Here is a 125,867-nt window from a genome sequence, read left to right on the forward strand (position 1 = left end):
TAGGTAGAGATGGGTTTTCCACCGCTTGCAACCAGGAGTCCCTCTCGATGCTACCAAAACCACAGAACTATGGCATGGATGCCGTGGAGGAAATAACAAAACCAAAAACCGAGAGATAAATAGGAAAGTGCCTGGTACGCATGGGTGTTCAATAACCGTTTTTTTTTTTAATGTTTATTTATTTTTGAGACAGAGAGAGACAGAGCGTGAACGGGGGAGGAGCAGAGAGAGGGGGAGACACAGAATCCGAAGCAGGCTCCAGGCTCTGAGCCATCAGCCCAGAGCCCGACGCGGGGCTTGAACCCACAGACCATGAGATCATGACCTGAGCCGAAGTCAGTCGCTCCACCCACTGAGCCACCCAGGCGCCCCATCATTCATCCGTTTCTTAAAGTTGATGTCCCTCATATTAATAGAGCCACCGTCTGATGTGGTCCTACTCTTTGCTGGGCCCTTTCGTGTACACTACCCCATGGGATCATCATCCCCAGCCTCTGAGGTGAATGTCACCGTCACGATCCCTGGGGCAGGGACACTGAGACTCTGAGAGACTGAGTCACCCAACCGAAGCCACACAGCTGGCTCAGTGGGGTTGGAGCCACGCTCCTTCAGCCCCCTCCCCCCCGCAGAAGCCCTCGGCCAGCCACACCCGAGCTGGTCCCCAGAGGGACCAAGGCACACACTTCTTAGAAGCAGCCCTGGAATGAAAGTTCCTGACACTTTTCTTGTTGGGGAGGCGGAGGGGACTCGGGAAACCTTTCAAGCGGCCACGTGACGTTGGAAGATTTTTCTAGAATCTGGAAGAGATGAAACTTTGATGCGCTGTGTGGGGAGGGAGGGGGAGGGCGTCCACTCTGGATCTTGGGGTTGAGGGATCTGTGCTCAAATCCCGGTCCCGGAGACCCAGCCTTTTTCGGAAGGACTGGCTTGTCCTGGTCGTTGAAGGACGCTCTTCTCTGGGCAGAAGGGCCAGCTCAGCTCAAGAGGAAAGAGCATTAGCAACTCCGCCATTTACAGTCCCAGGGAAGGAACTGATTCAAAACAGGCTCGTCGGTGGACACAAAGACCACAAGGTGACAGGCTGTTGCGGGAGCAGGTTCTTTGCAAGGGACCGAAATAATGCCCTGTAGAATAATATCAAGGAGAAAATGGAACTTTTCACAGGGGAAAGTTAGTGGCCACCATTCACTCACACACACGCACACACACACTCACACACAAACACATACCCCCACATGCACACACACTTATGGAGACACAACAAACGTGACCAAAACTCAACTTGTTAAATCTAGGCGGTGAGTACTCTCCTCCCAACCCTTCTGTATATTTGATAGTTTTTCGTAAGAAAAAATGGAGTAAAAGCCCAGCCCTGCCACTTACTATGGAGTAACCTTGAGGAAGCCCATTGAAGGCTGTGACGCTCCACTTCCTTTTCCGTCAAATGGGGACAATGAAAAGCACATCTTCACAAAGCTCTCAGAAGCATGCAATGAGACAGTCCGCGCAGAAATCCTGGATTTGACGCGTAGCCCCGAAAATCACTCAGGAAATGCTAGATACTAGCTTGTCCGAAGACGGTGAAGAAATACCCTGTACTCTAGTCCGAAGTACCCAATCCAGATAAACTCAGAAAGCACGGAATAATCCTCCAGGGCAAGAGGTTTGCCGCTGTGCCTCCCAGCCAGCTCGTGGACCCAAGTTCAGTGCTCCCAGCCAGCTCGTGGACCCAGATTCTGTGCTCCAGAGGAACAGGCTGGGCGGGGCCACCGGAAGGCGAGGCCACCGCGGAACCCATCCCGTTAAAAAATATATATGTATTACCGAAGCACAGTGGACGTACAATATTGCGTTCATTTCAGGTACACAGCATAGTGACTGCACAAGGCCACACATTACTCAGCAGTCCCCACCACAAGGGAGGTCGCCAGCTGTCACTTACAACGTTACTACAACACCATCGGCTGTATCCCCCGTGCGGCACGTTTCCCGTGACTTCTTTACCTTAAAACCGGAAGTATCTGCCACCCCTTTTTTAAATCGTGTGCTAGGGTCTCAGTCTCTCCTTGTGAAGACAAGTGTTAAGTCACACACACCTCGAAGTAGTCACACTACAGGTCGAGTGTCCGATCAGCAAGGGTGGAAAAGGTGGGTCGTAGGCGGGGATGGTGACACGTGGGACACGGGTCCTCACATCCGCTCGGGGTGGAAAGCAGCCAACAACGACAACAACAAAAGCAGTTAAAGTCATGTGGGTAAAAAAGGTCTTGATATTGTTGAAAATGTGCGTGAGGGTGTATTTTTGCAGGCCGAGGAAAGTATTAGGAAAATTAATTGAAGAAGTCACAGCACTGCCACACCATGGAACGTCACGCAGCTGATTTTAAAAATGGGGGGCGTCTTAATCGCGGACGTAGGACAGTCTCCACGATGTATCATTGGTGCCGCCAGCCACGGGCAGAACACTGCAAATATGACACCTTCTGTGTGCGAAACAGGATCAAATACGGTTTTGCATTTATCTGTAAGTGCATAGAGATCCTTGCCATAAAAACCAAGAAAGTAGGTCAGCGGTTGGGGTTAAGGAACTGGCCCCGGGGGGACCAGGGACGGGAGCAAAACTGTACTTGCCTTTTATATAGTTTGGTTTTGAATCACGTGAGTATTTTACCTCTTCCAAACTTTTCCTTCTTGTTGAACGTATCGCAAAATAATTCTGTAAAGACACATGCCAAAGTCATAGTAGTGGTCCTTTCCAATGAATGAGATTCCAAGTAATTTTTATTTCCTTCTTGATGGCTTTTTAGATACCAGGGGTTTTTTTTAAGTTTTTTTTTAAGTTGATTTACTTTGAGAGAGAGAGAGAGAGAAAGCATGAGTGGGGGAGGGGCAGAGAGAGAGGGAGAGAGACAGAGAATCCCAAGGAGGCTCAGCTCTGTCCGGCACGGAGCCTGACGTGGGCTCGAACCCACGAAGCTGTGAGATCATGACTTGAGCCGAAACCTAGAGCCAGACGCTTAATCAACTGAGCCACCCAGGCGCCCCATCAGGTTTTTGTTTTTGTACAATGAGCATGCATTATTTTCATATCTCGAAGTTTTTCAGAAGTTTCCATTCTGAAATGAAATGATAAACAGCCACATTTGGGATTTTTTCTTCTCTATTTCCCAGTCTTAGCGTGTCCTTCCCCATCCAATCATCAGCGGTTGCCTCTGGTCTCCTCCCATACACACACTCACACACACACACACACACACACACTCACACACACACACACACACACACACTCCTCCAGGTTTATCCACAGCTCCCCATCTCAGGTCTGTTTCTTTAGCTGCAGGATTTGAGCAGGACCTTCCTCCCGGAGCCAGCAGCCAGGGGCCACCCGCCCAGGGACACAGCAGAACCCGTTCGCAGAGCCCAGGGCACAGGGAGGGGCGCCAGTCCCGAGGGTCAGAGAGAGGGCTGCAGAGTAAATAGGAAACGATCGCCTCCAGACAGAAAGCCAAAGTGAGTCCCAAACCCTGACGGTCGTGTTCCGAAAACCGATCACAATGGCCACGTACTTCCAAAACAGGAAAAGCCCTTTTCTAGGTCAAAGTGAAGTGCGGCTCCCCTTCACCCTCAACCGTGATAGACGGCGGGGGGAGAGACACGGACGGCTACTGATCTCGTCTAATTCTCACCACACCACCAACACCAGGAACCAGTCCAGCGTTTTTACGTATGATAAGAAGTCCTCCACCTGCGAGGGAAGGAAGGGCTCCGCGGCCTGAGGCTGGACCACCAGACCCTCTAGCAAAGGGGTTTACCTGCCAGGCCTCGAAGGGCCCGGGACGGTCCTCAGCCTCGTGTTAGTCCCGGCCACTCCCCAGCCCCAGCCTAGTTAGAATCCCACAGTACCCTCCCAGTCCCCTGCCACTTCCTTGTCACAACCACCCCATCGGCAGGCACAGAGCTGGGTGTTCCCGTTCTCTCTTTGCCTCCCCGACGCGCGTGCCCGGCGCACCGCGGTATCTGCGGGGCGCGGCCCCGTGCCCGGCACCCACCAGGCCCTGGACCAACAGCTGCCGACGAAGAGACCGGATCAACAGAATCGCGAGGATTCCAGAGCCCCAAGTACGCGGACAGGGAGTGGAATGGCACACAAATGGGGCCCACGCCGTGGGGTCCGACCACCGTGGACCCCCCGAAGCAAACCCAGCCCGGCCAACTTGGCCATGAGTCGAGTCCTCCTCCTCGAGCTGCTCCCGGGAGGGGGGTCGGCGGCGCACGTCCTGGTGCGGGGGCGGGGTGGGGCGAGCCTTCCCCGCAGACGGGAGGTGTGGGACTGACTTTGAAATCACTTTGGCCTTTGGGTTTTGAAAGAGGTTGATTCTGATGCACGGACCTGAATGTTAACGGCATGGAAGTTGCATTTGTATTCAGAAGGGGAGGAAAGCAGCCACTCCGAGGAGATGATGCTGTTTAATTAGGTCTAGTAGTTAACTCCGAATAAAGGCAACCGTGCTGCCGGGAACCTGGAAGGGAAGCGAAACCTCCCGGGAGCGCACAGACCTCAGCGGAGCCGCAAGAGAAGGAGCCGGTGGGTCGGAAAAGACGAGTTCACTTCCCGAAAGCCTTGCAGCCAGGCCTGGGGGGCAGTTGGCTCTCCTGGCTCCCGGTCGCAACGCAGCGAGCCAGAGGGTGCTGGTGAGGTCACCGCGCGCGTGTGCGTGGGGGAGGAGCCCGCTTTTAACGCCAGCAATGCAAGGATTCCGTTCTCAGCAACCAGAAAACGGGAGACGCCTGCCATGCCCACCCACAGCCGAGTGGATGAATCGGCCCGTGGCGCAGTCACACCACGGAATACTCTGCGGCAGTGAAAAAAGAACAAAGCTCCACTCACGCACCAGACCGGGGAGAAATGTGGAAACACAAGGAAGAGGGGCCGCTGGGTGGCTCGGTGGGTTGAGCGTCCGACTTCGGCTCAGGTCGTGATCTCACGGTTCGCGAGTTCGAGCCCCGCTCGCAGCCTGGAGCCTGCTTGGGATTTTGTGTCTCCCTCCCTCTGCCCCACCCCGGCTCATGCTTGCACCCCGTCTCTGTCAAAAATAAATTGACTTTAAAAAACATTTTTTTAAATAACAAAGAGTGCGTAAAAAAAGAAAAAAAAGATGGCAAAGGCCACATGTCCTACGACTCCCTCGATACAAAGTTCAAGAGCAAGAAAAACCGATGTGCAGGGACGGAAGGCAGGACAGCCCTCACCATGGCAGGGGGCAGGGTGGGCGCCGACAGGCTCCGCGTCTCGGTCACCGGCGGGGTCAGGCGGGCACGCGCATATGTGCAAAATACAAAATGTGCACGTGCCGGGTGCAGAAATGCGTGGAGGGGCATGTTTCGCAAGACCCGTGCGCTCTCTGGGCGTTACGCCTCCGTCCGAATAGGTGTGCATTTCAAGAAAACCCGGTTCTCAGTAGCGCGGCAGCAAAGCGTGCTTCTCTGCCGGGTGTCGCCCTTCTGACACGTGCGAGCGCCCTCCGCACGCAGCAGACAACCACGGCTCAGTAATGGGAGTGATTATCCTCACAATTATAGGTTGGATTCTTTGCGGTTGTCTTTCCAGTTCAGAAAATAAATTATACATCTTCCCTGCGCTCCTTTGCCCACACGGTTTAATAAAGCGGGGGGACTTGGCACTTCTTGCTTTTATTTAAGGGCTCGGAGGGGCGCGGAGTCACGGAGAGGCGGCAGATGACTGAGTTGCTCCCCGGGAAATTGCGCGGCGAGCGTGAAGCCGCCCCATCCCCAGGCAAGTGCAGGAGGAGAGATAAAGCGTGCTTCAAAGTCAGAAGACGTGAAAATTGATTGAGGAATGCTAGCTGTTTTCAATTTTATATTGCCGTTTGTTTCGAGAATAGCCAGGCTCACCCAAACAGGAGTGAACAGGCAGATGGGAAAATATAATTAACGTGGACACTGGCGCTCTCCGTCCTGGGCACGCGGCTGCGCGTGCTCTGACCTGCCTGGCCAAGGCGAACGGATTCAAACCGGGCTGAGACGAGGGCACGACGAAACATCTGACGATAAATAAAACACGGAAACCTGCCGCTTTTTTTCCAATCTCTCCTCCCCATTCTGTGTCTCTCTGAACTTCGGGAGCCAAAGTCGGAGAGGAAACACCTTGCAAAGCAAAGAGCCCCCCGTGACGTGATTTGGTTTGCACATCTGCAAAATGGGACGACAGGGCGATGGAGAAACCCCGGGGCTTAGGAGACAGATCCACATCCCAGCATCGGCTTACCACCCACCAGTTGGCACAAGCCGGTCTGTGTCTCGAGCCTCAGTTTCTTCATCTGTAAATCGGGGATAATGACTTCCCGGGGCCCTTGGGAACATTCAGTGAAGCCATTCAGGCAAAGCATGTGCCACGGCCCTGGGGGGTCATAGCAAGAGCTGGCTCTGTTTATCTTTACCCCCCGCACCCCTGCCCAGTTGCCTCATTTCCAAGGGCAAATAGGCCAGGGACCTGGTCGCTAACACCCAAGAACCGGGGCCCTGCTTCCAGCTACACAATTTGTGGGAGCCGGTGCAAAATAAAAAGGTGGGGCCCCTTGTTCCAAAGACACGGAAACGTGCCACTGAAAGACCGGGAGGCACTTCGCGCTGTCCTCCTGTGCGGCCTCCCCTGGACTTGGACGGTGTTTTCTACTCGCGGGGCGAAGTGGTCCTAAGGAAACAAAACCCTTCCAATCATCGGCGTGAATGTTATCAGTCATCTTTCTATGGTGCCACGTCGCTTTCAAATACAAATATACGAGCTTTTAACTCGTGTGCAGATTCACCAAAACCACACAGTGTGTGATGCGTGGCTGGAATCGGCACACGTATTCTGTCCTCACCCGAACAGGAGAAACACCGCACGGAACTAACTGCGCTGTTTTTGTTTCACTTCCTGACACACGCACGTTCTGCCCACACTCTCTGTCTGGGGCTTCCTGAGGAGTCCGGACAGACAGAAAGGAAAAAGAGCCGTGGCTGCCTTACCTCTCCGTCTCCTTCCACGGCTCTATTTTCAGCTGTTTTCAGCATAAGTGGTTGGCAGGTGGAAGGAAGGACAGGACAGGAGTCTTCGGCTGTCGGTGTTTCCTAGGACAACTTTGCCTTCTTTCTGTGTTAGAGACAAGTTCTGGTTCAGAGCGAGCGCGGCCTCCTGGGTGTCCACGCTTCTACTTATTCAGTCGTAGACATAACACACGTACCCTGTACTTCCTTCTGTCTTCCCATTGCTGGGTCCCCCAGAGTCCTGTGCTCCTGGGTCCTCGTGAGCGCCTGTGAATGGGGCAGCAGGGAGGCAGTCCCTAGAGCCTTGATCAAACCACTCCTGACCTCCCACTCACAAAAGTTGTGCCCTGGGAGGCTCCCAGCCTCATTGCTCAGAAGAATTGCTCCTGGGGACTCGTGGAGGAAGCTGGCAGGGGCAGGCAAGGGACCCACGATGGGGCTGGCACGCGACCAAGCTAACGCAGAGCCCAGGGTTCATCCTTTATTTGGGGACCACAGGGGAGAATCACAGAGAAAGCCAGAGCCGGCAAAAATCAGGATTCGCATCTTGGCTTTAACATTTAATTCTGTGGCTTGGAAAAATCCCTTTCCTTCTCTGAGCCCCAGCTTCCTCGACAATGCAACAGACTAAGACTTACCCTGGGGAGCCTTTGGGAGAATGAAATTAGTGAGAACAAAACCCTCAGCCGGTGTCGACCAAACGCTGATCCCTCGGAAAAAATGCAGTCGTGGTGACTACCGAGAGTCCCGGGGCCGTGGGAGCCACGCTGTTTCCAGAAAAGCCAGCAGTGGCCAGGGACACGGCTTCCTACTGTGGGAACGTGGCCCAATGACACACTCCGTGTTTGGCGACTGACAGCACTTTCCTGCTGATCGGGAAATCAATGCAAGGCCTGGAGGCTGGCTCCTTGCTCCTCACGATTCTTGTGCTTTTCTCTGATGAGGAATATTTTGCTTTCCCTCCTCTCTCCTGGGGACAAACGCATTTCCCTCTCCACGTTGCAGGCAGCAAACCAGGAGGGAAGAGAAAAAGCATGCCTGGTCCTGAGGGGGCTGTTGTAAACTCTTGATTTAATTATCTCCAGTTGGTAACTGGCAAGCTGTCCACGATCTTCCTGCATAGGCAGCCTGGTGGTTTCCCTTTGTTGAGCATTAATGATGTTTTGGGAAACCTTTGAACTGGACTCCTAAAGAAGAAAAATGGCTCCTTGTGATGGAGAGATCGGAGAGAGAGGGGCTGTGTGGGAAATAGAGGCTGGAGGCACCATTGTGGGAGCCCATGATGACGCTGGCTGAGCATTCACTGCCTGCCAGACCCTCTCGCAGCATCTTGTGGGTACCAAGCACCTTCCTACTTCAGGGCCTTTGCACATACTGTTCCCACTGATAGAACACTCTGTTCCCACATGTCCTCAGAGCCGCTCACCCTCATTTCCTCAAGGAAGCCTCTCCAGAGTCTGCTTTCTAAAGGTGGATTCCTGTACACACATTTGCTCGTTTTGCAAAGCACCCACCTCTACCTGCGATTATCGTACATGTATCCTATTTATTTGCCTCATTTGCTACAGCGTAAGTGCATGAGATCCGGGCAGTGCGTCAGCCTTGCCCCATTCCCCTAATGCCTAGCACGATGCCTGGGGGAGAAGGGTGGCAGGTCCCCAATGAATGAATGGATAAATGAATGAACAGGAACAGTATTTGGGAAAGAGAGGAAGGGAACAAAGAAAGAATCTGTCCCCTTCCCTAACCTCAATTTCTTCCTGGGATCACTGATTTTGAGCAAGTGATTAGACCAAGTGCCAGCTCCTCTACTCCCACAGCAAGCTTCCTCATTCACTCCTCCCCAGAGTATGGATAATTGGGTGGATGGATGGATAGATACATGGATACATGGCTGGCTGGGTAGATAGATGGATGGATGGCTGGCTGGCTGGCTGGATGGATGGATGGATAGATAGGTGGGTGGGTGGATGGATGGGTGGATGGATACAGGGATGGATGGATGGGCAGGTGGGTGGATGGGTGGATGGATGGATGGATGGATGGATAGATAGGTGGGTGGGTGGATGGATGGGTGGATGGATGGATAGTTGAATGGATGGATGGATGGATGGATGGATGGATGGATACAGGGATGGATGGATGGGCAGGTGGGTGGATGGGTGGATGGAAAGATGGATGGATGGATGGATACATGGCTGGCTGGTTGGCTGGATAGATGGATGGATGCAAGGATGGATGGATGGATGGATGGATGGATGGGCAGCTGGATGGATGGATATAAGGATGGACAAATGTTTGGAGGGATGGGTAGGTGGGTGGATATGTGGATGAACAGACGAGTGGAGACTAACTATAAGTCTGCTGATTTGGTCCCCTGTGAAGGAACTGAGCACTTTCTAGTGCAGGGACAGTCACACAGCAGTTGTCTCCCATGTTCTCTGCTGCCTGTGCTGCTGGGCCCTGAGCAGCAGCACACTAGCCCCCCCCCCAACCCCCCCCCCCCCCAGCTGCACTGCAGCCCCTCTCTTGCCAGGACACACTTAGCCCCTCATTGCTTTCGTGCTGTGATTTAATGTCAGTATTTCTTCTGGAGCCTTTTTTGCTAAGTAAATGGTTGCTTCCCCAGGAGGCTTTTTTTTTTTTTTTTTTTGCCAGCTGAGCCCCAGACAGCTTGTTGGAGGCTGTGGGCTGTCCATGCGGGAGTGAGGAGGATAGGAGAGGAGGGGAGGGAAGGAGAAGGAAGGGGAAGAGAGAGGAGGGGAGGAGAATAGAGGGGAGGGGAGAAGGGAGGGGAGGAGAACAGAGGGGAGAGGAAAGGAGAGGAGGGGAGGGGAGGGGAGGGCAGGGCAGGGCAGGGGAGAGGAAGGAGGCACCCCCGGGCAAGCTGAGGCCATCACACCCGTCACTTGTCCTCACTTCTGTCGGGCCAGAAGCCCGGAGACAGCCTTCCCCTCCTACCGGCAACCACAGAGCAGGGGGGGGGGGGTCTGGAGGGGCCCCAGTGTGGAGGCCTGCTCGTGAGCACCCAGGACGGAAGCGTGCTCATCAGCCGAGTTCCGCCAAGGTGCTAATCGTTTACAGGCTCTGGCCCCTCACCTCCTCGAAAATGTTGAGATTTGTCTCTTTGCCACAACAGATCAAGTAAAACCTTGACTTCACTTTTGCATTTCACGAGGCTGATCTCAAGGGCTTTGCCACTGTCTTCGAGCTCACATCAGTTGCGGGGGGGGGGGGGGGGGGAGGGGGGGGAGGCCCGGTGTGGGGGTGTCGCATTTCCCTCCAACGGATCCAGATCCGCAGGCGAGCCCTGCGCGTGCCCCACGGTGCGAGCCAGTGTGCGGCTCCGAGAAAGCCCCTGCGGCCCAGGACACTGTCCCGAGTATGAGCGTTACCCGTGCGGTCCAAATCCCCACCCCCGCCGTGTCACCCAGCTCCGCCCGCAGCCCAGGGAAGAGGAGAGAGACCGATCCCCGCAAGTGGCACGTGGGGGACGCGGGCGCTCAGACGCGCCAGCAAAACGCAGCAATTTACCCGTCACCGGCCCTCCAGTCGCGGTCCCTCGCCGGCTCATTTAACTCTCCTGCTCACCAGACACTCGCCAAGCATCCATTTGTGCCCTGGCCACCTGCCCCGCGGGCTTTTCGGCCACGGGTGGGCGAGAAGAAACAATTCCTAGCTTGGAGCTGACGGTCCGTGCGGGGAAACTCCCAGCCGCGAACCCTCGGCCTGGGGTGACCGGAGAAAGCTAAACCGGAGCCCCGAGTGCCACAGATGAGGTTGGGACCACCGGCTCCCTCGTAAAGACGGAAGACACCGTGTCTCTGCCCGACGGCAGTCAAAGCGCGCTCGGGGTGGAAGAAAGACCCAGGCGCGAAAAGAAAGCCCGTGTTAGAGCCGGCGGGGGGGGGGGGGGGGGGGAGGTTGTGACCTGGGGACGGTCATAATCACTGGGCAAGTTGAACCCCCGTGAGGGTCCGTCCGAGCTGCCTCCAGCCCTTTCCCGCTGAGCCGACATCCCACCTCCGGTTTCTCTGAACGCTCCGGTCTGTGGGGTTTTGTGCTGAGCCCTGCCCGTTGGAGGGCTCTCGATAGCGTGAATTCCCTTCTTTCCCTGGAGGTGTTCTTGCTGGTGTAGACAGCTCCCTCAAGCATGCTCACGTGCCCTCTGCTTTGGTTCAGGGTGGGAACACAGGCCACATGGCACCTGACATAAGGCAGTCCCCCAGTTCTCTGGAACTCATAACAAAACTCTGCAGAGAAGCCAGGAAAACTCAAAAGCACCCCTCTACCCCACCCCTCAACAGCTGGAAACCAGAAAGCGAAACAAGGTATATCTTTCACAAGAGCGATCGAAACCGGAAAGTACCTAGGAATTCATTTCTCCGGGAACACGCAAGAGCTTATGCAGGAAACTTTCGAATTTGAATAAAGAATGATCTGGATGAACAGAGACCTGTCACGCTCTGAGACAGGACATCCTTGTATGGTAGGGAATTTGATTCTCCCCAGATAATCCATAAATTCAATGCAACTTTCCTCACACTTAAGAAGGGCACCCCTGGGGCGCCTGGGGGGGCTCAGTCAGTTGAGCGTCCGACTCCGGCTCAGGTCATAATCTCGCGGTTCGTGAGTTCGAGCCCCGCATCGGGCCCTGTGCTGACAGTTTGGAGCCTGGAACCTGCTTCCGATGCTGTGTCTCCCTCTCTCTCTGCCCCTCCCCCGCTCACAGTCTGTCTCTGCCTTTCTCAAAAATTTAAGAAGTGCAGCCCTTTTGTGTGGAAGGAGAGAGATCAGTGAGGATTGTCTCCTCGCGAAAGTGGAGCGAGAGGCGGCCTGCCTCCCACCAGGACTGGAGGGCCTCCTTACAGTCCTGCCTCAGCCTGGTCCAGCCGTAGATCAGAAAGAAGGTCAAATGCAAACCACAGTAACAAAACCATGTGTGAGATCAGACCACTGGCTGAAGGAAGGAACCCAGGAGAGATGGACCCCGGCACCTGTGGGAACTTAGGTGGGTATGTGACACGGAGTGGGTCAGGTCGTGGGGGTCATAACTGCTGCCACCTGCCTTCCCCCAGGTGCCCATGCTGGGCCTGTCAGGGTGAACTGGGCCTCATTCCGGAAGGTATTTGCAAACGTGTGTCCACCCTGGACTGCCCCTGGAGGGGAAGGCAGAGAAGCAGAAGAATAATACCCGCCCGCAGGCTGGGGAGCCTGGGACCTGTGATCTAGGTGAGCAGGCGGTTCGAGTCCCAGAGGACAGAGGATAAGGGTCAGGTTCAGGGAGGGGAATCCCAATGTCAGCACGCGGGCCGTGGACCAGGCGAGTGCCCCTCTCGTCCCAGTGCCGCCCTCCCTTTGGGCTGTGGTTTCTTCTAATGAGCCCAATCCCTTCTCTGCGTGCCACCCCAGGCCCAGAGGTGAGGTGCAGTCTGGCCAGCAGAGTCGGAAAGGGTCAAGTGACATTCCCAGAGCACCTGCTATATCCCCAGTCTCTCCCACTTAATCCTCAAACGGCCTCCTGAAGGAGGCCTCTCATCAACCCCGCTTTATAAACGAGGAAACCGAGTCTCAGATGAAGCAATTAGAAGCCACGAGTCAGGATTCACACACAGGACTGTCTGGCCCAGAGGCTTTTGGGTCTGTCGCGCTCGAATGAACTGTCGCGCCGGCAGAAGGCGGACTCTGAACCCGCGGCCCCGGGGAGAGCCACCGCCTGGGCAAAAGCCCTCAGCACACTCTTGCCGGGAGCGGGTGACTCATTTTTGAATCACAAAAACAAATAGAGCATAAGATGTTTGTCTGGGCCGAGCAGAGCCCTTTTGGGGGCGGGGAGACGCGCTGTGCAGGGTGATGGCTCTTGGGGACATAAAGCAAGGGTCCTGGCCCCGCTGCTTTGTCATCGCTACGTCCCGACACGCGGTGAGTAATAACCACCTCACGCAGCGCGGCTTGCCTTCCAAACAGCTGGTGGGGAAAAGCGAATACAGGGCAGTATTTTCTTGTCCCTGGGGCAGAATTGGCCTACAGACACTCCTAGAACGTGGTACCTGGCTGTTCCTCTGTGAGGCTCGGCCGCCGGGGAGGGTCTCACCTGGGCGCGGGTGTGGCCCCCTCCTGCCCACCCCCTGCCCCTCGCCCACTCCCCGTCCGTTCTCCCTCAGCTGCCAGCTGACTGGCTCAAAACGCTGGCTAACTCATGCTGCTCCTGGCTTACATCCTCCCTTTGTTCATGGTTTGGGAACGAGTTCCCTGCCTGATCTGCAAGAACTTGCACGTAAATTTGCCAGAGAAAAGTCAAGATACCCAGTTCGACTGGAATCTCAGATAAACAACAAATCAAAAAAAAAAATTTTTTTTTAGTATAAGTCTATCCAATACAGCATTTGGGATATACTTATGCCACAAAATGTATTTGGCGCTCACCTAAAATTCGAGTTGAACCGCGCATCCTGTATTTTTATTTGCTAACTCGGGCAACTCGATGGCACACCTCTGTAACGTCACCTTCCTTGCCCATCTCCCCACGGTGTTCTGCCACCCCACCCCATGTCTGTTCTGGAACTTACCATGCCCCACCCACCACAGGGCCTGTGCCTCATCCTTGTTAAATTCCACTCATCCTCCAGACCTCAGCTGAAATGTCACTTCCCCGGCGCCTCCCACCAGCCTCCTTGAGCAAATCAAGTCCCTGCCTTATGCACACACAACACCATGCCCCCCCCCCTCCACCCCCTAGGACATCTGCGGCTTTACCCCCGGGTGCGATGGCGAGGCTCACATCCAGGCCTCCGGCCAGACGCCCCCTCTGTGAAGGCAGGACCTGTGTGCCTTGTTTGCTGCTGTGGCCCCGGCACCCAGCGCAGCGACGGGCACAGTGGACGCTCAGTAAACAAGTGTCCGGGAAACAAACCAGCCAGTCTCAGAAGCAGGACAGCAGCGCTGTGGGAGCCCGCCCGGGGCCGGGGCCCGATTCTGCAGCGTCTGGCATGGGCTGCACAGCTTCTCACTGCGTCGTGTTTTCCCTGGCAGTGGCTTCGAAGCGGAGCCTACTGAGCAGAACTGGTTTGGGGACGTCAAGTGCGAGGATTCTGAATAGCACAGCCCTGCGTCGGTTTTTAAAGTTTCATTTTCCTGGCAGAAAATAAGAAAAGGCCTTTCCCAGAGCCAACCGCTTGGAGGAATTAATGGGGCTGAAACACTGGCCAGCACCAGCTTGGACTTCTTCTTCCAGGGGCACCAGAGATGCTTGGGAAGACAGTGATGGGACCAAGCTCGGACCCAGCACTGTGGGAATGCACGCCTTTCCCCTTTCATGCAGTAGTCCCACGGCACCAGGCTCCGAAGATGGGAAAACTAAGCTGAGGGGGGCCACCTGCCCAAGGACATGCAGCTAGTGAGTAAGAGAACCAGCTGGAACCCAGTGCTGAAAAAGTTCTCCTCTCTTCCCCTTCTCCCGCCAAGAACCAGCTAGGAGATAAAAGGACACTCGAAGGGCCCTGGGAGGCAAGCAGAGGCCTTCCACGTCTGGTAACGACCGAACGATTCCCTTCCCGAGCACGATGATAAAACCTGAGCGTGATGCCAAAAGCAAACACCTGAAGGTTCTGGACAGTGAACAGAAGCGGATCTTCGGGGGAAGAGGGGGCTGGGCAGAGCAAGGTCTTGTCTTCGCAGCTTCTGGCCTGAGGCTCAGTGCGGTTGGCAGAGTGCAGGACACAAGACGAGAGGGACGCCAGGGGGACTCGGTCTTTCTGGCCTAGGGAAGCAGAAGACAGAGGCTGGTGAACCGTGGCTGTTGGAGACAGCAGGGGGTCCTGGACGGGAAAGATTCAGAGAGGAGATCCCCAAATCCTGTCCATCCACATTCTGGTGGACCCCTGACCACACCCGGAACAGACTCACGGCAGCCCAGGTGAGACAAAGATGTGAACTGATACAGCAGCTGCCTTCCTAGAAACAAGAGGCTGAAGTTCAAATTCAGTCACATCACTGCCCGCTCGAACAGAAGAAACAGCACTCATCAGAGAAAAATAACAAAATCCCAGAATCTTCACGATTCAGCGTTCGTTACATCCGGGTGTATTCGTTTGCTATTGCTGATGTAACAAACTTCCACAAACTTAGTTGCTTAAAAACCACAGTCACTATCCCATAATTCCACAAGTCAGAAGGCAAAAAGGTGGGTCAGTAGAGCTGGCTCCTTCTGGAGGCCCCGTTTTGTGGATTCTAGAGGTTCACGAGCCCTCCTGGCATCACTCGGACTTCTGCCTCCATTGCCACATCTCCCTATTGTAAAAACCCTTGTCATTACACTGTGGGACACTAGGATAATCCAGGATAACCTCCCCATCTCAAAACCCTGGGTCACATCTGCAAAGGCTACTCGTGACACAAGGTAACACACACACAGGCTCTGGGAAGGAGGATGAAGGGGCATTATTCTATCCATCACGCCAGAATATAACCCCCAAATTACCCAACATATATAAAAAAAGTAAGAAATGGAAGAAATTCTCGAGAGGAAATGAAGTCAACCAAGATGCATCCCAAGATGAACCAGCAATTGGAACTAGAACACAAGGCTCTGACAGCAGCTGTAAAAATGGCTCTCGTCAAGTTGTAAGTGCTCACGATTAATGAAAAGATAGAAAGTCTCTGCTAAGAATCAGGAACAATATAAAAAAAAGGGACAAACGGGAATTCCAGAACTGAAAACTATGATATCTGAACTGAAAAATTCAAGGGCTAGACTTTTAACAGTCAAGTGGAGAAGTCTGAGGAAAGAGTCAATGAACTTAAGATAGAGTAATAGAAATTATTTAATGTGGAGACAACAGGGATTTAAGGATAAATGAATAGAGCCTCAGAAACCCACTTAAATGATGTTAAAGAGTCCTGCATACGTGTAAATGGAATCCTAGAAGGAGAGGAGAAAGAGAATGGGGCATAAATAATATTGGGGGCAACAAGGGTCAAAATGTTTCCAAATTTGGTGAAAAACAGAAATGTACTAGGGCACCTGGGTGACTCAGTCAGTTAAGTGTCCAACCTCATTCAGCTCAGGTCAGGATCTTGTGGTTTGTGAGTTCGAGCCCCATGCAGGGCTCTGTGCTGACAACTCAGAGCCTGGAGCCTGCTTTGGATTCTCTCCCTCTGTCTCTCTCTCTCTCTCTCTCAATCTCTCTCTAAAAAATGAATAAACATTTTTTAAAAACTAAAAAAAAAAAAAAAAGAAAACCAGAAATGTACTGATACAAGATGCTCCATGAACACCAAGCAAAATCAAAGGATCCCAGAGCAAAGCACATGGAGTGGAACTCTTGAAAGCCGGCATAGACACTGCTACCTAAAAGCCACATGAACGCTTAGAACATTGCACGCACGGGGACGATGGCCCAGTTAATGGCTGACTTCATATTAGAAATCATGGAGGCCAGAAGGTATGGAACAACATCTTTCCGGCGATGAAAGTTTAAAGGAAAACCCTGTCAACCAAGAGTTATATACCCAGTGAAAATTCCTTTGAGGAGGAGGGCAAAGTAAAGACGTTCTCAGATAAAAGAAAACAAAGGGCATTTGCTAACGTCTGGTCTTCACTACATGAAATGCTGAAGGGAGTTCTTCATCCTGAAGGGAATGATGCCAATGGAAACTCAGATCCTCAGAAGGCAACAATGTTACATATGTCGGTATCTGCGGGAATTATCTTCTTTTTTCCTCTTAAAAACCATAGAACCACTTAAAGGAAGAAATATAACATCGTCTTGTGGGGTTTAAGATGTGTACACATGAAAAATAACATAAAATGTGCATGTATGGAATATAAACTGTAACATAAAGGACATACAAATATAAACTTACCCAATTGTAAGATATCTACACTTTACACAAAGTTGTACAATATTAACTGTGGCTAGAGTATGAAAAGTTAAAGATGTATATTCTAATCTGTACAAAAACCATTGAAAAATAATGCAGGGGTGCCTGAGTGGCTCGGTCGGTTAAGCATCCAACTTTGGCTCAGGTCATGATCTCATGGTTCCATGAGTTCGAGCCCCGCATTGGGCTCTGTGCTGACAGCTCAGAGCCTGGAGCCTAAGATTCTGTCTCCCTCTCTCTCTGCCCCTCCCCCGTTCACACTCTGTTTCTCTCTCAAAAATAAATAAACATATAAAATTTTTTCAAAAAATCATGCAAAGAAGTATAGCTTTAAAAATCAACAGAAAAAAATAAAATAAAAATCAACAGAAAAATTAAAACGGAATTCTAAACAAAACTTCAGATAATCCAGGGATGCCTGACTAGCTCAGTCAGGGGAGCTTGTGACTCTTGATCTCAGGGTCATGAGTTTAAGCCCTGCATGGGATGTAGAGATTACTTAAATAAATAAAACTTTAAAAAAAAAAAGGCTTCAAATAATCCAACCACTGAAGAATAAGAAGGAAGAGGCAAAGAGACAATAACAAGAAAACCAAACCAGAGGAGGCAAACAGAATAGAAAAATGACAAAATGTGTGAACCCAAATCTAACTCTATCCGTACTTACACTAAATATTAATGTGATAAGCACTCAAATTAAAGGACAGAGACCCTCAGAATGGATTGGGGGAAAAAAGATAAAACTATATGCTGTCCTCAAGAGACAGAATAAGCCATTGATGACTGATAGTTAATGGATACCAGAAATATGTAACATGCAAACAGTGAGCCTAAGAGTGTGACCATGTTAATATCAGATAAAATAGGCTCTGAGGGGCACCTGGGTGGCTCAATTGGTTAAGCATCCCACTCTTGATTTTGGCTCCGGTCATGATCTCGTGGTTGGTAAGATCAAGCCCTGCATCAGGTTCTGTGCTGACAATGTGGAGCCTGCTTGGGATTCTCTCTCTCTCTCTCTCTCTCTCTCTCTCTCTCTCTCAATCTCTCTCTGCCACTCCCTCACTCACGCTCTCTCTTTCTCTCAAAATAAATAAATAAACTTTAAAAGAAAGGAGAGAGAAAAAAATAGGCTCTCAGATGAAAAGTATTATCAGAGCTAAATGTTTCGTGATAACTGATTTCATTTCTTGTGCACCTATTATGTGCCAGGACCCATGACACCGAGTTCCTCTTTACCATAACAAACCTGCGAGGGAGGCAGGTACTATTATTTTTATCCCTCTTTTTTTAGTTGAGAAAACTTGTTCTCAAAAAGATTAAGGGACTTGCCTAAGGTGACACAACTAAGCCCACATTGTTGGACCAGGACCTTAATGCTCAGCTGCCCTGCCCAGTCTGCCTTGTGGAGCTAGTGAGGGACTGCCTGAGCATACAATTTGGCCAAAAGAGAATTACTGCCCCCCTCCTTAAAATAACCCGCTCCCTCCCAGTCTCCCCATCTCGGAAACGGCCCCCGCGTCCACCTAGCTGTGTGGCTGAGACCTTAACCCTCTCATGTGGTACCTGTGAGCCATCAGCAAGTCCTACTGGCTGCGTCCCCAAATTATGGTCGAAACCTGATCACTTCCCACCACCTCCACTGCAGCCACCACAGTCCAGGCCGCCCTCGCCTCTCTCCTGCCTCAGACAAACCGGAATCCCTGACCTCCAGCCGGGCGTCCTCCACCTAGCAGCCAGCTGACCTTTAAGAAGCATGAACCGATCCCTGCCTCCCCCACCAACCTCCACTAAAAACACTTTAATGGCTGTTCATCACACTGGACGAGATCCTGTCCTCCGACCCTGTCTGACAAGCTCCTCCGACCCCTGTCTGCACCCCCACTTCCCCATCTTCTACTAATTCACTGTCTCCAACCACAAGCTTGCTCCTGCCTCAGGACCTTTGCACAGACTTTGTCTTCTGCTTAGATTGCCTTCCGCACCCCCCACACCCTCGATCTTCCCACAAGCAGTTCCTCTCCTCACTGAGGCCTTAACTCAAATGTCACCTCCTCAGAGGGGCTCTCCCTGGCCGCCCTGACTGAGGTATCCTTTCCATCCCACGATCACATAAACCCTTTTTAAAAACTTTTGTCATAGTCCCTCAGTACCTAAAATGGCTTCTGTCCTTGTGCGCTCAGGAAAGGCGGCGGGCCTGGGGGCTGGGGGCGGCGGTCACCGGCCTCTACAGAGGGCGGATGAAGGCACAGGACGGCCCAGCTTCTGCATGCACGCGGCCATGCTCCCTCTGGCCCCATCCAGAGAGCGGGGGGAGGGGGGGGGTTCCAGAAGATCGGTCCAGCCACAGCGAGCCTGCCTCTGCGTGTGAGCTTGGAACCCCTGCCTTCCGGCCAGACGAAAAGGATCACGGGTGAAAAATGAAAACCCAGAAGGAAAGATGTGTAAGTTCCCCCGCTGGCCTGTCAGTCACATCATTGATACAGATGTGGTTTAGGAAGGCGGCCTCTTTCTCGTTCCCGAGAGCTGACTGCGCCCGCGTCCTCGTGCTGAGAGCGGCCACTCTCCCCGCCGGCCCGAGTCTGCGTCGGCAGGTGCCATCAGCGGGCATGGGGCCACGGCTCTGCTGACACATGACACCCGGCCTCAGGATGAGGGATGGCATGCTGGGGTCTCCGCGGTCACGAGGCTGTTTCCGGGGCAGCAGGTGGGAGCTCACAGGGGGCCAGGATCAGAGGCGACCACTCAGCATCTGCGGGTAACCTGCGTGTCTCTGAGACTCAGATGCTTCCTGTCTGGCAGGCGGTTCTCGCAAGCCCCGCCTCAGCAAACCCTTGGTGCGGCCACTGGATGAGATGGCACAGCCGCACCCCACCCCCCCGGCACAGCGTAAGCCCTTCACCGATGGTAGCTACCACCCACGCTGCTCCATAAAAGCGTGGTTCACGTGCGGCCACCTGTCCCCCCCCCCGAGAGGCCCCCGAAGTCCAGAACACAACAAGGCTACTTTAAACGCACAGATTCAGATCTTCTAGAATATTCCCCCCGAAACAGACACCTTCCCCGTGGAGGAAGCGATGTTGGGGAGAGGACAGGTGCTGGGCATCACTCCGCCCAGTGACGCTGGGTGGCCCTTTCACCTGTGTCCCAGTCCCTTCGGTGACCGTGACGATGCCCCCTCAGGGCAGGGTGGGAGGGTCAGTGTGCAAACCACCGGGCCGGGGGTGGTGCTTACTTACAGAATTTCCCCAGAACTTTCCTGCAAGAAAAGTTGCAGAGTACCGGCGAGCTGGCCTTTTGGCAAACTTGCCCAAGAGAGTCCCCAGGAGAAGCCCCACGGAAGGGGGCTTGGAATCTGCTCTCTAACTGAATCTGCAGCAGAAAACCCCTCAGGCCGGAGACAGTCCTGGCCTCGCGTGGGTGTGTGAGCACCGGGCGGGTGCAGGTCGGTCACGCAGACGCCTCCATGGAAGGATCCAAGGTGAAGCGTCCGTCCGTGGCGGCTACACAAACGTCACCGACTCATCCCGCCGACACGCGGAGCCGCCCTGCTCTCCTCCGGCGAGGCTGGCCTTGGCGGCTTGCTCCCAGCATGGGGAAAGGCCAAAGTCTCTGGGGCATCTCCTTGTTCTTTCTCTTGGATCACTCAGGCTCGGATCAGATGCCGCCACGTCTCCAAGGGTCCTGGGGTGAGGTCCTCACGACGCAGAACTGAGGCCCCATGCTTCCCTCTGTTGTGTGAGCCCCTTTGACCTTCCAGCCCGGACAAGCCTTCAGATGGTGCAGCCCTGGCCCACGTCCCGACTGCAGCCTCACGGGGGGCCCCCCGCCCAAACTGTGACACGGTAAATGTCTGTGGTTTCGAGCCACTGAGCTTGGGGGAACTTTGTCGTTGGACAGCATTAGATAACTAACACAGGCCTTCAGCCAGTTGAACGAGTGTGTGTTGGTTTTGTTCTTACCTGTTTTTTTTTCATGTTTATTTATTTTTGAGAGAGATCGAGCGGGTGAGGGGCAGAGAGAGAAGGAGACAGAGGATCCAAAGCAGGCTCCACGGTGACAGCGGAGAGCCTGATGTGGGGCTCGAACTCACGAACCACGAGCCGGTGACCTGAGCCAAAGTCGGACGCTCAACCGACTGAGCCAGCCGGGAGCCCTGAGTTCTTACATGTTCATGAGACATTTAACCTGAAGAGTCGTGTGGTGCATGTTACTGGCTGCCTACAAGTTACCCCTGCCCCTTTCCTCTTTCCCAGCAGAATCTTAATTTTGTTCAGGTAGCGACCATTCCCAGGCACCTCTGTTCTTGGGGAAAGCTGACCCAGCCATTGGCCTGGCTAAGCCAGTCACGCATCTCCCTCGCCAGGAACTGGTCTCCTGGCAGCATCCTGTGTATGAAGGGAGCCTGAGAACGAAGCCAACGCGTGGAGGAGGGCGAAGCCAAGAGCCTTGCAGCATAATGGAAGCAGAGCCTTGATCGCAACATGCCTGAAGCCCTCCCTCTGGGAGGGGTAATTCCCATTACGTCAGATACCAAGTCTCTTTTTTGAGTGAAGTCGTGTTTAGGGTTTGTACTTCCGTGCATGCCGCTAAATGATCTCTTCCCTTCATTTAACAAAGGTTCATTAAGCAACCCCCTGTGCCAAGATGCCACGATATTCATCACTGAAGAAGACAGACTCGGGGCCTGACCTCAAAGACCTACAGTCCAGGGGGCCCTCGATGACCCTCAACCTTTTCCCATATAACGGAGGGTGAGAGACCAAAGCCATTCCACTGACCCTGACCACAGCCAAGACCAAAGTTCATGGCTGTGGAGGTGACCTAAGACCACCCTGAGTCCTCCAATAACTGTGTTGGCGTTGGGGACACAGGGGTAGGTCAGCCCCCGAGAGCCCCGAAGGAGAGGCTCGCAAGAGGCCTCCGGTCCTCGCGTCTCTGAGCACAAGCTTCGAGCCAGACGGTCCTGGGCCCACCTTCCACCACCGGCATGAGACCCTGAGGAGACCCCGCCCGCCGAGCCTCAGTCTTGCCATCTGGAAGCTGGGGCGGATATTGGGCTCTACCCAGAGCGACGTCACGAGGTTTACGTAACCACAACCTAGCTGCAAGGGAAGCTACGGGAAAGTCAGGATCTGGTCTGCGGAGCTTGAAGGGAGACGTGGAACCCGCCAAGATTTACACCGTCGGGGGGACTCTCCCCCGTAACAGAAGGGCTCAGGCTCTGGGCCGACAACACACGCCCACAGCCGCCCGCGAGGACTCGTGCGTTTGGGGCAAGACGCCCGCACCTCCGGCAGACAGACACATGCGGCTGCAACGGAAGAGCCAGGGGGGAGCGAGTGTTGGCAGGAAGCTGGCGTGACTAGAATCTGCACGGAGGGGCCGTGCGGGCACTTTGGAGGAACACGCGGCACGGTCTGCCGCAGCTCGGTGCCATCCCGCCGGCCGGCCGGTCCCGGGAACGCGCCCGAGAGAACGGCACGCGGATGCACCGAGAGCCGCGCACGGGGTCCTCGCGGGGGCACCACGGGGAGCAGCTGGGCACAGCCCACATGCCCGTCGACGGCCGGAGGGGCCAGCACACTGCCGTCTGCTCCTACCGTGAACCGCCGTGGCGGGCACAGGGCTTCTGGGCCTGGGCCGGATCCTTCTCTGCCCAGGGCGTCCTGGGCACCACCGGGGGCTAGCAGCATCCCGGCCTCTCCCCGCTGGATCCCAGTTGTGCCCTTCGGAAATGCCTCTGGGTATTGCCCCACGACCCCTGGGGAGGGATCCCCCCGTGGCTGAGAACCATGGAGAGAAGGCAGGAGGGAGGGAGGGAGGCGGGGCAGGGGGAGCAAGGCCCCTTGCGGACGCAGGGATCAGTCCCCAAAACGCGCGGGAGAAAAGAAGTGAGACACAGAAAAGGGCCCAGAGAGCGTGTGGCTCCGTGTGCATGCGGTTCAAGAACAGGCAGAAACTGACCGATGGGGACTCGGTGGGAACTGTGGTTACCTGGGGAGGGGTCCCGGCCTGGGAATGGGCGTGAGGGTCCTCTGGGGTCCGGGAGAAGCTTCCATGGTGGACACACACGTAAAACTTCATCAAGCTGTACAAATAGAATTAATTAAGTTTACTCGGGGTTTGTTAGACCTCAATTAAAAAGTACTTACAGAAGGGATGCGGCCGCCCCAGCCATCTGTCTCCCGGGGTCGCCTCTTCATCCCTGAGCCCGCCCTCTGTCAGATACCCGGCCATCCCCACCTGACAACGCTCCCGTCTCCTCCTCCTGTCCCCCCACCCGCCTCTCCTCTCGGGGCAGCAGCCCCCCACCCACACCCGCACCCACACACCGCAGCCCAGGGCTCCCACCTGAGGGCAGAGAACGCAGGGATGTGCCTGGACGTCTCCACACCCATCCCCAGGGCGCCAAATAGCCCGTGGCCCGTCTACGCAACAGAATAGCACGCAAGGGGCAGGAGCCGGGAGGCCGCTGTGCGGTGACGAGGCGGGGTCGTCCGAGGCGCGGGCTTCAGGGAGGGCGGGAGAGGGCGGAGCAGCGGGTGCAGTTTGTGCCGCCCGGGCTATGCAAAGAAAAGAGGCTGGGGATCCAGCCCATGCCTCTGCGTGTAGACAGTCTCCACGGGGACGCGCGAGGAGGAGCAGCGGGAGAGGGGCTGGGGACACGGTGGGGAGGACCAGACGCTTCAGGGGCACTTGCCATCCCTGTGCACGCCTTTGCTTTACCGTGTGTCTGTGTCGTAGGCTCAAGGAAAATATCTATAAAAATTAAACGTGAGAGAATAATTAGACGAGCACAGCTGTGGAAAGGTGCCAAGACATTGTCTCCAAGCTCCCGTTTTGCTTAACGTGCGATCCCATTGAGAGACAACACAGAACGATAAACACCCAGCCACCCTCCTGCAGGTCCCGGAAGGACACACGCCGAACTGTAGGGAAGTTTTTTTACCGGCAACCCCCCCCCCCCCCACCACCACCATGCTTCTGAATTTTTTAAAAAATTTTTTTATAAGGAGAATCTTTGCAAAACGCTTATGAAAACGTTTTGGGGGTAAGAAAACATATCAAACAAGAGGCATCATCGTCCGGCGTGATGTGCGCGAAGGGGGAGCCTGGGGCGGCATGAAGCTAGAAGCGGGCAGCTGAAGGTGCTGGCAGTCAGGGAAGGCTTCCTGGAGAAGGAGGCATCTGAGCTCTCAGAGGATGTCTCCCCTTGCGTCACGGAGGGGGGCCCTAGAGGGGACCTCTCTGCTTAGTGTGTCACCTGCTTCTCTGCCCACCCGGCCGCACCCGCCTCTCCTTCCCCCGTCAACACCACTGACAACCGCCGGGCCGGGATGAACAGAAGGAGCCATTTGCCTGCATCGGACTCTGGCCTTACTTTTCCCTCTTTTCCCTGCTCTGGGCATCTGCTTCCTTCGTAACAATAAATTCAGACGAATCCGTAATCACTACTTTGTGCCAAGGGCTGCTGGCACGTGTTATTCACCTGAACTTACTACTAAGATCAACATTCCAGTTCTACAGACAAGAAAATGGAGGCACAGAGAGCTTAAGTGACTTGTCCAAGGCCACACAGCCGGAAAGCGGCACGGCCGGGATTTTGAACCCGCACAGACCCTTACCCTCCGGCCGGGCTGTCCTTCCGTGTGCCCATTCTCCGCGCACCCACACCTGCCCCCGTCACCCCCGCGTCCTTCCCTGGTTGCATTTCTCCGCCTGTCCCCACCCTCCCTCCCTGGCCGCAGGGCTGCCTCTGAGGAAGGTCAGCTTCTTCTCGCAAAGTACAGTTCAGCTGCTCAGCTTCCGGAAGGCGATCCACCCCTGAAACCCTTTCAGATGTATTTACCTAATTCAAATCTCTCGGGAGCCCGACATGCTGGGACAGTTCGGACGTGTAACCAACACGCACAGCCGGCCCAGCCCATCCAGGCAGGGCGGCCCCATCCCCGGAGCATCGCCCTGCGGAGCGCGGGGCGGGGGACCCAGGTGACCAGAGCAGCCATCCACCCCCCCGCCCCCAGCCCCCTAGAGTCGGGCCCAGCCAGCTGCGTTTCCGGCCAATGAACCTGCGGCTCCGAGCCGCCTTTTAATTAATTCCGTGTCTCAGGCAGCCGGAGCACGTGGGCAAACTTGTCTGATTCCACTGCGAGGCCCAAGCACATCCCAGTTTGCTTTCTAAGAATAGAAGCGGGAGATGGGGGAGGGCGGAGGCCGGGATCTAAAAATGAATTTGCAGCCCAGAGCAAAACAACCCAGTGAGGAGAGGGGAGAGAAAGGCAGTGCACGCACCGGGCGCCCGGCGGGGGCTGTCTGCTGCCCTCCCGGGTGTGAATCACAGACCTGGCAGTCTGCCCAACTGTCTGGCAAGGATGGGGGTGGGGAGGCGCTGCTCATGTCAGGAGAAGGCGGCTGGGGACGCCCATGGGAGTCTGCATTTTTTTTTTTTCTGGGCTGGTTCGCTCTTCCCAGTAGGGAGACCGTAGGGTGACTCACGGACCTGCAGACTGGGCTGGGGGGGGGGCGGTGCAGGAGCGCCCCAGATGTGGCACAAAGTTTCAGGAAATCGGGACCGAATGCTGGGGGGTGGGGGGCGAAGGGTGAGGTTCTGCCCACCTCCCCGGGGAAGCGGAGGGAGAAGAGGAAGCCCGAGCCTGACCGCTCAGGGGGATACTGAGGAGGTGATTGGGGTGGCCGTCGTACTCAGCCGCTAATAATGACAGAATCGGGAACACTGACAGCAACAAAATCACAGAGGTTTCACTCGGTCCGTCGCTGCTGTGGGTCCGTTACCTAAAACCTCTCACCTGAGCCTCACGAAGCCATGCGTGGTGTAAGCTATTCCTGCCCCCGTTCTGCTGATGAGGAAACTGAGGCCTGGGAGTTTCCTCCACACCCCAGGCCACGCGCTCGGGGCGGGGGGTGGGGGGTGCCCACCCGGGTCAGGACGCAGGTGGCCCTCCCGCACGGCCCAGGCCAATCTCCGCAGCAGCGCCTCCCTGAGGACAGTCCCATCTCTGCTTGTCTCTGGTGAAGGCAGTGCCGTCTAGGCGTGGCCGGTGTCGCCCGGGGCGGGGGGTCCGGGCAGGTGTGAGGTTATGAGGGGTCTTTGGATCCAGCAGCAAAGAACGAGATGCACGGAGAGGGATCTTCCTTGTGTCCTCTTTCAGCCTTTCCAGTGAGATCCGCCACGGAGAAAGTCTGCGCTGGGCACCAGCTCGTCCTTAACGCCCCCCGGCACTCGGGGCCCCCCTTTGAGTCAAGGGAGCCGACCAGCACCCGCCTCGAAGCCCTGGTTTGTTCTCTTTGTGTTTATTTTCCCTTCTTTGTGGAAAGTGACCCAGATCTTCCTTTTAACGGAGCGAGGTAGAGTTCACTTTTGAGATAAACTCGGTTTTAAAAGTGAGTCGAACACTTTAGAGACAAATACTGAAATATTTATGGATGAAATGACATGGTGTCTGGGACTCGCATCAAAATAATCTGGAATTGGGGGCAGCGAGTAGAGATACAGAGGAAACAAGACTGGCCAGGAGTTGAAATTTTCTGAAGCTGCCTGATGGCTATTCTATCATACTGCATTATACTATAAATAATTTTAATTTAATTCTAGGCATGTTTTAGATATAATTTTGTATATTCTATCATATGTTACAGACAATGATACATTAAATCATATATATTACACAGTTTCATATATTTAAATAATTATATGTATTATAGTATAATATCTTTTACATTATATATGGGATAGATACATTGAATTATATTATTCAAGCTACTTTGGTTAAAACTCTCCATAATAAAAAGCGGGATTTTTAATGCTATATAAAAAAATTCTCTTTTGTATTTGAGAGAGAGAGAGAGAGAGCGAACAAGCTGGGGAGGGGCAGAGAGACGGAGACAGAATCTGAACCAGGCTCCAGGCTCCACGCTGTTAGCACAGAGCCCGACACGGGGCTCGAACCCACGAGCCGTGAGACCATGACCTGAGCCGAAGTCAGACGCCCAACCGACTGAGCCACCCAGACGCCCCTAGAAAATTTTTTTATTTATTTTGAAAGAGAGAGAGAGAGAACTCTTGAGCAGGGGAGGGGCGGGGGGAGGAGAGAGAGAGAGAGAGAGAATCCCAAGCAGGCCCTACACTGTCAGCACGGAGCCCGACATGGGGCTCGAACTCACAAACCACGAGATCATGACCTGAGCCGAGATCAAGAGTTGGGCGCGTAACCGACTGACCCCCAGGCGCCCGACCGTATAAAAATGTTTAAGTTGCTTTAAACAAAGCAGCTGAGTGACGGTCTGAGTGGTACCAGACAGGTCAAAAGCCATGACGGTGAAGTTCAAGTATGTGCAGAGCTGGTACACCGTGTGTTTCCCACGTTTTCAGGCTTGTCCTCCTTTCTTGGGAAGCAGAACAAGAACCCCTGTGGTGAGAACCCCTGTTCCCTTCTAGGACCTCCTCCCTCTGACTGTATGGTGGGCCCCTGCTGAGGGCGGTCGTCTGACGCCATCCTCATAGGCCTGCGGGGCCGGGGGGCGGGGGGAAGTATCGCCTTTTTATCCTTTCCCTTCAATGACATACAAGTGCAAAACTCGCTAAGATGAGTCCCATCTGGAAGTGGAAATGCGTCAGGAGTAAACAGGGCTGGGTCGAGGGAAGGGGTGTAGCAGGGCTCAGTGCCGGGGTCACTCCCAGGCCATGCTGCAGCACCGCCCCCCCCCCCAGAACCTCACACTGAGAGCTTGGTGAGAAGCAGGGGTGGACAGGCCTGCTGGTCTACCCGGAGCCCAGCCCTAGGAAGGGTGCACCCGGGGAAGAACCTGAGAGGCTCTGGGCTTTGCTCGTTGGCCAGAAAGGACTTCACAGAATAGAGACCCTCAGGGGCCTTTGCCCCCTCGGGCCTCGCCCAGGCAGGGCTCCAACTGTAGCTGCAAACCACAAGCAACAGCGAAATGCCCCAGGCTCATGGGCATTCGTTCATGCATTCATACCCTCATTCATTAAGTTATTTCATGATGTTTATTTATTTTATTTTTTTTACTTTTATTTTTAATCTATTATTGAGAGACAGAGAGAGACAGAGCGTGAGCAGGGGAGGGGCAGAGAGAGAAGGAGACACAGAATCAGAAGCAGGCTCCAGGCTCCGAGCCGTCAGCACAGAGCCCGACGTGGCGCTCGAACCCACGAACCGCGAGATCATGACCCGAGCCGAAGTCGGACGCTTAACCGACAGAGCCACCCCGGCGCCTCTGATTTTATTTTATTTTTTTAGAGAGAGAGAGAGGGACAGAGAGCACTAGGGACAGGGGGAGGGGCTGAGGGAGAGAGAGAATCCAAACAGATTGCACGCTCAGCATGGAGCCCAACGCCCAGCTCGGTCCCACAACCCGGGGACCATGACCTGAGCCGAAATCGAGAGTTGGGTGCTCAACCGACCGAGCCAGCCAGACACCCCCATTCATTAAGTTATTTAACGAACAATTTTTAAGTATACCTCCTGTGGACTGGGGATTGTTCCAGAAGCTAAAAATGCAAGAAGGATGATGACATCTCCCAAGGATGATAACACTGCCACATTAGGAGAACACCTTCATTACCTCCATTTTCAGATGGGGAATCGGAGGCATTCACTGAACCGGCAGGGGCGAGAAGAGAAGAAAACCCAGACGCATAAACAACCTAGCTGACCTTGACTGAGCACTGACCACATACTGTGCCCTAACCTTTCCCCATAAAACGGGGCAGGTAGTAGACGCCCTCTGCACCCTGAGCTAGGAGTGGCTCGAGATTTGCTGAGGTCACCCAGCTGGCATGCGGCCAGGCGGTAAACCCAACCCGACAGACTCCTGGCCCCTGGGCCGTGCCCTGTGCGTCACACATCAGGGACTCGAGAACAAGGCTGCCAGCCTCATGCTACGATGACCGCTTGGTAGCTGAGAAAACTGACACACAGAAAGAAACGGACACGGGGCGCACCTGGGGGGCTCGGGGGGTCGGGTGCCCGATTTCGACTCAGGTCGTGATCTCGCAGTTACTCAGTTCAAGGCTACGCTCCCGCCGTCTGGAAATCCTCAACCTCTGGGCCGGGGGCCGGGTGTGAGCATCGTGCGTGCTCCGGTTCAGGAGGAGGAGCCAAGCCGTCCACGCGATCCGGCGACATTGTTGCAACCCGGATGCTGAGCCGCGAGGCCCCATCCCCGCTGTGTGGGTTTGGCGCGCGGAGAGCAGCCCGCCGCCGGAAGCACCTGCCTCTCGGTCGCCGGGGCCCCACCCCCACCCCGGGGGGCCCCACCCCCACCCCCACCCCCACCCCCACCCCCTCTACCACATTCTTGGCGGTTCCTAGACCAGGTTCCTCTTTCTGAAAAGCCTGAAGCGGGCCCTCCTCTCGAATGCACGTGCACATCTCCCCAGCCTTGCTGTTTGATTTTCCCAAACTGGACACACCTCCTCCCAGCTCCAGAACGTTCCTTCTAACCTTCCAGCCACCTCCTCACTCACTCCTTGGGTAGAGAGAAGCGGAGAGGCCTAATTGGGGTGTTTATGATAGGCGGGAATATTACTGAGGCACTTAAGAGGTTATTAACACCTTTTATGAACCTCATTGTTTAAAAGCCTGCCACGCTCAATCAGTTTAGCACCATTAAATCAGTATTAACAACAATCCTGCGACTTACGCTCCAAAATGTCACCATTTGATAACACTCATGCAATGCCGTGCCTTGCAAAATCTGGGCAAAACAGGTGAGCTCCCAGCTTCCCCCGCAGACACGTGTGCTCAGCTTGGCAGGCCCCGAATTTAAAGGGGGTGCTCCTCCTACCTGGGGGCTCAGACTCTGCTCCCCATCCTGCTGCCTCCCACACATTCACCCATCACTAGAGCACGTCTGGGATCCTGCTGGAGACCTTCCTGAAAAATCCCCCCCACCGAGCGCCCCACTTGGAAGAACAAACATGCTGGGAGGTAGGGGAGGGGCCTGAGAACAATAGGGCACCCCGCCCGAATCGAATCGTGCAAATCAAGACACGTTTCTATCTTCTTCATGCTTGCCCAACAACAGAGACGCTTGTCCAGTAAAAAGTGTTGCCTTTCTCCCCACGCCCAAATCCCTGCTCTGCTCCTGGAAAGCTGTGCGAGCTTGGGCAAGTGACTTCACTTCTCTGTGCCTTCATTTTCTCACTTGTAAACAGGGCATCAGCCTGGCACCTCCCTTGATAGTCTTGTAAAATTAAGGGAGAGAATCGGCGTACTCAGCACAGTGCTTAGCACCTAATAGATGCTCGATAAAGTATATTACCTCTCAAATTCCAGGTAAGATTATTAGCAGGTTGGGGTGTATACTTGCAGAGTTCGGTGCACCTAGAAAATACATCTGCAGGCATGTCTCCCCAACTTTGGTTTTCACTGTCCTTTACAAAACTGCAACCATCCCATTTTATTTTTTTTTAATTTTTTTTTCCACGTTTATTTTTATTTTTGGGACAGAGAGAGACAGAGCATGAACGGGGGAGGGGCAGAGAGAGAGAGGGAAACACAGAATCGGAAACAGGCTCCAGGCTCCAAGCCATCAGCCCAGAGCCTGACGCGGGGCTCGAACTCCTGGACCGGGAGATCGTGACCTGGCTGAAGTCGGACGCTTAACCGACTGCGCCACCCAGGCGCCCCTGCAACCATCCCATTTTATACCGTCACACATCTCCTCCCCGCCTTTGGTGCTTTTTCATGAGGCGGGAAGTCATGGAGAGCCTTCTACCTCCGTGTTTACTGATGGAGCAAACTTTTTCTGGAAAGGGTCAAATAATAAATATTTTTAGGCTTTGTGGGCCATCGGGTCCCTGTTGAACCTACTCTGCCATTGCAGCTTGAAAGCAGCCATAGACAATATGTAAACAAATGGCTGTGTTCCAATAAAACTTTATTGACAAAAACAAGCCTTGGGCCACGGAGGGCCAGAGCTCTACTGCAGCCCCACCCTGTGAAGAGCTCCCTGGCATCCCCGAGCTGCTAACTGTTACTCATTCAGGTACCTCCTGCAGGGCATTTGGTGGTTTCCCAAATTTGACTTTGCACAGGATGCTTGTAGGTCTCACACCCAGATCCCTGGGCCCCCGGGGCCAGCGGATGCATTCCTCCCATTGGGATTGCCCCATGGTGGGGGAGGTGCCCCTTGAATGTTTCCAAGTCCTACTTTGAATGCACGAAGCATACCCTTGTGCAAAGAGAGGGTGGAAAGGCACATCCAGGGATCGGTTGCTCCCACTCGGTTATTTTCTGGGCAAAGGCAGAAACGATTCTAGACACATAACCTCCTCAGGTTCACCGAGCAAGGTGGAGGGGAGTGAAGAGAGTTTCACGAGCGGGAGCTCGGCCCCGGACTGATGGACACAGCCCCCACCTGTGTCCGCTGTGACCCGATTCTAACCATCCTCCACCGTCCGTGTCGTCTACACTGCCAGATTAGGGGACAGAGGTTTAGCAAGTGGATGGCAGAACACACTGAGTCATGGCCCGCACCTGTAGTCATATCTCCATAGAATTTATTTTAATTTTTAAGTGGTTGCCAAAGCGTAAACACCAGGACCCTTCCCATACAAATCGGGGTGACGGCATCTCTTGAATATTCGGAAGGCAGAGCGAACGCGGCCCACGTCCTTCAGTCAGGGCATAGCCTTGGGTATAGGGCCGTGTGGATTGGAAACCCAGCGCCATGAACTTGGACAGGCTGCTTACGTCTTGGGGCCTCGGGGGCGTCCGCCACAAAGTGGTGATACTTAGAGAGTGGGCTTCCTCCTTCTCAGGCTCCTCGAACTCACTTAGGTCTGGCCCGGCTCGGGCCGCGCACGGGCCGGATGCTCTCCCTGCACTCAGCTCCTTTCCCAAGGACGCTCGTCACTTTGCTTCTCTGGCCTCCGCTCAGGGGTCTCATCCTCAGGGAGATCCTCCCAGACCTGCAAACCCAAAGCCCCTTTGGGCTCCTACCCCTTTCAGATCCTCTTTCGGCCTCCCCAGTAGGACCCGAATCGGGATCGGCGAAGGTCTGATGTCAGGTGGCGTCTGCCCGTTTACTATCTCCTCCCCCCCCACCCTCCCCCACTCACGACTGCCTCGTTCAGTCTGTGACGGGGCGGAGCCAGGATTCGAACCCAGCTCCTCCGACCAGAGTGGCTCTCTCCTCTGCCCCCGTATTTCACCTTCCTCCACCCTAAACGGGGTGACAGTGCCCAGGCCCCGGGCCTGTCCGAGCATCCGCTGAGTCTGTAAGGTCCCGCAATGCCCTGCGCAGGGCCGGCAAAGAGTCAGTTACCACCGTCCTCTTCCCAGCTCAAGACTCCGCCCAGTAGCCCCAGGAGGCACCGGCCCGTGTGATTCCCATTTTATAGATGGGCAGGCTGAGGCACAGAGAGGTTAAGAAACATGCCCCAGATACGACAGTTGGCGAGGCAGGAGCCTGGATTCGCCCTCACACCCTCGCCTCCTAACCCCCACGGGGCACTGCCTCTCGGGTCCACCCTTTGAGGCAACAGGTGCTCCCGTGGGCGCCTATCCCAAGGCAAGAATCAGATGGTTACACACCGGGCAACGTGCAGGGGTGTTCTCCACAGCATCACATACGAGCGATGAAACCTGGGAGCAACCTAAGTGTCCATCCCCGGGGGGATTGCTCGAATAAGGAATGACGCAGCCAGCATGGATGCTCTGCCACCAGGAAAGACGGGGAGAGATCTATATTCATTAGCACGGGAAGCGTGACAGCTACGTGGAGAAAAGCAGCCACGAAGCAGCATTCTCAGTGTGGTCTATTTTTGCTTCAATATATTGAAATATGCGTGTGTGTGTATTTTATATATACATATATATGTGTGTGTGTGTGTGTGTATATATATCCCCATGTGTGCAAATATGCATAGAAATGAGGCTAGAAGAAAAGGCATCAAAATGTTAAAAGTAGTGTTTCTGGGCAGTAAGATTCTGGATCCTTTCCACTCTCCGTCTCCTTATAATTTTCTGTTTTCTCTATTTTTTTCCCATGAGCATGTATTGCTTTTATAATTGGGGGCGAGTGGAGAAGTAAAAAAACGATTTGGCTATTTTCATTTTGAAGAATGTACAACTTGCTTTCTAAAGCGCCTCACGAGAAGTCACGGGCACCGCGCTGGAGTCTCAGATCTCAATCCAACCCTTCCTGATCGCGGCTGCACTTGTTCTGGGGGCCGGAGACCTCATGACTTAGCCAGCCAATCCTCTAGGGACGTCAAAGGGATGGGCTGTCACTCCCGCGATTCCTTGTGGATATGGCGACGCTGACGGCCATCACTCCCCTGCTCACGTGCTGGTGTAAGACCCCGTGGTGCTGGCCCACTTGCTCTGGACGCTTCTTCTCCCCGCTGTCTTTGAAGAAATAAATGGCCGAAAGTCTCGGAGCCCCGAGGGAATCGGTCCCATCAGCAGCCCGAGGGACCTTGGAAGCCCATGCTTTCCCAGCCCCACACCTTGATTTCGGATGAGACCGCAGCCCCAGCCCATGCTTTGATCTCAGCCAGCTGTGATGTAGGAGCAGAGAGGCCAGCTGAGTCACGCCTGGACCCCCGCCCCACAGAAACTGTGAGATACTGAATGTGTGTTGTTTTCAGCTGCGAAGCTTCTGGTGACTTGTTGGACGACAGTAGATAACTACAAGAGATTCATTCATTCATTCATTCATTCATCCAACGCAGCTCTGCTGAATAGGATTGCTAGATATCGCAAATGAAAAATCCAGGATCCCCAGTCATATTCGGATTTCAGTTAAACCATGAAGGACGTTGTAGTAGTAAGCGTGTCCTCTGCAATATTTGGGACATACTTATGCTAATACATTCTCCACTGTGTACCTGAAATTCAGATTTAGCCAGGCACCCTTTATTTTATCCGGCAACCCTCCTGCTGGACGGCATGGAAAAGATACAGAGCAGACAGCTGAGCATATCCTTACCTTCTGCTGGAAAAGCCTGGACAGCAAACCCTGGGGACACCCTGGAAACAATCCTATAAGGCCAGCTTAGTAAAGACGGGAACCAAACCCCGAGTGCCTCTTTTGTAACCCCAGATCTCCAGCACCACGTACCTGTCCCTGAATTGAAGCGTCCCCGCGTTTTGGCTCTCCTGGGCCAGCATATACCTAGGACGTGCCTCCGGGATTCCCCGCAAAGGACAGTGGGGGCTCTTCAGACTTGACGCTCTCCTGTCCTCATGGAAGCAAGCCACCCCTTCCCAACAGCTTGGTTGGGGCTGGAGACTCTATGGTTCCTGGCACCAAGTTACAAAGGTGAGTGAGAGACAGTTTTATCCCTCAAAGGGCTTATGGCCTAGTTGGGGACAAGCAGGAAGATGAGGGAGGGAGGGAGGGAGGGAGGAAGGAAGGAAGGAAGGAAGGAAGGAAGGAAGGAAGGAAGGGGGAATGAAGGGGGAAGGAAGGAAGGGGGGAGGAAGGAAGGAGAGGTGGGAGGAAGGGGGAAGGAAGGAAGGGAGGGAGGGAAGGATTCCGAACCTGCCCAAATGTTCACAGAAGCATGGTTCCTAGTGGCCAAATACTGGAAACAGCCCGAATATTCCTCAACAGGAGGCTGGGTAACCAAACTGTGGCGTGTTCCCACCAGGGACTACTCCCCAGCGGTGAGGGGACAAATTGCGGACGTTCACAAGAACAGAGAGGAACGTTACAGTCGTAGCATCGAGGGAAGAGGCTAGACGCACAAACAGGGCGTGTGGCAAAGTTCCAGAACCATCAGCTGGATCTGCGGGTTAGAAGAAACAGGGTGGGGGCTGCCGCCGAATGGGAGGGAGTGACCCGAAGGGGCGGGGGAGGGGGGGTCCGAGGTGCTGGTCATGTCCCGTTTTTCCATCAGGGTGCCGCTGTGGTCACTTCGGGAAAAGTCACTCACCGGGTCACGTCTGATTTGCGCGCTTTTCTGCGCATGTGTGTTATCCCTCGATAAATAATCGCGCGGTTTGAAAAACACACAAAACACCGAAGAGGTAGGTTTATGAACAGGTGCGTGGCTGAGCGCGCCGGGGCATATTCCTGCGGAAGAATGCTGCCCAGAAATGAGAAGCAATGAGCTGTTGCTACACACGACGACGCGCACAAATCTCAAAATAATTATGTCGAGCGAAAAAAAGCCGGAGCAAAAAAAAGCCCGTACTGTATGATTCCATTTATACAGAACTCTAGAAAATGCAAAGTAATCTATAGTGACAGAGGCAGATGAGTGGCTGCCTCGGGGGCGGGGGCGGGAGGCAGGTGACGGGGGGGGGGGGGGGGGGGGGACCTGGGGAACCTTCTAGCAGGCGAGGGAGGTGTTCAGAATCACGACGGTGAGGATGGTCGCAAAGGTGTGTCCGAAGGTCAGGCGTGATCATACCGTGAACCTCGACGCACGTGGGTCCTTGGTTAAACGGTCACCCACGGGCGACCCCGGGCAGAGAACGGGAGAAAGTAGGGAGGCTTCTATCACTGAGGCCCCCACAATGTCTCCTAGGGAACAGCGCCTGACGCTGGCTGGGGACACCCACCTGCCTCTGCTCCTCTAGTGCCCGGAACACGCTGACAAGGTCTGTATTAATACTGCGCGCATTTTAGGTGGGGAAACTGAGGCTGGGGGCGGGGGTAAGACCACGGGCCCCAGGGCAGGGATTTCCGACACGGAGTGATTGTTGCCCCCTCGTGAGGGTCGGCAGAGTTACAAGATAAAAATACAGGACACCCCGTTAAATGTCAACAAATAGCTTTTGAAAAATGTTCATTTATTTATTTTGAGGCCGGGGCAGGGGGGGGGGGGGGGGGGGGGGAGGCAGAGAGACTCTGTCAGCACAGAGTCTGACGTGGGGTTCGATCTCGCAAACCTCGAGATCACGACACGAGCCCGAATCGAGAGTCGGACACTGAACAGACTGAGCCGCCCGGGGGCCCCCGAACAAGTCACTTTTTAATGTAAGTATGTCCTAAATATGGAACGGACGGACGCACCCCAAAAATAAGTCACCATGTACCTGAATCCGACTGTTAACGGGGGTCCCGTACTGCACCAGGCGCCCCCACCCGGAGCAGACACGCAGGAGGGCGTGTGTGGAGGCCGCGGGGCTCGTCACAGCTGGGAGACGTCGCCCCTGGCATCACGACAGCGCCCGCAGGACAGAGAGTTACCCGGCCCCGAGTGACGACAGGGAGAACGCTCAGAAATCTTGACCTGGGGCCACACCTCAGGCCTTGAGGTTCTAGACCTCTAGGCCTTGAGGCCGGACGTGGGCTGGAGACCTAGGCCAGCTCACGCCTCACTTGGGAAGGCTCACAAACAGGAGCACAGAGCCAACCGCCCCCGAAAAGAACGGGCTCATCGTCATGTGCCTGGGACACGTGTGTCTGATGGTCGCGTTTGTGGGGAGAGGGTGTAAAATGATACACGGGGGTCTAAAAATAAATAAATAACTGGAGAAGCCCGAATTAGCCGTCTGATGGTTTTAGCAGGGAGAGTGGGTACAGTTGCTCCAAGCATCCTGGTTTCCTTGGATACGTTGGCCGAGCATTAGCTGGCTCAGGCCAAAAAATAAAAGATTTTCGAGAAAGAAGCCACAGGACGTTGCCGCCGCGGCTGGTAGCTCTCGCTGGGGCTCCGGGGACAGACAAGGGCTTGGCTGCCTCCGGTGGCAACACAGTGCGGCGGGTCTGAGTTCAAATTCTGACGCTCAGAGTAACCCCCTCTCCCCACCCCCCCCCCCCGGCCGTTTCAAGTGCCTTTTGAAACGTCCCCGAGCCTCCGAGAGGTGGCCTTCTCTGTTCGGCGAAAGGGAGGACGCCCCCCCACCCCCACCCCCACCCCCACCCCGCAGAGCGGTACAGGGTGCCGGGCCCCCAGCAGGCACGGAGCCAGCCCAGCACCTGGCGACTGCTTCCAGCACGGCTAGAGGGGACGGCACAGGTGGCCAGCGTGCTGTGCGTGCAAACAGGCGCCCTCACACCCGTGCCCGGCCGGCACTCTGGATCAGTCAGAAGCCGCGGCTAGACCCTGGGCATGCGGAGTTTTAAAGCTCCCCGGGGGGCTCCGGGGTGCGGTCAGGACTGAGATCCATTGTCTAGACCGGGCTGGGCGTCAGCAAACTTGGTCTGAAAGGGCCAGAGAGGAAATCTTTTTGGTTGGTTGGGCCATAAGGTGTCTCGCAGCTATTCACCTCTGCTGCGGCGGGCAAGCCACCATAGACGACGTGTGAACGATGAGCATGTGTGCGTTCCGATAAAACTTTATTTACGGACCCAGACCTTGCGTTTCATCTAGCTGCCGCGCGTCCTACGGTATTATTCCTTTCGTCTTTTTCCAAAACGTAAATGACCACTCTCAGCAACCAGGCCTTTCGTACGTAGGTGTTGGGCTGGATTTGGCCACGGGCTGTGGATTGGCACCCCTGGTCTGGAAGAACCACGTTCCGTTTTAATTTAACTTTATTTCATTGAGCATCTACTATCCACCAGGCACGGTGCCACATTCTGGGGTCGCAGCAGGAGACCTTATAAATAAGGACCTCATCCGGGTGGGTCCCCTGCTCTCTGGAAACCAGCCCCGCTGGGGGAGCCGAAAGGATCCCGTTTCAAAACCAGTGAAGTGCGATGGGTCCCGGGAAGCCTGCACGCTGCCCCCCACCTTGGGGCTGGACTTGCCCCCCTCCTCCTGCAGCCGGCCCTTCACCCAGCCGACGTGTTTTCCGGAGCCCATCACAGAGTCCCCTCGTATTCTTTTTATTTTTAAGTTCATTTATTTTTGAGGTGGGGGAGGGGCAGAGAGAGAAAGAGAGACAGAGAGGGAATCCCAAGCAGGCTCCGCACGGCTCGGCGCAGAGCCCGACGTGGGGCTCGATCCCACAAACCGTGAGCTCACAACCTGAGCCGAAATCAAGAGTCAGACGCTCCACCGACTAGGCCCCCGGGGCGCCTGAGCTCCCTCATGCTTACATGTCTTTTTTTTTTTTTTAATTTTTTAATGTTTATTATTTTTGAGACAGAGAGAGACAGAGAGCAAGCAGGGGAGGGGCGGAGAGAGAGGGAGATGCCCCCAGAATTCAAGGGGGAACCCTTGCGGATCCCGCACAGCTGGTGAGGCCGAGGAAGGTGGAGAGAAGTGGGGTGACCCACCCTTTGATCCCGGGGCGACTGGCGCCAGACCGCGGGCACGCGCTCGCCCCGACCCGGGCTCGCGCTCTGGGGGCGCGGGCCACGTGACCTTGGCACGCGGCTCCTCCCACCCGCGCAGAGTTCACGGGCTGGCACCACACGTGTCCGGGGCCGCCCTCCTCCTCACGTGCCGTCCGGGCACATCTTGCAAGTTGCGTTCTGCGATCCGCTTCAGTTCGTGCCAGGAAGCGCTCGTTCACGGCAGCGAAGCTGAAAAGAGACTTCTCTCCGCCGGAGGGTCAGGCCACCTCCCGGCGGGCCCGATTTCACAGCGGCCTGACGCCCGTGTCATCCCAGGCCTGAGGCGGCGCCGGCCCCGAGTGGGACCTCAGTTCCCTCATCTGCGAAATGGAGCCACAACGGCTGCCCAGAGCCCTTCAGTGAGCGGACGATCGCGTCGCTGACACCGCGGCCCCTCCCCCGTGCGCGATGGGACAGACAGGGTGCACGCAGCTCTCGAGACAGGCTCGCAAGTGGCCCTTACCGTGGCTGGGGTGATTCCTAGCACCCGTGTTACTATTACTGCTGCCGTCGCTGTTGTTGCCGTGATCCTTATCCCACCCCCCGCCGCAGTCCTGTCTTCTGATTCCAAATCCAGGTCCTTCCGTTAAAGGGGGAGAGCATCTGGGGTTTTTTTTTGCTTTTTTTCTTTTTTTTAAGTTCAGATTCAGGGGCACCCGAGTGGCTCAGTCAGTTGAGCGTCTGACTTTGGCTCAGGTCGTGATCTCAAGGTTTGTGAGTTCAGGCCCGGCTGTCGGGCTGGCTGCTGTCAGTGCGGAGCTCGCTTCAGATCCCCCGTCCCCCCCTCTGTCCCTCCCCCACTCGTGCTCCTGCATTCTCTCTGTCTCTCTCTCAAAAATAAAATAAACATTTAAAAAATAAATAAATTCAGATTCAACATCAATTTTTTTTTTCAACGTTTATTTATTTTTGAGACAGAGAGAGACAGAACATGAACGGGCGAGGGGCAGAGAGAGAGGGAGACACAGAATCGGAAACAGGCTCCAGGCTCTGAGCCGTCAGCCCAGAGCCCGACGTGGGGCTCGAACTCCCGGACCGCGAGATCGTGACCTGGCTGAAGTCGGACGCTCAACCGACTGCACCACCCAGGCACCCCTCAACATCAGTTTTTTAAGTTTATTTATGTATTTTGAGGGAGAGAGAGAGAGAGAGAGAGAGCACAAGCAGTCAAGGGGCAGAGAGAGAGAGGGAGAGAGAGAATCCCAAGCAGGCTTCGTGCTCAGGGTGGAGCCTGACGTGGGGCTCGATCCCACGAGCCTGGGATGATGACCTGAGCCTCTATCAAGGGTCAGACGCTCAACTGAGCCATCCAGGTGCCCCAAGAACATCCGTTTTCAAAATGCCACAGCCTTGGGGCGCCTGGGTGGCCCAGTCGGTTAAGCGTCCGACTTCAGCCAGGTCACGATCTCGCGGTCCGGGAGTTCACGATCTCGCGAGATCTCGAGTGATCTCGCGTGAGTTCGAGCCCCGCGCCGGGCTCTGGGCTGATGGCTCGGAGCCTGGAGCCTGCTTCCGATTCTGTGTCTCCCTCTCTCTCTGCCCCTCCCCCGTTCATGCTCTCTCTCTCTCTCTCTCTGTCCCAAAAATAAATAAAAGTTGAAAAAAAAAAATTAAAAAAAAAAAATGCCACAGCCTGGATTCGAATGCCGCCTGTACCAACTGGGCCTACGACCCACCCTCCCGGGGCGTCAGATGCCACGTCTGTAAAATGGGGACAAAAATGAGGTCCTGGGATCCTGGGATCCTGTGAAATAATTCAGGGCAAGACCTCAGAAAAGCGCTCAGCTCGGGAACCAGGCTGAGTTCACTGCGATTGCTGTAGGCCCAGGGCCGACCACAGACCCTGCTCTCTTCCCGTGATGCCGTCGGCCCCTTCCCTTCCTCCCTCCCTCCCAAGTCTTTGACCAAGTGATTTCGGGACCCACAGGTCAGAGTGACAGGCCACCCTTGGTCATGAACACGGAGGTGTTGACCCCCTTCGACAACAGCCAGTTAAGACTTTTCCCAAAAGTGCCCAGACCCAGACCCTCCGGGAAATGAAGGAGGCCCGGTCCCTCTGCCCTGGGGGACCAGAGAAAAGGCTGCAGATAGCGAACCAGGAAAGCAGTTTGGCGGCCGACTGAATCTTCGCAGACCCTGGAGCCTCCCTGCACCACCGGGAGAGGCTGGTTCCAGCCAGAGAGGCCTCCGTGGCCCTCCTGACCTCCAACACCTGTTTGCCGTCTCCCCACACAGGCTGCCCCAGTCCCTTTGAACCCTGAGACAGCTTCAGAGAAGGCCAAAGTAAATAGCGCTCCAAACTGGGGACACGGCGACCTATGCCAGCAGAAAGCCAGTGTCTCTCCTTGGGGAGGAGGCCTCTGTCGCTGACACCTTCTCGAAGCAGCTCCCCTGTGCCTTCTCTGTGCTGGGCAGGAAGCCGGGCTTCTACGGCAGGCCGGCCAGACAGGTCCCCGTCCCCCCCCCCACGGTGGGGGGGGAGGGGATTCTACCAAGGGAAGGTGACATTTGTGCTGAGCCCTGAATGATAAGTGGTTGGCTGTCCGAAGACCATTCCAGGCAGAGGGGGCAGCAAGAGCAAAGGCCCTGGGGTGGGCTGGTCATGTCCCAGGCCGTGCCGCTTTGGGTACAGAGGAGGAGAAGCAGGAAGAAATCAGGCGGGCCGGGTGGCAGGTGGGGTACCGGCAGCCCATGCAGGGGTGTGGGCTTTAGTCAAAAGCAGTGGCGGCGGGGGGGGGGGGGGGGGTGTTAAAAATTGTACCCGCCTTTCCCGGGTGACTCTTCACCCGGTTCACCTGGGGGCGTTTGGCTGACAGGAGGCCTCGTCCGTCTCAGAGATTCAACCCGAGGCAACCCCGGTTTCTTTTCAGTGGGCGAGAGGTGATCTTCTTGTCCTGGGTGAACAGGTTTGGAGTTTCCAGCTGCCCTGTCAGGCTTTGGGCAAGAAGGCAGGTGTGAGATTTGCAGCTCAGCCCGGAGCGCGTACGTGTGCGTTCGTCTGTTTCCCTGACAACTTCTGCGCTCAGAGGGATGAGCAGAGAAGCAGGGGGACTCGGGCGTCCCTTGCGATCCCCGGGCTCTGTGCCTCAGGAGGTCAGGGACCGCATCTGTGCGGCTCACAAGCAAATCAGCTGCGGCCCGAACACTGAACGAGCCAGTAGGACGAGGGAATGAAGAGTAAAATCCTGGTAGACGCTGTGGCCGCCCTGGCTCGCTTCTTGGAAGAAAACTTACAGAGTGTTTCCTCGCTTCTAAGAAGCGTTCAACACGCCATGGATTCAGTAACGTTTCCGGGAAAGGGAGCCCCGAACGAAACGTGTCTACCCACCGTCGCTGTTTCAGAAACCGAAGACCGTTAACTTCGGGGAACAGGAAGGTCCCGGGTTGAAGAGCGCGCCCCCCAAACTCAGGCCCGCCGGTAACCTCAGGATGTGACCTATTTTGGAAATAGGGCCTTTCTCAGATGTCATTAGTTAAGATGAGGTCACACAGCATTTACATGTGCATCCAAGGACTGGTGTCCTTATAAGGAGGCCAAGTGAGGACAGAGGTGGAGATCGGATGGGGCGTCTATAAGCCAAGGGACACCAAAGGATTTCTGGCCACCCCAGAAGCGGGAGAGAGGCCTGGGGCCCCAGAAGGACCCAGCCCTGCTGACGTCCCGATGCTGGACTTCTGGCCTCCGAAATCTCTCTGATTTTGAGCTGCCCCAGAGATGACAAGCAGACGTCTTGGGCTCGATTTTGCCAATTCTCCCCGCCCCGTTGCTCACGGTGGCTGCTGAGATTAGGGCCGGCGATGCAGGCCAGACATCAGACAAAGAGAGTTCCAAACCTTCCACACATCCTCACAACCTTGGCAGCTTGAGACAAGCCTTCCCTCACAGTTCTGGAGGCCAGGAGCCTGAGACCAGGACCCCAAGGCCCAAACCACAGTGTCGCCAGATCACCCTCCTTCCTGAGGCTCCGGGGGAGCACGTTGTTGCCCCTTCCAGCTTCTGTGGCTGTGATGGCTCCCTGGCTTGGCCCGAATCACTGCAGTCTCCACCTCTGGAGTCACAGGGCCTTCTCTGTGTCAGCTCTCCCTCTGCCTGTGTGACGGGGACACGTGTGGCTGCATCGGGCCTACCTGGATAACCCAGGTAACTTCCCGACTCAAGACCCCTAGCTGAATTACACCTTGCAAGCAGAGAACAAAACGCATGATTTCCAGACTGGCTTCCTCAATCACATGGCAATCCTGGACTCTCTCCAGCAACATTCTAGAACAGTCCCATGACAGGCCCTACCCCAGGGGCCCAGAAAGGGAAGGGGTGAGTCCTGGGAGCCAGCAAAGTTTTGTGCGGAATAAACGTCGCGTTCGCTTCCCATTAGGAGACACCCCCACCCCCACCCCGTTGCAGGCCACGTCAGTGCCTTCAAGACGGGCATCATGACGGGCAAAGAAAGTCAATGAAAGGAGTGGGGAACCTGAGGCAAACTCAAGCCTGAGTCCTCTCCTAAAGGGGACCACACCTACCCAGCTCCCTCCTGCTATGGTGTGATCTTTTGATTTACCAGGAAAAGCCGGAAATGAAGATCTGTTAATGTGAAAAATCCTTTTTTTTTCAACTTTATTTATTTTGAGAGAGAATGAGTTGGGGAAGGGCAGAGAGAGAAGGAGAGAGAGAATCCCAAGCAGGCTCCGCCTGTCAGTGTGGAGCCCCATGTGGGGCTCGAATGCACCAACCCCTAGATCATGACCTGAGGTGAAAACAGGGTCAGACGCTTAACCGACTGAGCCACCCAGGCACCCCGAAACATGCTCATTATTAAATAAGCAACTCATGTTTTTAAATTTGCGGTGTTCTGGGGCGCCTGGGTGGCACAGTCGGTTAAGCGTCCGACTTCAGCCAGGTCACGATCTCGCGGTCCGTAAGTTCGAGCCCCGCGTCGGGCTCTGGGCTGATGGCTCAGAGCCTGGAGCCTGTTTCCAATTCTGTGTCTCCCTCTCTCTCTGCCCCTCCCCCGTTCATGCTCTGTCTCTCTCTGTCCCAAAAATAAATAAACGTTGAAAAAAAAATTTTTTTTAAATAAATAAAAATAAAAATAAAAATAAAAAATAAACTTGCGGTGTTCTTCAGATCAGGCAAGACACAGCCAGTGGGGTCCATCAGAATCCTGCCCGCATCTGGGAAGGTCTTCTCTGGAGCAGTATGGGAAGAAGGCCCAACAACTGAGGCCCCGGGGACAAATGGACTCGGGTTGTGGGGCCTCAAGCCCATTAAAACCCCCAAGCCCCAGTTTCCTGATCTGTAAAATGGGGCGATGAGACACCTCAGGTTGTTGGAAGTTTATATGGAGACGCTCCAGGCAGAAAGCCCAGAGCACAGGGCCTCCCAGAGGGACGGGGCCGTAAGGGTTGCGCGTTACTATTGGACGCAACCTACAATCACTGTGTAAAATTCACCCAAACAACCATTCTGCCCCTTTTGCTCCCCTAAAATTTGTTTTTGAATAGATTGTGGGACTTCAAAAAGGTCGGACAGCTTCCTGTTCAAGGTGTGGAAATGCAAGGTCCGTGATACTCTCTTTGGGAGAAGAGATTAGTGACAGACCAGAGGCCCCTTCCGAGAGGGAATTGTCCAAGAGGAGGCCCCGGGACTCTGCCTGCCTTGGGTCTGTCCTGTTTAGGGTTTTCAGGGAGCACTCACGTGAAGCCCCATGCTTGTGAAATCTGTGAGTGACCCCAAGGGGGAGGAGGAAGGAGCTCTGGGCTGGTGGCTGAAGGTCCAGGGTCCGAGAAGGTCTCTCCAGTGGTTGGTAAGGGACAGAAAGCGTGAGTCTCGGCGCTGGGCTTCCTTGGGCCAGTTCCAGAGGTCAAGGGTGACCCAGGAAGCATCAGGTGTTGGGGGGGGGGTGGGAAACACCAGCAAGTCTCAAATGGCTGTGGATGGGGGGTTACAGTGGTATGACCCCCTCAGAATACTGCCTGGCGATGTGCCCAAGCCAAACCTCTGGCCCCATATTCCCACTCCTGCCAGTGAGCCCGTGAGTGCTCACGCAGAGACAAGCCCTAGGACGCCCATGACAGCCCCATCTGAAACAGCCAGCAGCTGGGAAAAAACACAATTAACAAGAGAGTCAAGAGAATGGGCAGGAAGATGGCTAAATCCTGGGCAATGAAAAGACACAAACCATTGTTACACCAAGGAGGATGCGTCTCCCAGACTTCACAAAAGTCTGGGAAAAAGTCAGACTGCAAAAGTCAGACTGAAGAGAGCTCAGACTGTATGATCCTGTTGATGTGAACTTAAGGGACAGGCAAAGCAAACCCACAATGGAAGAAGCCAGAAGGGTGGTTATCTCTGCAACGGGGTGGGGTAGGTAGTAACAGGGAAGGAACAGGAGGGAACTCTCTAGAGTGAGAGACATGTTCTCTATCTCAGTCTGGGTGGTATACTTAGGTGTATACCGTGTAAAAGTCATCCAGCTATATACAGTAAAGCCTCGGATTGCGAGTAACTTGTTCCACGAGTGTTCTGCAAGATGAGCAAACATGTTTTCATGTGTATTTATTTTTGAGAGAGGGAGAGAGACAGAGAGACAGAGAGACAGAGCATGAGCAGGGGAGAGGCAGAGAGAGAGGGAGACCCAGAATCGGAAGCAGGCTCCGGGCTCCGAGCTGTCAGCACCGAGCCCGACGCGGGGCTCGAACTCAAGAACCTTGAGATCATCACCTGAGCTGAAGTCAGATGCTTAACCAACTAGTAGCACGTGAGGCTGACTGTCACATGATCACAACTGAGCCAATGGTTCCTCTCTAGGTCACCGGATAGGCTCCTCGTTAAAGCTGCACAAAAAGACAAAGGTTCCATTGAGCCAGCAGACGGCAGTGATTCCGTTAGTGATCGTTGAAAGCCGTCCCACACGACAACCCTCCTCTCTCCTGTCTCCCTGACACCAGCCACGAAGGCTTTCAAAGGGAAGGGCAGGGCAGTTTATTTGTCTTCGTATTTTGTATTTCCTTTATCGTGTTGTATGTTACGGTACTGGGATCACTTTCATATGACTATTTTCGGGTCGTGGAACTTCTCACCTGCGTTTCCGTTATTTCTCACGGGGAACTTCACCTTGATATACCAGTGCTTTGGATTACAAGCGTGTTTCCGGAACAAATCATGCTCGCAAACCGAGGCTTTACTACTTTGGGATTTACGCACTTTAGAGAGAGATGCTCTGTCACAGTAACAAGCGAAAGGTAAAGCCGGGATAGAGGGGACAGCTACAGCAGGTGCAGGTCCATGAACCAGGACTCCCCAGGTGAGTGGCAGAGGTACAGACACCTGCAGGTGCCTTTGCTTGGAAACTCTCTTGCTCCATCCTGCCCCAGGCTGACCCCACCCAGCCATGTGCGGTTCCGGAGGACACGGCAGGCCTGTGCACCACCAGTAGGAGCAGGGCCCCCTTCGGGGGGTGAGACCTGTGTCGGTCACATGGGACTCTGGCCTCAAAAGGAGCTCCGAGCTCTGTCGTTACCTGGACACGATAAATAACTTTTGAACGAGGGGCCTACATTGGTGGCTTGCTCTGGGCTGCACAAATTCTGTCGCAGGTCTTGAATGGGAAGCCGTGATGTTTAACAGCCTCCTCAATTCCTGAAGGACCGTTCTATGCAAAGAGAAGCACGTTTCTGGTGCCAGGCACGTGATGTTACGAAAGTTCTCAGCAGGCCCATCTCAGGGAGACGTAAGGAAGAACGTGTGTGTGTGTGTGTGTGTGTGTGTGAATATTCAATTAGAGAAGACTTGCCATTTTGTAAATATTAAGTTAGATAAGACATGCAATTTTGTGAATATTCAGTTAGGTAATATTGGTAAGATCCCAGAACACCTTGCACATAATAGGGATCTACTCATCTACTCGTTATTAACTGTCATTTTTTGAGAGAGAGAGAGTGAGCGAGCACACATGGAGGGGGGCAGTGAAGAAAGAGAGAGAGAGAGAGAGAGGGCGAGAGAGAATTCCAAGTAGCCTCCATGCTGTCAGCGTGGGACCCAACCCAGGGCTTGATCTCGTGAACTGTGAGATCACGACCTGAGGTGAAATCAAGAGTCAGACGCTTAACGACTGAGCCACCCAGGCGCCCCTTAACTGACATTCTTTATCCCATAAACCGTTACCATCTATCAGATTCAACCACGGTGCTAAGAATTGGTCTTTGAAATAATTATTCAACAAGTACATACTGAACATAAATCATGGTGCCCTCCACGAGTACAGGGTACCTGCCCAGTCACCTCTTCCCCTGTGGAGCTCACGTCCTTGCAGAGGAGACAGAGTAGGAGCTATGATGGAGCAGGGCAGGGGGGAAGTAAGGTGAAGCCGCCTTGCTTCGTGGTTCCACGGAGAAAAGCGTGGGACTCAACAGCGTGCCTCTCGTGGGTTCTAGCCTACGCCATCGGCCTGGCACTGAGTAGATGCTCAGTAAACGTCTGTCGCATGGATGCATGCCACTGCACCTGCTCAACATCCTACAAGGTACCTGCCGACACAGCAGGCGCGGGGCGTGGCTGAGGACCCGGGCTTGGGGAGCCCAGGAGGCGTGGACGATGGCACTGGCGCTCACTCCTGGGGGCACAAGACCCAAGTCCCTGGGCCCCGCCCCGCCCTCCGCCCACCAGCCCCGCCCTCCGCCCACCAGCCCCGCCCTCCGCCCACCAGCCCCGCCCTCCGCCCACCAGCCCCGCCCTCCGCCCACCAGCCCCGCCCTCCGCCCACCACGTGGATTTAAAACCCACGCTGCAGCCCGGCTCCTGCCCCTCCTCCACCATTGGGCGAGGCCTCCCGCACTCGTGTCCAATCGGGTGACAGCTCCCGGAATCCGAACTTCGGATTGGCCCGTCCGCTGTGTCACTTTGGGCTGCCCCAGCCGCCAACCTTGTCTGGCGCCCGCCCCCTCGCGTCTTGACTCGGAGTTAAAGGAGCCGCGGGCGGAAGACGCGCGTGTTCCTTCAGAGGCGCTTTGAGGAAGCCCTGAAAAACTTTTTTTGTCTTTTAAATTAACGTTCGTTGTAGAAAATACAGCAAACGGTGTAAGAATAATGTAAATTTCATTTAATCCATTCCCCAAAGCTAACCACTAACATTTTGGCGTGTAGCATTCCAGTCTTTTTCCTAAGAGCCTAATTTTATTTGTGTAAAATTGCGATCCAGTTCTGCAGCCTATTTTTAAATTTATTTTATAAAACACGTTTCAAATCACCATCAAGTAATCTCCGAAAACATTGTTTTTAACTAATGCCTTTTCTTTGACCTTCTTTACCTTCTTTCACTAATCCCCCCCCCTTTTTTTTTCTTAATTTAGTTGATTGTGTTATGAACAATGAAGCTGACATCAATATTCTTGTCCTTAATAATCAGTTCTCCGATGATTTCTTTAAAACATGTTGTTAACTTGGAACTACGGGCTGATGATACCCGTATCTCCAGGACCTAATACACGTCGCGAAAGTGTTTTGCATTCATGCATTCTGTGGATGTTGTTATATGTGCCAACTGCTGCTAGGAGCTGTGGATAACACAGCACAGGTTGAGACAGGGGTACCCCACGCCCCTCTCGAACATGCGGTATCATTTATTTCATCACCTTTGGAGCCAGCTCCTGGACGCATGTTCCCAAGCCCCTCTATGAGCACAGGGCTCCTTGTGCAGACAGGAGGGGCCATATCTCCAACTCTAGGTGGGGGGAGGGGGGCTGCTCCAGGGTGTATTCTGGGGGCCACTCCCGTGTGGGGACAGCTGGGGCCACACGATGCCCCATTCCCCTGGATTCCAATGGTGCTTGTCCTAGAGGCCCCGGGGACATCTGAGCATCTGTTCACAGAAACGGACACTGAGGACACACAGGGCACCGTCCAGCTGGGGTGAGGGACGCTGAATAAAGCAACTACAAGTCATGAGAAATGTCGCTGGGGGTAACTTCTCCAAAGGGAAGAAGGGGATTCTGGGGCTCCTTTATATTTCACAGGAGACTGGAAATTCCCGGAGCACGGAGCACGCGAGGATAATACACTTCTCAACAGCTTATTCCTGCCAAGTGCCTTCCTGTACGTTTCCCATCTAATCTCCCCAACAGCTCTCTGAGTAAGGACCTTTGTGATCTCCATTTGAGTTATTTATGTGTGTATTTATTTATTCATTTGCATGTTTATTTTTTTAATGTTTATTTATTTTTGAGAGCGAGAGAGACAGAGTGCGAGTGGGGGAGGGGCAGAGAGAGAGGAAGACACAGAATCCCAAGCAGGCTCCAGGCTCCAGGCTCCGAGCTGTCAGCACCGAGCCCGACGCGGGGCTCGAACCCACAAACTATGAGATCATGACCCGAGCCGAAGTCGGACGCTCAACAGACTGAGCCCCCCAGGCGCCCCTGTTTATTTTACTTTTGAGAGAGACAAAGAGAGAGAGAACCCACAGGGGAGGGGCGGAGAGAGAGGGGGGACAGTGGATCCAAAGCAGGCTCCACCCACACTGACAGCAGAGAGCCCGATGTGGGGCTCGAACCCACGAACCGTGAGATCACGACCTAAAATCGGACGCTCAACTGACTGAGCCACCCAGGTGGCCCGGTGGTCTCCATTTTAAGGAGGAGGTAACTGAGGCCCGGGGTCAGTAATGAGCTTTCCCGATGGAGATCACGACAGTAGAAGTGGAAGGGTGCACTTGTCCGGCCTCAGTTTGGGGCCTGCAGAATTCAATGTTTGGGGACTGGATCAAAGAGTAAGCGAGCTTCCCCAGAGGGCAACCTCTGTGATGACAGGGCCCAGCCTGTCCGGTCACCATGGGCTCCCGGGGCCTGGTGCCAGTCTGTGTGAAGCAGGTGCGAGGCACTCAGCCCTCCCTCCCTCCCTGTGACTAGCCTGGCGGCAGCCCGCACATCCAGCCCCCTTCCATCGGCCCCTCAAAACCAGCGGCAGAGTGCGGCAGCCCAGCCTGGCCCCGAATGCCTTTTATGCCACCAAGAGTCACCGTTTTACATTATTAATCACTCCTGACCACAGCAGAATTTATCCTTCACGAGCACAGAGACACAGAACACTTCTTCTCGGGTGTGTCTGGCCAGTAAAAACGGCTGGAACGACGCACGGTCCTTTCTGGAAACGCGTTTCCGACGCGAGCTGAATACGTCTGAACGCGTTGAAAATCCTCTCAGCCTGCGAGAGAAAGGTCTGCATATTAAGTTATGGACGGTACCCAGACACCCTGGACCTGAGCCTGGAGTCAAGAGCGGGATCCCGGCTCCCCTAGGCATTTTAGCTCCCGGCAGCTTGACTTGGCCAAGTCCGGTCCTGGCCCGGGCCTCAGTTTACCCATCTGCCACAAGACAGGATTTGGCTCTAACGTTTCCTTCTGTCCTTTCCTTCTGCCCACCCTTCTTCTCCCTGCCTTGGTCCCAAAGCCCTGTCTTCTCTGAACGACCCAGTTCTCCTAGAACCCGGAAATACGAAAGCAGATGGGAGAAAAGAGACGTCCGCCCTGGTGCGGGGTGCTTCTACGGCCAGTTCAGCCAGCCTTCTTCGGCTTGCTGCCGGAGAGCTCAACCACGTGACATGGGTCCCAGAGCTAAGCTCCTGCATCAACACCTAAGCACGCACGACACGACCAACAAAACACACAGCCCGCACGTACCTGCCCTCCCCCCAGCACGGGTATGTGCCACACGCACGAACCCACAACCCACAGCACACGGTCTACCCCGCCCCGCCCCCAGTGCATCCTTAGGGCTGGGACTTCTGGTTCCAGGCAAGGAGTTGTTCCCCTTGGCGGGTGCTGGCCCAGGCTTCTGGCTTCCGGATACTTAGCTAGAGGCTTGTCCAGGATGGGCATCCATCCACCTGAGAGGTGCAGGTGTGGGGGGGTGCGAGCGAGCCGGGAAGAGACAGTTGTCGGCAGGTAAGTGACAGAGGCAGCCCCGAGGGTGACTTGTGGGTTGCGATGTGTGGGTGCCACTTACCCCACCGAGACTTGCCAAGTGCCCGCTGCCTGCCAGACCCCCGTCACTCACCCGCCAGGGGTGTAGACCGAACCAGCTCTCCAGAATCGTCACGTGGAGACAGGCCATGAATGCGCCACCACATGGGGCCGCTGCCGCTGGTCCCTGGGCTGAGGACCTGACACGCACACCACCCCTCACTGTGAAATTCTGGGTCCACCCCCCACTGAGGGGTGGGGGGGGCAGGCTCAGCGAGGGGAGGCCGCCTGCCAAGGCCACCCATGCTGGGTTCCGGCAGCAGGTGTCCCTCTGAGTTCAGTCTTCCCCTCCCCCCACCTCCGCTAACTCCTGCCCCCTGCTCCCCGCAAAAGTCAGCTGCTCCTCGGCTTCCGAGGGCAGGGGGAGCCCAGGGGAGCCTCCAGGAAGCCCAGGGAAGAGCCCAAAGCCCATTGGTGAAGGCCGCATGGACCCAGGCAGAGGTGGGAAGGGGGCTCAGGCTGGAGGAGAGGAGCGGAAAGCCTCTTCTGCTGAGGCTCAGACTTGGGCTCCGGGCCCCAAGGAGCTGTATCCACACCTTGCCCCGCCTCACCTGCGGGTGCCCACCCACGCCTCCGTGCCCCCATCTGTCAAATGGAAATAATAATATTAGCTCGGACCTCCTGGGGCTGTTGTAGGGACCCAGTGAACTCACTGTGGATCCCCACGCGGATTTGTGGTGTGGCGACGAAGTGTCTAGAGTGGGGCCCGGTTCCCGGCTGTGTCCAAAAAACATGAGCCCTGATTAGTGTTTGGAAACAAAACACGGGGCTGGACCCGAGGAGGCTGGGATCTGCCTTGTCCCCACTGCCCACAGCCAGAGCAGGCCCCGCGCCGACTCAGCAGGGCACTTTGCACAATGCCCAGGGGACACAGGACACGGCCAGCCACCCTCGGCCCCGCCAAAACCCACGCAGCCTTCTCCTGGGCTTCCCGACTGGCTGCCAGGGCAGGCCTGGCCCCCAAGCGGCAGGGCCCCCTGGTTCCAAAATTATTCATTATTAAGAACTTCAAGACAGTGATAGGAGAGCGTTAACCTAAGCTTGGGGCCCTTCTGTGAGAGGACCCCCCCCCCCCCCAGCCGCCACCGGTACCTACACGGGTCATACTTGTGAAGCTGGCCACAGGCCCCAGCCCAGCCAGCAGGGATGTGCCTCTAGCAGTAAGGCCTCCTTACTGGCGTGGACAGGACCTTTTCTCTCTAAAGAGCCCCTCTGGTGGTTCCAAAGCCACACTCAGGGCGGACCGCAGCACTGTCCTGTCTGGAGGCCCTGAAAGGCCCGTCCTGCCGGTCACCCGAGGACATACACCCATTTCACAATCCTACGCCCCGTAACCGGGCTGGGCACTGGCTGCTCCTGGCCTGGGACTCCCGTCTCGCTGTCCCACCTGCCCAGAGAGGCCACTTCTTGGGCTCCAGCTGCATCCAGACCAAGGCCCTTTGTATTCCTTTTTTTTTTTTTTTTTTTTAACATTTATTCATTTTTGAAAGACAGAGAGAGACAGGCTAGAGAGAGGGAGACACAGAACCCGAAGCAGGCTCCAGGCTCCGAGGCATCAGCACAGAGCCCGACGCGGGGCTCAAAGCCACGGACCACGAGATGGTGACCTGAGCCGAAGTCTGCCGCTCCACCGACTGAGCCCCCCAGGCACCCCAAGGCCCTTTATATTCTTTCCAGTTTTGCAGTCAGTGCCTCTCTGGAACCAACACCCGGACTTCTGTGTTTCTCCATTTGTCGTCTGTTTCGCCTGCAAGAAAAGGAACCCCAGGAGGGAAAGGGTTTGTTTGTACCTGGCCCTAGGAAGATTCCCAGTACCTGTGAATTGAATGAAATGCCACCTCCTCGGGGTGGGCTTCCCTGACCACCACCCTGGCCTCTAACTCATCATCACCATACCTGAAGGGACCTAGTTTAACTATGAATTTGTCTGTGAGTCTGTAGCCTCTCCAGTCCGATCCCATGTGACCCCCCCATGTCGCATGAGGGTGGAGATTTTTTTTTTTGAAGTTTATTTATTTTGAGAGGCGGGGGTAGGGGGATGGGGGGGTGTGGAGAGACAGACGGAGAGGGGGAGAGAGAGAGAGGATCCCAAGCGGGCTCTGCCCTGTCAGCACAGAGCCTGATGCAGGGTCCAATCTCACAAACCCAGAGATCACATCTGAGAGGAGAACCAAGAATCAGACGCTTAACTGACTGAGCCACCCCAGCCCCCCGAGGGTGGGGATTTTGTTTTGTTTCTTGCCCTGTGCCTGGTACCCAGCAAAGAGCCTGGCACTAAATTGGAACGCAATATTTGTTGAATGAATGAAGGAAATTTTTTCCCCTGATTTATGGCCTCCCTCCCACAGACTCTTGTCCAGCAGATTTGGTCCACCCTCCAGCACCCACACTCCCCGTAGGGTGAGTGCTCCCACGCTGCACCATTCACACCTTGGCCCTGCAGTGTGACCCTGGACAGAATCTGTGAGCTTTGAACTCTTCTTCCTGTGCCTGGTCTGGCAGTGGGCACTGTCCTCCTCCTCACCGAATTCCCGGGGCCACAGTGCCGGGCACACACAGGGCAACCAGATTTAGCAAATAAAAACACAGGACGTCCAGTCAAATTTGAATTTCAGATAAGCAACACACGAATTTTTAGTATAAGTATATCCCAAATATTGAACAGGATATACTTATACTAAACGTTATTTGTGGTTTATCCCAAATTCACACTTATCTGGCAGCCCCAGGCACACACAAAGCTTCCCATGCATGTGGCTTCTCAAGTTTATGCTTCTTCCAAAGCAATTCTGTCCTTTCCTAATACCCACCTTAGCCGAGGACCCGTCATGGGGTGGAGCCTTCCCAATTGACAATCCTCTCCTCTGTAAATAGGAAGACCCTAACCCTAACCCTAACCCTGACCCTGGACCTTAACCCTAACCCTATCATCCCGGACAACGACATCATTCACGGTGCCATTTTGCAGAGGGGGAAACTGAGGCAGTAGTGGTGAAGGTACTTGCCAAGGTCACGTGTCCCACTCATCTTTGGAGATGGCGGTTGTGACCACCATGCCTGACGCCCCACTTTTGGAACCAGGGCACAGACCACTAAACAGTCCCTCCCAGGTGCCACCATTAGAACAGCGATGTCACACTGTAGGCGCTCAATAAATGTGGCCACTGCTGTCGTCCCAGGAAGATCAACCAGAGGTCAACCTTGTGGGTAAGTTGTCGCTGTTGTTTTTTAATGAATTGAATTCACTGGTTATTTTTTGCCTGCTGGTGGTTCAGCCTCAATTGTGTAAATACTGCTTCATTTCCAAGACAATCAGAGCGCCCTGATTTCTCACTGCCAGACAGCCCAGAGCCTCTGCAAGAGATTTAGAGGACAGGGTGGTTCCTGGTGTCCTGAATCCCCAGCACCAGGGGCTGGAGCTCCTGAGAGTTTGTGGATAGAGTGAAAGAAGGAACAGGTGAAAGGGGAGGCTATGACAGTGGTCTTTTTTGGCCCAGGAGATGGGTGGGACCCATGGTTATCCCCAAGCCCAGCCTCCATTTTTAGGGCCCCCCAAGCAATGATCAGGACCCTCCAGCTTTTCCTCCAAGCTGCAGAAGCCAAATTATAACAATGGGGCACCTGGGTGCCCCTCAGTTGGTTGAGCACCCGACTTCGGCTCAGGTCGTGATCTCACGGTTCGTGGGTTCAAGCCCCACATCAGGCTCTGTGCTAATGGTTAAAAAAAAAAAGTCCAATGAAAACAAAGAAGACGAATTGGAGGAAGACGTCCCCCGACCCCAGATCTGCTGGCGAAGTCCATCCTTCCTCAAGGTCGGGGCTGAGACTGTCCAGCCCATTGCCGGGACGCCCGCCATACAGGCCCTGAGCACGGCCCACCTCCCGGTCCCCAGGGTTGGGCACAGCTCCTCCTACCCTCCTCCTACCCTCCTACCCTCCTCCTACCCTCACCCAATACAAAAGGAGCCTCTGCTCATGACCCCTCCATAAACCCCGAAACCCCCAATCACCCCTGAGCTGGGGTCTTCCAGAAAGTTTTCTGCCTGCCCTCTTAAGAGAACAAGAGACATCACTGTGACCAGCTGCCCGGAGAGATGTCACCCACTCCCCGGGGCTGGCTTTCTCAAAGTTCTGCAAGTCTCTGGGCGGGTTACCGTCTATTAAAAGGAAATAATAATTTTTAGACACTCCTCCTACCCTCACCCAATACAAAAGGAGCCTCTGCTCATGACTAAACTCCAGCAATTGAAGGGATACGTGGAAATGTAAAGAAGGAGAAAAATATGGGGGGGGGGAGGGCGGGGGTGCAGCTACCCCAGGGACCTGGCTCGTGTGAGAGACATGTGTCCTCTTTCGTATAGCCCTAAGCAACCAACTCCCCAGGCCGGGCCAGTTCCCACGTCTGGAAAATGCGGATAAACCTTTCTGCCCGGGGGAATAGGTATCAGGTTGAGTTAATATTTGGTAAGTTTCTGGCACAAGGTAGGCGCTTCACAAGTGCATGTAAACCAGAGACTTAGGCAGAGGTCTAGGAGAGGGCACACCAAATTGTGGAGAGTTTGGAGATGTGCCAGGGAGAGGGCCTCTGACGTAATATTTTAATATCTTTTTCACCAGGAGAATGTGTTCTTGTAGCACTCGGGTAATTAAAACTTAATGAAATAAAAGTACACCCCCGCACTTCCTCGCCCACCTTTGAACTCCGGAGGCGCCCCCCCCCCCCCCCCCCCCCCCCCCAGCCAGCGGCCCCTCGGGCAGCAGACAATGGGAGTGGATTCGCCCCGGGCCCTGCGGGCTGGGACATTACACAAGTCCCCGACACGTATTTACATGACAAGGGCTCCCGGGCGTTTCTCCGGGGCGTGTCTAAGCGAATTCCAGTCTTACCCAGTCGACCTCCTTGGGGTCGGGTTAAAGTGCGCAGGGGGCGCAGGGGGCTAGAGGCCCCGTGAGGCCGCAGACCTGGAGGCGGGGAGTTTCCTGCGAATCAGGTAGGGAGCCATCGGGAGGACTCCCCCAATCTTCTCCAATTCTCCTACCCGGAGTCTCAGGGACCTCTTTGTGGCGGCGGGGGGTGGGGGGCAGGCTTCCCCCCAAACCCGGGTCAAGAACCTCGGGGGCCCAGAACGCAGCCGCAACGGGCGGGGCAGGGGGGAGGGGGTGGGGTGAGCCCGGGACGGAGTGTGTGCCGGGCGGGTGTTCCAAACTGACCCCAGTAGGGGCGGGGACGCTACGCCCCTCCTCCGCCCCGCCGGTCCCGGGTCTACGCGGGCCGCCTGGCTCTGGCCCTTTAAGAGCCCGCCCCCTTCCCTGTCACCCCGCCCCGCGGCCCGGGGAGGGGGGTGCGGGGGAACCTCGGCGGGGATTGGCGCAGCGCGCGCCCCCTCCCCGGCCCCCGCGCGGTGGGAACCGGCAGCCCCGTCTAGCGCTGACGTCAGACCGTCTGCCTGCCTCCGACCGCGGTCTCGGAGCGAAACCCGATCTCCTTGGACTTGAATGAGGAGGAGGCGGCGGCGGCGGCGGCGGAGGCGCTCGGCTGCGGGAAGCCAGCAGCGGAGGCTCAGCCCAGGCGGCAGCGCGCGCCCCGGCTGCCGGCCCATTTCCCGGACGCCACCCGCGGGCACTGCCGACGCCCCCGGGGCTGCCGAGGGGCGGCCGGGGGGCACAGAGGAGCGCGGCCCCGCGCACTGAGTCCCGCGGCGCCCCGGGAACTTGGCGGCGCCCCCAGCCCGGCGAGCCGGGGTGCGCCTTCCCCGCCGCGCGCCTCCTGCATGCGGGGCCCGAGCGCCGGGCGCCGGCCGGAACCCCCCCCGGCCGCCCCCGTGCCCCCTGCGCCCCGCGCCGCGCCGCCGCGCCGTCCATGCACCGCTTGATGGGGGTCAACAGCACCGCCGCCCTCGCCGCCGGGCAGCCCAATGTCTCCTGCACGTGCAACTGCAAACGCTCTTTGTTCCAGAGCATGGAGATCAGTGAGTGACCCCGCGCCCCCCTCCCTTGGGGCCCCGTCGGGCGCGGACCCCGAGTCCCCGCGCAGCTGCGGGCGGGGGCCCGGGCCGTGCGCGCCCCCTCGGGCCGTGCGCCCTGCGCCCCGGGCGCGCCCTCCTGGCTCGCGGCAGCTGGCGGCCGGCCCGGCTTTGTCCCGCGGCGCGGCGAGCCTGGCACGGCCCCCGCTGCCCGCGCCCCGCCCGCTGGGACTCGGACCCGGGGTCGAGCGGCGCGGAGGGCGGCGGGGCGCCCGGCGCGGGAGGGCTGGGGCGGTCGGATCCGCGAAGTTTCCATTTTATTTCCCTCAGGGGCAGTCTCGATGGAGCAATGAGGCCGGCTCTTTATCAACTTTGGCCGGGGGAAGGGGGGGGGGGGTGGCGGGCGTGTGAGACACTGTCTGGCCTGCGGGGTGTCTGGGGCCCCGGGTGTGTGTCTGGAGTGTGCGCGGCGCTCACGTCTCGGTCTGTGTGAGCGGGTCTCCTTGCGTCTGTGGAGTGTGCGTGTCTGTGTGTCTGTGTCTGGCGCGTCTCCGTGTCTGTGTGTCTGCGTTGCGGTCTGTCCCGGGAATATGAAGTCTTCCTGTGTCTCCGCCTGCGTCCGGCTCTGGGTGCGTCTTTTGAGTGCGTGCATCTGTCCGGGGGCTCGGGGGACCGTTTGTGCCCAGGTGTCTGAATCCAGCCAGGGCTCGGCGCTGGTGGGTCTGGCCGAAGGTGGATCTGGAGTGTGTGTCTCATTGTGTGAGTGTCTGTGTCCCCGACGCACCTATAAATAGCCTCTGTCTGGACAGCTTGGCTCAGCCTGGCTGGGACCGTGGTTACAAATGAGTCAAAGTTTGGGGCTGTCTGTGTTTGGGACTGCCTTGCCCTGGAAGGAGGACGGAGGACGGAGGCGAGGGTGGGGAGGGGGTGTTTGAAGATTGGTACCAGCTCGCCCCACACGTCCAGAAGTTCAGACAAATAAGCCTCAGATTGCCCGTGCGTAGCCCACTCAGGTGGGGGTCGGGCTGGGTGGGGAATGGACTGCCACTCCCTGGGGTCTGCCTTCTAACCGGTACCCCGTCCCCCAGCCCATCCTCTGGGGGGGACCTCTTGCCCCTCCGGGCTTCCCGTGTCTCCGCCCTCGCCTCTCAGCACCCCAGGCAAAGGGAGCACACTGCGCTGCTCAGCAAGGGCCAGCCTCCTTCCAGCTGGGACCTGGAGAGGCAGACACCACTGAGCAGGGCAGTCACCGGGTGACTCATAAGCCAGTTTCCGCAGGCGGCTGCCACAGTTGTGGCCCCTGAGCCTGTACAGTGAGGCACAAGAGGTAAAAATAGCCCGTGACCGGCCCTGCTGGGGCAAGCTGGCCAGTTGTGGTGGTGGGTCCTTCCACCCGTGACTCCCCCACCCTCCCTCCAGTCCAGGAATTGAAAGCCTTGTCCCCCCCCCACGCCCCCGCAAGGTGCCCCAACCCCCCCCCCTCCAGGTGCCCCAACGCGCCAGGCCAGCGAGGTGCCTGGAGAACCTGCCAGAGCCAGCGTTTGCGGAACTGAGTTGCATTAAACCAGATTGTTTCCCAAAGGCCCTTTGTGAACTCAGGAGGCTAATGAAATGCACGGGGATATTATTAAAATATGTTCGCACATGTTTGGAGAGAGCCTCGCCAGTGCTGAATGGATTGCTGCTTAAGTACCCTCAGTGCCTCATTGCTCCCTCTCTTCTGGAGAGCCGCCTTAGTGGACTCCCCACGGGGGGGGGGGGTCCGCGCTGTTGTGTCTAACTTATCATTATGAGGACTGGGCACAGGCGTTTCGCTCTTGTCCTTTGTGTGGAGGACTTTTGAAAACATGCCTTCTTACTCCTGCCCCTTCTTGGGCTGTTCAGCCCTGATGATATTTTGGCTGACACCGAGGTGGTGTTCAGTCCCATCGCCTTCGACCTGTGCGCTTCCCACGGTGGGGCTTCTGAACGGGACCCTCGAGGGGAGCCCCTGGAACCCTGGCCTGCTCCAGCTGGCCCCAGTATGGGACATGAGTCACCGTGTTCAGTGTGTCTTTTACACACGGCCCCCTACTTACTGGAAGAAAGCCCAGGGCAGGAAAGGAAGTGATCTTTAAAATGCACGTATAGTATAACAGTTTGTTGGAAGTGCTAATCAGATCTCCCCCCCCCCCCCAAAGGGTCTCGGGAGGAAGCTTTCAAGGCCTGGAGGTTCTTCATACAAGAAGATGGGGAGGAAAAATTGAAAGGTGGAAGGAAGGCCACATTTCACAGGACAGGAGTTCAAGACGGTTTGCAAATAGGACCTTAAAGATGCATTTGGAGCTGGGCTGCACAGGGGCGTCCGGTGACTTCCTTGTAGAGGAGAGGAAATTGTTCTTGGTAGCTTCCTCAAGCCACTCGAGTTTCCTCATCCGAAAAATGAGATCCTGATGGTTGAAATTTGACATTCCACCACGTTTTAAGATGGGGCCTCCGCCTTCCAAAGCCTGGCTGGAGGCTTCAGGGTCAGCACTGGCTCCCCGCCCCTCTGATAGTGCTGGGTCGCTGCTGTGGGGGTCTGTTGCCCTAGATTTCAGAGCTGGGTGGAGCGTTGGCCAGCTCGGGCTTTATAGATGAGGGAAGGTGGCAGTGAAAAAGCTTTGCCCCGGGTCCCCAAGCCACGCCAGACCCAGACCCCGGAAGCACACACACCGTCTTCGGAACTTGGAACTTGGGCCCCACGGTGGGTCTACCTTGAACTTGGGGCTGGAAGAAATCAGCAGCATCCCCGTTGCACCTGGGAGGGTGGGAACCGGGCTGTGTCTGGGGAAGCCAGGTCTCTGGGATGGTCTGGACTTTCATAAGATACTGCCACCATACTCCGGGGTCCCCCATCCACCCTGAGAGTCAGGAGGTGAGGGATGCTTTCTGATGGGAATGCACTCTTCCCAAGACACCCCACAGAAGAATACGCTCTTCTTTTTAAAAAAAAAAAAAGCCAGGGGTCTTGGGGTTAAAACCAGCCAGCTCAGGTGACAGCCCCCAGAGCCGACAGTAGGGAGTTGGCTGGGCGACTTTTCAGGAAAGGATTCCTTGCTGCACGTGTGTTTCTTGACATTCTTGTTGGCCTCTTTACAGGTCTGTGTCTCGTAGAAATTAGCCCCTGCCTTTCTCTTCCAGCTTCTGCTGCGGCTTTTGGGGGGCAGACGGATGCCTGGACAGACTGACTTGTGCCATGCAGCTTTTGGTGCCCGGACAGCGTGTCTGGAGGGCCCTGCCCCAGACCCACCCTGGACCCCTGCCAGTCACTATGGTGGCAGCTTTGTTCCCTAACACCACCAACGTCACTGAGCCTCTGGTTCCTCTTCTCCAGCCAGTTCCAAACAGATATCCCCCAGACTGGAGACTTGGAGAGAGTCGCCGGCCAGGAGAAAGCCACCGGCCACCTGGTGTAGTGATGTCTCAGATCCAGGGTATCTCACTCCGGGCACTAGGACAGCCTTGGGGTGGGGGAGGGGGAGGGTGCGTTATGTGCTGGGTATCGAGCAGCACCCTTGGCCTCTGCCCACCAGATGCCCATTGGAGTGGGATTCTACCCCCCACCCCCGCGTCAAGTTGTAACACCCCAGCAAGTCTCCAGGCTTCACCAGATGTCCCCTGAGGTGGCGGGGCAGGGGGGCACATTGCCCTAGCTGAGCGCCTGCCATTTTAATCAAGTATTAGTTTCTCCGAGGGGCTTGGGGCGCGGGGGAGGGTAGACGTGAGTTGCCAGAAACTGAACCTCGGTCTCGTTCGGCGAGCGGCCCCTGGGGAGGCCGATGGTCTTGCTCGGAGTTGGCACCCGCCAGTGATTCCCTTGGCCTTTACTGAGCGCCTGTTATGTGCCGCGCACTTGGGATGGGGGCTCTGCTGGAGATCCCGGTTTTCGTCTCGGATTTGCGTTCTTTAGGAGGAGAGACTCTGGCATCGTGCGAGCTTGGATTTCCGGACTCGGTTCCGCCTGTGGCCGACTTCGTGCCGGCTACCCCGCGGGCTGCCTCAGCAGGGACTTTTACCCCACGTGTTTTCTGACCGTCCCGGGTTTAGGCTGAGGTGCACAGGGGTTGAGTTGAGACCGGATGTCAGGGCAGACGGTTGGCCGCGGCTCCCCGGAGCTCTGGGGCAAGCCAGCCATGCCAGCCAGTGTGACCCCAGGTCAGGGGCGGGCTTCGTGTCCGTGAAGGCACAGAGTAAGTCATTGCTCCGGGATGCATGCACACAGACCCGCACGCACGTGTCCGTGCATATCCGGTGCACCCACGGCCTTGGGCGTGCACACACACATGCACGCACGCGTGCACACACAGGCCCAACCGCGACCACTCTCCGCCTTCCTCGCCGGCCTCTCTGGGTTGGGAATGGTTTCCCCTTCTGGGCACGTAAGGAAAACAAGGCCAAGTGTGCTCGCGTGCGTAGCGTGCCCTCTGAGCTGTGCAAATTTATGCTCTCTGCCTTGGAGAGAGAAGGGGAGTGGATGGGTGTGTGCAGCTGCCCAGGAGAGGAGGCTGTTGGGGAGGATGGGGCGGCGGCAGCTTTTTTAGGACATCAGGGGGTGCTCAGCCTGGACACCTGCTGTCTCCGTGTCCCGGCCCAGGGCCAGGCCGCGTCTGGTTCCGGTTTGGTGAGTTGTTAAAATGGAAGAAAGTCTCCTAGAGGAGGCGCCTCGCGGTGGGGTCCGCAGCAGAGGGTCCGCGTGGCCTTTCTCCTCATCGGACTTTGTCATCCAGAGACGGAGCTCGCGGGCAACTCGGGGTCTGGGGTCCTGCGCGGAGACAAGGAAGGCTTTCACGGGGAACTTGGGAGGCTCTCCTCCTGCCGGCCGTGGACGCGCCGAGGAGGCCATCAAAGCCGAGGGCCTGTTTTGTGCTTTCTGAAAGGTGTCGTGTGCACACGTGCATGCACGTGTGTGTGCGTGCGCGTGCCAGGGCACGCTTAGGGGCACGTGTGGGGGCCCCGTGGGCCGGCATGCCCGCTCCTCTCGGTGCCTGGCAGCAGTGAGGATGGCCCCATGCTGTGCCCGGGGCTTCCCGAGGCTGGTGAAGCGCCTGGCGGGCTGGGAAACCCAGGTTTCTCCGGCGGGGAGGGGGCTGCAGAGCCCTGGGGGTGTGAGTCCCGCCCAGGGGGCAGCCCCGCCTTTCCGTTTAAATGGGGAAACTGACGGCTGGAATTTGATGGAAAACGCCTGACAGTTCTTTTTTTCTCTCACCTCGAGGGCCCCACCAAACCTGCTCACAGGCCCGATCTCCCCCCGGGGTGCAGTGGGGCTGAGGGTGCGACGGGGGCCAGAGGCACGGGCCTCACTCAGCGCTGCTCCAGAACCGACTGGCCGTGCTTTGGCTCATCTGGAACGCAGGAAGAACAACGGGTCCTGCGTGCTGGGGCGTTGTGACGCCTGCGAGGTTACCGTCGGGGAGTGGGGTCCGGTGTCTGCACCGCTTGCTGTTCATGCGGGTTGGCGGTAACTGAGGGGGGTCAGTCTTCAGCTACCCACTCTGCCCTGTCCCCTGGCGGTCACTGGCTGATGAGGAGGCCTTCTCCCTCCTGGGGGCTGGGGTGCTGGCACTCGCTGGGATGTTGGAGTCAACGGGCGCGTGGGGGGGGGCCGTGACCCTGAAGGTGGAGGTGCTTGAATGTGTCACTTTGCTTGTCCCTGCCAGGCCCACCGCAGAGCTGGCTGGGAGACCCCCAGCAGACCTGCGCCCCCAGGAGGAAGCCCCCCACCGTCTCCTAGGGCCCCCCGTGGCAGCTTCGTAAGGGGGAGGGGCTGCATGGGGCCATGAGGTCAACAGCACCGTGACATCCGGATGCCCCACCAGGTCCAATACAGAAGACGACCCCGGAAACTAGGGATGGCTTGGGGTTCCTCTTTTCCTTTTTGAAAATTAACTGCAGTTTTTAACAAGCGAGGGTAGACAGGCCGTGAGCCATCAAAATAGGAGCCTGATCTCCACCCCCCCCCCCCCCCCCGCGGCAGGTGGGGTGGGGTGGGGACACGTCTTCTGCTTGACTTCTCCCTGCAAGTACACGTGTCCTGTGTCTTCACCGCTGCCCTGCCCCCTCCCAGGTGAGCGGCGCCCCTCCGTGAGGTCGTGACAGCCAGTCTCCCTTTCCCTTCGGGTGACACCGCAGACGTCTCTGGGTCTCGTCAGGGCCTTGTCAGGTGCCGGTGGAAATGTCTGTCACCAAGCGGAGAAGAGTCCCAGAAGGACTTGCTGTCGAGAGCGGGGCCTTCGGTGCCCCCCGGACGGGCCCGGGAAGGGGTGGGGCGTCCCCAGGCTTTGCGAGAGAGCCACAGAACGGCCGTACCTTCTGTCTCCAGGGTGACTCCTGGCTTTTTGCTTGCACTCCGTCTCTTAGTTGTCTGTGGGGCACTTCTCATGTGCCGGGTGCTAGTGACGCATGTTTCTCCGTCTTAGAAACAGCTCCGTGAGCGAGCTATTGCTGTCCCCACTTTCGCAGCTTCGAAAATGGGTTCAGAGAGGGTAAGGCACTTGCCACAGGTCCCAGAGCCAGGAACTGATGCTCTGGCGATTCAGACCTGAGCGCCTTGATCCTGGTTTTCCCCCCACCCCCCTCGACACCACGCCGACTCCCTGAGCCCCAGCGCCGCCTTTGCAAGGGTCGACACGGCAGCGGCGGCTTAGATGTTTTCGCAGGACCGCAAGCCCACGTGGGACGGTTCACGAGGCAGGAACGCTACCAAGTCTCGGGTGCCCCGTCGGGTCTGTTCTCCCACTCTGGAGGCACATGGGCTGTCGTCCGTCGGCCAGGTGTGTCCCTTATCAGGCTGCCCGAGGGGCTGGCGTCTCTGTTTGCGTCCCCAGTACAGCCCGTCCGATGTTGGGGCAGGAGACAGGAGATCGCTGAGGGGCCCAGGGCTGTTCCTGGAGGGACCCTCTCTGTTAACCCTCCCCCGAATTCCAGCCTGCTGGCTAGGTTATGAAAATGCAGGCCTGACGGGGGCGTGTGGGGCACACGCAGCCCCCTTTGGGGGCCTCGGTCACACCGTGCCGTCCCAGGCGCTGCAGATGTCAGGACAGCACAGACAAAACCCTGCCCCCCGGGAGCTGCCCGTCTAGGGAGCAGACAGAAAGGGAGTTTATTTCCAGAAACGAAAACGGGGGGCGGGGGGGCACTCTCGAAGCCCCTCTCAGGAAGGCTCCCCCAGGATCCCAGACGCCCTGTTTGGGCTCCGAGCACCCTGGGGGGCCTCCCCTGTCACACCCGTCGTGTTGGGTTGGGTGGTGTGTAATCGGTCGTCCCCTGCGTTGTTTCTGGTCGCCACTGAAGGGTTGGGGACCCTGCCCGTTTCGCCCAGTGTATCTCCCGAGCCTGTAGAAACCCCGTATGTGTATGAGGGAGGGGAGTGAGCATGGGCAGGGCGGGTGGGCGGACAGGAAGCTGAGTCACAACTGGACAGGAGGCAGTCAAGATAAAGATTCTGAAAACCATCGGGGCGAACGCACCGTCGGTCTTGAGCCTCGACGGGCATCTCCGCAAGATGCAGGGAACAGTAGCACCTACTTCATAGGTTGGTAAGACGGTTGCTGAGTATGAAAGGCGCCGGCTCGGTGTTATTTGGAATATTATTTGGAATGCGCTGTTTGGGGCAGGAACTGTGCCTTGGCCTCCTGGCTCCCATCGCTCTGTCAAGGTCAAAGTCGCACCGAGGGGCAGGTGCAGCGATCCGTTGCACACCTGCTTCCCCTGCTTCTGCCCCAGTTGTCCCGGGAGGTCCCGGGAGGTCGCCCCTGGGCTTAGAGTATCGGAAGGACAAAAATCCCTGGGGATTTGTGAAATAGGGCGGGGACGCCCGCCCCCTGCCCCCGGAGAAGTCCCCTGCTTCAGGCCTGGAGCGTTTGGGGGCCGCTCTCCCACCTGTCGTCACCCCCCAGCGAGGCTTGCGTTCGCTCTGATGCCAGGTGCCAGCTTGACGAAAAGAGTTGGCTGCTTCCTGTGCCACCTGTGGAGGTATCGGGGGTCGTGGGATCTTCCCGGTGTTCCAGCAAATTCTAACACGTGTTTGTTTTCCGTTGGGTCACTTGGCTGAGAGTCGGTGCCTGCAGCAGTATCTTGGGAGAAGCCTCGGGAAACGTCGAGTCTGAGTTTCTTTCTTCGCCTTCCGATGGGTCGTAACTAAAGTCCGCGAGCGTTGTGTCGGGGGGGTTTGGGAAATAGCTCTACTTGCAGAAAAGAGTTTTAATTACTTGGGATCTGGATGCCGGATAACGTTTGCGTCTGGCCTCTAGGAGCCGGCTCTCAAAGTTCCGCTGTCCACTAGCCACGCCTGCCAGAGCTCCGTGGCACACGGCATTGGGCTCCCCCAGGCTGGACGGACGCGGCAATAACCTCGAACGGTCGGTCGTGCGGGCCTTGTAAGTTGGGAGAAGTTGTCCCAAGTCTTCTGTCCCTCGTGTGCACTTCGGTGGTGCTGGGGGCGGGGCAGCCTTGCCGAGCCCGGTGAGGACCGATACAGCTTTTGCAGGCTCTTGGCCCGGAGTAGATGCTCGATACGCGGTGAAACAGATGGCGAATGAACGGATTTATGGGGTTCCTCACGTGCCCCTGTGACTGCTGGGCGCGTGCGGTGATGTCTTCTGAACTGCTGACATATGATGGGGTCTGTCTGGAGCAGCTCCCAGCCTTTACTGTCACCAGTGGGGAGTCATCGATTCCTGGCATGCGGGTCACATCCGCATGTGGGAGAGTCTCTGTTGGTCCTGAGGTCTCCAGGAGATGATGTTTCCATCCCTGGGCTTGGGGGAGGCGGTAAAAGTGACATATCCAGCCGTGGATTTGTTTGAGTGCCTGTGGTTAAGGACACAGAAGTGTGGGGGCGCCTGGGGGGCTCAGTCGGTGGAGCGTCTGACTTCGGCTCAGGTCGTGATCTCGCGGTTCGTGAGTTCGAGCCCCGCGTCGGGCTCTGTGCTGACGGCTCGGAGCCTGGAGCCTGCTTCGGATTCTGTGTCTCCCTCTCTCTCTGCCCCTCCCCCACTCACACTCTGTCTTTCTCTGCCTCTCCAAAGTAAAGAAACGTAAAATAAAAAAAAAGAATACAGAAACGGGCGCTTTACTACATAAAAACACGTATTTTTACATATATAAAAGAGACATATTTTATGATATAAAATACGCAGAATGTTTTCTGGCTGGGAGACTTTTTTGAGGTCCCTTGACCGGATGCCACAGTGGTGGCCCTGCCTCCCGCGGGTCTGCTGAGGACTGAGCCCGAGCCTTCCCCTGGCTTTGCCCCCGGCTCCACCAGGCAGGTGAAGTCAGGGTTCCCCGGCTCTGCCTTCAGAAGCAAGAGAAGCAGGGAGCTGCGAGACGGGTTCAGGTGCATTTGGGGGAAAGCAAACTGCCCTTGCCCCCGGGTCGTTTGGCCCGCAAGGGTCTGACAGCCCTGATGGAGGATGCTTGAATACTTTCCACAAGCTGTCCGGGAAGCCTGGCCGACAAGGTTGAACCCGGGCCCTGTGTGTGTCGGTGTGGGTGTCGGGGGGGGGGGGGTAACCCGTCCTTTTTTAGGGGGGCCCAGGACTTGCACGGGACCCCCGCGCACGCTATTCCTTCATCACACCCTCCATTCGATAGTAGCTAAAATAGCTTCGCGCTGAACTGTCTGCGGTTGGCGTCGGTGTAGAGATCGTGTGAGCGTTTGGTTCCTGTCGACGCCGTGTCGCAGGATCCTGGCCGCAGAAGAGAGAATCTCTGTCACGCGTGAAGAACAAAAAATAAAAGTTGAAAGCAAGATCTTGACTGAGACTGTGGCTGTACGTGCTTACTTCCTGTACCTCGCTTACGCGGCTGCGCGTGTTAAGGATTTCGTTAAGGTCTTAAATAACCCGCCAGAAGCCGGTGGAAAGTGAGGTCCCTGGGAGCCCCCCGCCCCGTTTTACAAATTCCCGGGTCGATAGGCTGCCCTACAGGACCCGGTCACGGCCCTCGTTGCCTTCCTAAAGACGATTTAGTCGGTAGTAATTCTGTAAACCTATGGATCAACTTTGCGCAAACACCCTGAGTAATTTCTTTGTTCTCTTCTCTCTACTTTCTAATTGGTGTCTGTAAAAGCCAGAGGTTTGGTCTTGCGGAAGGCGTGATTCATTTATTGGTGTCTGTGCCGCCCCGTTATCATTCAGTCATTTCAGAATGCCGTCGCGGGGAGCCTGGAGTGATTCATACCAGGCTGAGCTTGGCGGCCGTCGGGGTCACGGCCATCGCAGGAAACGATTTTTCCTAATCTATTTATGGGAGGGGAGAAGGAGGTGGGTGTATGGAGATGATGGAGAGGGTGTCAGTTACATCGGCGAACGGAACCGATTAAGTAACACCAACAGGCCCTTTGCTGCTGGTGATCGTTAACGCTGGAGCACAGCTAAGTGTGTTTGTATCTCAGGTGTATCTCGCCCGTGTTTACGGAGCCCTGTTCCCCAGCGGGCCGACACGCGGGGACTCCCGCATCGGTGTCCTGGAGCAGAGCGTCCTTTTAAAGGCACCAATACAGAGAATGTTGCCATTAAAAAAAAAAAAAATCCATCGACTGGGTCCACCCATGGAACAGTTTATACATGTCTAGGCTTAAGGGTCAGAGGCTAGTCCCCACCCTCCCGTCCTTTCTCGAACAATGGCGATTGTTAGATGTTTGCAGTTGTGGAGTCTTTCGTGACTCTGCAAAGTTTGGGGACTTGCGCGTGAAGCTGCTGTTTTGCTTCATTTTATTACTTCACTTTTGGCCCTAAATAAAATTGTCACTACCCTCCCATCTAGAGGCTAATTAGAGTTGCTTGCTGCGTGGCCCAGAGGTGTAATTATGAGCCCAGCTTCCAGTTGTCCATGTAAATCCAGGCCCGGCCTGCAGGTGCATCATCCTGTAGTTGAGGAATATTCCTCCCCGCTTCTCTGGCGACGCTCCGTCTGCGTAACTCACTCTGCTGGATCCTGCCCTCTGCATCACCGAGTGAGGAGGGCCTGTCTCTCCAGTTTGGGAATCCCCAGCTCCTGTGACCCTTGAGCTGTGGGAGAACCCAGCCCATGTTCACTGAGTGGCTTTGTGACTTCAGGGTGTGGACAGGGATGAGTGCATGGTGGCCGGTCTGGCACTGCCCTTTCCTGCCTGTGACGTTGCTAACCCATAGCCGCCTCCGCTCCTGCTGGGTTCTGACTTTCCCCCAGGGTGGTCCCCTGTCCACTCCAGTCGGGGCTCAGAGAGAGCTCGACCATGACGTAGATGATTCTGTGGAAGGAAGCTGGGAGTTGTCTGTGCAGAGAGGTGGGACGGGGGAAGGGACAAGGGCTACAGGGCTCCCTCCGAAGTGCAAGACAAGTCCTGGGCAGCCCCTGCTGTGAGCTCTAGGAATGTGCCCCCCCCCGCCACCCCCGCCATCGCCCTTGGGTTGCTGCAGCCCCTGCCTTCTGTTCTCAGGCTTGGGCCCATCTCCAGGCTCGTGCTTGGCGAGACCCCATCCCTGTTGCTCCTTAGCTCCCCGACAGCACTCCATTTGCCTCTCTTTAAAATCAGGGTCACGAGCCCGCATGTCCCAGAAGCGCCTCCACTTTGCCTCGACAGCCTCTTTCCCCTTGGACATCATAGCATTCCTTTACACTCTAGCGAGAATGAGCTCTGGACCCTTTCCCCAGAATAGACTCAGGCGAGGAGGGCTGGGGCTTGGGAAGAAGAACCAGAAAGAGGAGAGGCTGGGAGGCAAGGGCAGTGCTTGGGGAGTGGGCACCTGGTGCCAGCAACTTTGTCCATCTGATCGTTTTCTGAGTGTCCGCAGTGACGTTGTGGCTGCTCCTCGTGCCCTGCCTTACTGTCCTTGTGGTAGCCCTGGTTTGCCCCTGAGGAGGCGGAGCTAGGTCGTGTGCTACAGGTGGGAGATGGCTAGGAGCAGAACGGGATTTGAACTTGGGCAGCGGGGCTCCGATCATCATCCCCTTTGCCCACCATCCCCTAAATGTCAGAACCACCTGTCACCCACCGCAAGGGTGTGTCCTCTCTGTCTTTGCCCTCGGGATTCTCCCGCCACCTTGTTCAGGCCTCTCCTCCACGTCGCTTCCTGGGAGGGTCACCTGGCCGCCGTCCCTGGGACTCAGGCCCAAGAGAGCAGGAATTTGTTCAGCGCTGAGCCGCAGCTGAAGGGAGAGAGGGTCACCGTGACCCGTGGGTGCTGGGCAGGGCCGGGGGCTCCTGAGACGGCGTGGAGTGAGCCTAGAGAACATCACGGTTGGAACGTCCCTCCTGCGGCCACCTGGGGGCTCGCGAACCTGACCCTCAGGTGCACCCCAGGCCGGGCAGCCGGGATGCAGAACCCTCTGGTTGGTTCCAGGGTGTGGCCGCGGGGAAGCTGAGGCCCAGCCAGGAGGAGGAGGAAACCAGGGCCGGTTTTCAGCCCAAAGCCCTTCTGCTAATTGGAGGCGAGCTTCTGTTACTGTTGTCCTCGCAAGGACGCCCCCCACCAACGGGAACTCCGTGCGCCAGGACGGCGCTGCCTCTCGCGTGGGTCCCGCCTGGGGTCAGCAGCAGGACGCAGGGTGTTCTTGACGCCTGGCACAGAGCAGACCCGGTGGTTGTGTTCTGGACCAGGTGCTTGGACCAGCTGAGGGACCCCTGAGGCCTCCACTCAGCCTCGGGGGCAGGGGCGTCGCCTGGGGTTGGGTGGGCACTCGGCATCCTGGCCTCTTGTTCTGCTCCCCACGGCTGGCCCCACGCGGCCCTGAGCCTGGGCTCCGTGGGACCTGCCCGCAACCTTCGCCTTCTGGGCTCTCAGGGACCCGTGGGAGGTCTTCTCCTCCATCAGAGGTGGCACCCGCCTTTTTGAAAAGGTTTCTGGGGGCGCTTGGGGGTCTCGGTCAGTTGAGCGTCCGACCTTGGCTCGGGTCATGATCTTGCGGTTCAGGAGTTTGAGCCCCGCCCTCCCTGTCGGGCTCTGTGCTGACAGCTCGGAGCCTGGAGCCTGCTTCGGATTCTGTGTCTCCCTCTCTCTCTCTCTGCCCCTCCCCCCTCCTCTCTCAAAAATAAATAAACATTAAAAAACTTTAAAAAAAAGAAAAGAAAAGGTTTCTTGGCACAAGGGCTAGCGGTGGAGAAGACAGGCAGAGACAGGGCACTGGTGGGCCCCCGGTTTTGAAGGCAGAATGTTCTTTCTGGACAGGTTTCTTGTCCCTGACCTGCCCGATGAGCCCGTGCTCGGCTCTCTCCCCTACAGTCTCCTCGTCCGTGTTCTTCTCTGTAAAGTGGGCGTGACCAAACCTACGCAAGAAAGAAGACCCCATCCGACCTCGTGCACTCACTGTCCCTTCTCTTCCCTTAAGTTGCTCAACTTCCTCTGGAACCTGTTTTCCCCGCTGTGACATGTGTATGGAGGCATAATTTACAGACACAAAGTGCACGGCCACGGCATACACTGTGAGGAGTTGTGGCAAATGTGTCCATGGGACGCCTGTCCAGATTGAGACGCGGCTCCTTCCGTCTCTGGACAAGTGCCCCTTGCCCCTTTCCGGCCTGTGCCCCACCCCCTCCCCCAGGCAGTCGCTGTGGGTCAGTCTTTCCTCGTGGAGGGTTTTGCATAAATGAAGTCCCCCCCCCCCCCCCCCCCCCCCGTGTACATGTGTTCACTGTCTTTGTTCCGCTTTGCTCACTCCGTCTCCCGACTTTGGGGTCCGTTGCGTAGCGCGGGTCGGTAGTGATGTCTTTTTATTTGCGAGTAGTGTTCCCTGTGTGGAGGAATCTCAGAGTTGCGGTATGGACTGGGGCAAGGGGACTGGAAATGGGCCAAGCCGGACCCAGAGGAATCCTTGTTCACTGGTGGAGTGCCAGCCGCCTCCAGGGGGAAGAGGTTTTGTAACCTGAATCTGGGCCCCATAAATGGGTCCATGAGACCCGGACGTCCGTCCAGCCCCAGCCGGGGTGGGGTGGGGGCGCTCGGGGTCGCAGCCGAGTCCTTGGAGACTCCGCAGGCCACACCTCTGCCCCAGCCTGGCACGGCCCCGCCGGCCACCGATGCCAGCCCGCCTGCCCGCCTCACCTGGCCTGCATTCCTCTGCGGGGAGTGAGGATGTGGGTGACCCCAGACAGGTATGAATCATGTCTGGGGGAGGCGGTTACTCAGGCCGGAGCACCGAGGCCGCGTTCCTGCCGGCTGACAGATGGCTTGGGCCTCAGAATGCTGCTGTGGGTCCCCGGGCAGAGCGTGCTTCCTTGGGGAGTGTGGGGCTCGCACGCTGGGGTCCCCCCGGCCAGCCTTCTCTGCAGAGGGGACAGAACCCGCAGAGTGGCCTCAGATTCAGGGGCCGGTTCAGAACAGGGGTTGCATCGCGGTCGTGGGTCCCCACTTGGTCTGTAAAATGGGGGTGTTCGTGTTCTCGCTTCCTTGGGCTGTGAGCGGCAGTGGGGTTCGCTGCCGGCCGTCGCCGAATGCCTGCCGTGTGCCAGGCGCCGGGCCACGGGGAGCCCCAGGGGAGCCCCAGCGGCAGCCGTTGTTACTAGACCTGTTTTTCAGACGGGACGGGCTGACTGAGGTGTAGAGGAGAAGTCACTTGCCCCAGGGCACGCTCGTCCAGGGTTAATTGGCCGAGCTGCCCCTGGATCCCGCTGAAGCCACCTGTGTCGCAACTGCCCTGCCTCGTGAGTTTGGAGAACTCCACAGGCCCGCGGCAAACCGGTAGCCTGTGCGAAAATTTCCGAAGGCATGGGGACGGGCGTTTCAGATTTCGTAGTTAAGTACTTGGGCTAATGCATGTTAAATGTGTTAGGAAAAATGGAACAACCACATCACTGATTTCATGAGTGTTGTTGAGGACCAGGCTAGGTAGTGAGTGGAATATTTAAGAACTTGAATTTTATTTTATTGTTTCAGAAAGTTTATTTTATTTTGAGAGGGAGAGAGAGAGGAGGAGGGGCAGAGAGAGAGGGAGAGAGAGAACCCCAAGCAGGCCCTGCGCTGTCAGCACAGAGCCCGCTTCGAATCCTTTGTCCTCCTCTCTCTGCCCCTCCCCCACTGCGTTTCTCCCTCTCTCTATTTCTTAACATAAATAAACTTAAAAAAAAAAGAATTTAAATTTTAAAATTAAAATATTTAGGAATTTTACTTCCTTGAACTGGTATCTGGAAATGGCAGAAATCTGGAAGCCTGGTTGAGAGTCCTGTTCTAAGAGGTTCCTGCTGAGGACTCCTCGGGGGTCCTGAATAGCTGCCTCCCGGGGCCTCCTGCGGAAGGGAAGCACCTCGCTCTTTGGTCTTCTGAGGTCACCCAGCCGTTCGAAGGTCAGGGTTAACTCCATTCTAATGAGATCAAGGTCACGGGGTTACGCCCCCCCCCCAACCCCGAACAGAGGGGGCCCAAAGGGCAAGTTCACAGGCAGAGAGTTAGGGGTGGAGGGGGTGGGGTCAGACACGGAGCAGCGTCAGGCAGGTGATGGGACTCCTGCCTCGTTCTCGGGATGGTGCTCGTGCCGGGGAAGCCAAGCCGGTGCCCGTTTGGACTCTCGGGGCGCCCCACAAAGTGTGCGGGGGGGGGGAGGGGGTTGCCTGTCATCCGCATCCGTGTGTGTGTTTTAACCAAGATCTCTTAAGTTCTTTTTTTGTAATGGAAAAAAACCCTCCCTAACTGAATCGCCCTCCGGTGCCTGAAACGGTTCCGTGCTTTGCGGGGTGGATCTGTGATTTATCACCTAGCCCTCCTAACGCATGTTTTTGGCTCTGGGGGGCGGGAGACGCGTTGGGAGACCAGCGAAGCAAGGGGCCCAGGTGTGTCCAGCTGGGGGGCCCCGCAGGGGTGCGTGGGCTCCTGCCAGCACCTCTGCTGACGCTGTCCACACCGCGTCACCCCTCCATCACCTGGTCACTGCTGGGAAAGCCCCCGTGACGGAGGCCTTGGGGGACGTTCTCTGGCTTGGGGTCTGGCAGAGTTTGTGCTTATGCCTACCGTTTTCAAAACCGTTTGCGTGTGACCAGTGGTGGAGGGAGCTGCTCGAAGACCCTCCCCGCCCCCCCGCCCCGCCCCAGTGAACCAGACTTGAGCCTCCTCAGAGGCCTGAGTCCCTCGAGGGACCCACCGCCGGCGGCCGCTCTGGCTGGGGTGAGGCAGGCTCCCGCCGCAGAGACCTTCGCGAGGAAGGAAGAGGCCAGATGGCTCCTCCCTCGGCCCACTGGCCTTACTGGTAGGGCCGAGAAGGGCACGTGGGTGCTCGCCTCCTGGCCCTCTCCCTGCTCATCCCAGGCCCGGCCTCCGACCTGACTACCTGTCTAGGAATTTTTATGGGCAACCCACAGAGGCATTGCAGCTCGGCTGGAATGCGTAAGGTCCTGGCCGCACCGGTGGGAATGCAGGGGCGGGGGCCTGCCTGGGCTTTGTGCTCTTTGTGCCCTGATTTTTGCCTGGTTAGTTCTGGCCAGATTTGGGGTTGACCGCTTTCCCGGAGACCTTGACCCACAGCAGGGACTGAATCAGCCGGGAAAATGGTCCTGACAGCTCCTGGGCACCCCCACTGTGTCCCTGGGAACATTGCCCAGCACTCTTCTGGTGGTTTGGAACCCTACCGGCCCCCGGACATTCCCTGTCGATAGACCCATTGCAGGGATGTGCACACTGAGGTTTAGAGGGCGCCGGCCTTAGGTCCTACGGCGGGTGAGTAGCAAAGCCAGGACTCTAGACCTAGCGGTCTGGCTCTCATGCCCACGAATATAGCTGAGTGTGGGCAGTGGGGTCCACCAAAGGAGAAGAATCGTGGCCCCTCAGGGATCTGACCTTGCCCGTCAGCTTTCAGTCACCGGGAAGGGCTCCTAGAGCTCTGCCTTTCGTCTCCACCCTGAAGAGTGTCCAGGCGAGGCCGGGAGCTCCGGGTGGACTCCGACTTCCACGGGCCACCTTGCCAGTGGGTGCCAGGCCAGCAGCCCCAGCCGGCACGGGAGAGACCGTTCTGCCTCTTCTGCATCTGGCAACCTCCACCCCCAAGGAGTTCGCCCTGGAGCCGGAGTGGCCATTGGTGTGCCCATCCCCCGCTGGCTGCCAGGCGGGGATGATACAGCTTCCTCGGAAGGAACGAGGGTCTGAGCAGAGGAGGGGTCTTCCGGAGGAGGACCAAGTCCAGAGACACCTCGCGCCGGGGATGGCGAGGTTGGGGCCTCTCCCCTTCTCTCCTGGCCACCCGTGGTTTCCTGCTTCTGGCCCTGATGGCCCCATTACCTACCCCTGCACCCCCATGATTTCCCGGGTACGTCCGGATGCCTGCAGCCTGTCGAGGTCCTTGAGAAGGCCGGACCCCGTGTGTCTGGAGTGAGCGGACACGGAGGACCCAGCCCCAAGAAGGGGGAGGCAGTGGGGCCCCCGCGGTGGAGCCAGACGGCCCCCATCCCTAGGGGAGCGTCCCTGGGGTTGCTTCCCGACTCGGAGCCTCAGTTTCTTCATCTGTAAAATGGAGATCCTAAGAGTCACTTCATAGGATCACAGTGGGGATCAAATGAGACAATATGTGCTTAGCTCAGTGCTCAGTGCCTTGTAAATGCTCCAGGAATGGCAGCGTGTTCTGTCATTAAGTCCTGGCAACTCCTTCACCCTTGCCACGACCTGCCTGGAGAGAGACCCTTTGTGACTCAGCCACGAGTCACAGCCCCTCCCCCTTCAGAGCCTGCTTTGGGGACCCCAGCCCAGCCCCTCTGTGGGTGCGCTAATGAGGAAGAAGAGCTGGGAAAGGAGGGTCCCCTTGCCCCGCTCCAGAGGCTGGGCGGGGTGCATCACCTGTGATTTCGTGTTCATTTAGCAAGCTTTCGGATGGGTCACTTCCCTCAACATTTTACTCCTCCATCCACGAACTCATTCGACACATTCGTTGAGTACCTACCGTGGGTTGGGCTGAACGTCCTGGAAGTATACAGCCATGAAAAAGACAAACTCAAGTATGGCCGACAGAAACCGAACGAGAAAACCACTCAACGTACGGCACAGCTTGTGGGAAGTCCTACAGGACGAGACTCGAGAGAGGCACGGGCGGGCTGGGTGCGACGGGACCGTCTTTCTCTCTTGGTCCTGCTTTCCCATCAACCTTGTAAGTTGAGGGGAACCTGGATCCCGTGGTGTGGACGCATCCAAATTTACCAGGTGCCACGGTTCACTTAGATGCGGAACTTTCTGCAAAGGAGAGGCTTCCCCGCTTTCCTGCCGGGGTGCCGATCGAGAAACTTGGGGAGTGAGCCGGGGACCTGCATTTCCGCAATTTTCTAGGAGGAGATGCAGATTCAGGAACCCGGGTCCTGGATCCTAATCAGCCTTGGGCGGCAGTGACGGAGGCGGGCATCCGTGAGACTTTGGTTCCCTGAGTGCTTCCTAGGACGGATTCCTGGCAGGGGATCCCGGGGGGGGGCTCACCTGTGGGCCTGCTTTTCTGGCTTCTGCTGTTTCCAAGGAGGATCCCCGAGGACGCCCAGGGCAGCGCGCAGCACCCGTGCAGGGGAGAATGTGCAAATGGCTCGGTGCTTCTGAAGGTAAAAGGCGGCTTGTGGTCCTTATTTAACAGAATTTCAAAGGATTTGATAAATGACAAAGACACAAGTCCAAATGGCTGTCATCCCATCACGTGAAGGTGGGCTTAATTTGCGGAAAGTACCCTGCCGGTCGAGCTCCAGGCCTTTGCAAGGAAGGCTGATCAGAGAGCTGCTGGCAAAGGCTGGGGGAGATGCGCCCACGTCCCCCGCCCCCAGCACTTTTGGGAAGGGGAAGCACACGTCCCCTTCAGGCTGTCTGCTCTGTCACAGCTGCCCGGCATCTATTCCTTGGGACGGGGAAGCCCCCGTGGGGACCTCCTGCCCATCCTCTGACAGGGCTCTCTGCCCCTCAGAGTCTCGAGCTCCTTGTCTGTCAAATGGGCTGATGCCAACCGTTTCTGTCTCAGAACCAAGGTGAGAAGGACACAAGTGTTGGGCGAGGCTCTGCCAGTGCCCGGCACATAGTAAGTGACCCTTAAACCTCAGCCGCTGTGGATGCACAGCCTCACTCCCCGGGGCCGCGTGTCACTGCTCTATAGTGCTGTTTGTGTCTGTGTAATACCTCGAGCTCCCAAGCCAGACTTTCGTTCACAACAAAGGCTCCTGCTGGTAAGATAAGTCTGCAAAACCACAGATGGGATTCAAGCCTTTTTTTTCTTTTTCTTTTTTTTTTTTTTTTTTACAGACGAGGGTCCCTGAGTGAGACCCAGAGAGGGTGCACAGGGGCCTGGGGCCACACAGCCAGCAGCCATGGCCAGGTATCCAGGAGCGTGTCCCCTCCCCCGGGCTTGGAACAAGGCCTTCCAGACTCAGGAAGACCCTCGAGTCCCTGCGGGGGGTCTCTCTGTCCTTGTCACGTCCGCCCAGGCTACACGTGGAGTTTTCTAAACTGGTCATCCTGATAAATGGCTTCTATGTATGCTTGCTGCCTGGATCCAGAGCCTCCCGTGGATTTGTTCCTTTAGTGATGGGCCGAGGGATTCCCCACTTTTCGTTTGGAGACAGCGCGTCCAGCCTTGGCAGTGACCCAGCCCGGATTCCCGGCGCGGAGCCCTGGCCACATCTGTTTTCCAGGAGGGACAGGCAGTGCGTGGGACCGGAGAGGCAGGCCCGGCTAGAGCCACCCTCGCTTCGCCCCCGCGCCCCGACCTTTCCGCCTGGGAGGCCAGGCCTCCGTCCCGGTCATGCAATGCCCCCTTCTCACGTTCAGACTGGAGGTCTAGACGCTCATGCTCGCTTTTGTTCTGCGGGGGTCAGGGGTTGGGGAGGGGCCTCAGAGAGTGGGATTCGGGCCCAGGCAGGAAGAAACCTTCCCCGAATGAGGAAGGGGGGTGGGAGTGGGCGCAGGGACAACAGTCTCAAAGGAGGCAGCCCGTGGTCCCCGCCTGCCCGTCGAGTGAGCAGTCCTACCAGCAAAGCATTCCCCGATTTGTGATGGAGGCAGCTCCTGACAAACGCACTGTGAAACCCAATCAGGCTGACGCCCCCTCAGGCCTGCTTAGCCGACATCGTCTAAATAAAACCCCACAGCCTGTGCCAGTAGGTCTGGGCCGGGCTGCCAGCCGGAACCCCAGGGCCAGAGGCAGCGCTCAGCCAGGCCCGAGCCCAGGAAACTGTGTGAAGAGTTGTAGCCAGGCCACGTCTCCCGGCCTCCGCCCACTTAGGGGCCGTCTGGGTGCTTCGTAAAGGGCAGGCAGACAGAAACCTCCCTGTGGTGTGAACCTCCCAGCCATCCTGTCTGTGGCCACTGGTGGCAGAAAGCTCGGGGCCACGCTGGGAGCTGGCGCTGGCCCAGGAGGAACACACAGTCTCTGGTTTGATACTCTGCTTCCGGACCCAGTCTTGACTGGCAAGGCCTGTCACCTCTGAGAGCCTCATCTGTAAAATGGGGTTATGAGGGGACACAGTAATTGCTCACAGGGCGAACCGGGGTGGGGATTTCGTGAGCGGATCCACGTTCCCTGCGCCGTGCAGAGTGGGTGCCCTCGCCCCTGATGCCGGCTGTGACGTTGATCGCTCTTGGGGTGGGGAGGGAACACGCAGGTGCCCCTTCCGGATCCGGAGCAAGTGGGGAGCACGGCGGAGGCCCCTGAGGGCGGGCTGATGGCGGGGGCAGCCACAGACGGGGCTCGTCTTGCCCAGCACTTGCTGCTGTGTGAGGTGGCCCATCGCTTGCCTCTTCGAATGGCTTGTTCCCGCCAGGAGGCCTCTCCCAGCTCTGCGCTGCTGGGGACAAGCCCCCAGAATTGGGGTGGCCCGTGGCACCGATCGCCCACGCGAGCCACCGCACCTGTTGGCCCAGCCTCGGGGAAGGGAGAGGAAGGAGAAGCTGTTTCCAGTCTCTCGGGAGCCGTTTGTAAGCTCTTGCGGGGTTGAGAGGAGGCTGGGAAAAGCAGAACGGGGTTGGGAAGGGCAGGCAGGGAGGGGGCCCCGGTGGGAGCGAAGGTGCCCAGAGGGGCTGGCCGCTTTTGTGGGGATTTGCCCCGATCCTGCCCTGTAGGCCTTTTCTCATTCCCTTTCAGGCCTAGGACTCTCCACGGCTGTGTCTGGGGACGAGTTGGCAAAAACGTTCCCTGTGCCGGCTTGGCCGACTTCCGGGGTGGCCGGGGAGAGGGAGCCCCGGGCGAGTGGGGTCGCTGATTCCGTCCGCCCTGGTTACCAGGTGAGAGTGACAGCAGGTGTGTGTTGGGGGCAGGGACTCACACGTGCAGGGAGGAACTGGGATCTTTCTAGTGCTGACTGGGTCACCTCGCCCCTGGCTGGGGGTCCCGCTGGTAAATGGCATGCAGCTCGGCTGGCCTCTGAAGGTCCAGCTCGGGGACCGTGAGGACCTCCCGTTTCCCACCGCTTCGTCCGAACCCCCTTGACCAACGAGGACGCTGTTCTAACTCCTGGGGTCCCGTCCCCCCACAGCAGAGACGTCTTCCCAAATCTCCACCCTGCCTGTCCGGGTGAAACCAGAGGTTCCGTCCACAGACAGCCGTGCCCCGCAGACAGGAGTGGAGATGAGCAGCCTTTTAAGAGCAGTTATTAAAATGAGCGTGCAGAGACCAAAAACCAAAAAGGGGGGACATGTAGCCTGTAATCCCCCCCCCCTTTATTTGAGTAGTTTTCAGTCACTATAACCCCCTGGGGAGGCATCAGGATTTATGGCACCTGCACAGTGACTCCTAGTGGACTGGTGTAGACGGCTTTTCTCTGGTGTAGACAGCTTTTCTCAGTAGGGATCCTCATCCTGTAGGGTTTTGTTTGCACCGTTTGCCGTGTGTCCAGGCCTGGGCTCAGCTTGGAGCATGTGAGCGAGGTGGCCCCCCACATCGCGGCCCCCTGGGGGCAGAGGCCAGCAGGGCCTGTCCTGGTGCTGGGTTGAGGGCGGGCGGGAGGGGAGGGGCGCCGGGAGGGAGGGCAGGCGAGTCTCGGAAGTAGAGGCTGCCTCTGGCAGGGACAGGCACGTGGAGGAAGTGGCCGCTTGGCCAGCACCCCAGCAGAGAAGGCAGCGAAGGCTGGTGGAGAGAATCACCACGTTGGGCTCCTGGTGGCCCCCGGGCCTTGCTCCAGAAGCTGGCGGTCCTGAACGGAAGGGACCAGGGACCCGCATCTAGGGGACCCAGCCCTCTCGGGGCGCCCCAGGTGGTAGCACCGGCCCCCAGTGCACCGGGCCCACCGGCCCTTGGGGACAGCTTCTGCTCCCTTTGCCCTGCCCTGCCCTGTCTGCATGGAGGCCCAGCCCCTGGTTTAGGCTATGTCTGGGTCACGGGGTGTGTCCCAGAGATGCACCCTGAGGCCAGCCGGCCCGGTCCTGTCCTCCTTTCCCGGGGAGGGGCTATGGCCCGCGTTGCGACAGCCCTTTTGGTAAAAGCTGGGGCAAGAACGTCCTACAAAACACCAAGTGGCAGGTGACGCCGACTTCTGCTCTCCCATTTGTTCTCCGGGTCCCCAGAGGCAGGGGGCACAAGTTCCTGCCTCCCCGCCACAATGCGTTTTATTTTAACCCCATTGCCACCCTGTTTTTAAGTGCGCAATAGACTGCCCACACTAGGCGTCGGGAACGTGTTGGCGCTCGGCTTCTGAGAACAAGAGTGAGAATTATTCGCCGGCCAGCCACGTACGGGCCTGGAGCGACCTGGAACGTAGCCCAATCAGAGATGATACGTTTTCGAATTCTCCAGAGCCGCCAGTCCCCCTGCCATCCCCCCCCCCCCCGCCCCCAGCCCCGGCCACTAGCAGACCCCAAATCAGACCGATAACTTAGCGTTTTCATTTAAGCCCATCTGACAAATCGTTTCAGACGGAGAAAGCAATACTGCATCTTTAAATGGCTACTTTGTCAGCGCGTCTCTGGGCGCTGTAAAAAGTCCTTTGTTATCTGTCTAGACAGCACACCAGCGGGGTATTTGGTCTGCGCGAGGGAGAGAGATCTGACAAGGTTGAATTCATTTACCGGCTTATTTAAAGCAGGATTTCAAAACACTTGCTCATAAACTGTTTTCGGCCCCAGACTGCCCCGGCCTCCCCCTTAAGCCCACACTGGCTTTTCTTGTTTCATGTAATTTTTCCGCCTGTTCGGGCAGCTCGCGAGGGTGGCAGCCGCCACCCTCTCCGACCATTTTGACCACCCGCCCCCTTCCCCAAACTGCTCTCTGGCGATTCTTCCCATTCTTCCCTCCCTAACATTCAGGCGCGTCGCCTCCCGGCAGTGTCTTTGTGTTTATAACACATTTACTTGACTGTGCTAATTTTATACCATCACCAAAAAAAAAGAGAGAGAGAGAGAAAAGTGACATTCCTGGCTTTCTCCCCCCCCCCCGTGCGGGTGGGCAGAAACCCCCTCCCATCCAGCCCCTTCCCAAAACTTTCCCCACTTCTTATCACTTTTGCCTTTTTTTTTTTTTCGTGGCACGCATAGACACATCAAACATCAGAGGTTGGCTTTTTTAAGGATGACAATATCAGGGCACCTTGAATGGGTCCGAGGTTTTACTTCTCTGAAATAGATGCATTAATTAACCTCGTTGCCATGGCGACTAGGTGATTGTTGCAGGGGTGGAAAGGGGGCGGACAGTGGGAGCGGAGGGCCCGCTGGTGGGGGGGGGGCAGCCACCATTGCTGTCCCTGCAGGAACTGAACCCACAAATGGCATTGTCCTGCCGTCCACCAGGAAAGTGGGCCACTTTGGGCTTTCTCCCGACTGCTGTGGGGGTGGGGGGGCTTCTCAACTCCGTCCCCTGTAGGCGGCCACAGAGCCAGTGCATTTAGGAAATGGAGTTGAGTTACAGTTGGGGTGTATGTTAGGGACACTAGAAGGGGGCGCTGCAGGATGGAGAGGCAGAAAGACCACGTGCCTTGCTCCCCCCCCCCCACTGACCCCCTGAAAACTATTGTCCTGGCTGCAAAGCCATAAATTTCCACCCTCCAGCCAGCAGGCATCAATCTGCCTCCGGGGTTTTACATGTAGGGGGCACAAAAGGTGGGGAGAGGGTTGGGGGTGGGGGGAGGGGGGGCCGACTGGATGTCTCCTGGGATCCCTAAACTGCATTTCATTTCTGCCAGGCCAAGCAAATCCAGCCTATCCGTCTGCTTCCTTGGGGGGGCGGGGGGACACTGGAGAGCTGGAGATTGGGCATTTCATCTGTAGGAGATAGGACACAGAGAAAATAACGTCCCAAAGCACTGGGCTTCTTGGCCCGATTCTTTCATTTCTCCTCCCGAAACAGAAACCACAGGCAGGAGCGAACCCTGCTACTCCCATTGTGCCCGTGTGGCGCTCTTGACTATTCCCGGCTTCGTGCGGGCGGCGAAACAATGAGCTGCCGGGAGAACTCGGACCTCTTCCTAGTTTTTAGCCCGAACACCTGTAATTCCCTTCTCCCTGGAAGACAGAGGTCGGGTGGCCGAATTTGCTCTGTTTTGAGTTAATGCAGTCACTGAGGTGTCTTTCCACTCCCCCAGGACCACAGTGTCCATCTTTAAGGAGGAAAGTCCAAAATGAAGAAAAAGGGGCCTTTCTTTAAGAGAGAGACCAAAACAGGGGCGCCTGGGTGGCGCAGTCGGTTAAGCGTCTGACTTCAGCTCAGGTCACAATCTCGCGGTCCGTGGGTTCGAACCCCGCGTCGGGCTCTGGGCTGATGTCTCGGAGCCTGGAGCCTGTTTCCGATTCTGTGTCTCCCTCTCTCTCTGCCCCTCCCCCGTTCATGCTCTATCTCTCTCTGCCTCAAAAATAAATAAACGTTGAAAAAAAAAATTAAAAAAAAATAAGAGTCAGACCTCAGGGGCACCTGGGTGGCGCAGTCGGTTAAGCGTCCGACTTCAGCCAGGTCACAATCTCGCGGTCCGTGGGTTCGAACCCCGCGTCGGGCTCTGGGCTGATGGCTCAGAGCCTGGAGCCCACTTCGGATTCTGTGTCTCCCTCTCTCCCTCCGGCTCATGCTCTGTCTCTCTCTGTCCCAAAAATAAATAAACGTTAAAAAAAATTTTTTTTAAAAGAGAGAGACCAAAACAGCATCACCAGGTTCATGATGCCTGCTGCTGGCCCCACTCCCTCCCCGAGGTGCTGGGGCGAGAACGGGGCAGGAGGATGGGCTTTTCAGGATCACATCCGCGGGCTGGCGGACGTGTCTGTGCTGGGTTTGGGTCTGTCTGGGAGTAATTAAAGGAGAAGGATGATATTAACCCAGTCACCCGGCCAGCGGGGCAGAGGAGTGGCACTGGCCTTGATGTTTCCCTCCCCAAATTAGCCTTTTTCAGCATGTTAGGAACATACTCTTGGCTTTGAGTTTGGGGGGCTATTTTTTTAGTGTTTCTGCATTAAAAAAAATTTTTTTTTAAAGTTTTAAATGTTTATTATCGGGAAAGAGAGACACAGAGTGCGAGTGGGGGAGGGGCAGAGAGAGAGGGAGATACAGAATCCCTGCGCTGTCAGCGCAGAGCCCGTCGCGGGGCTAGAACCCACGAGCTGTGAGATCATGACCTGAGCCGAAGTCGGACGCTTAACCGACCACCAGCCGCCCCCCCTTTGGCGTTTTCACGTTTGTATAATTGATCATGTCTCCTGGTCTTTTAAAAGAGCAGCCGAAGATACCGTTCCTCCTAATGAGATCAGCTTCAGTTTGTGCGGGGAGACGTGAGCTTTGAAAGCCCAGCTGAAGCATGTAGGTGGCCCAGACGCCCCAAGAGCCCGCAGCTTGAGAGATGAGATTTTTAAAGTCTCCTTTTTGGAGCTCAAATCTGGGAGGCCTGGCCTTATTTGTTTTTCCTGTCTGAAGAGTTGGAGAGGCCGGGGTTTTGGGGCGGCCTTGGTGTGCTGCCTTATTTAGGAGGCAAACTGGTGCTCATTTGTCAGGCAAAACAGATGTGGGGAGACAACATCTATTTTCATAATTCGAAACAAATCTGGTGAGCCGCCTTCCTTTTCAGTGGGGCCCGCTCATGCAGAAAGCCCCACTCCCAGCAGCATTTAGCAGAAATATTTATAGCTCGTCAGTTGAACTTTTCTTTCCTCCAGGATGAGTTGGTTTCTGCTGGCGACTGGGGCTGTGAGCCCGGGGCCCTCGACGGGTAATAGGTGTTATTGCAGGGAGTTGTCTTTGCTTTTGGTTTTTTTAATTTTAAAAAGAAAGGGAGCAGGGGGTGCCAGCCAGTCAGAGTGATTGTGCTTCACCTCGTCAGTGGCTCCTCTGGTCTTCCGAGTGTGGGGGCTGTTGGCTAAGGTGCCCTGTTTTCCATCATTTGTTATGGAGCAGCCCCCCCCCCCCAGCCGGGCAAGCAGCTGGCTCCCCCACCCCTCCGGGAAGACTTTGCTTTGCTTTGCAAGGGAATGTGAGAGTCATTTTCCCCATTTTACTGATGCAGACACCAAGGCTGAGAGAGGCTGAGGCAAATTGATGGTGGAGGTGGTCCCCTGCCTTGGAGGCGGGGTCCAGAAATGACTTGGGTTGTCCGGACAGCTGCTGCAGCCTCCCGCTAAATGTAGCTGCGGAAACCCGATAGGCAGGTTGTATCCCGACAGAGGGCAGGTCCCAGTGTGGGGAAGAGGCTCGCCTGTTTGTTCATCCATCAGATGGCGGAGCTGCTTTGAGCCACTGGAGGAGCTGGGGGGCGGAAGGGGATGCCTGCCCTCACGGAGCTTAGACTCCAGTGGGGAGCAGACAAAAGACGTGGTTTCCGATGCTGGTGATGCCAGGGAGGAGGAGAAACGGGGCCATGTCAGCATGCCGTGGTGGTGGTGGTGGTGGTGGCGGGGGGTAGATGTTCGCAGGGGGTCCCGATTCCGAAGGCTCTACGGGGGGCGAGGGGAGCTGACACATGCACGAGGCTTTGAGGGGTGGGATGAAAACCATGGGAAGCTCTGGGGTGGAGAATTTCTCGGCGAGGGGGGTTGAGAGAGGCACAGCCCTGCTGGCGGGGGACCTGGGGCAGGTGCCCACCGGGCTTCCGTCCCCTGGTCTGTAAAACAAAGCTAAACAGTGTGGGAGTTTCTGGGACAGCCACAGATGATGCAGTTTTGCAAGATGCTACTGCTGGGGAACGGGGTGTGGGGTGTATGGAGATCTTGTGCTATTTCTTACACTTTCTGTAGATGTACAGTTACCTGAGAATAACATTTCTTTTTAAAAAAGGGAAAGCTGCTCGTTGCTGGGACCGCCCTGGCGCAGATCGAATCCTCGTTGCCACCGTAGCTCAGGAAAGGAAAACCCCGGGTAGCTTCTTTGTTTTTGTTTTTGTTTTTATTTATTTTGAGAGAGACAGTGCAAGTGGGGGAGAGGCAGAGAGAGAGAAAGAGAGAACCCCAAGCGGGCTCCGTGCTGCCCATGCAGAGCCCGACGCGGGGCTTGAACCCGCAAAGCCGTGAGATCATGACCTGAGCCAAAAACAAGAGTCGGAGGCTTAACCGGCTGAGCTCCCCCCTCCCCCCGGGCGCCCCAAGTTTCCCCCTCATTGTAACCTGCACACTGTAAGCGTGGGGTCTGGGGGGCTCAGGGAAGCTTGCGTGTAGCCCTTCATTGCCCTGGCAGGAAGGAGGCCCGTGCCAGGGTCAGGGTGTCCTCGGGGTCTCAGGCGGGTCGCTGGCTTGGAGGGCGGGGTGGATCCTGGGGGCAGATTGACGTCTGGAGGCTCGGGTTTCTCATTACGCCCTGTGATTGTTCACCAAGGATGGATGGAGCCCACTGGGAAGTTGGAAGCGAGCACATCGCCCGTGTGCCCGCTGGCCCCTGGGAGGATGTGACTGGCCGTGGGCAGCACGCTTTCTGGGCCTGTCTGTGGTGGAAGGTGGGGTGGACGGGTGGGGGCTCCCAGGCCCAGGGCTGGTGCAAAGCCTTTTAGCTGGAGAGCCGGCAGTGAAGGGTTCCCCGGCCGGTCAGAGGGTGCAGCTTGGCCATTAGGAGGCCCCTCCAGGACCATGCTGCTGGCCCCAGAGACTGCAGGCCCTTGGTCCCTTGGGGCGTCCCGGGCTTGCGGCCTCCTGTGTACTTGGGTGAACGGGCTCTCAGAGAGTAACCCTTTACCCCTCCTTTCTCCTTGACCTGAACCCCACCGATGGTCGGTTCTCTTCTCCTTCTGCCAGACAGGGGCCCAGAAACGAGTTGTGTGCGCGCACAGGGCTGCCGTTCCCCTCGCTCACGCGTGCTCTTGTAAGCGTTCATGAAGCGCCTACTGTGTGCCTGGCGCAGGGGATGTTTCTGTGACCGGGGCGGGCGGGGCGGGGGGGGGGGTACGAGGCAGCCTCAACCCCCGGCCGTATCCTGCCCAGGTGTTAAATGGACAAGTGGCTTTCCCCAAATCGTGTGCTTTCGAATCCAGTTTTTGGACTGGGTGGTTTTATTATTCTTTGAACCAATCGTGTGTGAGTTAAATCTTGGCTGCTGTCTCTGTGTTGGGGCCTAATTAGGATCTCTAGTTGCCTGGCCGTGTTTACTGAGCATGTATTATGTGCCACACACTGGGCTTGAGGCCTCGCCCGCCGCCCTACTCAGCCCAGGGTTTCTCAGCTTCTGCACCACGGACATCTGGGCAGGATCGTTCTATTCAGTGGGGGGTGCTGGGCACGGGGGGGCCGTTTAGCAGCGCCCCTGGCCCCTCTACCCATTAGATGCCAATAGGACCCCCTTCCAGTGGGGGACAGCCACCAGTGTCTGTGGGCACTGCCAGATGTCCCTGGTGGGCAGAATTGTCCCCAGTAAGAATCATTGCTTTCACCCTAAGTTTACCTGCCCTGGAGGCCACGGAGTGAGTGTGGGCAGGCCCGGCGTCTCTTTGTCAAAAGCAGGTGATGACAGGCCTCCCCACGGCTGCTGGGCGGGAGCCTCGAGTGACAGACCGCACTGCGCAGCCTGGCTAAGCCTCAGCGGCTGACGCTGTCCCCGCTGGTGTGTCTCATGGGCAGAGAAGTCACTGCATCCACTCGTCCGACCAGGTTCGCGGGGCTTAACGGTGGGCGCGAGCCAGGCTCCAACGCCACCAGCTGGAACCACCTGGCGAGGATGGCCAACCCTCTGGGGTAGCGCCTTGAGCAGGCCAGGTGCCCTACTGTGGGTGCCAGGGCGATGCTAGAGCCCCCCAGAAGACCGGGAAGCTGGCACTGGCCCTTGGCTTTTCTCTGGCCCATCCAGGTTGCGTGTGACCCGAGCCAGGGGCTCCCGAGACCCGTTGCCCAGCGGGCTGGTTCTTTTCCTAGGTTCATTCGGGACCCCGGTTGCTTCAGGGATCTCTGAACCACCCAAGGCGCCAGCTGCCCACCCTCGTCCTCTCTCTCTTTTGTACCATAAGCAGCTAAATATTAGGCTCCCGCATTCGCTTTTAGATCCGGGACTTCAGCTAGGAGTTTATTTGGACAAATGGTTCGCCCACTGAAGGAGAGAGAGCCTGACGGAGACGGGTTAGTCTGCAGCGGGGCGCTTGTAAAACACCCAGAAGCCTGCAGGTCGTGGGCCCCCCTGGGAAAGACGGCGATTCAGTCCGTTGGACTCGGGGGACGTGGGGCTCTGCGTGCCACGGCAGCTCTGACGTGTGGCCTTGTTTGGAACATCACGTCGGAAGGTGACACCCGAACCCTCTTTCGACTCGCATTTTCTGTGCCTGCCCTGCCCAGGCACACGCCCACAGCCCACAGCTGACCCCTCCTCCTACCCGCATTCCATCTGTCTTGCCCTTGAATGTGACCGACGTTCGCACCTCAGGGCATTTGCACTGGTCATTCATTCAGCCGGGTGCGTTCTTCCCCCCAGCTTTCCTCACCTGTCACATCTCCGAGAGGCGGTCCTGACGCCCCATCCAAGGGACACTGTGGTTACCTCCTTCCCGGACACTGTGGTCACCACCCTCTCGTGGTCTCTGCCGAGCGGTGCTACGCGTTGCTGCTTGTTGGCATGTTTGCTGGCCCAGCATCGGTCCCCCCTGGTCGGCGTGGGCCCCGTGGGGCCAGACCGGTGCTTCAGCAGAGCTAGTATGGGGCTGAGGTGGACCCATCTCAGATGTGAGGAGCCAGCGTTCCTTACAGACCAGCTCCAGCCGAGTTTCGGGTTTCTTGAGAAGACAGGTGAGCCTTCTTTGAAAGGAGGACACTCAGGTGTCTTCAGAGACGCCCGTGTCCTCAGAAGGTCCCCGCAGCTCCTGCCTCTTCGGTGCCTGAGGTGACCCCTGACGGATTCCCTTCCTCCCACTGGCTCTGCATTGACACGTTCCCGGTGATCCTTTACCTTGGGGATCCAGCGACCCTCTGAGGCATCGTACTGGGGACATTTGATTGTATCGGGGATGATACTTTATGTCGGGGGGGGGGGGGTGCGGGGACCCAAGCTGCTCTCTCCCCGCCCTCGGGAAAGAAGTTGGAGGTTCTTCGCCCCGTGCTGGGGGGAAGCCACCAGCAGCCAGTGCTGAGACGTGACTGAAATTCTCCTTTCTCCGTTTCTAAATTTTAAGTGGCGTGTTTAGAATTTAATCTTCAAACCTGGGAGCCAGACCTGCAAGTTGGAAGATGACAGCCGAGAGGTGGTTTCATTTGGCTGGCCGCGGCAGCCACATGGCAGATGCCGGGAGCGGGAGACGGGAGGGAGGCTGGGAGAGGGGGAGGCGGCTTCTGTTTCAGCTCTTACCCGCCCCCCCCACCCCTGCAGTAAAGCACCCTCCTGGTGCCAGCCCCGGGGATCGCCTGGGGCTGCAGGCATTGCCCTCCGCCAGGGCGATGCTAGGCCCCCCCCCCATATTTTTCCTTTTTTTTTAAAAAAAAAAAAAAAACTTTTTTTGTTTTGATACAATTGTGGGTTTGCAGCCAGATGACATAGAGCTTGCTTCCCCCAGTGGTGAGGCCTTCGTAGCTAGAATACCAGTATCACCTCCCGCAGACCAACATTTGGTACGAGCCGTCGACCTCACCCAGACACCCCCACTTGATGGGCACTCACTTGGGTGAGCGTGTATTTGTACACACACACGGGCGTGCACACGTACGTGTTCGGCTCCGTGGAATTCTGTCGCGTGCCTGTCTAGACACAAAACGATCCCATCGCGAGGACCCCCTCCTGCCACCCTCTTGTGGCCACGCCCGCCTCCCACCCACGCCTTCTCTAACCCCCGGCGGCAACCCGTAATCTGTTCATCTCTCTGATTCTGTTCGTTTGGAAACGTTCTATAAATGGGAGCGTTCGAGGGCAGCCTTTTGCGACTGGCTTTTGTCACCCAGGTGATTCTCCGAGGATCCGTCCAGGCTGTTCGTGTGTCCACAGTTTGTGCCTTTTCCTCGTGCGTAGCATTCTGGAAGGCGCGGTGTGCCGCAGTCGGATTAACGGGTCGCCTGTCGACGAGCGTCTGGGTTCCTTGGGGTTCGGGGCTCTCACAGAGGAGGCTTCTGTGAACATCCGTGCGCGGGGGTTCGTGTGAGCGCAAGTTTTCCGTTCTCTGGGATCGAAGCCCAGGAGTGCGGCTGGGTCCCGCGGTAGTTGCCTATTTAGTGTTGTGAGAGACCCTTCGTTTTTGGTCAACACCCGTGTCTTCTCCGGCCTCCGGGGAGAGGTGCGAATCCTGGGAGAGTGAACAGCTTCCTGCCTCAGATGCTCGCCGTGGGCCGTGGGCCGTGGGCCATGCCAGGCAGGGATTAGCCACCAGGGATGCCGTGAGAACAAGATCCGCTAGGACCTTCTGTTGGTGATCCCTTGCTAGTGACTTGAAATCAGCAACAAACAGGCAAGCGTGTCCCTAAAGGAGGTTAGTCGGTCATGGCAGCCAACACTTACCCACGTGCCACGTGGGTCCTGGGTTCCTCACGACCCTCAGACCAGGCCAGTGAGGTGGGGCTGTCATTCACCCCAGAAGATCAAGAGGCAGAGGCACGGAGAGCCAGAATGAGAACAGAGCCAGGAAAAACCCATGGGGGCCCCTGTCAGTACACTGCATTGCCCCTTGTGGCCGACACGGGCCGCCGGCAGATCCAGAGGTATTTGGAACGGGGCACCTGGGATGCCTCCTTGATGCGGTAACATGGAAAGCCATGCAGAGATCCCAGGGCAAAACCGCGTGTGCAAAGGTCCTGGGGTGGGAACAGGAAAGAGACCAGCGTGGCTGGAGTGTAGTGAGCAAGGCCTCGGAGGGTTTTAATTGGAGCATGAGTCAGTGATTCAGTTGATGCTTTTAAAAATCGCTCTGGGGGCGCCTGGGTGGCTCAGTCGGTTGAGTGGCCGACTTCGGCTCAGGTCATGATCTCACGGTCCGTGAGTTCGAGCCCCGTGTCGGGCTCTGGGCTGACATCTCGGAGCCTGGAGCCTGCTTCGGATTCTGTGTCTCCCTCTCTTTCTGCCCCTCCCCCGTTCATGCTCTATCTCTCTCTGCCTCAAAAATAAATAAACGTTAAAAAAAAAAAAATCGCTCTGTCCGCTGGGTGCAGAACAGACCGGGGTAGGGGGCGTCCGTGTGCCACGGGGGAGGCAGGGATAGGGGAGGAGGCCATGTAGGTAAAGTCTTTGGTCTCGAGGGATGACCCCCTACGTCTTCCCCAGCTCTGCCTTGCGAGGGCAGGACCCCAGCCAGCCACCCCCTTGGGTGTCTGCAGCCCGACCTTGGGCACCATGTGGGTTTCTCTTGCTGTTTCTCATCTCGTTGTCTCCACGCCAGCTGTTATCAGACAAATTCAATTTACGTGCTCAGTATCAGCCGCTCCAGATCATTTAATAAATGAACACCGACGTCTTCTTAGCCCTGATGCCTTGCCTGGTCATGTGAGTTGCCCACTTTTTTCTTTAATGTTTTTTTTTGTTGTTGTTGTTGTTGTTGTTTTCTTTTTTTTTGTTTTGTTTTTGAGAGAGAGAGAGAGACAGCACAAGTGGGGGAGGAGCTGAGAGAGAGGCGGCCGGGGGAAACACAGAATCCGAAGCAGGCTCCAGGCTCCGAGCTGTCAGCCCAGAGCCCGACGCGGGGCTTGAACTCAACCCCGCGAGATCATGACCTGAGTGGAAGTCAGACGCCCAACTGACTGAGCCACCCAGGCGCCCGCCCACTTTTTTTTTTTAATCTTATGATAGCCACCACTTATTATTCCCTTGCTGGGTACCCGCTAGTGCTGAGGGAACTTAGTATACCTCTGCTAGCTCGCTTAGTCTCCGCGGTCCTGGAAAGTTGCACATTATGGACCCATGTTTATTTCTGATGGGGAAAATCTAAGACAGGTGGGCCAGATGACTGCTTGAGGCCACACATACGGGATTTGAATCCAGAGCTGGACGACTCGCCTCCCACGGCTCTGCCGCGTCCCCGTCTCCGTGCAGAAAAGGCGCCTCTGTGGGCCTCTCCTTCCTTCCGAGAACAGTTGGTTAGAACCTGGGTCTTGCCAGCCGTTGGGAGTTTCTGCTTCTGGAAGATGCTGTTTCAAAAGGCAACGATACTAAGGGCTGGAATAGCCTTGCCTACGGGGTGGGGAGCGGAAGAGGCGGCTGGTGTCTGGGAGGCTCGTAACTGCCCGCTGGGACTTTGTTTTGACTGTCACCTGAAAAGAGGAAGCGCTCGTGCAGAGTCATAGGGAAAGATTTGGCAGATTTAGACCCCAGACAGTCTCTCTCTTCTCTCTCTCTCTCTCTCTCTCTCTCACACACACACACACACACACGCGCGCACAGAAAACACCCAGAAACACAGACAAATACTCAGACACAAGCACCCAGATGATCGTAGATGGGAGACAGATACACAGACACCCCCAGACTCCCGGACCCTCAGAAGCAGAGAGGGGCCATTCGCTTTCCCACGGGCTGAGGGCGTGGGTGGGGCTGCTCCAGCCAGGATGCCACTCTCCCCACCTGTGCTCCCCCCAGTCCCGGGCCCTGCCCAGCCTGGGGGTCCATGCATGGCCCACTGTCCGTGTGTCCAGCCTTGTTTCCTGGAGCCTCCCCACGAGGCTGTAAGACAGTCTGGCCGCAAGGAATGCTTCGTCGCAAGAGATCCTTCCAGCGACTGGCAAAGCGGCACTTGTGTGACCTACTCCGGTCTCTGCCGCCTCGCCCCTCCTCCTCAGAGATGAGCGGAGGCTCGTGGCGAGTTAGCCGTCGGGGCTTTCGGGGGGGGGGGTTGTCGATGTGGCTCGTTTGCTGAGCTTCCTGTCCGCTCTGGTGCGAGAACCGTGGTTCGGACACCAGGCCCCCACGTCCCAGGCCCTGCTGCCTACACCTATGTGACCTGGCCGTGTTGGTCTGTATCTCCCAGCCTCGGATTCCGTGTCCCTAAAATGGGGACGCAGGACCAGGGCCGTCCCGGAGAGCTGCGGGGAAGGTTCAGGGAGACCACAGAGGACGTGCTGGCGTCTGCTCGCGGTTCGAAGGGCCTTAGATTTCCGATCGTCGTTCGCCTGTCCCACCAATGAACCCGGCCAGGTTTCCGGGAGCACAGATTTGACTCTTTCTGCCACAGAAGGGACAAATCAGGGTAGGGTTTCAGGTGACTCACTGCTCTGGAAAACCTCAGCCCTGTGGCCGGGCCGGGCACATAGCAGGTGCACCGGAAGTGGCGGGGTGCATCTGTGTCTCCCAGGGTCGTGCCCTTCACAACCGGGGGCTGAATTCCTTCCACGCAGCTGCTCTCCCTGGGCCAGGTATCATAGTCAGCTGGGAAACACCGCAGCCTGGAGGCTTGGGGAAGAGAAATTTATTTTCTTTCAGTTCTGGAGGCTGGAAGTCCAAGTTCAAGGTGCCGGCAGATTCAGTTTCTGGGGGGAGCTCTCTCTTCCTGGCTGGTAGACGGCCACCTTCCCCGAGCCATCACATGGCTTCCTCGATGTGTGGGTGCAGAGACAGTGAGCTTTCCTACACCTCTTCTTTTTTTGTGTTTTAATTTTTTTTTTTTTAATTTTTTTTTTAATGTTTGTTTATTTTTGGGACAGAGACAGAGCATGAACGGAGGAGGGTCAGAGAGAGAGGGAGACACGGAATCCGAAGCAGGCTCCAGGCTCTGAGCTGTCAGCACAGAGCCCAACGCGGAGCTCGAACTCACGGACTGTGAGATCATGACCTGAGCGAAGTCGGAGGCTTAACCGACTGAGCCACCCAGGCGCCCCATAATTTTTTTTTAATGTTTATTTATTGCTGAGACAGGGAGAGACAGAGCATGAGTGGGAGAGGGGCAGAGAGACAGAGAGAGAGAGAGGGGGACCCAGAATCCGAAGCAGGCTCCAGGCTCCGAGCTGTCAGCACAGAGCCCGACGCGGGGCTCGAACCCACAAACCGTGAGATCGTGACCTGAGCCCATTGAGCCACCCACGTGCCCCCGGTGTCTCTCCTTATATGGACACCGATCCTATAAGCTCGAGGCCCCACCCTTCTGACTTCCTTCAACCTTCCTTACTTCCTTAGAGACTCCTCTCCAAATACAGCCACAATGGGAGTTAAGGCTTCAGCATGGGCAAAGGGGTGGGGGGCAGGGTCATTCAGTCCGGAGCCTGAGGCCTCCCCGCCCCGTCTGATCCAAACAGAGGATTTGGGAAAGCTGCCGACAACTGTGGGCTCTGCGGCCCTGTCCCCTGCAGGGTCTGCTCTGAGCCTGACGCCACAGGAGCCGTGTTTCTAGGGGATTCAGTCCTCAGGTCGGTTCCGCCGGTGAGGTCCCACGTGCCGGTGAGGTCGGAAGGTGGGGGAAAGAGCCCAGAGACGTGTGTGATGCATCTGGGTCGACACCCGGAGCCCCTGCCTGGCTCCTTGGTGCTTGGCTGCTAGTTGTCTTGCTGCCTGAGCACCCGTGGGGGCCCAGACACTAGGAAGAAACCGGGGGGCGGGGGGAGGCACTCTGTCCCTTGGAGCCGGGAGCCCCACATGACAGTGGCCTGGACTTGACATCATAGTCCGTCGCTCTGGGGCAGCCAGGGCTGGACTTGACCTTGGCCATCAGGCTGTGTCCCTGCCCTGGCCCTGGGTGAGCCCCACAATAGCTGGGCCCCCCTCAGTCCTGCAAGGAAGGGGCCGCCCGGGGCAGCCCTGAGGCCGCGTCGGATGGATCCTCAGAGGCTCTCCAGCACGAGGCCCTCGTCACAGTGACTGAAGAGCGTGGACAAGTGGCTTAATACGGCTCGCATTGTGGCTGCCGTTCCAGAGTGGCGCTTGTGGTCCAAGAGGCTTGGAAAGGGAGCCTGGGCTCACGCCGCCCCCCGCCCCGGGGGCTGCCGTCCCAGCTCCTGTCGGGAAACACCAGGCTCTTGAAAACCGGTAAATCAGAGAAACATCTGTGGTTTCGAGGAGCACAGGGGCCTCCCGAGTGGCCAGGACAAGCACGAGTGGCCTTGTCGGCCGCACTCGGAAACACACACAAGCACACACACGTGCCCGAATTGTTTCCGTAAAGGTTTCAAGAATTAAAGTTACCAAGGTTTGCCGTAAAAACGCAGACAGCATAGAAAGACAGAAAGTAAGAGGCATAGGCCCCCTCTTCCAGAAGTAGACGTGCTAACCATGTGACAATTATCCTGTTTTGCCGTGAAGAGGGGCCCATAGTGTCTCTGCTGTTCCAAGTTTTCATTCTTTCTGCTCGAGAATAATGGCTAACATCCGTCCAACATCAGGCCTCGACCAGTAGTTGTCAGCGGGGGCCGATTCTGCCCCCCCCAGGGGGCACTGGGCCATGTCTGGAGACATTTTTAGCTGTCACGACTTAGGGGCAAGGGTGCTCCTGGCATCCAGCGGGTCCAGGCTAGGGAAGCCCCCAGCATGCTGTGACGCCCAGGACGGCCCCCACATTAGAGACCGACCCAGCTCAAAATGTCAGTGATGAAACCCGGGGGTAGTTGTAGGTACCTTTTGAGCGGCCCCGTTGGACAGCGTGATGTCATGCTCCAGGCTTTCTTTAGGGGGATTTGGATGGCTTCTGATTGTTTTAAGTTTTTATTTATTTATTTTGAAATCGGGGGGGGGGGGGAGCAGGGGAGGGGCAGAGAGAGAAGGAAACAGAGGATTCAACTGTGCTGAGAGCACAGAGCCCGACGCGGGGCTCAGACTCACGAACCGCCAGATCATGACCTGAGCCAAAGCAGGACGCTTAACCGATTGAGCCCCCCAGGCACCAAAATGCCCTCCCAGAAGGTGATGGCCATCAGCCCTGCCACCGGCCCGCAGGTTCACCCATGCGACCCACTCCCCATTTGTTCCCTGTTCTCCTCAATTAACGAAATGCCTGTGATTTATTTTAAAGAACTTTCCGTGGCACCTCCAACGTGACCATTGGCGGGAACGGTTCTCTTCACCATGAATTTACTCCGTGCTGCCAATAACTCTCCAACGGTGATTGATATTTTGCTGACAGCGGGTGTTTAAAGAAGTTCGATGTCAGTAACAATAGAAAGAAAAAAAAATCTCATTAGTTCTTTCCATTTGGATAATAGCAAGAGAGAGAGAAGGCTCGGCTTTCGTCTTTCCCGAGGGAAGGGGCGTTGGGTCCCCAGGCTGTGCTGTCCCTGGGGCCTCAGCTTGCGGTGCCGGTCCCACTGACGCTTCCAGCCTCTCCGAGGCCACCCCCGAAGGTGACCTCAGGACGCGTGGGTGAAGCCCCAGAAACGAATGAGCCTCCGCACCCTGCTACCCCCAGGGTGTAAGAGGCACTTTACCCACTAGCCAGAGTGACCCTTCATGCGCTAGGACAGGGCGTCTTAGCAGTTAGAAGCAGACACACGCACAGCAGGGAGTGTGTCCAATCCACGAAGGAGGGTGTCGTGTCCTCTTGGCATCCGAACTGCTGTGGAACAAACAGGACAAGAGAGGTGGTCAGGGCACCTGCCTTCCCCTCTGCCTGGAGGCCATTTCTAGCCTTCCCTCATCTGCCTGGCTGACTCTCTCTCTCTTTCTCTCTCTCTCTCTTCTCTCCTCTCTCTCTCCCTTTCGGTCACAGGCACACGCACACCTGCACACGCTTCCCTACTGGGCATCCTCTCCACCCCTCCCCCCCCACCCCGCAGCTGTTACTCACTGACTTCTGCCTAGAAGTTTGGTTTTGCAGGTGGCCCGTTGGTCCCTGGTCTGTGCAGACACAGTCACCCACAGACATAGGTGTGCATCCTGAGATTCACTTAAAAAATACACACACACACACACACACACACACACGTTTGTTTTCTTCTAAACAAAAACAGACTCGTCCTATCTGGTGGCTTCTCTTTCTGTCTTCGGGGTGTCTTTGGTGCCAGTGCTGTGGCTTCTTGGGTTGTGTCGGCCCCTCTGGGGGACGTGTAAGTGGCTCCTGGGGATTCGAGCCCTTCGGTGCAAACCAGCAGTGCCCCCTCTGGACCCTCATCTGCACACGCGAGAAGAAATGTGGCCATTTATGCAGCATGCTTCATGCGTGTGCTGTCAGGGGAAGGTGCTGGTCCAGGTGCGGGGGACGCACAGTAAGCAAAAAGTCACCTTTGGTGACACGGGCATTCTAGTAGGGAGAGGCAGGGAATAAATGGTTAGACAGGTCACGTTAGCACTCCGGAGTAGTGCTTCAGTGAAGAGGAAAGCCGGCACGGGGCATAGGGTCCTCGGGCTTGGGGCAGAGCCCTGTTCCAGGCACGGTGCTCAGGGATGCTTCTTGAGGAAGGGGCATTGCCACAGAGACCGGAAGGAGGGGAGCAAGCACGTGTACTTGGGGGACGATCATTCCAGGCAGAAATAAGGGCATGTGCAAAGGCCCTGAGGTGGGGCTTGTGCTTGGCCCTTTTACGGAACACGTGGTTAGAGCACCGTGGGCGAGTGGGAGAGAGTCCCAGGAGAAAGAACATGTGGAGAGAAAGGCCCAGAAGTTGATTTGCAAGGTCAAGCGGGCATACTTGCGTGTTTTGAGAGCTTGTTAGTTTCTCTGTCCAGAAGCGCTCCCGATGTATCCCGTCCGTGAGCTACAGCGCTGGCGGTGGGGACCCGCTGAGGGAAGCCGTGGCCAGCTGCTGCGGATTCGGACAGCCCCAGCCCAGGTCTGTGTGAGGAGGGCGGGCAGGCAGTGTCCAGAGCCCGTAAGCCTTGGTTCCAGGGCTTCCCTCCTGGAAATGTTGGCTCCAAGTTAGCCGGTGCGGCTCGTAGCCACAACCGTGTGAAGAGGGGTGCGGTTACCCCTCTTTTTTTCCCTAGATGCGGACACGGAGTCATTTGCCTGGCCAGGGTCGTGGTAAGCGGCAAAGCTACGATTCGAAGGGAGCCTTGGGGCCAGACGGGTCCTTAACCTGTACCCTGGGATCTTACCGTGACCAGCGGTGCAGAGAGCCTCAGTCCCCGCCCCCTCGCCAGCCAGCCTGTGGCTTCTTCCTTGAGGCTACCCAGACAACGCCAGACAGTATCTCAGGGCTACGTGTTCAGGTAACGGGTGCCAGTCGCCCAGCTGTGTGCTTGGCACTGAGTGAGCGCTTGGTAAGCGGTTCGGTCTGTTTTTAAAAATGAGAATACTGGCCTAGATTTGCTGCCCACCTCTCAAGCCTCAAAAGAAAGACAGATTCATTCCCCCCTCCCCCTATAAATGGTCTTGCCCTAAGAAATAAATGTGCCGTTGGGGGGTGTTTGAAATGGCACCAGGAGTGATCAGAAAGTTATTCCTTTGACGTCTGGTTCAATTCTATTTGACATTCTAGGTGGGGAGGGAGCCGGGTTCTTATTCAAATGCAGGGAGGGGGTGGGGGGGAGAGGGGGGGCAGTAATGAAGTGGCTGGAACCCCAGGCAGGCTGGGGCTCCGCGGAATGACAATGAAGCCCGCCCCAGTGGGTCTCATCCAGGCAGGTCTAACAAGATTAGATTTTCATAAATTTCAGACAGGGCCAATTCCTAATTCCTTGGTGTGCGGCCGGGAGGCCAGACAGGGCCGCCTGCACGGGCTGCTTGTTAACCAGGAAGCAAACCAGCTGCCCCCTCCGCTGGGAGCAGACACGGGGGGGGGGGGGGGGGGCGGTGGCCGTGGGGGGTCGTCTGGTCTGGAAACCTCCTGTGGGCTGGCGGGAGCCGGGTGGACTCCAGCCCAGGAAAGACAGAATGAGCTCCGGTACCCAACGGCCAACCCCGGTGATTAACCGAACGGGTGGTGACGGTCACCCTCGCTTACCTGCACCGGGGAGGTGCGTCGTCCTACTGAACAAGTATATACCCGCGTATAGCGAATAGCGCGTATTAGCACAGTTCTGCACCGGCCCGCACCCCCATTTGACAGCTGGGAACCGGCTGGACGGGGGTTGGAACCCAGGCTCCTGAGCTTGGTTCCGATCGAGGCTCCGTCCCCAAGAACAGGGGGCCGTTAGCTCGGATGCAGAAGAACTAGTTGCATCTTCACCTTCACCCACGCGATCAGGAACACGGGCTCCAAACCACGGAGCCGTCAGCAGCACCTGCCGCGTGGTCACCAGTGGAAACCACGGATTTCGCACCACGTCGAAAACCTGCCAGGTCCTGTTTAATGCGATACTATCCCTGCGTCACAAAAATAATTCTGGGTGTTCTTTCCATATCACGCATCTGGTTGAGAGTTTGATAACTGCCTTAATATAGTTGGCTTCCTTTTTAAGCCACGGTTTTATTTAATTTTCATTTAAAAGCCGTATTCTGAGAGAGAGCGAGAGAGAGAGCGCGCGTCCTTCCTGGCTTCCCCGGGTTGCCAGGGCCCCCCCGCAGGGAAGAGGGGAATCGGGGTTGGCCTGGATTCAGGACTGCTCTCTGGGCCCATGCTGCACCCCCAGGGCTGTTGTGGGAATTCAGAGAGGGAGGTCCTGTCCTGGCTGGCCCTCCGTGCTCCACAGCAGAGGGACGGTCGCCGTTCGTATCTCTCCGCAGTGCCCTGAGAGGTGCCCACAGCTCCCCCGGAGTGCCCGGGATGACCTTCCTGACCGTCCTGTGATTTCCCTCCACCGTGGGCGGGAGGCGGGTGCCACCCACCACGAATACCGGCTGCATGGACCGCACGGCCGGGAGGAAGGAATGGTCCTGGGTCTGTGGGTGGTGTGGTCTTTGGCCAGCCATCCCCTCCGTCAGCCCCCTCTTCCTCGTCCGTAGAGCAGGTGCAGGGGGCGGTGGGCATGTTCGTATCTGCTGCACAGAAGGACGGTGGCGATGCTTCTGAGCGTGTGGGGCGTGCCTGGCATTTTGGGGGGCCCTGGGCACACGCCACCTCTCTCTACTGTCGGGCCAGCTGGGCTAGGACCAGAGATGGGCGTGCACACATCTCAAAGTGACTGTGTCTGTCTCTGGAGGAGAAGACAAAAGGGAGGGTCAGGCCGCTCCGATGAGGCAGACGAGCCTGTTAATTTGAAATTATTCACCAGGAAAGAAGACGCTAAATTAAATTAGAGTGACCTTACTCTGCATGCTGAAGATGGGCTTGGCCACCCCCGAGAGCCTACGGCATCCATCACCCACCCCAAGGGGGAGATTAGGGAGAGAAATGGCACAGCCGCTCCCCCGCCCTCCCCACGGTGAGCGGACCTGACGCCCGGAACGAGACGAGGGAAACGTGTTTCTCTCCCGAAGGCTCCTGTCGGAGCAGTGCCCTCGGCACAGAAGCGGGACGAGTGTCTGTCCGTCCCTCGTGGCCTTGCATCCAGCTGCCAGCCAGGGTGAGCAATTCGGATCGACCTTGCTCCAAACCCCCAACCCTGGGGCACCCCCCAGCCAGGCGCACCTCGGCGTTTCTAGGGCATCAGCCTGAATGAGGGTGTCAGAAATTGGGACGTGGGGACGGCGGAGTCCGTTGAGCTCTTACCTTTCTTGCGTCATCTCCTCCCCCATGCTGGGTCGTAACGGGGACTCCACAGAGGCCTGCGTGGCCGGGGTCCCACAGCGTGTAGCTGGCAGATACAGGGAGGCAGGACCAGGTGCTCCGGGCGTGGGGAGGGGAAACTAAGCAGTACTTCGGGAAAGCTGCAAGCGTCCCCATCTGCAAAGTGCCGGTGGCGATGGCTCCCGCCTCACAGACCTAGGGGAGGTGGGGCTCCTTGTGGATGTTGCGGCTATTGGGGTCATGATAACGGCTGCAGTGACCATGGTGACCCGGGGCTATCGACCGGCCCGCCCACTCCTCCCGCTCCGGTCCGTCCGCCCTTGTCCGCGAGCAGCCTCTGGCTGGGGGTCCTGTGGTCACGGGAGCCTTGAAAGCCACGGAAGGGGGTGGGCAGGGGTAGGACCCGCCCCTGCGTGCACCACGCTGGGCACTTGGCCTACGGCTGTCAGATTGAGGAAACGAGGCAGGATCGCTGTGGCCCCGTCCCCGACATCCGCGGCAGGTCGGTGACTTGGGCTTCTCCCGGGGCTGGAAATCCCCAGCACGCCCGCCCTGCAGGCTTCGGTCTGCCCGGTGCTTTCAAGCCTCTTGAATGTGCTGCCAGCCAAAGGCCGGGCAGCTTCACAGACGGTTTCTGGGTTCTGGGGAGAGCAGAGGTGTGACCGCACGGGGCCGGCCTGCCCCGGGCGCCGGCCTCTGGGGCGGCTGGGGCTCCAAGGAGTAGTGCCCGGCTAGGGGGAGCAGGCCCACGCTCCAGTCACCATGCCTGCCTGCGCGCGGGAGAGGGAAGTCGGGGTGCCGGAGCCCAGGCCACCCCCCCGAGCCCCGAGCCCCGGGGCCCGGCAGGTGATGTCACCCAGAGCGGTGCTTGGGGCCAAGCAGAGGGCGCAGCTGTTCCTTTGCCGGGAGGGGGGAGGGGGAGGCTGTTGATGCACGCCGTCTCCAGTTTGCCGCCTCTCCAGCAGGTGCTGTCCTGGTGCGTTTCCTGGAGAAGCGGGCTCTGTCCCCTGAAGGCGGTGCCTCCTGGAAGGAGGCCCCCGAGTGGAAGCGTGTGGACTGCCAAGGCCAGAGCACTCAGCCCAGCGGTTGGTGCTCTGCCTTAGGGGTTGGTGCGAACCAGCTGCCGGCCGGGTCCTCTTCTGGACCCCTGAGTGCCCCCACCCGCTCGTGCTGCCGGGCCTGGGCCTGGCCTGGAATATCCAGCGCGGCCCTGCTTAACCCTCTCTTTGCCGGCTTGTGGACATACCTTGTTTCGCTCTACCGAGGGGGTGGGGAGCCCCCCCGTTAATCCTGAGGGAGCGGCTCCCCGAGTGCTGAGCACATTGTCCGTGCACAGCGCTGCCCCCAGGTGCCCTTAGCTTCCTTTTACGTCGAGGGGCTGGGACGGACTCCTAGGTGAGGTCCAGGGTCGCACTGGGGCCTAGGGACCCTGATGGACCTGTAACAGAGCTTAGGAACCCTTAAGAGTCTCTCTCCTCTTCTGAGCCTAGACCCAGACCTTTGGCTTCCAGAATGTAATCGGTCACGGCTTCTCTTTTTTTCTGAGAGTATTTCCCTCTCCTCACCCGTGTGGATTTCCGGGGTCCCCGCCGTACTGGGGTCGCGGCCCAGGGAGACAGCAAAGGCCTAGGGTGCTCACGTGCTCATTTCTGGGGCTGATTGTCTCACTCTGGACCCCAGCCTCCAGAACTATGTTCTCCTGCCCTTTTGGCCCAGCCTGGCGGGGCCAGGAGAGCTGTGGAGGGCTTGTTCACGCCCACAGGCCTGCCAGCTCTTCACGCACTGTCCCCTGGCCACCCTGCCTCAGAAGCTGTCTCACCTTAACGTTCTGGGGGCTGGAAAACGCCAGGAGGAGGGCCAGGGCCTGGGACAAAGGCAGACCGGAGGCACGCGTCCCTTCCTTCGGGCCAGCGTGGGCAGGGCCCCTGGAGACGGCAGGGGGAGGGGGCAGAGGGGAACCCACCGCCGTGGTCCCAGCGAGGGTGAAGAGTGCACCGGGCTGGGGGAGGGGAATTATAGGCCCCTCTGAGGAAGGAGGGCGTGGGGGTTGCACAAAGCAAGCCTGTATGTTCCCTGAATGGGCGGCTTTATCCTGGGCCCTCATAGACAAGACCCTGCCCTTAGGGAGTCAGAACAGGCTGCCGAGGCCTGACCAGCCTGTCTGGGGAGGCAGGAGGTGTGGCCACGGTTACTGGATCCCAGCAGGAAAGTGAGGGTGACCCTCCGCCGGTTCCAGGCTTGCCTAATGTGCCGGGCAGGGCCCCAGCCTTCTGGGCACTCGGGACAGTCTCCCTGAAGTCCCTGGCCAGCTCGTCGTCCCTCCTGGGCCCTCCAGGGCACGATGGGACGCAGCCCCGCCTGGGAACCAGAGCCACGGCCCAAGCGTGGACCCGTCCTTCCTTGTCGAGGGGCATCCCCATGCAATGTAGGGGGCCCCCACCCAATTGCGACAGCCACTGATGTGCCCAGAAATTGTCACATGTCCCCTGGTGGGCAGGCTCCCTCGACTTAATAACAGCAGCAGGCATCGTAGGTGCAGCTGGGCACCCCTGTAAGGCAGCATGAGAAGGGGGGTGTCCTGGAGAGCCTGCGTGGGAGGAAGGGGGTGGCCAGGGCTTTGGAGAGGGTGTTGGGGGCTGGGGTTCTGTGTGGAGAAGCGCCCAGTGTTCTGCAAACGGTAACGTTCCCACCTAGGACGCATCGCTTTCCTGCTGGAAGCCGCAGGGAAACTGAGGCAGGAAGGAGTGGCCTCCGCAGGGCTGGAGTCTGGGTGGGCCCAGAGCCCTTGACCCGGCGCACCTCCTGCTGCCTGTTGCTTCCCGCTTCCCACCTGCCACCCGCCCCCACGCCTCCAGCGTCAGTTTGTCTCGGCGGTGGGAGAGCTGAGTCAGTGGCCCTGAGCTTGAACCTGTGCCCTGGGGAGCCCTCGGCGAATCGCTTGTTAGCGCCCGGTGGGCGGCCGTGGGCTGGAGGAGGCCGGCCCAGCTGGGCCCCGGAGCTGTCCCTCGCCTGGCCTGCCGTGTCACCACCCGGGGCCCCGGCTCGACCGGCGCTGGCGTCCCGCCCGTCGCCGGGGGTTCTGCCTGCACCCAGCACGGCCAGCTGCCGAGCCGCCTCGACTCGGACCCGCTTGAGTCAGCAGAAACCGCCCCGGCTCTGGCAGGATCAAAATAACCTCCTTCCTTTTCCAGTACTTGAGGGTTTTTCCGCCTTCGAGGGGAAAAACAAAACAACGCCGAAAGAAAAGAGAGAGAGAGAGAGAAAAGGAACGAGAACTGCAGTGTCTGCAGCCACACTGACTGTGGTTTTTCTGAGGCCTCTTTCCCGAGAGCCGGGGGGGCCGGGGGGTCGGTCTTCTCACACATTCCTGTCCCGTCCAGGGTGGGGTGTGCTTGTGATAGACGTGCCTGTGTGTGTGCACGTGTGTGTGCGTGTGAGTGTGCAGTGGAGTGTTGGGGTGTTGCAGGGAGGTGAGTGAATGCTCAGAAGGGCTGGGTTCCAAGCCCCAGGCTAGCGTCGGGGTCCCCTCGGAAGGGCTGGGCCTGCGTCGGGGTCCCCTTGGAAGGGTTGGGCCCCGAGCCCCAGGCTGGCATAGGGGTCCCCTCGGAGGGGTGGGGCCGGCATAGGGGTCCCCTCGGAAGGGCTGGGCCTGTGTCGGGGTCCCCTTGGAAGGGCTGGATCCCCAGCCCCGGGCCTGCGTTGGGGGTCCCCTCGGAAGGGCTGAGCCTGCGTCGGGGTCCCCTCGGAAGGGCTGGATCCCCAGCCCCTGGCCTGCATCGGGGTCCCCTCGGAAGGGCTGAGCCTGCGTCGGGGTCCCCTTGGAAGGGCTGGATCCCCAGCCCCTGGCCTGCATCGGGGTCCCCTCGGAAGGGCTGGGCCTGCGTCGGGGTCCCCTTGGAAGGGCTGGATCCCCAGCCCCGGGCCTGCATCGGGGTCCCCTCGGAAGGGTTGGGCCCCGAGCCCCAGGCTGGCACAGGGGTCCCCTCGGAGGGGTGGGGCCGGCATAGGGGTCCCCTCGGAAGCGCTGGGCCCCCAGCCCCAGGCCGGCGTCGGGTCCCCTCGGAAGGGCTGGGCCGGCGTCGGGGGTCCCGTGGGCTCACGTGTCTCCCTTGGTCCTGCAGCAGAACTGGAGTTCGTTGAGATCACCATCATCGTGGTGGTGGTGATGGTGATGGTGGTGGTGATCACATGCCTGCTGAGCCACTACAAGCTGTCTGCGCGCTCCTTCATCGGCCGGCACGGCCAGGGCAGGAGGAGAGAAGACGCCCTCTCCTCGGTAAGCGTCTGGCGTCCCGCCTCGCGGTGCGCTCACGGGAACGGGAGGGAGGCACTCGGCGGCCACAGGGGACACTGCTGGGCAGGCGATGGAGGAGGGCGTTCGGGGTACAGGCCGAGGCCGGAAGGGACGAGCTGGTGGGGAAGGCGCCCGCGGTCCTGCCGCCTTAGCCCAGACGGAAGGGAGGCGGCCCTTCCCTCTCTCCTATACCCTGCAGGCGCCTGGGCCGGGGGCTCGGTGTCTTGGGGACAACAGGTCACCCTGGAAAGGGCCTTCCCAGCTCCACTGGTCCTGGCCGTGCGCCCTCGGACCAGTCCCGATTGCTGAAATGGGGCTGCCGTTTACCGTGAGCGGGGCTCACGCCGCTCCGCAGAGGAGTCGGGGCTCAGCGCCCAGTCACGGCTGGGGCGCTGCTGGCCAGGACGGCCCAGACACTCCCGTCCACTCCATCACCCACCCACCCGTTCATGCGTTCACTGCACAGACGCCTACGGAGCAGAGGGCCTAGAACCTCCCAGACACTGGCGGGGGTGGGGAGGGGCGGGGGAGGGAATGGCTCTGGACAAGCCCCCTGTGGTTGCTGCCTGGTGGCTGGATCCACACAGACAGGGACACCTAAATCAGATGATACTGAGGGGCGCTCGGAAGGAAGCCAGAGTGACTGTCCCCGAGGATCCCAGCGTGGTGTGTTTGGCCAGGAGAGTCAGGACGAGCCTCTTAGGCCGAGCTCTGAAGGAGGAGGGTGACGATGGTCCCGGAAGGCGAGGACGAACGCTGCTCTGGAGGGGTCCCGGCCGTTCACAGAATACGGCATTTTGACGTGACGTTAGGATTACGAGCGTCACGGGGCATTCTGGAAGCCCCACTAGTATCCCTTCGACTCCACAACGTGGGGGGGGCCCTGCGGGCCCGGAACTTGGCCCTTCTGCGGCTCTGAGCGTCCAGGGCCGCCTGGCCCCCCGCACCTGCGGGGCTCAACTGTGCCCTGCCCGCTGGCCGCTCTTCAACAGGCGGGCCGCAGGGGCTGCCGGGTTCATCCCCAAGTATGTCTGTCCCCGTGCGTGCGATGTGTGATTTCACAACCTGGGCAGGAGCGGGCGGCCAGGCCTGATGGACAGGCTGGGATTTGCAGGGAGAAGGTGGCACGTGGGTGGCCCGGGGCTATGCGCCCGAGCACGTCTCTGAGCCCGTGAGGACAGCCGTGGGACAACCCGAACTCCCGGTTCTGGGGGGCGCCTGCGGTTGGCGGTGGGGCTGAGCCAGGGGTGACTGGCAGGCCTGTCCCCGGCAAGGTCAGGCATCTCCTGCATCCGGCTGCCGCCGCAGCACGTCCACAGGTAGCCGGGGCAAGGAGATCCACCCCCTTGGTCCCTCTGACGGGAACACCGCCTGCCCCAGACCTGAGGCTCGGCGTGTCCGGGGGGGGGGGGGGGGCACCCGGGCTGCTGCTCTGAAGGAATCCTCTGCGGCTAAGGCCCGGGCGCACCTGTGTCTGTTTGCTGTGACTGTTGCCCGAGTGACGGCGTTGCCAGCTGCACTGTGGCGAGCACGCACCTGCCTCCCCTGTGCCCGGTGCTTTCCCGCCCGCGGCAGCCTGGAAACCCCACTCCGTGGCGGGGAACCTGGGGCCCGCAGAGGTGGGAGCCTCTCAGCCTGTAAGTGGCAGTTTGAAGAGCCCAGGCCCGTTTGTCCTCCCTCGGATGCTGGGGCAAGGGAGGGCACTTGGAACAAACAAGAAGGCACTAGCCGGTGGGGGGGGGGGTGCCCAGGGTGGGCCACCTGGGCCCCTCTGAGCCTCAGTCTCCCTCAGACGGGCGGAGCTAGCCTTTCTGCAGCCTGCCCCATAGGTACAGTCACAGGGAGGATGACGTTTGCCCAGAGAGCTGGGGAAATGACACAGGTTCCGGTGGGAGGGAGCCCTGCTGCCACCGGGGGCGGGGAGACCGCCTTGTGGGTAGCACCTGGGACTTTGTGCCCAGACAGAGGTGAAGATTCGGGCCCCGGTTCCTGGACACCCGAAGCCAAAGGAGAGTCGCCACCCCCATCTACCCAGCCGCCTGCATGGACCCCTGGGGCTGCCTGGCAGGGTAAACACAGAGCTTCGTTAGGCCTGAACTGAGTGTGGCAGCTCCCTTGGGGACCCCCCGCCAGACAGGGCGAGTCTCAGGGCCCCGTGACCTCCCACAGGGGCCCAAACCTGGCCACTGTCAGCCTGGGGCTGGCCCTGCCCCTGGCATGGCTGTCCCGCCTCGGGTCCTTTTCAGGGTGAGCCCGTTTCATTCGCTTGAATGAGGCCCACATTTAGGTAAGCCTGTGGCCCCAGAATGTCACTTCCTTGTCTGGTGCTGCTCCCAGGCAAGCCAGGGTCTAGCGCATAATGGTAACAACAGTGATGATCCAGCCACCACGGTGGCACCGACTGTGGGTCTGAAGGGTCTTGCGCTGGGGTTGGCAGGTGAGGGGAATGTTACCTGTGAAGGCAGGTACCGTCCCACCCGGGCGCATTTGAGCAGGTGGACAGGTGCAGCCAGGCCCCACCCAGGAAGCGTCCTGTTTTCATTTCTGAGCTGCTCCCGGGTCTCTGAACTTTGCTTTCAGACACCACTTTGGACAAACATTCCCCGCTTTGAATTCCTCTCCTTGGCGGCCTTCATTGTTCCCGCAAAGTTTATGTAACTTGAGCAGCGATGGTCACTTCACCCGTAGCCCCCACCCCCGGAAGACGGTTTGTGCACGGGGCCCGCTCAGCGTGGGGCAGGGATGCATTCAGACTAGGGCTCAGCCAGGGCTTTGGATGGGGCAACCCTTTGTTCTCTTTGTCCCCAGATCAGCCCTGGCGTGGGTCTCCTGCCTCCCACATGGCTTCTGTGGGCACAAGGCTTCTGATCGGGGCCAGTGCAGCCAGCTGGACATTCGATCACTATACAAATGGGCCAGGCTGCTAGAGGGGCTGAGTTGCTATGGGAGCCAGGGAGGCAGTGGAGCGGGGGGAGGGGGGTGGTGGGTGGTTCCTGGGAGGCTCCCTGGAGGAGGAAATGACTCCTAGGTGCACAAGCTCGAGGCAGTCAGGTGATGAGGCTGGTGGGTGATTTGGGAGTCTGTGGTGGGGCTCCTGGGGCAACGACAGGTGCTGTCTTAAGCTTCCTGGGTGGTGTCACCGTGCAGCCGGGTAGATACTCCCTGTGCTAGGGCTGGGAGTCGGGGGAGTGGTGGGCAGAGGTCCTGGGCGGCCACGTCACACAGAGCCTGGGACAGAGGGACTCGTAGGAGGGTTTTAGGCAGGAGTTTATCTGGGTCACATTTCATCCTTGGCTGTGTGCATCACGCCCCGGGACTCCTGACCCTACTGAGGATCAGGTAGATGTCCCCATCTGCTTCCTGGCACATATGGACTGTGCCACTGGCCCGACGGGGGGCTGCGGAGCCTGCCAGGACCAGCCTGAGCCCGGGTGGCTCTGGAGGCAGGCAGGTCAGGGTTTGGATCCTAGCACTGCCTTTCACCAGCTAGGCCTACTCAGCTCGGCTAGCCGACCTCAGCCTGCCTTGTAGGTTTGTCGGGAGAAATGAGATAGTGCTTTATTTATTTATTTTTGAGAGACCGAGGGAGGGGGCGGGGGTTGTGGGCAGAGAGATAGGGAGACAGAATCCCAAGCAGGCTCTGCACTGACAGTTTGATGCGGGGCTCGAACTCAAGAACTGTGAGGTCAGGACCGGAGCCAAAATTGAGTCGGATGCTTAGCTGACCGAGCCGCCCAGGTGCCCAGGAGAGTGCTTAGTGCGGTTTCTGCCACCAAGGCAGTGACTGATACGTTACTGATATCAGTAACAAAACGGCCTTCGGTGACCACATGAAGGGGCAAGGTCGTATGCTTGCATCCTAACACCTGGAACATACTAGAGAGAGACTCCAATGAGTCTGTCTGCCGGCTGAGTGCTTTCCTGGTGGGACGGTTTTGAGAGCCATAGAGCCCCCTAGTGGCCGTGTCGGTAACTGCAAGCCTCGGCCTACCCGCCCCCTCCAATTCCTGCTCCAGCCCCAGCCGGTGGGTGAAATGTCTTAGGTGGGACCCCTCGGGAAAACGTGCCCCCAAGGAAACTTTTGGGGTGATAATGTTATTTCTATGGTAGTGATGGGTCTCTGGTATATACACATGCCAAAACTTAACCAAATTGTATACCCTGGATATGCGCAGTTAATATTATCTATCAGTTACGCCTACAGAAAGCTGTAAAATTCTAACAAGACATCCCTCCCCCTGCCCCCAGGCTCAGGGCTGTCTAGCATCATGTGACCAGCATTGGCTGGGTTTGCCTCCTGGTACGGGGTCCCCCTTCCCCGACCCTTGGGTCTCTCCCCCAGACCTGAAACCGCACGTGGCCAGCTGTCCCCCATGCAGCCTGTCCATGGGTCGGGGGCGGGGGGGGCGGCCACGGGCCCGTGTGCAGAGGCTGCGGGCTTCGTGAGGTGGCACTTACCCCTTTGGCAAGAGGCGGTGCCTCGTTCCACTGTTGCTGACCCACCGGATCACGATTTGGTGACAGAGCAGCTCCGTGAGTGCAAGCAAGGGAGGGGCAGAGAGAGAGAGGGAGACACGGAATCGGAAGCAGGCTCCGGGCTCTGAGCTCTTGACACAGGGGTGTTCGAGAAAGTCTGCAGACCTGACCACGCAGTGGGGCAGCCAGTGCCAAGGCCCGTGGGTGCATGCGCTTTGCGCTAGATGGTGGGTGGGCGTGGCCCCCAGCACTTCCATATACTCACTCAGGGCCACAGGCACTCCAAGCATATTCCACCCGTGGAAAGTTCCAGAAGTTAAGTAACTTGCAGAGGTCACCCTGCAAGCAAGTGCTGGTCGAGGCCAGGAGGCCTGGATGAGGCCCGCTTCCTTAACCAGCCATTTCACAAGAGAACTTGGGTTCGTGCTAAGGTGCCTGGGAAAAGCTGCTGGAGAGTTCTGAGAAGGAGGGGCCCGCCAATTAGATGTAGGTTTTGGAAAGCGTGAGCGTGGAGGGTGAATTTTCGGGGGACAGCCGGGGGAAGGCGGGTGGCCGCGAGGCTTGCAGTTACCCACGTGGCCACGAGGGGGCTCTACGGCTCTCAAAACTGTCCCACCCGGAAAGCCCTCAGCCCGCGCAGACTCATTGGAGTCTCTAGTATGTTCCAGGTGTTAGGGTGCAAGCGGACATGCGACCTCGCCGCTTCACGTGGTCACCGAAGGCCGTTTGGTTACTGCCAGAACCGCCCAGGGCCCAAGGTGCGGATGGGGAGCCGTGGCCGGGTGCTGCATCTGATGGCACATGCAAGGTCGCAGGGTTAAAGCCAGTCGGCCCCTTTGCTCTCTCCCCTCTGTTCATCCTGCTGACCCCGCCCCTCTCCTCCCCGCACAGGAAGGATGCCTCTGGCCCTCGGAGAGCACCGTGTCGGGCAACGGAATCCCAGAGGTGAGACCCTGTGCTGCCGCCCGCCCCCTCCCTGCCTGTCCCCCAAGGCTGCTGTTGTGGACGCCTGAAGGCCATCCTCCCAGCAGGTCCCCCTTTCCAAGCCAGGGGCGCCTCCCTTGGCCCGAACGGCGTGGCTGCTGGCCCACACCTCTGCCCTTTTCCAAAGAGTCATCGTCCGCGGCTGCTGGGATCACCCAAGCCGGGACGTAACGCTCTACCCGGAGGGAGTGGCCCACAGCATCTACAACACGCGCGGACAAAAGTTGCCCCGATTTCAGCCCTGGGATGATGCTCCCAGCCCGGGGGGGGGGGGGGGCCGGCGTCAGCGCGCGCCCGGACTTCGCGCGCTGGGCGCCGCCACCTGCCGTCCCGTCCCCCGGAGAGCAGGGCCCCGCGCCTCGGGTCCTGCTTCGGGGGCGCGGAGGGACCCTCACTCTGCTCCGTCCCCCCCTCCTCCCTCCAGCCGCAGGTCTATGCTCCTCCGAGGCCCACCGACCGCCTGGCCGTGCCCCCCTTCACCCAGCGGGACCGCTGCCTGCGCTTCCAGCCCACCTACCCGTACCTGCAGCACGAGATCGACCTGCCGCCCACCATCTCGCTGTCGGACGGGGAGGAGCCCCCGCCCTACCAGGGCCCCTGCACCCTCCAGCTGCGAGACCCCGAGCAGCAGCTGGAGCTGAACCGGGAGTCCGTGCGCGCTCCCCCGAACAGAACCATCTTCGACAGCGACCTGATGGACAGTGCCATGTTGGGCGGCCCCTGCCCCCCCAGCAGTAACTCGGGCATCAGCGCCACGTGCTACGGGGGCGGCGGGCGCATGGAGGGGCCGCCCCCCACCTACAGCGAGGTCATCGGGCACTACCCCGGGTCCCCCTCGTTCCAGCACCAGCAGAGCAGCGGGCCGCCCTCCTTGCTGGAGGGGACCCGGCTCCCCCACGCACACCTCGCCCCCCTGGAGAGCTCACCCGCCTGGAGCAAAGAGAAAGATAAACAGAAAGGACACCCTCTCTAGGAATCCCGGGGCCGGGGCCGGGCAGCAGTGAGTATAGGAAAAAAAGAAAAAACAGAAAGGCGAAACACTCCGCACTTCCGAAACCAGAAGACAGAGGAGGACCGGGCGGCACCCAGAAAATGTGGCGCGTATCCATCCTTTCCCCCTCTCTCTGTGTATAAATATTTACATGTTCTGTCTGGTCTGAATGCACAAGCTAAGAAAGCTTGCAAAAACAAAACAAAACAAAACAAAAAAAAGAACCACGTTTCTTTGTCGAGCTGTGTCTTGAAGGCAAAAGAGAAAAAAGAAAAAAAAAAAAAACCTACCCTAGTCTTTTCTGTTCCTAGTTGAGCTGCGTGCGTGAATGCTTATTTCCTTTCGTTTGTTTATGATGATTTCACTTAACTTTAAAGACCTATTTGCACAAAACCTTTGTTTAAAGATCTGCAATATTATATATATAAATATATATAAAATAAGAGAAGTATTGTGAGGGCAGGAGTATTTTTGTATTAGAAGAGGCCTATTAAAAAAAAAAAAGTTGTTTTCTGAACTAGAAGAGAAAAAAAAGGCAATTTTTGAGTGCCAGGTCAGAAAGCGTGTATTACCTTGTAAAGAAGAAGAAGAAGAAGAAGAAAAAAAAAAAACTACAAAGCAGGGGTTTAGAGTTATTTATATAAATGTTGAGCTTTTGCACTATTTTTTAATATAACTATGTCAGTGCTTGTTTGATGGAAACTTCTATCGTGTCTGTCGAGACTTTTAAGGGGGAAGCGGCGGAATTTGGCAGCGGCCGTCTGGCAGAGGGCGGGCTCTGCACGGAGTTGGGGGAGGCTTCCGGAGGGGGCGCTCCTCCTGCGTAAGTGGAAGCTTCTGTCTAGCGGTCGGTTGTTACCGCCTCATACATTCCCCACCGGAGGAGACGCATTTCCCCCTCTGGGCCGGCACAGCCTTTGGATGGCAGACGAGATGGGGAAATCGGTCACCCAGTGCCAGGGTGGTGGCTTTGCCTTGCCCCAGATGAAAATAAACTGTTCCTGAAGGATCTTAGTTTTTCCTCCTGTTTTTTAAGCATGAGCCCCCTCCCCCTCCCCCCAGGAAGGGGCTGAGGCGCCCCCTTTGCCGCCGCTGCCGCTGCCGCTCCCGGAGCGCGTTGCCGGGACCCGCCGGAGAGGTTGGGGTGGCTGCTTTCCGTGCGGACGATCCGGCGGGTCCAGGACTTCTCAGCTGAGGGTGGCGGAGGCCACCGGCAGATTGGAAAGGCCCCCGAGGAATTCGACCTCATCCCTGGCTTTCTCTTTACGTAGCAGTTCTCAGCGAACAGGCCAACAAACGGGACACCAGAGAGAAAAAGTGACACGCGCAGGTGTCTCCCAGGACACGACAGAGGGTTAACGGGAAGAGAACCAGCACCGACAACGGGGAAACCGGCGTAAACCTGTGCTTTATGTTTTCAGATCAGAATTGAATTCTTTACCTCCTCTCCCACACGTCCATTCCTCTCCCCGTGGAAACAGTCGTGTTTGGCGTGTCCGTGTGTCTGTGTTTTCCCAGCATCTGTATCAGATACGAGTCTCGTTTGCCAGGGTTTTGCCGAGTGGATTTCGGGTTGGCAGGATCCCTTGGTGGCCTGTGCAGGCGAGGGCGCGTGAGTGGGCACACGTGTGTGACAGTGGCAGGCCGGCCAGCGGGGGGGGGGGGGGGGGGGGCGCCCCTTGGGATCTACTGGTTCACATTCCAGGGGGTGACCCCCCCCCCCCCGCCCCCCCCGGTCCCTTCCTCCCCGAGCTGTCTTTTCCTTCTGGAAGAATGCTAACTGTCAGACTAACGCGAGAGAAGGCATATGGGCAATAACTTGTTTCTAAGCAACTTTTTTATTACTTAAACACCTGAGAACAGTTTTGAAGTTCTGACCATTTGAACTCTATTTATACGCACATTTTAAGAGCGTGGTGACCAACAGATAAACGCGGACTCTGGGCGTTCGCTGCTGACCAGCCTGGCAGAAGGTTCTTGTACTTTGACAATAAAAAGCTGCCTCTCCGTGGGGTCCTCGGCCTAAACTTCACTCCTCTCTCAGAGAGGATGCTTTTTGCAAGTCGTGCTGAGAACTCGGTGTAATTTGTCCTAAAAGGTACAGGGACACGTTTATAGATTAAAAAAAAACAACAACAACAAAACAAAAATTTTTTAAGCTGTATCTCTCCTTTCCGTGAAGAGTCAGTCTCCCTAGTGCCTTACTGAGGAAGCAGTGTCCTCTCGTCACCGGTTGGGGGGCATCCCTGGGCAGTGTCTCCGTCACCCCCCCCCCCTCCCGGGGACTGGCCTTTCCACTCGAGGGCTGCGGCTGCTTCTCGAACACCCCCATAGCCCTCTCGGTGCCCGGTCCCGCCCGCCCTCCCACCGTGGAGGCGCCTGGCCCAGCCAGGCGACCCCCTCCTGCCCCTCCTCCTTGTCACCTACTGGGTCCAGTCCTGTGCCAACTCCCGGGCGGGTTGTGAGCCCGGACGCCGACCTCGTCTGCCTGGGCAACGTCGGGCCCAGGCGTGGCCCGGGTCTCGGCGTGGATCCTGTTGCCTGGCCGTGTGGTCTGTGTGGGAGGAAGCAGGAGGGTGGGCTCCTGACCTCAGCGGGCTTGAGGGCAGAGCGCGTCTCCGCGATCACATCCCGGGACCGCTGGGCCGCAGGGCCCCGGGGTTTCGTGCCCAGCACAGGCCCCTTGCAGAGGCTCCCGGCAGAGAGGCCGGGCGAAGTCGGGGCGCATCCCGAGAAAACCGGGGGGGGGGGGGTTCTGGAAACTGCTAGCACTAAGCTCTTGGTCTCGGGGGGTGTATTCGTTCCCTCCAGATGCTGGCCGCCATGCCCTTGTCGCTGAAAAGGCTCTGAGCACCCCTCGGGAGGCCCCCTTTTGCCAGTAAAAAGTTCGGGGTCCTCGGCAGTGGCTGGTTGGAGGGGGACCGGCTGGGGCTTTCTCTTGTCCTCGGTTCCCTGCTTCTCAACCGCATTTCCTCCCGAGGAAGCGCATCCCCCCCCCCCCCCCCCCCCCCCCCCCCCCCGCCAAGCCCGGGTCTCCGCAGGCGGACTTAGCAGGGGCCCTAAGAGCCACCCGTGTCCCCCACAAAGTGTTCTTTGCAAGGAGCTGAGACTCCCCTCGCCCCCCACGTCTAGTGAACACCAGGCCAGGGCCAGAAACCGAGTCTGTCCCCTGTCCTTGTCTCCGCTGTGAATGGTATGTTTCCGAACTTGTTTCCTACGTGCCCACAAAGCTTCCAGATGCAGACGACATCCCAGCGATCAGGAAAACTACAAGCGTCGTTTTGTTTTGTTCTGTTTGCCCTGGAAGCCGCGCTTCGAATTTTGCTGTACTGTAGCGCCCAGAAGGACACGCCTTGTCGTTTGCCTGCCCGATTCCACGGCGGTGTGCTCCTGGCACGCTTGTACGTTGCGTTCCTGGCGGTGAAGCCGCTCTCCTTTGCAGCCCTGTTTCCCGAGTTCTGTTCAAGTTAAACTCATGTAAATTCCCCGTGGCACGCTGGGTGCGGCGCCCACGTTGCTGCCACGTGAGACTCTGTATTTGGATGCCAATCCACAGGCCTGATGAAATCGCTTCTTGTGTATCAATAATCCTTAGTGGCAATGATGACTTTCTGAAAAGCTGCAATACTTACACAATAAATTTTACAATTCTTTGGAATGAGGCTTTCTGACTTCTTTGGTCACATTCACCTACCCCCCCCCCCCCCCCGCCCTTCACCGCCCTCGGCAACAGTCCCAGGGCCCACTTAGTGGGGTGCCGGAGAGCCCGCTGAACTTCTGTGGGCCCTTGAGCCATCTCTTGGACCTCTGTTCCAGCTCAGGCAGGGGGTTGTAATAAAAGGGGTTAAAATTAGCCCACCGCTTTTGTTAATTGGGGTGGCAAGAGTTTGCAAGACACTGGCTACTTTTCCTCCCTCTTAGAAAGTCATCCTTCTCTGTAGCGTGCCAAAAGCTCTGATAAGGTCTGCAAGAAAGAAACTCCCTGAGGTGGGTCCCTTCCAGAAGTAAACCGTGAGGCATGGGTTTGTGCTAGGGGATGGGTCAGGGGCGCTCCTAGGGGAGACGGCTAAGGGGATTGGGAAGAAGACCGAGAAGGAGGAGAAACAAAGCAAGGTAGGGACGGTTTTGGACAAAGTCCGTCTCAGCCTGATCCCAAAGGTCCCAAAGGGACCTGTGGGGACCTCTAGGGGGTAAGTTGCTTTCGGATGAGAGGTAGACTCTCAGATGCTCCTGGCTCTTTGGTGAGGCGTTTCACAAGCCCCGGGGCGGCCCTCAGGGGATGTTCCCAGGTACCGACCATTAGAAACTCGTGGAAGCCGGGGAAGGGGAGACAGGACCTTAAAAGGGATCGCAGGGAGTCTGAGTGAGCTACCCACAGTGCCCATCACAGAAACTCGTGTTTCTTTCTCTAAATAGAGCCATCTTTAACCTTGACCAGAGGGTCAAGGTTTTTTAAAAATCAGCCCAACCTGTTGACTCCCCAGGGATGACTGTTGTTTGGGCCCCAACCCCAGGGTTCTGTAAGCTTCTGCAGCGCAGAGCCCTACAGTCAGGGCAGAGCTTGGGGCATACATCTGTCTTACTTGTTTCCTTTCTGTGGTGGAGGAAAACCTCAGATTACAAAATAATAATAATAATAATAATTTTTTTTTTGAGGAAAAAAACCCCAAAACAGCTCTCTACTCTTCGGTATTGGTATGGTAGAGGGACCCGACGGTGTTGTGTGTGCCCCAGCCTGGCTCCGGGGCCTGAGTCCTCTCATTAGCGGTCACTCTCCTTGCCGGCCCTCAGTCACCTCGTCTGCAGAAGGGGTTGAGGGCAGAGCCTGTGAGCTGGTTGAGAAGGGCGTCTCGGGTTCTAAACGAAAAGGAGACCCTCCCCACACCTTGCCTTCAGCTCAAGCAGATAGAGCTGAATCGGCCCAGAATAAAGGTAGAAATCAGAATGCCTGTTACCTACTAGGTGAAAGCCCTGTGCCAAGTTCTTGACTGAAATTGGCTGCTTGTTTGGGGAGGTCTCATCTCTCAATCATCTGACTTTTTTTTTTTTTTTTTGCACAGCCGCATGCTGGGTGCTGCTCGGGGGTGCCTGCACACCAGGCCCAACCTCTGACCTCAAGGATCCCACCTTCTGGTTCTAGAGACGGCCTGGCACCACAGCACCATCCAGTGAGGGCAGGAGAGTGTGCTGTCAGGGTGAGGGGAGGCTGGATTTCAAGCCCGGAGATGTTGGGGGGGGGGGGAGGAGGGGAGAGAGCGAACCAGGTGCCTGCGTGGGCAAAGTCCAGGAGGAGACTTAGCAGGGCCCCCGTACAGCCCGGCAGAGCGCTGCCTTGGAATCTGTTAATTCTTTCTCTAATAAGTGAGCCAAACCCGACTCAGGCTGGCTTTAGCAGAAGAGGGAATCGTTGACTCTTGTCACTCAAAAGCACCAGGGAGAGCGGGGCGAGATTATTTGCCGCCAGATCCAGACGGGCACACTGTGACCTTAGGAAGATGTCTGTCTCACCATCAAAGGGCGCTCCCCCTTACTGATGTCCCTTTCAAGTAGGTTCTCCCCTCCCTGTACCCAGCTTCTCCCCAGGCTCTTTTTCTCACTGCTCTGAATCAAGTGGGAAAAAATTCCTTTCTAATTCTGCCAGCCAAAGTCCCAGAACTGGATCCCATTGGCCTGGCGGCGATCACGTGCCCCAAGCCGAGCCAATCAGTGCAGCCCCTCTGCCCTGCTCTGATTGGCCAGGGAAAGCGTGCTCTGATTGGCCAGGTTTCAGTCACACGCCCTGGAGGCGGGGCCGGCTCCCTGCACTCCACCTGCGCGGAGGAGGGAGAGCGAGCGTAGTCCGGAGGAAAACTGGGGTGATTTCGCCCACGATGGGGGTTTTGGGTGCCAGGCGGCCGAAACCAGCAGCTGCCGGGTCGCCGGACAGGCGAATGCACGGGCCCACAGGGAAGAAGGCTTTGGATGAGCGTCGCGCAGCCCGTGCGGTCAGCTCGGCACCAGGCTGGGGGGGGGGGGGGGGGGACGCAGCCCCAACCAGCCCTGCCTTTTTCGGCTGCTTCAAGTTGGTTTTGAGTTGATATTTGTTGAAATTATTTCAGCATGTGTGTCTGGCTTCCTGTCTCAGTCGCAGGCATAGACGGAACGTTCGCAGCGAGGAAGGCTGGGCGCGCCAACAGGGGAGACAGAACACACAGGAAGCCCGTGCCAAAGCGGCATCGCGTTTTCTTTAACACTTTGTACAGTTGTACCGAAGGAAAAGAACTGTGGCTAAAAATAAAACAAAACATTATAAGCTTCACAAATAATTTGGAACAAGTGATGGATTTAAATGTGCGAATACATTTTTAAAATAAATATCCGCCCCCTCTCCCCCCACCCTCCCCCCCGCCCCGGCCCGTCCCCCCCCCCCTTCCCGGGGTGCGTGTGCCCCTCTCCCCGTGCCCTCGCCCCCTCTTCCCTCCCTCCCTTTCTGTCCCCACCTGGCATGACTGATAGCCCTGAAAGTGGAGGCCTGAAATCATGATGTTCATCTTATTAAAAGGCTTTTATTGAACTCAACATAATTAAATTTGTCTTTAAAAGCATCCGACTCCATTGAGTGAACAAGTTTAAAGATGAATTTTTAAAATGCATGGACTTCGTTAGACTCCGGCCTGCTGTTTGCAGCCATGGGCAGACGCAGAGGAGGGGAGCAAAGCGTAGGGAACCTGTGGCCATTCGATCTGGATTCAAATCCCACCCCCCTCCGACCCCCCCTCCCCCCCCCCCCCCCCCCCCCCGGTCCCTTTCCAGCTAGTTAACCCTTCGGGCTTCTGTTTCCAAGAGGAGTGACTTGTGCAGAGAACCCTGGTCCGTGTCATCGATGCCTCCCCCGTGTCCCCCTGGCCCTTTCCCTTTCTGTCCACACGGGCCCACCCTCCAGCCGGTTCACTGGAGTTCTGCTGTCTGAGGCTTTCTCTGGCTTCTGAAAGCTTCTCGGCCCGTCACGCCGCGGACCAGAGGTGCCGGGGAATTGATGCTATGGGAGCGGCCTCTCCCGGGGATGGGATTAGGGGATAAACACCCCAGCTCCTTGACCCTCAGGCGGGGGGGTGGGGGTGGGGGGGGACCACCACGGACGATACTCCGCATGCTCCCAGTGTTTCCAGTGAGCTCGAGGCACTGGGCGCCGGGAGCGCACTGACGTCACCTGCCCGGTGGCACACCCCTGATCGGGCGCCGTCCTTCCCCTGGCCCCCCTCCCCACCGCCTCCCAGTATTTGCTGGTATCTCCCGGTATCTCCTTCCACAGGAAAGTGGAAGTCGGCAAAGGAGGGAAAAGGGTTCGCTGAGCAGAAGGCCCAGAGGGGCTCGCGCGCCCGCGCACGTGTGTGCAGGGCCGTGGGCGCCCGTTCAGTTGTGGACACGCAGACACCAAGTCTTTTTTTTAAGCCCATGTATCCAAAATAGCATTTCGACGTGGAATCGGCATAAAAACTGTTCATGCAAAAAAAAAAAAAAAAAAAAAATCCTTAAGTGTTAGACTTTCTTCGAACTTGGCGGGCTTCCGTGCCTCGGAGCGCTTGGCCCAGTGCTCTGCTCGCATGGGCCCCGGTATGGCCCGGATGTTTGTGCCCCCTAAATCCATGCCCTGACACCCTATGCACCCAACAGGACGGTGTTAGGAGGCGGGGCCTTTGGGAGGTGACTAGGGTCTAGGGGAGTCATGAGGGTGGTTTAGCGCCCTCAGTCGAGTCCCGGAGTTTCCTGGGCCCCCGCCCTCGCCACGTGAGGGCGCAGCCTCTGGGAGCTAGGAAGCGGGTCTCACCGGATGTCGAGTCCCCAGGCGCCTCGACCTTGGACTTCCCAGCCTCCAGAACAGTGTTGTTGAAGCCCTCCGGTCTGTGCTGTTTGGTTATAGCCGCTGAACTGGTTATAGGCAACTGATCGAGGCACCCCCGGTTAAAGCAAGCTTACGAAACAATCAAGTATCAACTTTCCTGTCTCTGATAGGCTCCATGAGTCATGCTCGGCGGCGCAAATTGTTTAGCAGAGAGAGGAATGCTCCTTACCCCTCACAGCCGTACGACCACATACCTGCTCAGAGCGCTGGAAATAACTGCCAAGAGTTTAGATTCTAGAGCCTGCCGCCGGTCTGGGCTGGAGCTCCACCTTAACCACTCGCGAGCTCTGTGATCTTGACCGCTTTACTCAGTAATCTCTGTCTTGTCTGTAAAATGCAGGTTTAATATGACTGACCCCTCCCTTGCAGGATTGCCAAGGGTTCAGTGAAATAATGCAAATGGCGTCTCCAGCAAGCTCTAAGTAAATACGGTTGAACCTTGAACAACACGGGGGTTGGAGGCACCAAACATCTTGTGAAATCAAAAATCCAGGTATAGGGGCACCTGGGTGGTTCAGTCGGTTAAATACCTGACCTCGGCTCAGGTCACCGTCTCGCGGTTCCTCGAGTTCGAGCCCCGCACTGGGCTCTGTGCTGATAGTTCAGAGCCTGGAGCCTGCTTCAGATTTTGTGTCTCCCTCTCCCTCTGCCCCTCCCCTACTTGGGCTCTCTCTCTATCTCAAAAATAAATAAACATCAAAAAAAAATTCATGTACAGCTCTGACTCCCTAAAAACATAACCAGTGACCAGGGTGCCTGGGTGGCTCAGTCGGTGAAGCGTCCGACTTCGGCTCAGGTCATGATCTCACGGGTTCAAGACCCGCATCAGGCTCTGCTGACAGCTCGGAGCCTGGAGTCTGCTTCCGATTCTGTGTCTCCTTCTCTCTCTCTGCTCCTCCCCTGCTCACGTGCTCTCTCTCTCTCTCTCTCTCTCTCTCTCTCTGTCTCAAATAAATAAATAAACATTTAAACAATTTTTAATAAAAAGTTACACATTAACATGGAAAACTGTTCTATTCTCGACGCAACCCCTGTCCCCCTCGGCACACCCCCCTCCACAACCCAGGAGGGGCCACAAGTCCCAGAAGGGCAGGACTCCTGCACCTATGATGTGCGTCTCTGCAATTCCCCCATCATACTTTCTGGGCATAGAAGTCTCAGCATCTCAGGCCTATGGATGTTTCAAGAGCCTTTGAGCACGTTTTGAGCCCCAAAATATGGGGTGGGGGAAGGGAAGGGCCACACACTGCAAAATCAGGATCCATAAATGTTTAATTAAACGTCCAGGAAACCTCGCTCATTAATCGCTTCCTCTAGTCATCATAAAAATGTCATTACGCTTCATTATATTTGAAACGAATTTATAGGTGAAATCTTCTCATGTTGCCAGAAATCCCGAGAACACTGGACGCCCAGGGAAGAAATCATGGCCAATTGTAATTAATGAATTACTTGTAGGCAAATAATTTTGGTAGTAACATCATCGAAATCTCTTTTGATTATCAAAATAAACGTTAGATGTGAATTCATTCCAGTACACTTGTTGGGATGTCGGGAAGGGCTTTCTGCAGAGAGGTGGGGGTGGGGAGGAAGCGAGAACAGCCTGGTCGTGGCCTCACCTCCCTCCCCTTGCCCGTCTCTCGCCAACCTTCCTCAAGCACCACGGCTACCTTTCCCCAACTCACCTTGGAGGAAAATCTCCCAGCAGCCTTTTCTTTGCTCCCAGCGAAAAATCTCAAGTTTCTACCACGGCCATTGATGCCCCCGGCCCCTGCCTGCCCCGCCCCACCCCCCCACTCCACCCCGGCTCACTTTCCCGGCCAGCACAGCTGGGAAATGTGGGATACCCTGGACTCGGCCTGAGCCACTCGTCACTCTTGAATTGGGCAGTGTGGCCTCTTCTACGGCTGGAGCGAGAAGCAGATCCAGGAACCAGCGCGGGGAGGCCTTCTTCCTCCCCCACCGCGGGCCCCAGCTCCAGGGCTGGGGTGAAGAAAGCACAAAGCATTAGTTGCTGAAAGACCGGAAGAAATGGGGACAGCTCTGTCAGGGCAGAGAAGGACAGCTGGGGATCACAGAATGATGAGATGAGTGGCTTCTGTTTACGGAGCTCGCACCATGCGCCCCGAGCTCCGGGAGGCCCGGATGTGTGACTGAAGTAATTGAACTTCGGCGATAACCTCAGAAAGGTAGTTGCTGCTTTGATCCCCTTTTCCAGCAGGAGAAACTGAGGCTGGGAAAGCGTCGTGACTTGCCCCAGGCCCTCATCTAGAAGGTAGGGGTGCCAGAGCCCGAGCCCCACGTCTGTCCAGCTCCGGTGGGCGCAGACGATGAATAGAAACCCACGGAGCTCTGCCCTGAAGGGCGGCGAACAGAGTCAAGGCCGATCCGGACGGGGGGGCTGCCACGGAGAACCCGCTGCCTTTGACAAAGCGGCTTCCCCTGGTCTTTGGTCCTCACCCTCTGCTCGTAGCTCCCGTAACCGTGTGCAGTCCCTGTCTGCCCTGGCCACCTCTGGATCTCCGGCCTTTGCCCCCGACCGAAGACGCATCATTACCCACATCTGGTGCCTTCAGACCTTTCCAGTCCCTCCCCCGAGGTGAAGTCACAGCGAAAATGTGAAAATAACATCCAAGCTGCCTGGTAGAAGGGAGACTGGGTTTTGCCAACACAATGTGCAGTAAAAATATCTCTTAAAAGAGAGAGAGAGAGAAATTTAAAGACTGGAGATCAGTAACATGTAATTATCATCTGGTTTGGGCGGAGAGTTCTAATAGTTTCCAGAAAAACACAAACCATGAAAAAGGAATGTGCTTTCCAAGGCAAAAAGAGATTTGGGCTCCGGCATGCAGTGGCCCCATCTTGGAACTCCTGTGGCCTCCGGGGCCCTTCCCACGCAGAGGAGGGAGGCACCTATTCCCTTCCTCTCCTGGTTTGCCTTCCGCACTGCACAGGAGGCTCTGAAAATGTGCAGACTGCCCTTGAACTCAGCCTCGAGCGTGCTCAGTAGATAGGCTTTTGTGAGTGGCCATACCTACAGGCGCAGAGGGAGTATCCAAGCTCCTTCCTTGGGGGACCAACAGAGCCTCGAAATGGCAGGGACAGCTTGCTTTCCTCCAATACCTGTTGTCTCCTATTTTGAAATCATAGCCCCCCCCCTCCCCAATTTTAGCTCAGTGCATTGTGACCCAGAAAAAGCACCATCTCTCCTTGCCTTCCTTGCTGGGCCATGGTACTAACGGGATGTCAGTTTCACGTGTGTGCAACTTAAGATACGTATCCTTCTTCTTTTTCTTCTTTCCTGCTGGAAGGAATGCAAATGTGATGGCTGGAGCTTCAGCAGCCATCCTAGATCATGAGGCCAACCTGGGAATGGAGGCCACAGAGGGCAGAACAACAAGATAGCGAGGCCAGAGGACCCAACACCATGGTGTGCCACGCCAAACCGGGACCGCCTACCCTACTGTTATGGGAGAAAGAAAGAAGCATCCGCATTGTGTAAGCCACTGATATTTGGGTCAAAGACAAGCTTTAGAGTTAAAATTACCTTGACCTAGCAATTGCACTACTAGGCATTTATCCAAGGGATACAGGTGTGCTGTTTCGAAGGGGCACATGCACCCCAATGTTTATAGCAGCACGATCAACAGTAGCCAAAGTATGGAAAGAGCCCAAATGTCCATCGATGGATGAATGGAGAAAGAAGATGTGGTCTATATATACAATGGAGTATCACTCGGCCATCAAAAAGAATGAAATCTTGCCATTGGCAACTTCGTGGATGGAACTGGAGGGTATTACGCTAAGTGAAATTAGTCAGAGAAAGACAAAAATCCTATGACTTCACTCGTATGAGGACTTGAAGAGACAAAACCGAGGAACAGAAGGGAAGGGAAACAAAAATCATATAAAAACAGGGAGGGGGACGAAACAGAAGAGACTCACAAATATGGAGAACAAACTGAGGGTTGTTGGAGGGGTTGTGGGAGGGGGATGGGCTAAATGGGTCAGGGGCATTAAGGAATCTACTGAAATCATTGCTTCACTGTATACTAACTAATTTGGATGTAAATTTTTAAAAATAAAAAATAAAGTTAAAATAAAAAACAACAACAACAACAGCAAAATTACCTTGAAAACCTCTTAAACTGAGAAACGCAGTTCAAGACAATCCAGATCTTTTAAGTGAGGACCCCACCCCACGCGCTGAGACACTCCCAAATTCCAGACCTGTGATGGAATGCTAGGGAATGCCTTGGGTTTTTGTTTTTGTTTGTTTGTTTGTTCGTTTCTGGTGCCTAAAGTTATATTGCAAAGATGCATCACGTCACATTTTCCAACTCTGGCCGCCCTTGAGAGCGCCGATTAAGTGTTAGATGGGATGTGCTTTATCTGATTTATTATCTCTGTTTTATCATTAAAGACACCAAGGCCCAGTGAGGCAAGGACCCAGAGCTAGGGAAGGACAGGGCTGTAACTGGGACCCGCCCGGAGAAGAAGGCACAGTCCTTGTCTAGGTGCACCTCCCAGGAGTGCTTGGCTTTCCTACTGGTTCCTGCTGCTCCAGAGCCAGTGTGCAAGCCCCACGTGGCTTCAGGATGGGGCAGGGAGGGGTGGGGACACAGGGAGACAGGGGCATGAAGGGACAGAAAGGGGCCATCCAGGGGCGCCTGGGTGGCTCAGTCGGTGAAGCATCCGACTTCAGCTCAGGTCATGATCTCACGGTCCGTGGGTTCGAGCCCCGCGTCCGGCTCCGTGCTGACCGCTCGGAGCCTGGAGCCTGCTTGGGATGTTGTGTCTCCCTCCCTCTGCCCCACCCCTGCTCATGCTCTGTCTCTCTCTGTCTCAAAAATAAATAAAAAACATTTTAAAAATTAAAAAAAAAAAAAAAAAGAAAGAAAGAAAGGGGCCATCCAAACACTGTCCAGACAGACACAGGCCATGAGGGTGCCAGCCTCCACCACTGAAGCACAGCTCGACCTTCCAGAAGCGAATCTGACCCTCAGGATTCAGCTTGACCTGCAACCCTACATAGGCGCCCAGCTCGAGGCTGGGGTCTCAGGCCTCTACCCTAAGAGGTCAGCAGCATGCAGGGAAGGAGCCAAAGAGCCCGGGTAAGAGAGGCCAGGGAGGATGGGCGGGAAGCCTGGAGTGGGACCAGAGTGGGACCAGACGGAGTCGGGGTTTCCCTGGGAGATGGTGACCCGTGGGAGGTCCCCCTACATCAATGAGACCACGAGCGGCCCCGGGGTCCAGGTTGGTGATCGAGCGCCACCTGGTGGCCCGTCGCGGCACGGCGCCCCCCCAACCTCCCAATGGGGGCTTCCCCAGAGCCTCCTCCCTGAGGGCGCCTCCGCAATCACCCTCCACACCCCCGTTACCCCGCATTTAAAGTCAATACTGCCGATTCCTAGGCAGAAACAAGTTTTCGGTTTTACCCCAAAGAAGAACAAAGCACCATTGTAATTGCCTGTGGCTACTGAGCGTCCCACGAGGCAGGGGCAGGGCGCAGCCTCCCCTGGGACGCACGCCCCGCCCCCAGCGCAAGGCTGTGAGTGATCTGGGTGCCCTGTGGGCGTCGGGACTGTCCCCAGCTTGCTCTGCAGACACCGCTCCAGGTGAGCCAGCCCCTCCCTGCCCAGACGTGCTGGGGCAAAGTCCCCCGAGGGCAGGGCTAGACCCTCCCCAGGCCTCTGCCGCTGGGACCCAGAGCCCAGAGACTTCCAGGGCTGAGTTCTTGCCCCTCCTGGCTGCCTGGCGACTGCAGGCCCCGGTTTCCCCTTCTACCTGGTGAAGAACAGTGGCTCGGAACTACCTGGGAGTCAGTGGCCCCTTTGAAATAAATGAAAGTGATGGGTCCCTTTCCCGGGTATGTGGGTGCCTAGCTGGGCTCATGAACGGAGATGGCACCCGGGCATCTGGCCAAACTGCTCAACTGGCTCGTCCCCTTTAGTCCTCGCTAAAGGAGATGCAGCTACTTTTTCATGTAGCCCCGTTTTACAGATGAGGCAACCGAGGCACCACTAGGTTCAGTAACTTGTCCAAAGTGGCACAGCCAGTAAATCGTGGGGCTGGATGAGAACCCAGCCTTGGACAAGTGACCCCCGCTGACCTAAGCCTCAGTCTCCCCTCTGAGAAAAGAGATCAGGATTGGCCCGTCCCCTGGGGCAGTGAGAGGGACATACAGGATTGGAAAGCATATGGTAGATGCTCATTAAAAAGAGCTGTCATTGTGATACACGCACGAATGGTTCCAGGTGCCTCGGCCCATGTGTGGGCACCAGGGTGGGCGGCGGTGGGCGCCCAGAAGGTCCGGAAAGCCCCGTGTTTCCAGAGAATGCTCCGGGCTTGCCAATCTCAGCTCCTTCCTTCCCGCATGTAGCCGGAGGCCTTGCTCATCGATTCTGCTTTCAATTTTGTTTCTTCCTAAAGCCACACACAGGAGTTTCGTTTTCTTTTTCACCAGAAAGCCGATCGGGTGACTAGGCCTGTTTCTGGAGCGTGGACAGCAACCCCCCCGGCCAGCTGACGTGTCATCCCTTCGCGGCTGCGGACGCACCGAGTTCAACCACGCAAGCACCCCTCGCCTCGACCCGGCCCCTCCTCTCCGAGCCCCCGTGCGGGGGCCTCCCGCGCTGTCCCCAGGCCTCCGGGCGTCTCGCGGCGGCCACCAGCATGGCCCAGGCCCCCGAGGACCCTGGCGAAACAGGTACTTTCTCCCTTCTAAGGCATAGTGGGGGTTCCCGGTGGGGCTTTTACTTCTCTTTCTGGCTCCTTTCCTTGGCCGGATCACAGCAACGGGAGCCGACCACACATCCCTAAGCGCAGGGGTCAGGAGAGAAGAGGCGGGCCCAGGGACTGGTCGGGGAGGACCTGCTCTGCCCCGGTTAGTACTGTCTGCACGCATTTCAGGAGCCCTCAGGGGCCAGCGCTGTGAAGTTTGCATTTCATACAGGAGATCACTGCGTCCGGCCACCACAGCCGACACTGGGCTCTGAACTCGTGTTCATTTTCAGAAATAACGAGTTGCTTTGAGAAGAGGCGTCTGGGGACACCTGTGGTCCCCTTCTTCCTCAGACACCCCTTCACTCCTGGAAGAACAGACCAAGGAACCACATGCTGAGCAAGTGCTGTGTGCTAAAGGGCTTGTGGGCTGTGGGCTGTGGGCGGTTTTTTTCGTTTTGTTATCATTAGCTCATTTTACTCCTCACTACAATCTTGGTGGTAGCTGCCCCCCCTTTTTTTTTTTTAATTTAAAAACTTTTTTTTTTTTTTTTACATTTATTTATTTTTGAGAGACAGAGAGAGACAGAGCACGAGCAGGGGAGGGGCAGAGAGAGAGGGAGACACAGGCTCCAGGCTCCGAGCCGTCAGCACGGAGCCCTACGCGGCTTGAACCCGCGAGCCGTGAGATCGTGACCTGAGCCGAAGTCGGACGCTTCACCGACCGAGCCACCCAGGCGCCCCTGGGGTAGCTGCTCTTATCCCCACTTTGCAGATGGAAAAAGTGAGGCACAGAGAGGCCACACACATAGCCAGCGGATCGCAGAGCTGGGGCTCAAACCCAGGAAACCAGCCACCAGGGCACCAAAAAGAAGAAGAGCGGTGTGCTGGGGAGGGGTGCCACCACGGTGCAGCCCAGGGCCGGGGCTGGTTTCCAGGTTTCCGTTGTATGTCCCCCCCGGGGACACGCACGTACTCACCACTCAGTAGCTGCACTTAACTTCTCCCTTCCAGGTTTATCTTTCCTTACCAACTTGTCACTTACACCTCATCCGTTTTGCAACTTCCCATGTACAGATTCACCAGCCTGAAGGCCCAGCACAAGAGGCCAGCCAGCCCTACGGACTTGGCCTTCACTTTGACCTGCTTGGGGTGGAGGTGGAGGGAGGCGAGGAGGCCTACCCAGGGGCAGGCTTTTCAAGAATCAGAACTCTTTTCAAGACAAGGCAGAGTCAGGCTTGCTGTTGACTGGCTGGGGCTCTCCGGCCGCTGGAGGCAGAACTTGGCAGGTGAAGGGGGTGGGGGGTGTCCCCGGGTGTCCCGACTGCACTTCACCTGCGGCCGGCAAGGACGGACATGTCTGATCACAGGGCAAGCCTCACGGCCCAGCTGCGGAGGCAGCAAATGCATCACCCCTTCCCCGACCAGTGTTGCCACCAAGGAACCCGGGAAAAACCCAGAAGGCAGATGGGGCTGTTGCAAAGGGCCCCGGGTCTTCCCTGGGAGGGTCTTGCTTTGCATTTCTCTTGGGAACTTGGGGGACAGATGTTTCCTGGCAAAAGCTGAGGCTGCTGCCCACAGGGCTCCCTCCAGCTCACTTTCCTCTGCCCACAGAGCTACCGGCCTGGGTTTGTGGGAGCCTGTCTGAAAGCAACAGGGGCCATTCAGAGCCCCTGGGGTTCTGCTTAGGGTCGTGAAGCTCAGGAGGGGAAACAGAGACCCGGGAGGGATCTGCCCGTGCCCCTGCCCTGGGTCCTCTGGGCGGACACTTGTCCCAGCGGTGGGTCACTCGTTTATTCAAATGCTGTTTCCCGAGCACCCGCTGTGTGCCCGGTGCTGTGCTGGACACCAGAGGTGCTACAGTGGACCCGCAATCACAGCAGGGGGTCCCCGGAGCCATTCTGCAAGGGCCCCACCCGCATACACAGCACCCCACTCCCCCGGGCATCCAGGACGGCTCCCCACAAGAGATGGTGCTTGAGCGAGACCCGGAGGCTGAGTGGATGTTGGGGGGCGTAGAGAGGCGGGAGGGTGTTTCTGGCAGAGGGGGCATTACGTGCAAAGGCAAAGGCCCAGGGGTGAGTAGGCTGGAAAGACCACGAGGGCTGTCGAGGGAAGGGTCCGGCTGCCGGTGGTGGAATTGTTGAGGGATGGGCGGGGGGTAGGGGGGCACAGAGGGAGACAAGGGATTCGAGAGAGCGGGGAACAGTGTTTCTAGGCCTCTCTGGACCTGGGCTTTGGGGAGAAAGATCCGTGTCCGAATGTCTTTAGCTTTCTGGCTTGGATGACCACCACCACTGATGGGGAAGGGGAGCCCCCGAGGACGGACAGAGGACGCAGGGGGCGGCGACAACAGGCCTCCCAGGAGGGACTTTGCCTCCCTCCCCGCTTCTTCCTGCTCCTCTGCCCTCAATCTACCCCACCCTGCCACCTTCCGCTCCCCTGTGCTCTGAGGATGTCTGAGGGCTGAGTGCTCCCCTCCCCCCACACCCCGCCCCTTGCCCTCAAGTGCCCGCACCAGGCAGAGGATGTTCAGAAGGCTGGGGTGCCTCCTCTGGCCATCAGCCTGTCTGGCCAAGGTCCTTTCTTTCTTTCTTTTTTTCTTTCTTTCTTTCTTTTTTAAATTATTTTTTAATGTTTATTTTTGAGAGAGAGAGGGAACACACGAGCAGGGGAGGGGCAGAGAGAGAGGGAGACACAGAATCCGAAGCAGA

At 57.2% G+C, this 125,867-nt stretch overlaps 1 protein-coding gene across 2 annotated transcripts; it reads left to right on the forward strand.

Annotated features, from left to right (window-relative positions):
* The first annotated feature begins 55,577 nt into the window (after nt 1–55,577).
* PMEPA1 (prostate transmembrane protein, androgen induced 1) lies at nt 55,578–109,557 on the forward strand. Of its 2 annotated transcripts, none has more exons than XM_043553607.1 (4): nt 55,578–56,131; nt 101,928–102,079; nt 107,465–107,518; nt 107,982–109,557. In XM_043553607.1, exons 1-4 carry the CDS (start codon nt 56,023–56,025, stop codon nt 108,528–108,530), a joined length of 864 nt encoding a protein of 287 aa, XP_043409542.1. In that variant the 5' UTR covers nt 55,578–56,022; the 3' UTR covers nt 108,531–109,557. The 2 variants fall into 2 exon arrangements, with proteins under 2 accessions (XP_043409542.1, XP_043409541.1); XM_043553606.1 differs by having other exon boundaries at nt 55,580–56,131; nt 101,925–102,079.
* Nucleotides 109,558–125,867: the final 16,310 nt, after the last annotated feature.

This window comes from Prionailurus bengalensis, chromosome A3 (assembly GCF_016509475.1).
Source record: "Prionailurus bengalensis isolate Pbe53 chromosome A3, Fcat_Pben_1.1_paternal_pri, whole genome shotgun sequence".
In the NCBI taxonomy this organism is placed as follows: domain Eukaryota; kingdom Metazoa; phylum Chordata; class Mammalia; order Carnivora; family Felidae; genus Prionailurus; species Prionailurus bengalensis.

Coding starts and splice junctions, on each gene's coding strand:
- PMEPA1 (XM_043553606.1), top strand. CDS start 56,023: ATGCACCGCTTGATGGGGGTCAACAGCACCGCCGCCCTCGCCGCCGGG. Junction 56,132..101,924: donor GTTCCAGAGCATGGAGATCA/GTGAGTGACCCC, acceptor TTGGTCCTGCAG/CAGAACTGGAGTTCGTTGAG. Junction 107,519..107,981: donor CGGGCAACGGAATCCCAGAG/GTGAGACCCTGT, acceptor TCCTCCCTCCAG/CCGCAGGTCTATGCTCCTCC.